The sequence below is a fragment of the Emys orbicularis genome, chromosome 8, assembly GCF_028017835.1.
Source record: "Emys orbicularis isolate rEmyOrb1 chromosome 8, rEmyOrb1.hap1, whole genome shotgun sequence".
Lineage (NCBI taxonomy): Eukaryota > Metazoa > Chordata > Testudines > Emydidae > Emys > Emys orbicularis.
In genome coordinates, this window is record NC_088690.1 from 3,860,768 (window position 1) to 4,002,516 (window position 141,749).

The 141,749-nt window shown below is 44.8% G+C and overlaps 5 protein-coding genes across 9 annotated transcripts; 3 read left to right on the top strand and 2 right to left on the bottom strand.

Annotated features, from left to right (window-relative positions):
• Positions 1 to 4,564: 4,564 nt before the first annotated feature.
• Positions 4,565 to 22,515, bottom strand: LOC135882302 (uncharacterized). Of its 2 annotated transcripts, none has more exons than XM_065409171.1 (12): positions 22,430 to 22,515; positions 20,790 to 20,880; positions 19,072 to 19,105; positions 18,443 to 18,603; positions 16,924 to 17,005; positions 16,186 to 16,366; positions 16,023 to 16,090; positions 14,415 to 14,491; positions 12,217 to 12,317; positions 9,035 to 9,129; positions 8,318 to 8,452; positions 4,565 to 5,342 (listed from the first exon to the last, which is right to left on the bottom strand). In XM_065409171.1, exons 2-12 carry the CDS (start codon positions 20,853 to 20,855, stop codon positions 5,206 to 5,208), a joined length of 1,137 nt encoding a protein of 378 aa, XP_065265243.1. In that variant the 5' UTR covers positions 20,856 to 20,880; positions 22,430 to 22,515; the 3' UTR covers positions 4,565 to 5,205. The 2 variants fall into 2 exon arrangements, with proteins under 2 accessions (XP_065265243.1, XP_065265242.1); XM_065409170.1 differs by having other exon boundaries at positions 20,790 to 20,975.
• Positions 22,516 to 22,869: 354 nt separating this feature from the next.
• On the top strand, positions 22,870 to 36,007 carry MMACHC (metabolism of cobalamin associated C). The gene is made up of 4 exons (XM_065410063.1): positions 22,870 to 22,965; positions 30,884 to 31,078; positions 34,786 to 34,938; positions 35,696 to 36,007. Exons 1-4 carry the CDS (start codon positions 22,876 to 22,878, stop codon positions 36,005 to 36,007), a joined length of 750 nt encoding a protein of 249 aa, XP_065266135.1. The 5' UTR covers positions 22,870 to 22,875.
• A 34,569-nt stretch (positions 36,008 to 70,576) lies between these two features.
• PRDX1 (peroxiredoxin 1) lies at positions 70,577 to 78,950 on the bottom strand. Its single transcript, XM_065408937.1, has 6 exons — positions 78,830 to 78,950; positions 75,396 to 75,512; positions 74,404 to 74,557; positions 73,926 to 74,048; positions 72,628 to 72,758; positions 70,577 to 70,754 (listed from the first exon to the last, which is right to left on the bottom strand). The coding sequence occupies exons 1-6, from the start codon at positions 78,843 to 78,845 to the stop codon at positions 70,669 to 70,671; spliced, it is 627 nt and encodes a 208-aa protein (XP_065265009.1). The 5' UTR covers positions 78,846 to 78,950; the 3' UTR covers positions 70,577 to 70,668.
• Positions 78,951 to 88,949: 9,999 nt separating this feature from the next.
• On the top strand, positions 88,950 to 119,991 carry AKR1A1 (aldo-keto reductase family 1 member A1). Of its 2 annotated transcripts, none has more exons than XM_065409042.1 (9): positions 88,950 to 88,999; positions 94,959 to 95,054; positions 105,551 to 105,670; positions 108,755 to 108,906; positions 112,151 to 112,346; positions 114,104 to 114,303; positions 115,153 to 115,225; positions 116,811 to 116,897; positions 119,888 to 119,991. In XM_065409042.1, the coding sequence occupies exons 2-9, from the start codon at positions 94,965 to 94,967 to the stop codon at positions 119,951 to 119,953; spliced, it is 984 nt and encodes a 327-aa protein (XP_065265114.1). In that variant the 5' UTR covers positions 88,950 to 88,999; positions 94,959 to 94,964; the 3' UTR covers positions 119,954 to 119,991. The 2 variants fall into 2 exon arrangements, with proteins under 2 accessions (XP_065265114.1, XP_065265115.1); XM_065409043.1 differs by lacking the exon at positions 88,950 to 88,999 and adding an exon at positions 94,429 to 94,469.
• Positions 119,992 to 124,276: 4,285 nt separating this feature from the next.
• Positions 124,277 to 141,123, top strand: NASP (nuclear autoantigenic sperm protein). Of its 3 annotated transcripts, XM_065409098.1 has the most exons (14): positions 124,277 to 124,428; positions 127,166 to 127,222; positions 128,088 to 128,198; positions 128,861 to 128,941; positions 129,597 to 129,703; positions 133,865 to 133,947; positions 135,845 to 135,930; positions 136,099 to 136,172; positions 137,566 to 137,754; positions 137,961 to 138,127; positions 139,075 to 139,131; positions 139,235 to 139,306; positions 140,332 to 140,460; positions 140,996 to 141,123. In XM_065409098.1, exons 1-14 carry the CDS (start codon positions 124,379 to 124,381, stop codon positions 141,047 to 141,049), a joined length of 1,317 nt encoding a protein of 438 aa, XP_065265170.1. In that variant the 5' UTR covers positions 124,277 to 124,378; the 3' UTR covers positions 141,050 to 141,123. The 3 variants fall into 3 exon arrangements, with proteins under 3 accessions (XP_065265170.1, XP_065265172.1, XP_065265171.1); XM_065409100.1 differs by lacking the exon at positions 140,332 to 140,460; XM_065409099.1 differs by lacking the exon at positions 127,166 to 127,222.
• The last annotated feature ends 626 nt before the right edge of the window (positions 141,124 to 141,749 follow it).

The window sequence follows — 141,749 nt, forward strand, 5'->3', positions numbered from 1 at the left end:
GGTGTGGTATTGCTACCCTTACTTTTGTGCTGCTGCCTTCAGAGCTGGGCACCTGGCCAGCAGCTGCCACTTTCTGGCCATCCTGCTCTGAAGGCAGGGCAGAAATAAGGGTGGCAACACCAGGACCCCCCTACAATAACCTTGCGACCTCCCGTGACCCTTTTTGGGGTCAGAACCCCAGTTTGAGTAATGCTGGTCTCCCCTGTGAAATCTGTATAGTATAAGGTAAAAGTATACAAGAGACCAGATTTCACGGTCCGTGATGCTTTTTTTCACGGCCATGAATTTGGTAGGGCCCTACTTATCTATGAAGATAGCGTTTCTACTAGCCATCATGTCAACTTACAGGGATGGGGACCTTGATGGCAGAACCCCCTTTTATGGTATTTTTCCAAGGACAAGTATCAGAGGGGTAGCCGTGTTAGTCTGAATCTGTAAAAAGCAACAGAGGGTCCTGTGGCACCTTTAAGACTAACAGAAGTATTGGAAGCATAAGCTTTCGTGGGTAAGAACCTCACTTCTTCAGTGCCACAGGACCCTCTGTTGCTTTTTCCAAGGACAAGTCTCTTTATGGCCAGACCCTAAATTCTTACCTAAAGTGCTGTCAGATTTCCATCTTAACCAGGCCATCCATCTACCAGTATTTTTCCCTAAACCACATAAATTTCAGCGTGAAACCTCCTGTCATACTTTAGATGGTAGATGGGCATCAGCCTTTTATCTCCGGGTGTATCATCGCTTGCTGCAACACGGACGGTGCTCTGCCCGACCCCAGAGGATAACAACAAGCTCTTCCAGATCGCACGCGGTTGCCAGAGCTTCAAGAGCATTCCAGTCTTGGAGATCTGCAGACTGCCTACATGGGCCACCGTGCATACTGTTTCTAAACACTATGCCTCGGTCCATGCCGTCAGCTCTGATGCGGCGCTTGGGACTGCTGTACGGTCTTCAGTCTTGGACTCAGTTCCAAAGCTCTCTCCTCCCTGTAGGGGACGCTGCCCAGGAGTCACCTGAAAGTGGAGCACCCACAAGGACACTACTCAAAGAAGAGGTTACTGCACAAGGTGAGTAACTGCGGTTCTTCAAGATGTGTCCCCTATGGGTGCTCCACTACCTGCCCTCTGTCCCCTCTGCTTTGGACTGCCCTTTGTTGGACGTTTGGATAGAGAAGGAACTGAGGGCAGTTTGCCTGCACAGCTCTATGTACCCTTGGGTGAGGTTATATAGAGTGTGTGTGTGTGGGGCGCAAATGGACACTGCTAACGAAAAATCTCCGATCGAGGGCTTGAGAGGCGCATTCACACCTTAAGTGGCGCTCCCATAGGGGGAAACATCTCAAAGAACTGCAGTTACTGCACAAAGTGAGTAACCTCTTCCTTTTATTGTCCTGGGAGCAAGTGTCACAAATACATAGTCTTCCTCCTGTGAGCAGCAGCCACAGATCAATGCTGAAGGCCGAAACTTTAAAAGGGTTTCTGCCCTATTTAACATGCACTGCTCTTTCGGGGAACAGGAGCTCAAACCAGATCAAGAGGCAAAGTAGGAAACTTTTGTTTTGTTGTTAGGGCCTATGAATTTATGTGAAATGCAGGACTTTTAAATCATGCCACTAGCAAAGTAGTGCTCTGGCCTCTTACTCCAGAGTTTTTCCCTTGGGCATGGAAAATTCCCAGCATTATTTCATATAACTCCACAAGGGAAATCTGGGGCCAGCAGCACTATACTGTTCCCTTTTCCTGAACCCTCTACAAATGTGGGTTCAGGAAAAAAAGATTGCCCAACCTGTGTCAGTATTTCCCCATGTAATTGACATAACTCTGATCAGTTGCAGCAGGGAATAAGAGGGTGATCTTCCCCACACCCCCTGCCAAACAGAGAAGGAATCATTTGTTTATAATCTGTAAAAGAACTAAACCAGTGACCATGCTGACGTTCCAGCGAGTGACCAGGTGCCAAAGCTTAAAACAAAGAGGAGAAATGCAATTGCCTAACAATGGGCCTGATCAGCACCAGGCCCCAACTCTCATGTGCTACATTCAGGGCTAGACTGTTAATGCTCACAGATCCTGATCTATGGGAATGGATTTTTTTTTTTTTTTTTTTGCACTGAGACGCCTGTGAGCCATTTATGCTAGAGCTGCCCTCATGTCTCCGGCATTTAAGTGAAGAGTCCTGCCGCCCTGCCACTTTGCTGAGGAGGGCACGCTAGCTCCCACCTCAGCTCCAAGAATCAGCCATGTCTGGCAGCTAACTTTAGAATGCTCTGAAAAGATGGTTCAAGCACTTAGTCCTGTTCATTGTACAATAGGAATACTGTTTAATGTTGGTTGTGACACTTAGATTGTGATCACGTCTCCTGCCATGGTTGATTTTGCAACATCAATAGGCCCTTACTAGAAATAACCACAAATCCAGCATGGTGTTGATCACAGATGCAATGGCAGTAGGGTGACCAGACAGCAAGTGTAAAAAATCAGGACATGGATAGGGGGTAAAAGGCACATATATATGACAAAGTTCCAAATATCGGGACTGTCCCTATAAAATCAGGACATCTGGTCACCCTAAATGGCAGTCACAGCCATGAGGGATTAAAGCCACTTTCTGCAGAGCCCCCAGTTCCTGAATTTGCAGTTAGATCCAGCCCAGCTCAGATAAAGGAAGAGGTAACGAAGTTACCCTGTACTTCCCCCAGCTGTAAACCAGCTCTCCCTGTTAGAAACTGCCCAGCATTAATATGCTCTTGCAGCACTGGCTATGTGCCAACACTATTTCAACTGTAATGCAACATCTGTTGACTTAATCTCCCACAGGCTAATTTCCCCCTTCCCCCACCTTTTAATCCTCTCCTTCTGAAGCACTTTTACCCTGAAATTGGACATGCTTTCCCGTTCACATAGGCTTTCCCAGCAGCTGAAGGAAGGGAGATGAGTGCCATCAGCCCTATTTGATGTGTTCTTAACAACCTGTTGTGTCAGTGCCACAAAGACTCCGGATGCTAAATGACAGGCTGTGCGTGGAACAAGATGAGGCTTGCGCACTCTGGAATGCATCCCTCAGTCGGTTTTAAGCCGTTAGTGTGACTCAGCGACTCATTAAGAAGTGTTTTATTGGGCGCAGCTATAGACAATTGAAATTAGTGTGGGACTCCTAGGTTCTAATCATAGCGCTGCCCCAACTCACTAGTAAATTGCTCCGTGCCTCGGTTTCCCCACCTGTAAAACTTCTTGCCTGCCTTTGTCAAGCATCGTGAGCGCCACGGGCGTAAATACTAGAGCCACGTACAGCACTGTCTGCACCTGCTTCGGTGGAAGGGAAGGGGAATCGGGCATCTTCCAAAAGGGACTGTGCGGAGCTTTCAGGGAAAATCACCTCATTCGTTTTTCAGGCAGCCTAGCTGTAGGCCAGCTCGGAGACCATCCAGCCCAGGCGCTGGGCAACGCACCATCATTCCGTTGGGTCTTGTCCAGTTTTAGTTTCTGGAATCCAGGGCCATGAGACAGCACCAAGTCCCAACTTGGCTCCAGCAGAGTCTCACCTCCATCCAGGCAGGCTCTGGTATCCCAGCTCCTCCTCCCCAAGGAAGCGGAGCTGGGTGCTGGGCAGCTGGGAAGCAGCTGCTCCCCGTTTAGAAGGTGACTGCTCTCAGCCTAATCTCTAAAGTGGCTGTAGCTACCACCGAGAGGGGCACGTTGTATTAGCGCCTGAAATAATTCCTGCCTTTCCACCTCCCACCCGTCGTCACTCGGCCAAGCCCTGCCTCATTAGCAGAGCTAACCTCTGCTCCTCCGTCAGTCCCCGCAGCCCCTTTTCGTTTCCCTTGCTCCTCTCTGGCCTCCGACCAGGGTGGGAATAAAGTTCTGGCAAGGAGATGCCTGGCACTGACTCCAGTATGGCGGCAGGGGTCATACCACAGTCATTGAGAGAGGGAGCACTCTCACCCTGCACCAGCCTTTCTGGCAGCCATCCCCAGTTGCGAGATCATGCTAAACATGGCCTCCACTCTCACCACAGCAGGTCTCTAGCAGGGTCACCGCTGCCCAGCTTTCCTGTCCCTTCCAGGGTGGGAATTGTCATTATGCTTCCCCAAGTATACAAACTAAATGGCACTGGAGCACTTTCTGCCTGTGTCTCTGCTCTGTTTGTCCTCCATGACTCACCTGGCTGCTGCTACTCCCAGTTTAGCACCAACAATGAATTTCATTAACAGGCTATTTATTCCCTCGGCTGGCTGTTCAAACACTGAGCTCTGCCACACTGCACTAAACAGTGTAACCCCCCAAATCAGCGTCCCCTCCCTTTGCTACCCACTTTTCAGGATGAGCAACACTGGTATCTCGGGGAAGGGTAGGAGGCAGGGAAAGGTTAGTGGCATCTCTGCGTCCCTCCTGTTTCACAGCCCCTTAGACTTCTCCTCTCACTCACTAACGCTGGACCTGGAATGTCAAGCACACCCACTCTCTGCTCCTCGCCCTCCGACTCTCACCTAACACACCCCCTTCCTTCCCCTTGTCCCCCCCCACCCCCGGCTATAAAGTAACTCCTGTAAAATCAGAGTAGTTACTTAGGAAAACTTTATTTAAAACACCCCAGACCGTGCAAGGCCTGAAGAATGGGAACGGCAGGATTTTAGGCCACAGCCTCTCTCCATTTCAACTGTCTTCTCCTGTATTAAAGCAATTTTCCCTTTATGATTGACATGAAAACACTGTTCCAAGAATGGAGCTTTTTAAACCACTTCAATTACCTGCATGGGAAGGGATTTACCAGCACCTGGCAAACTCAGCTGCCACTTAGAGGCTTCTTGGCCCTTATCTGAGTAAATTTATGGATCACCTACTAGGGCTCTGTTCCCCACCCAGGCAGAGAGGGCAGAACAGGTCTCCATATACGTGCCCAGCACTTTAGCTAACAGAGTTAGAACAAATCTTACAACCTGAAGCTCAGGAATACACAGCCCAATCGGTTTCTTCTGGAGAGTACTTGAAAGTCAAAGTCAGTGGAGGTGCGGACTGCCTGATACCAGGCTGTGCAGAGCTCGTCTCCCCGCAAAGGGATCTCTTTGGGCCACTGCAACACCCCTCCACCCCAGCCGCCCAAGTGGCTGACAGTTCAGAGGAGGAGTCTGTCCATTTTGAGACGCCAATTCCCTTTCCATCTTTAATTTTTCTTATTTGACAGAAGGGGGCTTTCTTTGGCTAAGCATTAAAGATCACTCAGATTAAGTTCAGGCAGACTGTCAAACAGGTCACTGCTGAGGTCCTCATCTGACATGCTTCCAGCCTCCTCCTTGGGGGTGCTGTCCTCCTGCTCCAGGCTTGGGGTGGAGAGGTCTTTGGATCCTACAGACACATTGCAGAGGAGTTAGCCACACTCTGGACTCTGAGGCTCAAGTCCTCATCATCAACCGAGAAAAATGGCCCACAACCTCCCTGTAACTGCAGAGTGATGGCAAAGCTGATCTGCTGCTGGTTTGGAGTCACCAATGAACTCGAAGCAATGCCAATTCATCATCTACTCAGGCACATACAAGAAAACACATTGACAATGTGGGTTTGACTAATTTGTATTGGCAAATATTTTTTAATCATGGCCCCCTGCCTCCTAGCAGCCTTTGGGCACTCCTACTATAATCCCGACCATGGCCTCTGGGTATCAATATTTACTACCAATAATATAGGATAACTAGCTTCCTCTTATGAAATTATGCATGTTATCTGACACAGGGCTTTGCTGATCAAATGTTAAACTCAGTCCCTGACATGTGCCTGCAAGTAATATTGGAGAAGGGAATTTAATCCCTTGATATGTCCTGGGGAGATTGCTTAGGGAACATCCCAACAGCAACTGGACATGTTACAACTGCATCTGCAAAGCTGTTAACTGTAGCAGCTTTACTAGTAAAGACTGACTCAGCGGGATTTGTACTTAGCAAAAACAGAACTCAAGGCAATTTCATGTGCCTTAAAGGCCCCATTCACGAGAATCTTAAGCATTTTACTGAAGTAGGGCATGAATTTCCTTTAAAAGAACATTAACCCCTTTGTTCCTGGAGCTGGGAATTCCCCCAAGGCTACGTGTTAATGCAAACACAAGGGTCTTTAACATCCTGAAGCAATGCTGAAATCCAAAGGGCTATATAGTGTAGAAGATGAGCCTTTCGAAAATCGGTGATTTTCACCTTCCTAACCTCATTGGCTGAGGGTACGTCCAGACTACCCGCCGTATCGGTGGGTAGCGATCGATTTATCGGGGATCGATATATCGCGTCTCGTTAAGACGCGATATATCGATCCCCGAACGCGCTCCCCGTCGACTCTGGAACTCCACCGGAGCGAGCGGCGGTAGCGGAGTCGTCGGGGGAGCCGCGGCCGTCGATCCCGCGCCGTGAGGACGGGAGGTAAATCAGAATAAGATATGTCGACTTCAGCTACGGTATTCCCGTAGCTGAAGTTGCGTATCTTACATCGACACCCCACCCCCCAGTGTAGACCAGGCCTTAGTGTCAGCACCAAACCAAACATGGAGTGACATTAAAAACTGACCTCCTGGCACCCCTGGGGAATGCTAAGTATTATTATTATTATTGGTAGTATTATAATTGGCCCTCATATTGCAGCTTAACGTTACCCTGAAACAAGACTGGAAGGGAGGCTCAAACAACGGACACCACAGGGCACCACAGTTTTAACCGTGATCCAAGTGCTTTGGATGCCAGTGTCACAGGTCCAGTCAAGCGCCCCTCTTGGCCACTCACCAGACTGTTTTGAGCCTCCAACGTCTGAAGAGAAGCCATGTACTGTCTCTATCTTGGGGCCTCTAGGCTCACCCTAAGGGTGCAGATCCACTATCTAGCACACCCTCCTGAGAGCTGAGACTATGCAGCCCACAGCCCAGCCCCTGGGAAACAGTGGTGGCCACTCAGGTTTTTCTTCCTCTTCATCCTCCTCCAACCCCCCTCAGCTGAAACATTTCCTCTCCCAGAACACCAGCCATGGGGTGTTCTGGGTCTGTCGTTTACTTCAAGGGGCGTGTGTTAGGAGCAACATGCAGCGCACAGACACTTTGCAAAGGACTCTAATACCACAGCTTGTTACTTAACTGCACAAGAAATACACAGATCGATACAAACAATAAACTCAATTTGCATTTCCCTGCCTCAGTTTCCTCACTACTACTCAGCTTTCTTTGGGCTAGGATCAGAGTCCTCTGGGGCCATCCAGGATCCTTCTGCTGCTGTGCCTAGCTTGCGTTCTGAAACATGGAACTTTCTCTCCCCACCTCATCTCTCTGACCCTGGCTGTTCTATGCCCTTACCCTCTCCTGCCCAAAACTCCCCGTGTGGCTCTCAGGGGCTGTTTAAACTCCCCCATTCTCACATCTGTCTTTGTCCTTTCCACTCTCCCCACTCCCTGCAGACAAGTTGGGGAAAGTATCCTCAGCCTCAACTAAACCATTTTCATTCAGGTGTTTCCACCTGGATAGGCAGCCATTAAATTCTAGCCACCCACCTCTGTCCCTAGTTTGGAGAGACCTGACAGAAGCATGGTGGACACCATATATACATAAAGGCATTCCGTGATACAAACATTTCTTAACAACTTCACAATACTAATCAGTTCACAAGCTGTGTAGATGGAGTTCCCAAATCATCACAGCCAGCATTCTAGATTACCCTTGTCAGATTAGAGAACAAGCAGCATAAAATGCTTTGGTACAGGGGAAAAGTGAAGTTCTACAATGCAGACCACAAACAGTCTTGATCTTTAGTACACAACTTGGACAGACTAGGCACCAGCACGCAAAGGAAAGCCTCTGGGTCACTGCATGCTAGAAGATACTGTCCCTCCCTCCTCAGGGCTGCCACTCAAGAGTAAAGATGTGAGAGGCTGCAGTATGCTCTATTTTATGCAAAATAATACTTCTGTTTACACAGCACCTTCCACCTGATTAGGCCTGACAACAGATAGACAAGGAGCCCTGGAAAGTAAATCTGTTAACAAGTGGAGAGCTGGGATTAGAACCAAGAAGTCTGACTCCTAGTCCAATGCTCTGACCATTAGACCATGCTGCCTCCCATATTTAGATGCCAAATACATACACCTAAATTGAGCACGGCCTTAGGGCTCTTGTCAAGTTACGAGTTTGGGCATTACAAATACTGAAACACTTTTAGGGACACAAAATAGGGACTGGATGTACAAAGAGATTCCCCTCTCCCCACAAGGCAGTCACACATCTAACATCCACATTCCCACTGAAAACAACTATATTCTTAGGATATCAAGGGCTCCTAAACCAGTCATACTTCTCTTACCTTCAGGCTCCTTAATCTCTGTGGCACTAGAGAGCTCATCCGAGCTGACATCTGTGAGACTGAGCTCAGAGGCAGAATCATCACTCAGGGAGGAAAAAAATATCTCCTCTTCTCTCAACAAATCATTGCTTTCCACTAAGAGAAACACACCAACAAGCAGGATAAGTTAAGAGCTGAGCTCATGGTTAAAGACCATAGGCCCGATTCCTCACTGTCTTCATAGGCAATACAACCATTCTGGTTTCACAGCATCATACTCCTCTTCTGCACTGGTGTAAATAACTGAACAAAGGGATGGAGAGCCAGGCCCTGAATCATGTAAATCGAGACTGGACGTGCACTGGACACGCACTAGAGGCAATGCCCCTGCACTCCCATCTCTGACTCCATGCCAGGACTTGAGGCTTTCAGGCAGGGAGCCTGGAATCCCGGACATGGTAGGGCTGCCCAGAGTCACAGACCCAGGAAGCCCCCTGCTCCCTGGCCCCCAGGCAGTCCGCATGGTGGGGCTACCCCAGAGCCATGGACCCTAGGAGCCCACCACCAAACCAGGCAGGTTTCCATTGGAACCCTGTCTGTGATTTGATGAAAGTTTGTCAAACCCAAGGATGTTTCCACAAAACATTTCAGGTTCAACAAACCAGCATTTGCCAACAAAACTCTATTTTGTCAGAAAATTCCCAACCAGCTCTACCCGAGAGGACTAGCATCACTTACTCCCATGAGCACTTTCCTTTCCTACGGGCTTAGTGTATGACTTCTCTTCGAAGGGCAGATTTTTCATTTGGTCTTTCAGGTCAGTGACGGTGGATCTGATTGAAACAAAACCAACAACACTGATTAGCTCCAGGGACAGAAACAGCTGCCAGGAGAGAGACAAAAGTCATTCTTGGGATTTTCTGCAATGAGGGATTTTGGTAAACTCATGGTTCAAGGTGGATTCAGCTCTGCTGAGCAACTCATTGTATGTGGGGTGTAGGGCATGGGGGGTGGGGAGATCTGAGGCTTTTACAGAAAGGGAAAAAGAATCAATACTTAATTACAGGAGAACTGCAATTAGATCTCATTATTGGAGATGACTCACTGAGTTAACGTAACATCCTCCACAGTGGGTTATTATAGTACAGGAGGCAAGTTTGGTTTCTGATGTCAGAGCAAATTCATCAAGAAGATTCTAATAACAGAGCCATGCCGGACCATGGATGTTTTCACAGATATTTTCCACTAAGAACACTAATGGTTATTTATGGATTTTGGGGAGTAGGGGTGAATATAAGCGACTAACGGGGGTTCAGAAGAGAGAACAAGAAGTCAGGACACCTGGGTTCCAATCCCAGCTCTGGTACTGTTCCTTTCCCCATCTACCTCACTGGGGTGATGGAGAGGAAGATTGTGAGAATGAACTGTGTCTGAAAAGGGCTTTGAGATCCTTGGCTGGAAAGCACTAGGGAATGCCTAATGTTTTTAGTATCATTCCTCATCAGTCTCCCTCAAGGAGAGACCTGGACACAGCTCCTTGCAGAGCCAGCCAGTGCTACATGTGCCCATCAGATGGGGCACTGCCGAGTGATGTGAAGGGCTCATCCCTGCAGGGGCCAGGCATGCATCTCTAGTGTCCCAGCTCAATTCTATTTGCAATACAGCAGAACCTCAGAGTTGGGAGCATCAGAGTTACAAACTGACCAGTCAACCACACACCGCATTTAAGTACGCAGTCAGGCAGCAGCAGAGACCCCAAAAAAAGCAAATACAGTACAGTGCTGCCTTAAACGTAAACTACTAAAAAAATAAAGGGACAGTTTAAAAAAAAAAAGATTTGACAAGCTAAGGAAACTGTTTCTGCGCTTGTTTCATTTAAATTAAGATGTTTAAAAGCAGCATTTTTCTTCTGCACAGTGAAGTTTCAAAGCTGTATTAAGTCAATGTCCAGTTGTAAACTTTTGAAAGAACCAGAACGTTTCGTTCAGTTACGAACAACTTCCATTCCCGAGGTGTCCATAACTCGGAGGTTCTACTGTAGTTATACTCTGCCTTCTTAGGCTCCTCCCACCCCATGCATTTTCAGGTGGATAATATATGCTTCACATCCTGCCCCAAAGTCTTGTAAAGTGTTGCTGTTGGGTGTTAAAGAGCCTACCAGGTACAACCCCAGTAGTGACGGCATTGTAGTGGTGGGTGTCACCACGCTGCACATTGTTTGAGATCCTTCAGGATGAACGGCTCTATGCGATATTGCTTGGCATTGACTTACCTGCTACATCTCTAGAGAACACAGGGATTCCAAATAAAGACCTTTCAGGAACAAATATTTAATAAATAGTCCCAGCCCTGCTGTATTGCAAAGGTCTTCAGTATCAGCCTGATGTTAATGAATGGAGAGAGTGCTCCCCTAGGAAGGGAGGTCTGGGGCACACCATCTGGGGAACACTGCCTGCAACTGAAGGGGTGGTTGGCATTCCTGTGACACATTATCCCATTGTGGCACCTGGGTGTGTGGGAAAGAGGGTTAGAGACAGTGGCATACACAGAATCCCCAGATACCCCTGGGCCAGCTGGATTGGAAAGACAAGGGCACAATTAAAGGAACAGTAGCACAGAGCTATGAATCATTGAAGGGGAAGCTCTAATGTCACCGTCCTCTCCAGGGAAGAGGCCAGAGCATGCAAGGCCCAGCTGTGTGGAGATCACAGCCAAAAGGTAGAGTCAGTTTCCTTTCTCGGAATGGTCCATCATAGGAACGTGACAGCACAGGAAAGCAAGAGGAGAGCAGGGGGACGCAGGGAAGGCAGGGGTTTAAGGGACACAAGTGGGCGTCTCTTCAAGAGAAGAGGCCCCAGGCCGAAGGGAATTCCTACTGAGGTAATAGAAAGGGAAAGAACTAAACAGGGGAATCACCACTTTCTGAACAGCATCAAGTGGGTTCACTCAGCGAGTGACAGAGAAGGAGCGTCAGAAGTCAGCCAGTGCCCATGGTAGAGGGCTTGTGGAGGGGGAACATGAGCATGCTTGTTTACACAGTGTATACCCACATGGACTAGAGGGCACAGGAGAGCCGTGATTAGATATGGAGCCTTTCATCTCCAGGTCAACAGTCTAGGGTTAGCCCAGAATAGAACAGCAAGAAGTCAGTCACACTGGATGGCTGCTCTGTGCCTGTGTGAAGTGAAGTGGGGTACTCAGTCTAGTTCCCAAGGTATAGGTGTCTCCATCACAAACAGATACCATCACAACTGGTCCCCTTGTTAGCTGCCTCAGCAGAGAGACCAAAGACTGAATGGATCACGGAGCCTGAACTCTCCACCTGCCCCTAGTTGGGACTCCTCGCCCAGGCAGTGGGCAAGCTTGAACTGAGCTGCCCACGTACTGGAACCTCCAGGGCTCGCGGTTCGGCACTTTATGCATTTAGAAACCGAAATGCCTCATTGGCCAAGGTGCTGGATTGCCAACCCTGGAGATGGATGTTCTCTATCAACCAAGCAGATACAGTGACGGCTTCCCCACACTGCCTCGATAACAGGTCTCAATCGTGACCTGCAGAGACCCCCCTCTAGAAGCAAGAGAGGAGTTCAGCTCTGCCTTCTCTGAGGGTGCAAGCAAAGGGTCTATTAGTGCTAGTTGCGATGTGGACACCTGCCTACTAGCAACTAAGCTGATATTACCCACAACTCCTTTCACACAGGGGCACTGAACAGTGGTCACACAGCAGCACATACACTTGTGCCATTCCCATGTGGTTTGTGGTGAAATATCTCTTGGATATACAAAGAGCTACACTTGCAGCTGATGTGCCGAGCTCAGTTGGGTGAGGAATGCACCCCATATTGCCAGCAATGCATGGTGTGTGCACACATGTGGTACCACATGTCCCACAAGACCCGTGGAAGGTGCATTTCCCCTACTTGATGTGGCCGAGCTCCTGCTGGGTGCTCCGTGTCTCCAACCTGGCTTTGTCCAAGTCATCAGATTGAGTTTTGTGACTGTTCATCAAATCTTCCAGCATCTGTGGATGAGGGGGGACAGTCAGTCACTGCCAAAAGGGCTCCCCACAGAGAGCCTCTGATTCTACACAGCAGTGCTGAGCCCAGCAGAACATGCATGTGTGACTTGCTCAATGTACAGACCTGGAACAGCTTGGGGAAAGCACAGCTGACACAAAACATGCTATCCGTGGCAACAAGCACTTCACTTCTCCAACACAGAAGGCGGTGGGCTTATGTTCCTTTACAGTTTGGTGTGCTCAGATCAAGATGGAGTACAGCATACTGGAACCTGTACCCCTTGACCCAGCCTCCTTAATGGAAATTAGGGCCACACTGTACATCTCTGCTGTCCATGCTTGGCCCACAGACTGCATTTTGACCAGCCGTAATGTATAAAAACACCAATCAGTTTGAGAATGCGCCGCCAGAGTCTCTTGGGCAGCAGGTTACGGGGGCTACTTGTCCAGAGGCACCAGACAGCAGGTGGTTTCTAAAAGGGTTAGAGGGGCTGCAGCTGGCTGAGAAATATAGCCAGGTCTGATCGTTAGCTTCGATGTATTTTAGGCCCTTCACAACTCTGCCCCTTCCTACTTGTCCATGTGTTTCCCACCGCATTATCCCTTCTCTCCCTCTGCTCTGCCAGCCTCCATCACAAATGTCTTCACACCTTATGCATGGAATGCTCTCCCTGAAGTGACCCATAAGGGCACCACCTTTTGTTCCAAATCCCTCCAACTTCTGCAGTGACGTCTACAAGAAATCAACCAAGTCCTGGTGGCTATGATGGGGACAGTCAGAAACTTTTAGATATATATGCTGGCTTTTTTCTACGAACATGAACACTTGTATATATTTTGAATATACTCTTCTCCCCAACCCTTCATATATCACTTGTCTTCTTACATTGTTAGCTCTTTGGATCAAGGACTGTGTTTGTCAATGGCACTACTGCAATACCAATATCAAATAAAAATAAGTCACCCTCTGCAGACTGTAACCATACTGAGCTTAGTTTTCTACATGGCACCTAGCTACGCATATGACAGGTGTCTTAGAAATACTGTGAGCAGGGCCGGCTCCAGCATTTCTGCCGCCCCAAGCAAAAAAAAAAAAAAAAAAAAGCCGCGATCGGCGGCGGCAGGTCCTTCGCTCCTAGAGGGAGTGAGGGACCTGCCGTCCCCGAATTGCCGCAGGTGCCGCCCCTCTCCCTTGGCTGCCCCAAGCACCTGCTTGTTAAGCTGATGCCTGGAGCCGGCCCTGACTGTGAGCATGCCAGTATTGTTTGATAAACACTTAAATTACATAGGAAAGAGAATTGCTACAGTTGGACCTCACTATTGGGTCTCAGTGCTTAATTTCATTAATGTGGCCCCTTATAAACAGGGATTACAGTGGCCCCTCCCATAATTCCAGGTACACACAGGAGTTGGATCTACCCTAAGGAATAAATACTGAAATCTGAAGCACACTGGAAAACGTAGTAATGTCCCGGTGTTGATTAATGTAGCACCAATAAACCTTTTAGATTATGTAAACGCAGGAAGCCTGAGAAATAACGGCTCCACCATATGGGAACAGATCATCAAATCCATGAGCTTTTCTCCAGTCTTCAGAGGAAGATATAAAACTCCCATAAATTTCCTGGATAGTTTTACAATACTATCCAAAGAGAAGATATACTTCCTGCCCCCAGCTGGTGATCAGTATACGCCAGAAGCATAAGGATCGACAGCCAATGTCATTTACTCTAGCTGCTTGCACTGCAGATGCTATTCATATGTGTGCCTAACCCCTCTTTTAAGAATTTTACTTACAATTTTCCTATCATCTGGAATCAGTGAGTTCCACAGGTTATCAAACTATCACATGCTTTAAAAATGCATGTAATCATAGAATCATAGACTATCAGGGTTGGAAGGGACCTCAGGAGGTCATCTAGTCCAACCCCCTGCTCAAAGCAGGACCAATCCCCAGACAGATTTTTGCCCCAGATCCCTAAATGGCCCCCTCATGGATTGAATTCACAACCCTGGGTTTAGCAGGCCAATCCTCAAACCACTGAGCTATCCCTCCCCCCCGATTTTGCCTGGGGAAGGTGAACCTGTAAAGCTATGTACCTTGCAGTATCGACTTTGAGTTCTCTTCATTTCATCAGTTTCAGACATCTGATTGACTAGATCCTCCTCCTGTCGGTCTAAGAAGGAAAGCAATGTAACTACATAGTGAACTGGATTGGTTTTGGCCACAGAGCTGAGTCATAGCAGAATCTAATTCTATTCTGTGCCTGATTTTTAATGGTCACCTCAGCACTCACTTTTCTCTGTGCATATTCAGACAAAAGCTCAGTGGGCACCTCTCATGCCAGGACTACATTCTACTGAGGAACTCATGTGAACAGCAGGAGCAGCTACCAGACCTCCATGGGACTCATATACAATACCCAGATCTATTCCTTTCACAGCTATACAATAGGCACAAATGGGAACGCTGTTATTGACACGAAGCCCTTTACATACAGTTCTACTCTGACACATGACTGTGAAAATGACATTGGTGGTTCCCCATTTATTGCCGTTCAATGACTATATTTGACATGCTCAGTTTATAAGAAGTAAAAAAGATGGTTATATTCCTTTCCCCTACTCTGTGTTTTGTCTATTCAGATGGTAAGCTCTTTGGGACAGGGACTGACTCTCACCATGTATTTATACCGCACCTAGCACAATGGGGACCTGATCCTGGCTGGGAACTTTCGGCCTTACTGGAATGCAAAAGAGCTGCTGCAGTAAATTCAGCTTGGCATCTGAGAGTCAAGCGAGGTTCCTTCTGTTTCATGTAATTACCAAAGATTCTGCACCTCAAATTCTGCTCTTGGTTACACTTAACTGCCTCCACAGAAGCTGCTGCAATATAGGGAGAGCAGAATTTAGCCCATAATTGGAGATTCTGTTTATGATTCAAGTGCCAGAATAGAACCCAGCTCCCCCTCCCATGGTTATGTCAGCTCTGCACCCCTAATAGGAGTGAAGTAGTTACTACAAACAGACAATCTGACTGAGTGGTGGCTTATGAGTATGAAGGGGTCATTTTTACACAGTCGCTTTGAAGAGTAGAGAGACAGTGTGATAATCTAGGACCAAGGTATTTTCAGGGCTGTCTCTGGTCTATGCCCAGCCAAGGTACCTGACATCCCATAGCATCCTTGAGAAAGGCCCAGTACTAATAATGCCAGCCAGCTCTCACATAGCACTTTTCAGCAGTAGATCTCAAAGCACTTTACAAAGGAAGTCAGTATCATTATGAATTCCCTCCCCCTCTTGCCTCTCTAAGGACAGGGCGGGGGTGAAGTATGAAAAACAGCTACAGAAGTGTATTGCAATGCACCAACCATTCACTGAATGGACCCCTTCTCTCAGAGCACCACAGTGCACCACACAGAGTCAGACAGAGTGGGGAGACCCAGTGCATGTTCCCCTCCCACCACTCTGCCCATGCCCTGGTGGGAGTCTGACTGAGCTAGCAAGCCCAGTGCATGCTCCCACACTTCCCCTCCAACTCTGCCAATTCACCACAGCATCCCCTACTCTTCCATTCCTGAGGGAACTGTCCACTACAACAAATAACATGATGCTCCCAACTGCAGGCTGCTTCCCACCCGGTTCCAGGCATCTGTCAGGCCCACAGGGCAGGGACCTGCTCTGGGAGCAGTCCAGAGCAACACTCACTGAGCTTGTGCTTCAGTTGCTCCACCTCTCTCCTCACACACTCGTATTCTCGCCACAGGAGCTTTTTGCTAAAATAAAGGAGAGAGAGGGTTACCCCCTGGGGAAAGGAAGCAACAGCCTTAATTTCCCATGACCCACACGGCTGTAAAGGCCCAGAGCTAACCTCTCATGCACCTCCTGCATGACGCTGGAGCTGGGATACACATCCGGGGTGCAATCTCCATCCGGCTGGTGAAACACTTGCTGTCGCAAGTTACGAAGCTCGCTCTTCAGCCCTTCCATTCTCCGCCCCAGCAGGGACTCCAAGCCACTCTGAGGGCTGTTATGCAATCGACCAACCTCCTCTGCAACAACAAACAAAAGGACGGAAAACGATCAGGCTTTAGCCTGCAAAGGGAAAGGGTGGGGTTGGATAATACACAGTACAATGGTCTCAAAAGTCAGTTCACTGCTGATGTAAGGCGCTGGACTGACCACACAGGGCACTGGGGGCCTCTGCTGATCCCCTGAAACGGTACAGCATAATCAGTGCCAGTTCAAGAGCTCCCTTCACCACTCTGCCAGCACACTCCAGAGGCATAAGGGGAGTCCGGTCTTCATGGCATATTCTGAACAAGTGATACTCTTGGGTAGAACACGTGAGAGATGCAAACCAAGTGTTCCATTGTCTGAGCCAACAACCTACAAGCATCTGTACCAACAGATGTAAAGGTTGTATTTCGTAAGGGTTAGAGCAAAGGACTATGAGTTGGAACACCAGGTTTCTACTCTAGGTTTGAGCTCTATATATTCAGCAGAGTAGAGAACTGGACTGTGCCCCATTGGGGAGCTGCACTCACAGCCTGTTGTCATCCCAAACAGTCAGATGGGGAGCAATCTCTGAACATCCCAGAATCAGTACCTTCCAGATTATGGATCTGCTGCTGCTGGAGCTCCTTCTCCTGCTTCAGTCGATTTACTGACTGGGTGAGGGACTCAATGACCTGGGGGGAAGAGCAGGACGAGAACAAGTCTCACATGGAAATAATTTAGTGCAGGGAAGAACTCAGTTGCTTTGTGCAGTTTCAGAAGCTGGGAATGTTGCGGGGCATCTCGAGACTGACTCTAAAGCAGGCCTGCACAACTCGTAAAGTGGCAAGGGCCATATTACTCCAAAGAAAACAGCTGAGGGCCGAACCCCCGCCCCCGCCGAACCCCCGCCCCGCCCAGCCCCGCCGAAACAACCCCCCCCCCCCCCCCGCGCCACCCTCCCCATGGAAACACACCCCCCCCAGCGCCGCCCAGCCCCCCGAAACACCCCCCCCCCACGGAAACAAACCCTCCTTCCCCAGCGCCGCCCCACCAAAACAGCGGTATTAAACCTTTGTAATATGTTATAGCGGGCTCCTAAGGTAGTATAATTAAGGTAAAAGAAAAATGTCTTTTTGCTAGAAGTAGAATAAGATCTTCCCCCCACTTTGTAATCAATTGCCCTGTTGAATGAATGAGGTGTGAATGAGGAAGGCATGGAAGGCAGGCACCTCCAGACATCTGCAACCCTTGGAGAGGGGATGGGAGCCAGACCAGATCAGTAGACCAGGTCAGCCACCAACTCACCGCTCGCCTCCTCAGCCCCCCTCCCCTGCCGCCGGCTCACCTGCACCCCCGCCACTGCCTGCCCGCTCGCCTCCTCAGCCGCCGGCTCACCTGCACCCCCGCCACTGCCTGCCCGCTCGCCTCCTCAGCCGCCGGCTCACCTGCACCCCCGCCACTGCCGCCCGCTCGCCTCCTCAGCCCCCCCCCCGGCTCGCTTACTTACCCCCCACCACTGCCCGCCCGCTCGCCTCCTCAGCCCCCCTCCCTCACCCGCTGCTTGCCTACTCACCCCTCGCAGGCCGCACACTGCGCCCACGCAGGCCGCATGTTGTGCAGGCCTGCTCTAAAGCAACCACATTCGGCTGAGCAGGATAGAGGGGCTTCCAAGGAATCTCCTATGACCCTCCTTGTTGGAAGGATGAAGGCTGTGATGAGGGGCAGGGAGAAGATTCAGCGCTCAGAGGGATAGAGGGGATCTCACAGAGAGGAAAGGAAAGTGAGTGCTCCTGGGAAGTTACTTTGCTTTAAAGGACATGTGAAGTGTCCCTGCAGCTTCAGCCATGTGCTGGCAGGAACTGGGAGTGCTGCAGAGGCAACACACTCTCAAGCAGGGTGATGGGGAGAGAAAGGAACACCTCAAATCTTCATGTGGAGACCTTTCCAGCTGTCTCAAAGAGCAACATTCACTGGCTCAACAGGGAGAGGCTTTTCCCATCATGTGACAAAGAGAGGATCTCCACAGTCCAGGGCATCCAGTGTAAGGAGTGTGTATTTTAAGCTCGCTAGTTAAACCTGTCTCTTTCCCCTTAGTAGAGAGGCTAATGTCATCAGCACTCTGGAGTTACCTTAGCTTGCGAACGCAGCTGACTGCTGATTGCTGCAAGCTCCTCTGTTGCCATCCTGCAGTGTGGAAGACTTAGGCAGGTAGGACCCGGTTGCCAAAATCCAGCCAGAGACTCATCAAATGCAACCTTCTCAGTGTTTATTCTGTCAAGCAGCAAATCCACTAAGAGATCAAAAGTAACAGGAGTTACTAGGGCTGCAGGGAAGGGAACCCACTTGTTTACCACACTGTTAGACTTGCCTCAGCTAGTGCCCAAGTCAGGGAACTTGGAAAAGGCCAAACTGAAGTTTTAAAAAGCAGAAGCTAGATTCTTTCCTCTCGCTGCTTGAATTATACAATCACATGTAGAGTCATTAGAACAGGCAGGTCTGCGCACCATGGAACCACTGTATGGATAACCAATAAGAGGGGCTTGAAATGGCCATTGCTTTGCTACATGGGTACAGAAGTTGCCTGGATTTTAAACCAAAGGCATCAACAGCTCTTACAAAATAAAAATAAAGAAGGTATAATCATCCATTTGAGACACAGCAACAACATATGATTGCACAACGCAATGGATATTCCTACAGAACCTCAATGCTAGGGTAGCAAGTGCTTTTCAAATGCTTGAGACAAACAGATTGTTACCTTTGGAAGAGATGCTGGTTGTGTTCAGACGCTGCTGTAATAGAGAAAGAGAAACCAGATTAAGTGGTAAAGACACTAAAGGACAGGGGAAAGTTACACACCCTACCACTCCTTCCTGTGTATCTCACACTGGTTTCCACATTGGATCGGTCTTTAAATCGAAGCAGGATGGGGTGTTAACACCAAAGGACAGATTAGGAAGTGCCCTCGTGTTCTCAATGGTGACTCCTCAAATCAACTAAATTGCAACAACGGTGATTGAGGAGTGGACAGAGGAACAGAAGGGTGAAGTATGTGGGGAAATCCAGGAGGGAAACTAGTTGAAACAGAAATGAATTCAGGGAGGTCCTATGGTCTGTGTTATACAGGAAGTTGGACTAGATTTCACAGTGGTCCCTTCTGACTTTTTAATCTATGAAAAATGTTCACAAAAGACATGGTTTTAATTATGTGAAACAATTACCATATTAGGTACATCAGGATAGTCATAGAACTTGAAAAAATCTAACAGCATTCCTAGTGCTTTCTCTAGCCAGACTGAAACTGCAATGTAAGTGGGTCCCTTCCCCCATGGCTGATTACTTAGGAGTAGCACCAGTAGCTTTAAAACAATAGTGTACCTCTAGCACCCTTTTGCCCATAATCTCTGAGGCAGAGAATAGTTCAGGGCTTGTCCAAACAGTAAATTGGGGCAGAGGTGGGAACAGAACTCAGCAATCCCAAAGCACAGTTCCCCACTCTAAGCACTAGACCACTCTCCCCCTAATGTTATTGCTGCCTTCTCTATAACACAGCCATCTGTCCTGGCTCTAACGATAAAATAATACATCTCAGAGCTGCACGTCATACTACCCACAAATTGGCTCCCTTTCACGTTAATCCATGCTTTTATGGGGTAGATATCGCAGCAAGGCCTGACGAAACCCGAGGTGCTCATCCACTGGTCTTTAAAGAAAACCACTTGCATCTATCCAAAAGAGCACACCCCTTCCTCTGAACTGTTGTATAATAAAGGTTCTGCAGGGCTGACAGAATAATCCTGCTCAATAAAAGATCCAACTTTCTTGGGAAAGTCAAGAGAATCTCTCTTCACTGAAGGGACAAAAATGAGCTACACAGAGGACCTTGAGGACATAGTTTCCATAAGTATCTGCAGTAAACATGGAGGTGGATTTTATTTGGGCAAAGAGGCCTGGATTGTGATGTTTGCAAACAGTGGACAGCCATCCAGTTCTAGAAGTTGCTTATTACACAGGAATTAGGTGCTTCCTCTCAGTCCAGTGCCCTATCCATGCTGCATTCCCATTTCATCCCTTTTCTCTTCTAGGGCCTTGGATCACCCTGAGGAATCGCTCCCTCTTCCTGGGCATTTTTGTCCTTGAAATATTTGCAGAAGCATTTCAATTTTCATCCCTTCTAAGGACACTGGAAGCCTTGATCGCTCCAGTCTAGCACTGAAAAAGACCTGTGTGAAAGTCATTTTTCCTGAATCCAACTATCAACGTGAAACATTCAGTCAGTCTCTAGAGGGCAGGGAACTCTACAACCATTACAATACTAGCCAAAGCAGCTACAAAAACCAGTCCTGGTGACTTCACCTACAGCGATGTTACCAACATAGTTCAAGGAACCAAGGGATCCAGCACTTGTTTAAATAGGACTTTCCTGGAGTGAGAGTCTAAGCCACAAGAAAGAGATGACAATGCAGCTGAACTTGCCTTTATTTTAGCCACGTTGCTGTCTGTTGCAGTCAGTATGGAGTTGAGCTGTGTGTCCCAGTTCATGTGGCTGGTAGGCAGGTGCTTTTAACTGTTTACCAATGACAAAGTAATCTAGGATCAGCCCTTGGTGTATAAAGCTGAGGGATGGAACAGAGCCCAACGTGGTGAAGATATTGGATTGACCTGTAAAACCATCAGCAAAGAGATTTTTCTCTCTATACAGTCTATGCTCCTATTACAGTTCAAATAAATATACATGTATATTAAGAGAAATAAATGGGAGGATATAGGACTGAGGGCAAAGTGCAGGGTCTAAAAATCCTGAGACTCCTACATAATTCACACCCAGAACGGATTTCATAAGCTAGGCCTGATAGAGGCTCACTGGTACTGGGCCAGGGCAGTGCAGAGCCCAGAGGAGAAGCAGACTTCCATACGGACCATCTCCTAGGGCCAAGCACAGCACCCTGCCATAGCGCTGGCGATGCCGTAAAATACACACCATCCGCTTTGTGTGAGCCTTAAACCGACGCTGGGGCAGGGCCATGCCCTGTCCTCAGAGAGGGGTGAAGGAGGCAGGGAAAGCCCAGGGCTCCCACCACAGAAATCTGTGTCTGTAGTGGTGCAGGGTGTTTTTTTTTTTTTTTTGGGGGGGGGGGGGGGGGGGAGTCAGGTCTCAGAAGGGTCTGGGGAGGTGCCAGTGGGGGGGAGCTCTGGAGAGGCATGGGGAGGGGCTAGCAGAGGGGCCTGGTGGAGGGGTGGGGTGAGAAGAGGGGAGGTATCAAGGGGGTGGGGTGGGGAGAATGGCAGAGGGTCAGAGCAGGGTTCTCTGGGGAGGTGTTGGGGAGCCTGACAGAGCGGTGGGGAGGGGGGGCTGACAGAGGGCCTTAGCAGAAGGGTGGAGTGAGGGGGCTCTGGAGAGGTGTTGAGGGGCCTGGCAGATGGGCAGGGTGAGGGGGCTCTGGGGATGCGTTGGAGGGGCTGGCAGATGGGCAGAGAGAGGGAGCTCTGGGGAGGTGTGGGAGGGGCTGGCAAATGGGCGGAGAGAGGGGGCTCTGTGGAGGTGTGGGGGGGCTGGCAGATGGGTGGGGTGAGGGGGTCTGGAGAGGTGTTGGGGGGCTGGCAGATGGGCGGGGTGAGGGGGCTTTGGGGAGGTGGGGGGCAGGCAGATGGGCGGGGTGAGGGGGCTTTGGGGAGGTGGGGGGCAGGCAGAGGGGCGGGGCGAGGGGCTCTGGGAAGGTGTGGGGGGGCTGGTAGATGGGCGGGGCGAGGGGTCTGGGGAGGTGGGGGGGCAGGCAGATGGGGCTTTGGGGAGGGGGGCGGGGCGAGGGGTCTGGGGAGGTGGGGGGCAGGCAGAGGGGCGGGGCGAGGGGCTCTGGGGAGGTGTGGGGGGGCAGGCAGAGGGGCGGGGCGAGGGGTCTGGGGAGGTGGGGGGCAGGCAGATGGGGCTTTGGGGAGGGGGCGGGGCGAGGGGATCTGCGGCGGCCCCGGTGTCTCTGTGGGACGAGGCCTAGGGCGGAAGCGGGGGGGGGGGGGGCGGAGGGTTCGGCTCCCAGCGGCGACACCGGGCTCGCGCCGAGCTGGGAGCCCCAGGGCGGGGAGAGGGTCCCTACTACCGGTGCCACAGGCTCCCGGACCTGGTGCGCGGCTCCGACGCCCCAGCGCCCTTTGGGCCCCGCTTCTCGCCCTCCGAGGGTTTCAAAACGCGCACCGCCGCCGTCACCGCGCCACCCTGCCCGGGGGCTGCTGGGGGATGGAGTCCACCCTGCGCTGCCCGGCCCAGGGAGGAACGGCCTCAGGACTACACTTCCCAGCAGCCACGGCGTCTTGGGCGCTGCCCGCCGCCCTGATGCCGCGACGGCGCGCGGTGTATCATGGGAGACGTAGCCCTCTGCAGACGCCGCTGCCCTTCGGCGCAGGGCACGATGGGATATGAGGCCTGTCTGCACGCACCGCGCGCAGCCATAGCGTGGGAGCAGGAGGAGGCGAGCCGCGGCGTGGGGGAAGGACTCTCTTTCCCATGATACTCCGCGCGCGCAGCCATGGCGGACGGGAGACTACATCTCCCGAGATCCCCCGCGCGATGGGCAGCATGGAGACAAGCGTCGCTGCGCTGGAGAGGCGGGTCCGCGGTTGCCTGTGCGACTTCGGCTTCGAGGTTTCTCCCCTCAAGGTATAAGCCGCGTGGCTGGGGCGGGGGGCTGCTATGGCCGCCAGGCTCCCGGGGTGGTGCCCACGTGGCCTGTGACATCATGCAGCTGTCACTGTGACATCACATGGGCACTGTGACATCATGCAGCTGCACTGTGACATTCCATCCCCACGCCAGCCAGTACGAGATGGGCGGCATCACGGCTCTGTTCGTGGGGCGGCGGGTGAACATGTTGTGTGATGATGGGGTGCTGCAGGCGCTTTGGGGTGAAGGGTCGCGGATGTATTCCAGACGTGGTGGTGTCATTGGCAGTTGCCAATGGGGAAAATAGTGTCTGTCCAGTGGATTTTGGGACAAGTGGATCACAGGGGTCCCGCACATGCTCTCTCCCCCCTCAGGCTGTATCCTGAAGTATAGTACAGACGCTCCCTGAGTTGTATGTTGGTGGCCTTGTATGGAAAGTATATGGTCTAATTACTTCTTCACTAGGGCCAGGTGCTGGAAAAGCTGGCATTGAAGTGATGAGCAAGATCTGGTAGGTTCTCACCCAGACATCTTCGTGTACTCCTGAGTCTGTAACTCTTCCTGAATTACATTCTGTTGGCCAGGACATCCAGACATCAACTGAGCTTGCCCCATATCTTGCTGCCTTTTATCCCTTCACTTATTCCCATTGATTATTTTCATCTCATTTCTGCTGTCACGCTGTTTAGACCACCTGGGAAGGTGAAGTGCCCAGTCACCTTCAAAACTGGCATGAGTGCCTTTCTATAAAGGGCCTGATCCTGCGAGAAGCTGGGTGTCTCTTGAAAGCTGTGTAGGTCCTTTGACTCCCAATGATATTAGTCCTACCATAGTGTAGTAGCAACCTGTCCCCTGGTGAGAGCTCCAAAGTGTATTGCATCTCCATCCTTTCAGATTATTTCCAAAACTGCCATGTTGTTCTTCAGAGTGCATCATGGGACAGCATTTTATTTGTAGCAGTTGATACTGGTGGGCTTCTGAGAAAGTATAATTTTTAAAATGTGTGGGAGGAAAAAATTCTCCATGTATGTTGTGAAAGGCGTAATCTTGTTGAAAGTACAAGGAAAGAAATAGGGAAACTAGCAGCTGAAAATTTCAGAGAAGTTGGCTGGAGAACCGCAAGAGCAGGAGATAAAAGTGGAGGAAAGTGTGAGAAGGGATTACATGACTTCACAGATAAGCTGCACAAAATGATACTAAACAGATAATTGACTTCTGCTGAGATTAACATCAAACTGTATTGTCTTGAAAGTTAAATATTGACAATAGTCAGGAAACTGACTACTGAAGAAGTAAAGTTTTTATTGACCTGAGAATTAAATATTAGCCCAGGCAAAGGTAAAACTAAGATTTGCCACCAAGGTCAGTGAATGTTGATCTTCACAGAGAGACAAAGTCATTATGTGCCAAGGTATGTACATTCTGAAAGCCTTCATCAGGAATCTCCCCATTGAAACTGTGAATTTCTTAAATGAAGCTTTTTTGTAAACTAACATTTTAGGAGAGATGAAGTTAGGTGACTGACAAATAAGACTATTGTTGACTGCTGACAAACCAATCTGTTAGGAAAAAGAACAAGGAGTACTTGTGGCACCTTGGAGACTAACAAATTTATTTGGGCCCAAACCCACTTCATCAGATGCATAGAGTGGAAAATACAGTAGAAAGATAGATATATATACAGAGAACATGAAAAGATGGGGGTTTCCTTAACAACTCTAACAAGACAAATCAATTAAAGTGTGTTATTATCAGCAGGAGGGAAAATCACTTTTGTAGTGGTAATCAGGATGGCCCATTTCAAACAGTTGACAAGAAGGTGTGAGTAACAGTAGGGGGGAAAATTAGCATGGGGAAATAGTTTTTAGTTTGTGTAATAACCCATCCACTCCCAGTCTTTATTCAGGCCTAATTTGATGGTGTCCAGTTTGCAAATTAATTCCAGTTCTGCAGTTTCTCATTGGAGTCTGGTTTTGAAGTTTTTTGTTAAAGAATTGCCACTTTTAGGTCTGTAATTGAGTGTCCGGGGTGGTTGAAGTGTTCTCTGACTGTTTTTTTTTTAATGTTATATTTCTTGACGTCTGATTTGTGTCCATTTGCATAGAGACTGTCCAGTTTGGCCAATGTACATGGCAGAGGGGCATTGCTGGCACATGATGGCATATATCACATTGGTAGATGTGCAGGTGAACGAGCCCCTGATGGCGTGGCTGATGTGATTAGGTTCTATGATGATGTCCCTTGAATAGATATGTGGACAGAATTGGCAACGGGCTTTGTTGCAAGGATAGGTTCCTGGGTTAGTGTTTTTGTTGTGTGGTGTGTGGTTGCTGGTGAGTACTTGCTTCAGGTTGGGGGGTTGTCTGTAAGCGAGGACTGATCTGTCTCCCAAGGTCTCTGAGAGTGAGGGATCGTCCTTCAGGATAGGTTGTAGATCCTTGATGATGCGCTGGAGAGGTTTTAGTTGGGGGCTGAAGGTGACAGCTAGTGACTCCTGGAAGCAGTGGCATGCCCCCCCTCTGGCTCCTACGGTAGGGGCAGCTAAGGGGCTCCGCACGCTGCTCCTGCCCCAAGCGCAGCCCCCGCAGCTCCCATTGGCCGGGAACCGCAACCAATGGGAGCTGCAGGGGCAGCGCCTGCAGACAGGGCAGCGCACAGAGCCGTCTGGCTGTGCCTCCGTGTAGGAGCCAGAGGGGGAACATGCCGCTGCTTCTGGGAGCTGCTTGAGGTAAGTGCTGCCCGGAGACTGCACCCCTGACCCCCTCCTGCATCCCAACCCCCTGCTCCAACCCTGATCCCCCTCCAACCCTCTAAACCCAGCCCGGAGCACCCTCCTGAACCCCCAGCCCCAACCCCGCCCCAGAGCCATCACCTCCAGCTAGAGGCCCCCTCCGCCCCTGCCCCAGCCCAGAGCCTACTCCTGCACCCCGAACTCCTCATTTCTGGCCCCACCCCAGATCCCGCACCCCCAGCTGGAGCCCTCACTCCCTCCCGTTCTTCAACCCCCAATTTCATGAGCATTCATGGCCCGCCATACAATTCCCATACCCAAATGTGGTCCTTGGGCCAAAAAGTTTGCCCACCCCTGATTTAAGGGCACCTCCTGAAATGTGCTGAGTGCCTCTTGAGAGGGTCCTTCACGTCCTTAGCTTGCACTGGCTTCAGTAGGATGACTAAACATGGACCCAGTCCCGCTTTCAGTAAAGCCAATGGAAGGAATCCTGCTGACTTCAGTGGGCATTGGAGCCTGTCTGTGGGAGTACTGATGCGGGCCCATAGCTATGAAGAGACAGTAGATGGCGCCGCCTCACCAGGGTTTTAGCACTGAACAGAAGAAATAGCTCTTTCTATCCCTATCACTAGGGTCAGAGGGACTGCTCCTGTAGCATCATAAGTTTGCAGGTCCTGGGCCTGACAGAATGCAGGAAATTGCACCTGGTATATCACAATATTTCTAGGGAACTTGGAGACGTTCCTTTGACAGAAAATAAATCCATACCCGTCCCTATCCCCACAGCCTTTTGCTTGGCACCTGCCCAGAAGTAATGATCCGCACATTGGAACCTACAGATACCTACAGAGAAGCATACTGCAGGGCTAATAATGCAGTTTTAATTTATTATTAATTATTATTATTGTTTTATTATTTATTTTATTATTGTAAAACCCCAAACATACAAGATGTCTGTGTGTGGGATGGTCCCCATTGCTCTTCCCTGGTGAAAAACCCCACATAGTATTTTAAAAAGATAGTCCTTCAAAAAGGATTTTAAGGGACAGTAAGAATACATTCCTCCAGGGCTTTGGAGCAGAGCCCGGAGCTGGAGCGCGGAGCAGCTCGGAGCAGTGGAGCTGCAGGTTTTTGCCTGGTGCTGGAGTGGAGCCGGGTCACAGCTCCAAAGCCCTGCATTCATCATACCATGTTATTTCTATACTAGTAGTTAAACTGGATCATGACTAATAACATGTGCAACCTCTTTTCAACACTGTGTAATAACGTGCAGACCAACTAATTATTTAAACCAGTGGTTCTCAACTGGGGTTACACATACCCCTGGGGGTACACAGAGGTCTTCCAGGGGTACATCAACTCATCTAGATACTCGCCTAGTTTTACAATAGGCAACATAAAAAACACTAGCAAAGTCGGTACAAACTAAAATTTCATACAGACAATGACTTGTTTATACTGGTCTATATACTATACGCTGAAATGTAAGTACAATATTTATATTCCAATTGATTTTATAATTATATGGTAAAAATCAGAAAGTAAGCAATTTTTCAGTAATAGTGGTTGTGACACTTTTGTATGTTTGTCTGATTTTGTAAGCAAGTAGTTTTTAAGTGAGGTGAAACTTGGGGGTATGCAAGACAAAGCAGACTCCTGAAAGGGGTACAGTCGTCTGGAAGGGTTGAGAGCCACTGATTTAAACAAAGGCCAAAACAAAACTGATCTCCGTTTTACTGGTGTCAGTCCGAGTCCATTGAAATCAATAGTTACTCCAGATCAGTGGTTCTCAACTTATTACACATTGTGGGCCAATGTGTTACCTGGGCTGTAGGGGCCTGGTGGCGTGGACCCCTGCTGTGCGGGGCCAGCCAGCTGCCTGCCCTAACCACCCCTCCATGTTTGTAATTGGTTTCTAAAATATAAAACCTAAATGTGGAACCATCTAGATCTTTAAGAGCAATCTCCATTACCCATTACAAAATTAAATGCTCAGTAACACTGCTGAAGCCGGCTGCCCTCACTCTGCCTCTCCCCCCCACACGCACACACAGGCAAGGATCAAGAGGTTATTGATTGTCTTGTTTCACCCACATAGTAGTTGTTGGGGGCATTTGATGCACTGATGAGGTACACCACATGTTGTAAGAGAGGCATATGTAGGACGCATAGACCTTGAAAGGTGTGTCATGGGGGGTATTTCTGAGCAGTAGAGATATGTCTGCAGGTTTTGCATCTGTCTCAGGTGCCGATGCTGCTTTGAGTTGGTGTGTCCTGGTCTCACACAGACTCTGGTTTCATGACTCATTACAACAATCTGTAACCTACCAGCCCTCCTTTGTCCTATAACTTCAGGCTGTTAATTGCCCACGTCATTTTAAGGCAACTCCCATCTTTTCATGGGCTGTATATTTATACATGCTTGCTGTATTTTTCACTCCATGCATCTGATGAAGTGTGTTATATCCCACAAAAGCTTATGCCCAAATAAATTTGTTAGTCTCTAAGGTGCCACAAGGATGACTCGTTTTTTACTTCATTTTAAGTAGTTTCTTGCATTATGTGTTAACCCCTTATGCTTAACAGCCGGTCCCACCTTATATTTAGTTGTGATACCCTGGCTTCCCTTTCCAGACCTGAAAAAAGGTCTGTGAAGCTTTCCACTAACAGAAACTGGTTCAGTAAAAGATACTACCTCACCTACCTTGTCTTGCTCATATCCTGGGACCAGCATGGCTACAACAACATTGCAAACATACATCAAATATTGATTATTTCAACCAGCCCAGATAGATGTTGGATCAATAGAAAAAGAACTACTGGGATGTTAATCGCCCTTATTCTGTTTGTTTTTAATTGTTAATTATCAGGATAAAAAATTAAAGCATAATTTCTCTTTTGGATCTGATATTATCCTGAGAGCACCATACAGGATTATAACCTCAACTATGACCTGATATACTAGAGGAAGCAAGAACTTTTTTTTGACCGTTTGTAGTAGGCTACGTTAATTCTGGAACAACCAAGAGCTTTATATGTAGAAAATGAAATATTAAGGCCTTTCCTAGCTAATCTCAGGATACAATCCTGGTCTGATGGCCCAAAGGAAACAAGGTCTTGTTAGAAGTGATTCTTCTAGCATTTGGAGCAGGATCTGATACCTTCCCACTTCCACAGAAAGACGAAGCAAAGTGAATGGAAGAAACAGGGAACAAAAAAGGCTCTAGCTACCGATTGAAAGAATGGTAGCATTGTGGCTCCTTTAAGATACAGTTCTTATATTTCTAGTGGCATCTTATTTCTTGATCTCAGCTGCAAAATCAACAACTTTTAGCTTCAACTATTTCAGCTGATTTTTCTGAAGTCTCAGTTCAGCATCTTAAACTGACTCAATTTCTGATTAAACAGTGGGACTGACTTTGTAAGGCAGCTAATTTACTGTACATTTCATTTTCTTTCTGGATCCTGATCCTGTGTGGTGCTGGGTACTTTCTACTCTCATTAGAGTCACTTTCACTCTTATTCAAAACTGCTCAGCACCTTACAGTTTCTAAAACCACTACACTTCCTTTTTAAATATTAGCCATGGCCTTTATGACCTCCTAAGGGCCAAACTGCAAGAAGAGAATAGAGTCACAGGGTCCTATACGAAAGAATAAACTTGCTATGTGTAATCAGGTTGTGTAATATGTTGTTTGTGTATTATGCTAGCATTTTTAGAGTTATTACCTGGCTGTGCTTAGCACTCTTGAGGCTGAGTCTCTGTTCTCCTGCTCATGTCTCCCTGCCTTCTTGGCTTGATCTGCCCCCTAATTTCTAATACTGTCAGCTGGGCTGCATTATGACCCATCCAGCCATGAAGGCAACTCTTGAAATCTGGGAGCATCATAATGTGTGTGATGCACCTAATGTTCCGCTGAGGGATTATTGTACTCTTGGGAGCATCATGTCATTTACCTTCACAAATAACTGTTTATGCCTGGAGAAGTAAAGCATGTGGCCTGTCATGTGATTGAACAGAAGTATCGATTTATTTCCAGCAGCCTGTCATGGCCCTTATGACATCACAAGGGGCAGGGCAGCTGTGTGTGAGCATGCTTATTTGATCCTTGTTTTAAAAAAAAAAAAAAAAAAAAAGGCCACCACCTCAACAAAAGGGATGGGCCACAGAAAACAAGGATCAACCAAACAATGGGGGACAAATAACAAAACACAAAACAAAAACAACCCCCCCACCACCACCACCACCCAACCAGGAACAGGAGTGAGATCACTGGGTCAAAATAAAGGATCCAGCGGGGACACCAGTCAGAGAATCCCAGATAGTGTCGACCACTACGGCTCCAAGAGAGAATCGAGAGGGGCCTTGGATTCCACTCAGAACGAACTCTGTCCCAGTGTGTGAATGGCAAAGTGCCGAGAAATATGCTCCACAGTCACTGACAACACCCCCATCCAGCCTCCCCCTGTGTTAGCGAGAATGATGTCAGAGAAGCATTTCTCATTATTTCTAGTAAACTGGCTTGGGGCAGAAATGGGTTGTGAACTCTTCAGCTCAGTGCTGTAATTTGTAATTTATCTCTGCCTCAGTTTCCCTATCTATAAAATAGTGATACTGATGCTCACCAGCCTCAGTGGGGGCCTTGTGAGGCTGAATTAATTGAAGCTTATAAAGCGCTTTGAGATCTTTAGAAGGAAAGTGCTACTGAAAGGCCAAGCATTATTATCATTTTATTATTCAGATGTAGTAAGCTGCTGGACCCTTGTCTTGAGTGATGAATAATTGTGGGGAGGAGGGGAGCAGAGAAGACATCATTGCCAGGCATTTATATCAAGGATCTGATTTGCATTGGCAGGTCTGGCTGGTGAGATTTTTCATGTACCTGTTTCTATGGCAGGGCTAGCCAAAGTGCAGTATAGGGCTCAGTGCCACATAAGGCCATCCTTTTTTTTGTTTTATATGTGGAGGTGACCATAGACAGTAAACCCCGACATGCAATGCTCCCTCTTGATTTGAATGGAAGGCAGTGCATTCTGGGAGCTGTAGCCTGGACAGGCTGCACAGTCTGTATTACATATGAAGATAGCCGCAGCCTCCTTCATGTTATGAAATTCTGCGCAGCCACGGTAGGACAAAATCTAGGGGTCTTTGTTCTAATGGATGTTTGTCTTTATTTGCTGAAGGTTGGGTGGTACAATGCTGTTCTTCAGCCGTCCTTTCACCTCCGATACTCCGAGGACACCCTGGCATTCATTGTCCTCAGCACCCCCTCAATGTTTGACAGAGCCTTTAAACCCTTTGTGGACAAACAGCTGCTGAAAAAAATCAATGACCCAGTGGATCAATGCGTTTCTTATCATCTGTCACTCGTGAAGGAGGTAAGAACCTTTGAAAACAGTGTCCTCTTGCTAATGAGTGTGCGACCTAGTGGCTAGAGTGGGAGACTGGGAGTCAGAACCCTTGGGTTTATTTCTGTTTCCTGGCTGTGTCCGTGAATGTGGGAAGTCACTTATCCTCTCCGTGCCTCAGTTTCTCAATCTGTAAAATGGCAGTAATGCTATTGGCCTATTTTATGGGCAGAGAGTTTGTGACTGAGGTTTTTTTAAGTGCTTTGGGATCATCGGATGAAAGATGCCGTGTAAGTGCACAGTATTATTCATGCTGCCAGGCTCACGGTTAGAGTACCCAACAGGGTGTCGATTTCCTTTTCTCTCACACACAGCCTCTTTTATCATTATACCCTTGGTATGTACATGGTGCTCTATGGGCATGGATTAAAAACACAGAGCTGTTGTTGGATGGGTTCCGGGGTTGGGGTGATGTGTTCGCCAGGTCATACAGAAGGTCAACGTGGGTCTGCCCCACCATAAGGGGAATGGACCTGAAGGAGTGATGAGTGAAAGCCTCAAAAAGCTCAAGGCAGTAGTCAGACATCAGAGAGAGGAGGATATGGCTGACAACTGACGCAAGCCTCGATCTGTGCTTTGGTGGAGGCTGCACCTCAGTGCTGGAGCTGAGTCATGGGGCTGGATGCCCTTGTCCTTGTGGTACCAGAATCCAGCAGGGCATTTGGGGCCTGATCCAAAGCCCATTGGAAGTCTTTCCACTGACCAGAGGCGGATTAAGGTTTCCTGGGGCCCTGGGCCAGAGCAAGTGGGGTCCTCTCCCGACCCCTTCCTCCTGCAGCCCCACCCACAGCCCCACCCTTTTCTGCTCCTTCCCCGGGGCCTGCCCCTGTTCCACCCAGGGTCCCCCCATTCCACCCTCCCCCCTGCAGCCTGCAACCCCTTTTGCTCCTTTCTGCCCCAAGACCAGAGAAGCTCTGTCCCCGCGCCACGGCCCCGGGGTCACTGTGGCTCCAGTCCTAGGGCCGTGGTGGGGATCCGGGTCCTGGAGCTTCCCCTACCGCCCCCCGTGCTTGTGTGGGGGACTAGGGTTGGGGTGCTGGGGCTTCTCCTGTCCCACCCACCTGGTGCTTCTGCCTGAGAGCAGGGTCGGTTGTGGGGGCCTGCTCTGCTGCCCCGCGGCTTCTGCCAGGGACGGGTGGAGTGGGGGCTGCTGTGCGGGGGCTCCCTCTACCCTACAGTTTCTGCTGGGGACAGGTGGGGGCCACTGGGGGAGCTTCCCCCATCCTGTAGTTTGGGACGGGGTCCGGGCATGGGGTCTTCCCCCGCCGGCCCAGCCCTGCTGCTGGGGAGTGGGGTCGGGGCGCGGGGACTTCCCCCACCCGGCCCTGCTGCTCAGTGGGGTTGAGGCAAGGGGGCAGTCACCTGCCTGGTAGCCAGGGCTCTGGGCTTCCGCCACCCTGGGCACGGGCCCTTTCTTCTCAGTGGCTAATCCACCACTGCCACCAACTGCACTGAACTTTGGAACAGATTGTCCTGCTGAACAGATCATAGATTCATATTCATGCAAGTATGTATATAAATAAATATCTCACTAAATACAGAAGGGAGCTTGCTGACAGAGAGGTCATCAGAGCCTTTATTTCTACTTCTATGACCACTGCAAACCTGAATCGAGACACTGTAAATCAGGGGTGGGCAAACTATGGCCCGCGGGCCAGATCCAGCCCACCAGCCATTTTAATTCGGCCCTTGAGCTCCCGCTGGGGAGCGGAGTCTGGGGCTTCTCCCACTCCGGTGCTCAGGCCGAGGAGCAGGGTTGGGGGCTGCTCCACGCGGATCCCGGAAGCAGCGGCATGTCTCCCCTCCGGCTCCTACGTGTAGGGGCAGCCAGGGGGCTCCACACACTGCCCCGTCCCAAGTGGGGCCAGAAACTGTGGCCAATGGGAGCTGCAGAGGCGGCACCTGCGGACGGGGCAGCGCGCAGCAGAGCCACCATGGGGGAGACATGCCGCTGCTTCCAGGAGCCGCTTGAGGTAAGCACCGCCCAGAACTTGCATCCCTGAGCCACCCCTTTGCGCCCCTGCCCCAGCCCTGATCCCCCTCTGAAACCCTCAGTCCCAGCCCAGAGCACCCTCCTGCACCCCAATCCCCTCAACCCCAGCCTCACTCCAGAGCCCGCACCCCAACCCCAATTTCATGAGCATTCATGGCCCACCGTACAATTTCTATACCCAGATGTGGCCCTCGGGCCAAAAAGTTTGCCCACTCATGCTGTAAATCCTCAAAACTGCATAGGAGTTTTTGGTAGTGGTGATACCCCACGTGACGACTTTAGAGATCATGGTGTGACAGAAGATTTCAGGATGGAGACTTACCAAAAAAAATTAAAACTTCCTCGCTGAATATCTCCATTAATCAGACTGCATTGGCTATTCACTGGTATCTTTAAATGTAATTCAGTGATACAGTGCTGGAACACTGTGTAATCCTTAAAAAGCAACAGAGGGTCCTGTGGCACCTTTAAGACTAACAGAAGTATTGGGAGCATAAGCTTTCGTGGGTAAGAACCTCACTTCTTCAGATGCAAGTCTGAAGTCTGTGTAATCCTTGTGTCTCCGAAATCCTCCATTTCTGGGTGGCTAGCGTCTCCCCTGCGGGAGCTGACTTCCTTTCAGGTGAGCTCAGGGATTTAGGTTGTAGTTCTGCCTGCAATTCCCTGTGATCACCTTAGCAAGTCTGACTTGAGTCCAGCACCTGCAGACCTGATCTCTGAGGGCAATGACTGTGTTAATCAGTGACCGGCCAGCCTCAATAAAGCACAGAAGTTGATCAGAACAAAAGCATTACAGAGAAAATAGATGATAGAACAAATGGCTTACACACATGCTTACCAGGTATTTACCACATAAGACCTTGGTAGGTTTCAAAGTACTAAGTTCAAACCTTTCTGCAGGATCTGTCCTTTGTCACATGTCAGTTCTTGGATATAGTCAGAGTGACCCCTCAGGTTGGTCACATTATACAATTCTCATGTCTTTGTTTGCTAGCCGCCCTTAATCAGTTAAACCAGGATATGCCATTCCCCGGTGGGTGGGGTCTCTCTCGATTTGTTTCCCTGTCCAAGGATTTGCATTAATTACCCTCCAGTGATTTTAGTTCCTGTAGGAAAAACCAGCCCGTACAGGTACGTATTTATAAAGCTAATACAGTCTTTGAGTATTCTGATTCTACAGCTCAGTTCACAGGTTGATAGTTCACTCGTGCTTATGTGATGTCCCCCCACCCATTACTGCGTTGCTTGTCCTGTTTTAAAGAAGACATTAATCCCATCGTGCCGGCTGGTTACAATTCAAGGTCAGAGGGGAAACTGAGACATAAATATCTTTTCATTACAATAAATCAGAAGTTTCCCAGTTCTCCAGTGTCCACTAGATGTACTGAGTTCTATCTTGGGAAAGGAAGAGAGGAGGGACATGCCAAAAAACTCCCTTATAAGGGAATGAAACTCATTCATAATGCACCTTTCACTGCAGGGTCAAGGCGCTTAGTATCTGGAAACTAAGGATCACTCAGAAGTCATGTTCGGAACAGGGCCTGATCCTGCAAGCCCATTGATTAGAAAGAGGGAGTTCAGTAGCCAGCTGAGGGAGGGAGCTTCAAACCCATTCCCCGTATCTCCAATGTGTCTGTAGCCAACACTTTTCAGTACTTCTGAGCTGATGCTTTTCTTCCTCCAGAGTCTCCCTGACCAGAGGGTGGACATCATCTATGATTATGAGATCCTGCCAAACCGGAAGCCCAAGTTTCTGGCCCAGACAGCTGCCCATGTGGCTGGAGCAGCATATTACTACCAGAGGAAGGATGTGAGGTGTGATCCCTGGGGAGAAAAGGTGAGCTACAAACCATAGCCCAAGAGTCCCTCGGGAGCAACTGAATGTAAAACTTTTGTTGGTTCACTGATTCCTTCTTCAGGGAACTCGTGAGGTGTAAATGTGGCAGTTATTTGAAGTGTGTCTGCCAAGGAGTCGGGAATTCTTTGGAGTGGTACAATGGGCATAACTAGGTGAGGAGAGATGAAATTGAGCAGAGGAAAATGTAGGCTAAATAGGAGGGGAAATGTCCTGATCAATGAGATTTATTAACTTCTAAGGGAAGAGGTGGAAGACCAATTGCCTGGGACATCTAAATCTAGCCTAGACAAAAGCACAGGCAAATGTAGCATAGGGAAAAATCCTGGCTGAGGACAGGCAAAATGGGCTAGAGAACCAAACAGGCCTTTTCCATTTCTCTGGGCCAAATCCTGCAATCCTTACTCAGGCAAAACTTGCACTGCGTTCAGTTTTTATTTTGGAAGTTTAACAAGAGGCTCCCGAGATCCCCCTTCCAGCACATCATATTTGGGGGTGTGAGGGAGAGGGGTGCATGTGCATGCAGGTGTGTGAACCAGATAAGGGGAATCTAATATAATAATGTTTCAGAGTCTAAGGTCAGGAGGGAATTCCTCTTTCTTCTCAGACAGCACCGCATCACTTGGCCATGTGCATTAGAGGTTCTCTCAAAGTTCCAGAGACTAGGCACTGCTAGAGACAGGCCAACCCTTAGATATAGAACAGCACGCCTCATACCAGTTCTCTTTCTTCTTTTCAGAAGATCTATGGTGTTTGTATCCATCCCCGGTACGGAGGCTGGTTTGCTATCCGAGGTCTCCTCATATTCCCAGATGTTCAGGTGCCATTCCTGGAGCAGGTTGCCCCTGTTGATTGTGTGGCCTCGGAGGAGAAGCGAATAGAGCTGCTGGAGAAATTCAATTTCCACTGGCGGGACTGGAGCTATAGGGACATCATTGAAGTGAAGGAACGGTACTCGGAGGAGCAGAAAGCCTACTTTGGAGCTCCTCCAGCAGAGAGATTCAAACTGCTAGAGCTGCAGGGAGTTGTCCAGAGAAGTGTGTACTGCTGAGTAACACGGTTCCGAGTGCGGGGCAGGGAATGAACAGAGTGCCCTCATCCTCCATAGCAGTTATGAAGGGGTGGCAGATCCCACATGAATCAGTACTGGGTTTACAATGGCACCATGGTGCTGTGCCCCAGCCTGGCACAGCCCGCTCCACTTTTGCTGCGCCTGGAGCAGCTGGCTTCTCTCTCCTCCCCCCCCAGCTCCTCCCTCCACCGCTCGCTCCTCTCGGCCCACTGAGGGGTCCTTTCTGCCCCCGTCACCAGCAGGCTGCTGCCGGCAGAGCCAGGGGCAGAGAGGAGCCCTCAGCTGCTGCCGCTCCAGCTGGGCCAGTGACCATCCACTTCGGGCTCCCCAGGAGCGGGGCCTGCCTCTCCCTGCCACTCTGCAGAAGCGACCGTCTTGGGAAGTTGGAGGCTGCCTCTCCCCCCCACTCATGCAAGGAAATGCCTCCTCAACCACAAGCACCATCAGTGCCAGGTGGGTAGGGCTGGGTGGGGCCCCGGGGGACAGGGGACGCTCTGTGCTCCTGAGCTTCAGTGGTCCTGCCCCCTTGCACTGTGCTGGGAGGGGAGGGTCCCTGCTCTGCACTGGCTCAGCAGGGTCTTGGGGGCAGGGTGTGGGGGAGTGGGTCTGCGGGGGGGATACTGGGATGTGAGGGGGTGGGAGGTGCTGGGCAGTGGGGGAGATTTGTGTATTTTGGGGTGCTTGGCAGTGGGGGTCTGTTGAGGGCGTGTTGTGGTGGTAGGGCTGTGGGGAAGGGTACTGAGCAGTGGGAGTGATGTGTGTGTTGGGGTGCTGGGCAGTGAGCGGTCTGTGTGGGGTACTGGGCAGTTGTGGTGGGGCTGAGGGCAGGGGGTGCTGGGCAGAGGTGGTGTTCGGGATACTGTGCATTTGTGGGGGGCGGGTGCTGGCCATAGTGGGTCCAAGCAGTGCTGGGGGGGGGGGGGGCTGCGTGGCACTGCATGGACCCACCCCCATGGGGAACGGGCACGCTGGCAGCACAGGGCTGGGTGGGCCTGTGTGCATCTGGCAACTGCCAGTTTGTAAACAGTGCCCTTGCACTGTGCGAAGCAGGGCTGCCCCTGCTGTGCCATGCCCCATTGCCCCTGGCCAGCCCCTTGCTCCGAGGACTGACCTCCCTGTGCCATGTTCCATTGCCCACATAGGGGCCCACAAATGTTTGGAACCAGGCCCGCAAAAAGTTAATCCGGCCCAAATGCTCCATCTCAATTTAGAAGCCTGCCCCATCTTGTAGAGGAAGGTGGCTGCAGTCTGCTCCATGTTATAGCTAATTAGGAATGGATTCCTCTGGCTCCTGGTAAGTTACCATTTGCCCTTCAGTTGGGCAAAGTTCGGTGCCCATGAGGCTGGGAAATCCAGGCTGCTCTTTAGAAACACTGATTATTTGTGTTCTAATAGGACTTATTTTTTAAAAAAGCTTAGTTGTTATTTTTATTCTATTTAATAATAAGGATTTACTGAATTGTCTGCAACTGAATTGTGAAATCACTTGCCTCTTTGTATGACCTCAGAGGGGAGATTTTTCAAACATATCTAGCACCTTTTATTCTGTGATACAATCTCTCAGGGGAGTGAATGTTTTAAAGGACACTGTCACTTTCAAATCTAGTCTTTTTCATTCAGACTAGGAAAAGGAGCTGGTTTAACTTGATTGAAAACCCCTCTTACTACCACCACCGCCACCCCAAAATCACAAACAGACAAAACACTTAACACCGATGTGGACGCAGTTCAGCACATTTAGTTCAATTTTAGGATCCTGCTTCAGCTGTAACTTCACATGTTTAAATGATGCAAAAGCAGTTGCACTGTGTCTGTGCAGGTGCAGAGTGGGCTTTTCAATCAAGATCAAGTTAAGCTAGCTCGGTTAGCGGAAAAAAAAATTTTTTTTTTCTTCTGGTCTTAGACAAGACCTGAGTTGAAGCTTTTCAAGTACTTCGCTTGCCACAGCCACATTGTGTGTGTGTGTGTGTGTGCGTGCGGGGGGGAACTCAATACAAAAATGGAAAAGCTTCCTAATTGAATGAGTAGGGCAGTGTTTCTCAAACTGGGACCGCCGCTTGTGTAGGGTAAGCCCCTGGCGGGCCGGTTTGTTTACCTGTCCCGTCCGCAGGTCCGGCTGATCGCGGCTCCCACTGGCCGCAGTTCGCTGCTCCAGGCCAATGGGAGCTGCTGGAAGCGGCGTGGCGCGGGCCAAGGGACGTACTGGCCGCCGCTTCCAGCAGCTCCCATTGGCCTGCAGCGGCGAACCGCGGCCAGTGGGAGTCGCGATCGGCCGGACCTGCGGACGGGGCAGATAAACAAACCGGCCCGGCCCGCCAGGGGCTTACCCTACACAAGCGGCGGCCCCAGTTTGAGAAACACTGGAGCAGAGGTATCCGCAAAGCTGACCATATGTGAAATGCTGCCAAATGTAGAGTAAATAGGCTGAAAAAAGAGAGAGACTTTGATTTGTCTCTGATCTGTCTGTTACAGTGATCAGAGGTGTTACTTACATCACTGGGTAAGATATCTTCAGATGGACTGTGTCTTTTTACATTCACTGAGCTCAAAGGAGCACTGGAAGTCAGGAATTAATTTATTTAGAAGCCGTTTGTGAGGCCAGAACCTTGTATGTTGAGCTGACAATTAATGGTGCCATTTGAAAGGCTGCTTACTTCTTGGGCTCAATCCTGCAAGGTGCTGAGCTCCTTCTCTTTTTCTTGACATCAGCAGGAATGTGGAGGGTGCCCTGCACCTTGTTGGTAATTTGTGCTACGGTTCTGCATTGTCTGGTACCCAGACCCTAAGCTGTCCTTCAGTAGAAGACTTTGCCATAAGTCAAAATGAGTTTTGCTCTAAATAGAGCAGTCAGTTTGCTCACCAGCTGGGTTGTTTGGTTCAAAAAGTCCTCTTTCTTTGCAGCTCATCCTGCTTCTGTGTTCCTCTTCTTCCTGAGACCCTCCCCCCCAGGTCATGCACAGCTGATATTATTTAATGTATTCTGTCAGGGTCTGTGCTCAGCCTAGGTCCTTTCACAACAGGGCTACAAGCTTCAGTGGCTTTCTGCCCTTCTTCACACAGCCTAGGAGAGTTGGAGCGTTCCAGTTCCCAATAGCGTCCGCTTTATAAATCACTTTCATTCAGTCACTCTGAGCTCTGCCTACACCAGTGCACCTAATGTCACCCTATAGCAAACCAAACCCTTGCTCACATTGGAGGTGAAGGTGTGTCCATGGCATAGACATCATGAGGAGCCCTACCAATTTCAGGGCTCAGATTGAACAGCCCAAGTGGGCAAAGTATGGGGCTGGGAGACAGGGACTCCCAAGTTCTAATCATAGCTCTGCCATCAGCTCTCTTGAACACCTTCAGACAGGTCACTTTACCTGCCTGTACCTGACTTCCCCAGCTGTAAATTTGGGAAATATCCCAGGCTCTTCCAAAGGGGAGCGATAATCTTTGCCACTAGTTTTTGAAATGGTACTAACCTTATTACAAGGTAACATTTGACACAGTAACATACTGAGGCACATAGCTTAGCAGTGACCTTACGTGGATACTGTTATGATAATTTGCTTTATGGGCTTTTATTACAACACTAATTTCTATGAAGTTTATAGGCAAGATTGGAATTGCAGATAACAAGTTCTTAGTCAGTTTTTTGCATACGCGATTTAGGCCGAGATTGCGTAAACTGTCGTTTGCCTTGGACCCTTCGGTACTTTAGCTTTCTACAAGAAAAACAAGGACAAGTCCGGTGGCTGTAGTTGATTGTTACAAAGTAATTGTGAATATACTTTCTGGTGAGCTTCAAGAGACACTAGAAGCAGCTTGGAATCATTCCGCATATTTGGGGTTATTGTTACATTCATATATTTGCATATGTCAGAGCAATTTGGCTATGACTACTCGTTGTGTGGTTGTGGGATTATGAGTATTTAAATTCTAAATTTCTGACTTCAGAATTACTTCTGGTTGAACTGTTACAAATGGTCCTTCTATTTGTTGATTGGAATACAACTGCCTTGGAATATAATAATGGCTCATATTAAAGGAACCACATTAGTATGTAGACACCCTCCCAGAATAATATGGAATGGAATTAGATACATTTACCACTTGTGATCAAACTTTGGTTTATTGTTTGAGTTGTTATCCGTTTGCCCATGTTGAACTCTTTGTATTGAAATTAATTCAATAAATAGTAATGCTGTCATATTCATCAGTATTTTACTTTTCTAACTTATTTACCTCTATTTTATTTTGGTTAATGAAACTTAGAAATATCTAAATAGTCCTGAGTACTGAGTGTACTTTTGCATAAGCAACATGATACTCAGTGAATTTGTTGGGGAGCTTGAGATGCTTAACCAAGAACTGACCATTGTGTTTTTAACACACTGAAAATATTTACACCCTGAGACATAGAAGCAAACAGTTTCTGAATGTGAGAGAAAGTAGGAGTTGGGATGCAGGCAAGGTATGACAACAGGCTCAGTCAGAGTTAAAAAAAAACAAAGTTTGTTCAGGAGTATATTGAGGCAGAGTGGCCTCCCTCTGAACCCAAGGGAGCACTACACTCCCCTGGTGGGCGGAGCCAGCCCAGCCCCACCTCCCATCAGAAGCAAAGGGGTGTGACAGGAAGTATAAAAGACAGGTTCTGCAGCTCAGTTGGGCTGGAGCCGCGGGAGGAGACAAACACCTCCTGCCCACTGCTGGGGTTGGAGCCTCAGGAGGACCCCTGCTGTGTTGAGGACCTACCTGAGCTGCCAGAGCCACCAGGTGACCAGGGCACCGAAGAGCTCCCAGGACTGCCAATAGCAGAGTACCCCATGGAGATGGAAGATGACCCCAAGCCACAGGTACACCACAAGGGATGAGTAGGAAGGTGCCTTGGGACACTAGACTGTAATTTTGTTGTGTTGTTGCCTGAACCCCGATCAGTGTGTTTTGGGCGGATCCCCGCTGATCCAGTGGGGCGGAACACACCATCACTGTTAGGGTCCTGGGCTGGGACCTGGTGGAGTAGGGTGTGTTCCCTACTACGCTACTGGTGTGGTGCTCTGCTCTGTTCAATGTTGATATCAATCGGCTGCGTGCGTGTGTTCCCTGTGTGCTATCCCAGCTCTGCACAGATAGCTGACACAGCAGACCCCGAGAGAACCCCCAATAACCACAGACTCTAGTAAGGTACGAAGGCACGTCGGCCAGGTTTATTGTCGAAGAGAAATACAGTCTCCAGCTCCCCGGCATAGAAGTCCAAGGTGCTGCTGAGGTGCGGCTAGCTAGTACTTATGTGCTCCCTGACAATGGACTCAGCTCAGTCAGTGGCGGGACTTTCCACTGCCCCCAAGGCCGGACCAAGACACCGCTCCAGGGATGCATTCTTATACACAGGTACAAACAAGTTACACATCACTCCTGACGTACTGAGGTGCAACCCCTTTACGTAGCAAGGTACAACCCCACTAGGTAGCAAGGTGCCGCCTCTCACCTTGTACATGTTGGTTCGAACAAAACAACTCTATCCATCATATTACCTTTTGGCCCTGTCACTGGGATGGGTCAGCTTGTTCCTTGTTATCTGTGTGGAGTGTACAAGTATGCAAATGTTCTGATATCTGGTGTTCAGTACCTTTTAGGTATGTCTCTTTTTGCAGCATCAGCCCTTTCCTTGCCAGCTTCTGTGAGCAGGGCCTGCCTCTGGCTCACAGCTTAACTTTGCTTTATATTAGCAAAGTCTTAACCATTACTTTAGTTCAGGCCTCAGGCCTCATACTGGGCCTTTGATAAGGGTTTATGTTTCAGGGCCTCCTCTTACCACAGGGTGGACCCAGGTCCCCCTGCCCCTGTGGCCGCTCCACCCCTGGGGTGGCTACCTCCCCCCACCTTAGGCCAAGAGGCCTGCGTTTGTCTGCCATCTGCCTGATTTAAGACGACAGGCAAGAGACTGTTTGGTGCTCCACCCTGTCTGAGGGCCTGAGCCCTGTGGACTGTTTGTTTGCTGGCTGCCTTAGCCGGGAGGCCTAGGCAAAAGCCTGTTCCGCGCTCTGCCTGCCAGAGGGCCAGAGCTGTACACTGTTTGTTTGCCAGATGCAGCGACACAGAGTGGCCTCCCTCTGAACTTGAGCCTGAGGGACCACTACAAGGGGTAAATCTACTTTATTTGTGAGTATCTTACCAGATCACTTGTATAACAAGAAACTAAAATGTCAGTGTGTACCACAGGAGGATTTAATTTTTTTTAGATATTGTAATAATGTAGAGTTGTTAATAATCCATGAAAGCCTCTAGAACCCAGCAAGATATCATTGATAGTTGGTAACTTTTCTTCAGTAGCTCAGCTGTAATGCTGGAGTCCTGCAAATCTGATCAATAATTATTGGAATTCTAATTTGCTAAAACTATTCCTGTTCATCTTTGTTATATCTGTCCTGATCCTTTGATTACTGCATAGGAATAAATCCTTAGAAGTGCTGAGCACCTAGAACTCCCTTTGATTTAAGTAGGATTGGTAAATCCTCTCCATCTTTCAGGAATTGTCCCTTCAATGTTCTAGCATATCAAAAACCTGACTAGGAGAGCTGCATCAGAGTGCATGCTCCTTGTGCTTGTGGCACTCATCCAATTCCATGGAGCTCTAGAGGAGACTGACACAGCTCTCTAATCATGAATTACTCAGTCCAACTCTGGTTGACTTCAAAGGGAATTGGATTGTATCTTTTATGCCGTTTAATAACCAACTTATGCAGCATCACTGTTGCAGGTGGTCACTTTCCCTTCCTGCTAGATGGAGGTACAACACCAAGACAGTCTTACAGAAGTAAATAAAAGTTCAATATATCTAGGGGATTAAAGGGAACCCCACTGTGAAACTTTTAAGATCTGTAGGGCGGAGTCTGACCTGTTGGGGCAATGTGAGGAATGAATCATTCTTGGATTCTGGGACACCACCATGAAAATGTATTTAGCTGATTTCAAATGTCAAATTAATGGAAGCACTTAAAATTCAGTATTGAAAAACACCAAGCCTAGCTGTTCAGTCATTGTATTTTGTAGACAAATTTATTTTTTCATAACATCTTTTATTTATAAAATGTTCAATAAAATAAGTTACTTTTCCCCTTTAAAAACAGTCTGAGTATATTAGAATTGGAGACTTAAAAGATTTAAAAACAGCTGCTTGAACTAAATTCCTTCTTCAGTTTGAAAATAAAAATCTCTTCAGTATATTTCAAGCAACCAAAATACTTCTTGTGGGCTTAACTGAATTCAAAGTACTTGCACATGCATAAATTCCTTATTTATTCTTCTTTTTCTTCTTTGATATCTTCCTCTTTTTTGTAGCTTCATCATTGACCTTAAAGGAAAAAATGCAGGTTTTTATATAAGGATTGAATAAATGGTGGCAACTATTGATTAGACAGGTGCCTGTTATAAGATGAACACCAAGAAATATGGAAGAAGATAACTGAGGGCCTAATCTTTCGCCCACTGAAGTCAACCAGAGTTTTGCCACTGACTTCAGTTGTGGAAGAGTAGGCACTTATTTTATGGATATAGACCAGGGGGCTGGAGATTTCCAGGAGGACTCCCTATTCTCCACTTCCTTACTCCTCCTTGTTGCAGCAACCCTCCCTCTGAGTGAAAATGGCTGTATACCATCAGTGCCACTGTGTGTGTCAGCCAAAAGTGTTCACTTGAGGCAATCGCTGCCTGTAGGGGCTGAGCACTCTTTCTACAGTGCTGGACCAAGGGATTGTGGGACCAGAGTTTGGATCCATATGGTAGTTTGACTGGCTTGTCGCCCTTTGTCAGAAGCATAATTTTTATTGTTTACAATATTGTATAAGTGGACTCCTTATTATGGTGGCCAGAAACTTTGGTGGCGATTAAACATGGGCTAAATCCTGGAAAACATTCACTGACTTCAAAGGGAGTTTGAGCAAACACTGAGTGAGGACTTCTGTGTTTGGTTGTTAACAGATTTCATGGCACTTATGAGTAATTTATTTGTCCAGCCCCATGTAAAGAGTAGCATTAAGAATAATGAGACTGACAGCTGACTTTACAGACTATGGTTCCAAGTCTGCTTCCTTTTATATCAAAGGGAGTTCTGCCATTAACTCCAGTGAAAGCAGCCTTAATCCTGCAACCTTTACTCTCTCTCAAATACTCCTGCTGAAGTCATAGTGAGTTCTTACATGATTGAGTTTTGTAGGAGCCAGTCCTGAAATTTTACAGCATGAAGAAATTTTCTATATATATTTAAAATAACAACCCAAGAGAATAGATATGCTTTTAGCACAACATGGCAGGAGTGAGTGTTTTTTCCATGTGGGAGACCCAAATACAGGAGGGGCAGCAGGAATCCAGCTTTGCCCAGCAGCGAAGCTTGCATACATCACAGAGAGAGAGAGGTTCCAGAAGGGGATGGAGTTTACTGCTACATGGGAACAGCAGAAAACACTCTTTAGGGGATTTGGTAAGTACATTGATTTCAATTGTCTTCAATTTTACCACCTTATCCTAACTTGCTTAAATTCAAAAAGCATGTATTCACTTGAAAGATTTATGATTTATAGAAGTAAATTTTCAAAGGCACAGAAGTTACATGCACAAATCATGTAATTTCTTAATGGTAATTTTGTGTACAACTTCCGTGCTCAGTTGTTAAAGTGGTTACTTCATGAAATCTTTAAGAAACATCTGTGGAGACCAGCATAATCTATTTCCATTCACAGCGTTGTGATTTTTGACTGGGGATGGAGCCATGCCTGGAAAAGCTTGGGAATTTCAATCCAGTCTGAGGGAAAATCCCCTCTGATTGGCTGCCTTGTCCACTTTTCAGCCTCTGGGGAAGAGCCTCCAATCAGAACAATTACAAGAAGCAACCAAGAACTTTTTGAGGAGTGGAGAGGGAGCTGACAACACCACTCTTATAGGAGGGAGTGCGGAGCAGACAGACCCCAGCAACTCAGGGAGGCCTGGCTCTCTGGGCCTCCTTCCATGCTGTGAACAATAGATTAGTCTGTTCTCTGCTCCACCCCCTCCTCTCTTCATCCCTGCCACACCAAGCTTGAGAAGGGGATGAAGAGCCTCTGGAGCCCCTTGTGGGTGGACAGGCTGTGTTCAAAAATCAAAAGGCAGTCAAAAACCACAGCATAACCTTTTTCTAAATGTCCTTATTTTGGGGATGATCTCATGATTTTTTGGTGTCTGACCCATGATTTTTGAATTTGTGGGAGAGGCAGTACTGCATACAGGACATTTGGAACTGAAAGTGACAACACAAACTTTACTACAAAAGCGAATATAGTCTTAGGGTTAGATCCTTGCTCTCACTCCAGCCACTTTACACTGAGAAAAAGGGCCAGGGTGGCATAAAGGGCTCTAAAAGCCTTGGATCCAGCGGAGGGAAGATTGCCCAAGTACTGGAACTGTGGAAGGCAGCTAAAAGGCTGACTTCTGACAACTCAGCAGCTGGGCTAGGGACAGGGCTGGAGCAGGAGGGAGCACTAAGGAGATTCTAGGAAGGACTTCTACCCATGTGTCATGGAGTCATGGGGTATGGTTGATGCCCCAGCCTGTAACCAGTCTCCTGGGAGTGACCCCTTTAGTGGGCCAGGTGTGGACCCAAGGACCCACACAGTTCCAGAAGGGCAGGCCCGTGGCCTCCATGACTCCTGAGACTGGTCCTTTAGCACCAGTGATCCCTGTGTCTTTCTGTGGCTCCCTGCAGCAAATCCAGCCAAGCCAGAGTCCTGCAGAAGCTTACACTGTGTCCCTTCAGGGCGCAATGCTCTCAGTTAGAAGCCTTGATGATATAACATCAGTGATAGAAATGAAGTTACAAAAGAATAGAAACATCAGACAAATAGGATTATTCTGCTCAGTTTTTACTATACAACTGATTTCACAATGACTAGAAAACAGTAAAGGCTAAATTCTATGCTGGTGCGCAAGGGAAGAGAGGGATCAGGCAGTCAAACTATATGACAGCTCAAGTCTCACAAATCCTCCCAGTGGCCTCTGATATACATGGCCATGGGAAATCTTGCCAGGAAAATTGTAGGCTTATATACACAACCCCCCATGACTGCATGCCCATAACGAGTGACGTTTCAATGACAAGAGTCAGGTTTGGCCTAAAGTCCAGTCCAGTGAGACAGTACCCTATCAGGTATAAGCCAGCACTGCTTACTATGCATACACTGGGCCTTTAGGAAGAAGCAGCAAACCACACCTTACAGCCTAAGGAGCAAGCCCCATGTTGACAACCCATTCTCTTGCAGCAGGATGACTGCTATTATGACTGTGTACTTTACAGCATGTTTGATTACACAGAGTGTTTGTGCTTTGGCTTGTATGGGGCCAGGATTTGGCTCTAAATAGACTATGAACATACCTTGTGGTATTTATCAACAAATTCCTCTTCAGATCCTGGTGGTTCATATTCTAAAAAAGACATTTATAAAAATACATTTATCTTTTACCCCAGTGAGATTTTATTCTACTTTGTACACTAAGTTCTGCTATTTAGAAGTGTTGTTTTTTTTAATTATTTGTATGTGTTTATATTCATGGACATTATGCTCATCACTAGTACTTCAGCACTTTTAAACTATTTTTGTATTGGTACCCTTAGTCCTGTGAGGTAGGTAGGTATATTATCCCCATTTTACATGTGGATAAACTCAGACAGAGAGAGGTAAAATGATTAAGCTCACATATGAAATTTGTCACAGAGCAAGAAACAGAAATCAGGTCTCCTGACTCCCAACCCTATGCCCTACACACAAGACCTTTTTTTAATATGTGAAATGCTCTGATATTAAAAATAAATACTGAATTTAGCAAGTCCTTTCAATCAAGAAGACTTCACCAGGAATTTTCTAAACAGGCAAATGGAATGATATATGATGGTGATCTAGTGGTTGAAAGGTCTTTATTTTTGATTCTGCATCAGTTTTAAGATAATCCTTTTTTGTTCTATATTTAAAAATGACATCTTCATTATCAACAAGACAGCAGTTCTTTATTACACCATAATTATGATTTCCTGGTTTAATATTCAGATTGTGCTTCCCTTTGGACTACATATATTAAAGTATTCAGAATACAGGTGCCATGAATTTTTGAGTGGGGAAAGATAGGAAAAAGTGGTCTTAATGCAACTTCTCCACTGGTGCTGAAGCATCTCATGGCGTTCTCTAACAACGCACTCTGTGCAACTGTGTATGAGTTTGACCTGTTGCTTCACACCACTACCACTACTGTTTCTCCTTCATATGGGTGCTCCATCCACTGGTGAAAGGGGCAGTATTTGGTATATAATATATTTTTTTCTAATGGCATCATTACACATTTATTCAAATTGTATCATTTGATGTGAAAACATAAGAATCAATGAAAAATTAAAGTAAGACACAAGCTTATATTTCAAACTGTAAATATGGTAAAACTGTGTCCAGCAAGGACTCAGTTGTAATGATGGATTTACATTTTCAGTAGCTTCTGTGTATGATGTTTACATGATGATCTGTCACAGCCATAAAGGTAAAATAAATGGTGCCAAAAATTACATATGGTTCTATTCTGCTCCCATTGAAATAAACAGCAAAACTCTCATTGACTTCAAAGGGAGCAAGAGCAGGCTTTAAATCTATAGATCAGCTAAAAACTAGTGTAATCTTAAAACAGGAGAGAAAGAAGAAATGCTTTTTTTAAATGTAAAATAAACACCATTACAAATCTCGACCTGTACATTCAAATGTAGCACAGAGATTAAAAACACAATTAATAAATACTAAAATGCATTGTGCAAATTGTAAATACATGTATTTAGATCTAAACAAAGAACATGGAGCCTACCTGTATTAATGTATTCTACTAAAGTGTCCTGCCTCTTTAAAGGAAACAAGTACAAATAGACTTTTATTAAAATGCAATATTTGACATGAACCAGGATTAAAACAGATATCACCATACTTTGTAATTTGAAACATATTATACATGGTATAATCCTAAGAAGTTCAACAGGAGCTGACATCACTACATTGAGAGTATGAAACCCATTTAGCTGAAGGGGGAGGGGAAGCAATTTAAAACTGTTTTTTTATTTATATTTGCTAATACCTATTTAACTCAAATATCCTATAAATGTTTGAGGAAAAAAATCTGTGTATTTAAATTAAGCATCCCCTGCCCCTTCAGTTAAGAGCTGAGAAAGCTCACAATAGATGGTTGAGACCTCTGAGTAGTCCTCCAACAAAAACAAAACAGATAAGGCTTGAAATCTCTGAGGTTAGAAACACAACAAACCTTTTTTAAATGTGTAACAAAAATTCTGGTTTTCTTTATACATCATAAAGAAAAAAAGGCACAAATGGTATAATCAAAGTTTTTTATGCAGATTTAGTAATTGGATTGAAATGTATTTGTAACAAGTAATGAGCCAGAAATGTTGTATTAAAAGTACAGGTGAAAATGGCATTAAAGGTAAAACAATGAAGTAGTTTAAACTTTTAAGGTAAATAATTCTATATACAGTATCTAATTATTTATCTTACCCTCATCATTGTGCTTATATCAGGCTAGTCTACTTATATAATGGACACAAAATCCTCTAGGAGACTCAAGGCCATATTCTCTTTTACATCAAGGCCTCTTCATGCTACTCTGGCAGTGTGAACAGGCCTCAAAGTAGGGGTAAACCTTTCCACTGCCAGAGTACTGTAAAGGCACCTTAATGTAAATAGGAATCTGGCCTATAGTTGTGATGTGCAGTACTGGCTGTTGTGTACTGTATATTTACCTAGGATTGCCAACTTTCTAATTGCACAAAACAGAACACCCTTGCCTGGCCCCACAGCCCCGCCCCTTCTCTGAGGCCCTGCCTCCACCCACTCCAGCCCCCCTCCCTCTGTTGTTCACTCTCCCCCATCCCCATTCACTTTCACTGGGCTGGGGCAGGGGATTGGGTTGCGGGAGGGGATGAGGGCTCCAGCTGGCGGTGTGGGGTGGGGCTGGGGATGAGGGGTTTGGGGTGCAGGAGGGGGCTCAGGGCTGGGGCAGGGGGTTGGGGTGTGGGGAGGGGATGTGGGGTGTGTGCTCTGGGAGGGGGCTCGGGTTTGGTATGCGGGAGGGGGTTCAGGCACTGCGAGGGAGTTTGTTGGGTGCAGGAGGGGATTCCTACCTGAGGCATGGGGTTGGGGTATGGATGGGGGTGTGCAGTCTGGGAGGGAGCTAGAGTGAGGGAGGGGGTTTTGACCTGGGGCAGGGGGTTCGGGGTGCAGGGTCCAGTTGTGTGGCGCTTACCTCAGGCAGCTCCCGGTCAGTGGCACAGCGGGGCTAAGGCAGGCTCCCTGCCTGCCTGCCCTGTCTCCGCGCTGCTCCTGGAAGCAGCCGGCAAATCCAGCTCCTAGGCACAGGGGCCAGGCGAGACTGCGCGGTGCGCACTACCCGCACCCACAGGCGCTGCCCCCGCAGCTCCCATTGGCCACGGCACCCAGCCAGTGGGAGCTGCAGAGCCAGTTCAGAGGGCGGGGTCAGCACACGGAGCTTCCCTGATCATCCCTGCACCTAGGGACCAGACATGCCGGTCGCTTCCGGGAGCTGCGCGGAGCCAGGGCAGGAAGGGAGCCTGCCTTAGCCCCGCTGCGCCACCAACTGGACTTTCAACAGCCCAGTCAGCGGTGCGGACTGGAGCTGTGGCACAAGGTTCCCTTTTTGACCGCCGTTCCGGCCAAAAACCAGATGCCTGGCAACCCTATATCTACCACAGCATCCAGTGAAGAAAATCAAACTGTTTCTATTGATGATCATGCCTTCTGTTAGCTGCTTTCCAGAATATACACATTAAAACACTATGCTACATTGGAAAGCATAATCTTTTTTTATTAACAATAATACACCTCTACCTCGATAGAACGCTGTCCTCGGGAGCCAAAAAATCTTACCGCGTTATAGGTGAAACCGTGTTATATCAAACTTGCTTTGATCCGCCGGAGTGCGCAGCCCTGCCCTCCCGGAGCACTGCTTTACCGTGTTATATCAGAATTCGTGTTATATCGGGTCGCGTTATATTGGGGTAGAGGTGTACATAGAAAAACAGTAGTAATATTTTCTGTGGTTATTATCCCATGACAGATCAATTGATAATTAAGTTTATAAATGTATTGCTAGTGGGCTAGAGGAAACAGCTTTTCATTAGCAATTCTATTTATTTCAGAAAAATTTAAAGAAAACAGGATCTCGGAAAAAATTGTACTCAGCCACACCTTGAAAAAGGTTCTTTGCCTAATAATTTTTGTGTATGCATATATGAAATATAGTGATGATAAAAAGGAACATTAATTTTTGCTAGGTATTTATACCTGTTCCTTTTCTCTCTCTGCATCTTCTCTACATTCTTTCAGGATACCATGTATATCCATTGAATCTATCCTCTCCTCCGTTTTAATAATCTTCAGCTTTAACATATGGAAAGATGTTTCTATTTCTCCCACCTTCACGTGCACAGGAATGCCTTCGAATAAGATAAACTCTGACTCTCCCTCTTTAAAGCCAGGAGGCTGGTATTCTGGAGGGGTCACTATTAAAAACAAACACACACCTGAGAGATTCCTCTTGCTCATAAATGCACTACACTAATAATCCTTCATCATTATTATTAATTAATAGTAGTAATAGTGGCTCATTTCTAAACATGTGGGCAATTGTATTTGTATGAACATGAGTGCTTCATTCCTTCAAACACCAATAGGAAACAGGTACGTATTTAAAAAACACCTATGGTTTTCAAATATTTACAATTTAGTTGTCATTTTATTGTGGCATTATGGAGACTGATCAGATGTTTACTTTAAGTACACGTTAAGTGACTAAGGACAAAATGTGGAGTATGAAGATCTATGATGATAAAAATTGAAGGTCATTCCCATGCCTGAAGACTCACTCTCTGATACCTCAAGGAAAATTTAAAACTAATTTTATTAGAGAGAGTTCTGCTTTTCATATCATACTTATTATTTATTTGTAATACAGTAGTGCCAAGAGGCCACAGCTGGAATTGGCGTATCCTTCTGCTGGCACTGTGCAAACACAGATAGAGCTGGTCCCTGCATGGAAGTACTGTATTTACAATATAAATACACAAGAGACAAAAGGTGGGAGAAAGCAATGTAAGATATAGGCAAAGTGATAACTAGTACATGTCATGTTAATTTTACTTTATTTTTTATTTTTTCCTCTTTTTGTGTAAAATGTATGTGTTCCATTCTATTCAGATTTTTTGTTTGTTTAAATAAAGTTTTACAAATAAATCCCAATACTTGCCATCTGCATAATAAAATAGCTTCATAGTGAGAGAGACATCATTAGGAAGAGAAATGATATTTTCCATCAGAAAATAGAGGTTATGAATTAGAAGAAGACAGGTCCTCTTTATGTCTTCTGTTGCATCATTTGTTAAATTAGTTTTCTTATTGCTAGGGGAAAAATAAGTAAGGAGTTGTAAGGATTTATCTGAAATTTAAAATTCTTTATATACAGGTTAAAGTAAAATATTTTAGAATTTATATACATATTTTATCATACAGAAGATCACTATTTGCAAGAAGTAAGTCAGGTGTTTCAGTCTTCCTTGAACTGGTGAAATCAAAACATTTGTCACTTGCGATAACTTTAGAAAGAAGAACTAAATAAGTTTACAGTGTATGCTGTAGACAAACAGTATGGAATATTGGTATCATTCTAACATTTGTGCTCAAATCTTTCTTACTAATCACTTTAAAAAATACATTCAATTTGTGTGCACAAATGCTGCTGAATAAAACACAGATTAATTATTCAGTGAATCACATCTTAAGATATTATTTTCCTTTTTTAATGTTTTGTTTTTCATAGAATTAATTCTATAGCTATTCACCTGAATACATCCATCTGTGGTCCCTTCGATGTATATCTGAACTTAAATTGATAAGATTCTATCATGTTCTAAATATGAACAAAAATACAAAATATACTAATTACAAAAGGGAGACATGATTCCTTTATAGTAGTGTCAGTTATGATCAAGAAGCATTTGCTAACCCTTATAAGGTACCTTTAGTGTAATGTAAAACTTGAGCAGCAGTCAACAGGTTTATTTTTCTAATTTAAAACATTAAAAATTTTAAATTGGTTGAACATAACTTTTTACAGTCTAGACTTTTTAAAAATCAATGTTAAAATATTACTTTATTTCATAGCAAATTCTTGATTCATAAAACTAGCTGCATAATCAAATTGATGAGGATCACTGAATATTTCAAAGTAAATGGTTGAAGCTATGTTACTTGAGACATTTAAAAATTTACTGGCCAAAGATCTAAAAAATATACCGCAGGGCACAATCCTGCATTGGCAGGTGGATGGACTAGATGACGCTGTATTTTTCCCCCACCACTACAATCTTAACTACACTAGTAAGCACTAATATAATCTGTTTGTTTTGTATTCTTAGTGTAAGTAACACGTCCCTATCGTTTTACTGTTATTTGACTAGATTCATATATTCATAGAGCCTTACATTTGGGTTAGCTGCGTCCTTCTGTACCTGCAGGACATTAAGAAGATACAGCATTTTAAGGAGCGGGGGAGGACAAAAACACATTTTTGTTCTTCATTTTTATTTAATTTTAATATGTAATCATAATTTTGTTGATACTGCTATAAAAAAATCAATAAAATATATACATATACTTTTGTGAGTCTCCAGCAGCTCTACTGGGTTGATAAGTTAATTAATCTAAGTGCTTTGTACATGTGGCTCTAATCTTTCAAGCATAGAAATTCTGATCTGGCAGCACAGCACGCCTTTAAATTCGCATCTATTCTTTGATCCAACCTCCACTTTGTAGAAAAACCTCTAACCTGAGGTCAGGAAAACTTAATAGGTTGCTCCCACAAAGACAATGGCACAAAGCTCTACAGAGACTGTTTTAATTGGCACATCTTAGAGGAAATAAAAGCATGCCAATAACGTGATTATCATTGGCTCGAATACATTGTGCTAGCAGGTTCTCACTTTTATTTCATACATTGCATAAATAACTATATTAAGCTGAAAGCAATTTATTTTGCAGCCATAGTCGAGCGGGGGGAAAATCTGTCAAGAAAGAGCCACATAATGGAAAATTTGTTAAAGCACAGTGGTTTTAACATTTTTTTCACATTGTGGACATTTCCCCTCCCAGCCTCCACATTCTAATTTCACGCCATTCCTGTTGTTACTGTAATGCCTAGTTACATTAAAAAACAGGATAATCAACTAAAAGTAGTAATTAAAATTATCTGCAATAGTATATATTATACAAATGTATGGATTTTAAACTTCCCTTTGACAAGTTCTTTAAGAGATTTTGCAGTAAAAAACAGTAATAGAGAAAGTGAAAACCATACTTTGAGTCCTTACATAACAATAACCAAACAGGGTCTCTCCTCACTATCTTTCTGATATGGTAGAAACCTGTTAAACAGATAGAACCTGATCCTCCGCTCATAAACAGGAGTGGGCTATGGCCCATAAACATATTGCCTCAAACTTCTATTATTTTAAGTGGATTCCTTTCACAGGTTTTCACCTAAGTGAACTGTTGTTTTATGAACTATATTTTTGTTTAATATGTTGAAACTGGATTTAGAGAAATTAGAAGAGTAAGAGAAACATCTAGCTGCAATATTTTTGACTGTTGTTTCCTGAGCCAAATTAAAAAGCAAAGTTAAACTTTTACAATAAAAGCACAAACTATAGAAAACAATAATTAGTAAGGAAGTTACAAATAAAATCATATAACATGCTGTAGACACATATATACATACTTACTCCAAGAATCATCATTTGCAGCTATTAAGAAAAGAAAATGCAACTTGAAGGTAACTACACAATTTTTAAATGTAAGTAGATATAAAGAACACTAATTTAAAAATAACCCTTACATGCCCATTATTATGATGTATGGTATTACTGTAAATGCAAGGAGGCAATGGGATTTTTATAAACAGATTATTTTCTAACTGAAGTACATAATTTCTCAATCTCTGATTTATTTACACTGTTTGCTTTGATAATTTTAATTTATTGATTTGTTGGGCATGGTGCATGTCTTGCAAAAGCTTAAAGGCATTCTGAATAGAGAGGAGTGGGGGATAGAGCAGTAGTTAGGGACGAAAGCAAATTTTTAATCTGGTGACCTATTTGGAGAATTTGTTAAAGTGGAAAAATCCTCTTATAATGAAGTGTTCATTATTATAAAAAAAAAAAAAATCACTACATCTCAAATCCAGGGCAGCAGCACACTGGCCAGCAGAAGAACCAGACAAATTGCTCTGTTCTGTGAGGGTGCGGTACACAGGAATTGTTCTGAAGCAAACCCAGCCCTGTCCAGAACCCTCCCATAATACCCCCTGGCCCTACCGCAACCTTGTGCTGGTGTGCAGATCCTCACAGAACTGAATTTAGCTCTCTGCCACACAATGGATGTGCACCTTCTGCTTTTCTCTCTGGAATCTTGCCCCATCCAAAGATTTTCCACCACTTCCACTACATGGGACTCTCCACTGATCTGAGGATATGATTTACCTACTTTACTGTAGCAAAAAAGGGCCTGTCTTCACCCAGGAATTGGTCACTATACCTCACTTCATGCCCTGCCATTGCCTGGTGCATTGGCAGTTATGGTTGAGACTTCAGAGTGTGTATACACTAAAAAATTTGTAATAGCTTTTCAGCACCAGCATGCCCCACACCACCACCAAAAAAACCCCACAGCTATAATTAAGACTGACTTACATATTTTTTTTCTAATGCCTCAAAGCATCCTTTCATCCTGGAGAAGGAAATAGTTTTAAATGTTTAGATGAAAAGGAGCACATTCCTAATAATAACAGTTAGCCTGATCTGAAGCCCTTGCTAAAGATTGTTTTCTCCCATAAACTTGTTTTATAAAAAATAAATTAAACTGTTTGGACAGCAAGTCATTTAGTTTAAAATAGTGTATATACTAAATTTAGAAGGGGGCAATACAAAATTGTGTAAAAGAAGTACAAAAACACTAGGAAAGGTGAGACTACAGGTGGAAAAATGTTGAAAATTTTATTTAATAAATATATGATAAACACAATATGTGTATAAAAAGGAAATATGATGTGCTGTTTAATTGTGTACATACCATTTAACAATTTTGGATACTCTTGGATAGATGCTGTCTTCTCGCAAAACTTTAACACAGAGATCTGTTGCAAAAATAGAAGAGAAATATTCTTCATTTATAATAAGAGAAATAGATGAAAAACATAATATGTGGAACAATTATTTCCCCCTACTTTTACATCCCCTCCAATCAAGTCATTATAAACTCACTTTAGTTAAATTGGTGTAACCCCCTAGTGTGGCGCTGTTAACGATATTATCAGAACAATCCATACATATAAAAATCCAATGATATTAATATAACTGAGTCCACTTTAGGAGGTTATGCCAATTTAATTAAATCAGTGCAAAACTATATGTAGAGGAGACCTTGGGAACAAGGACACAAATTAACCACTAAATAGCCAATTTCACTAAAATATTCATGATAGGTGAATACTAATAAATTTATTTCATTCCCAGTGGCATTCTGCCTTAGAGAGGGATGAAATATTATATTTTATCATTTGCAAAAGTTACGTGCTGATATTTAAACCATTCAAAATTTTATTTTTGCATGCCATATTTAGATAATATTTTTTAATACTGTGAAACACATGATTTAGTAAACTAGTAAGCCCCTAACATAGAAGCTCAGATACCATGGTAATGATAATAAGTAGATAAACATACATATATACTTATATTTCTTCTTCTGATTATACCATACAAGATATTTTGAAGAAATAAATATTAAAATAAGTACCACTGATTAAAATCAGTTTTACAACAGGCATGCAAATTTGAGAAACAGATATGCAAACACATAAAAAACAAGATTTAGAAATCATTATCTTTGTACCTTCTAAATAATGGGTGCTGTATGCATCTTCAGGGAAAATTCCACGTAAGTAAGTAATACCTGATACTGCAACAGCCATTATTCTCTTCACCATAACTAGAGATTGCTGATGTGTTTTTATCTCTCTTGGAAATAAGGTAGCCCACTGATTTTGAAAACAAAAACAGTCAGTAACATTAATTGCAATAGATATGTATCTTGGCACACGAAAAACTGTTATTTAATTAATATAAAGTTCAAATTAAGTTAAACCACAAAGATAGTGTATTACTAGCATGTCACAATGCTGAAATTAGAGATGGATCCGAACTAAACCTCGGTATGAACATCAAGGGAACTTTAGGGAAATTCAGAACCAGATCTGGATCCATACTGGGCTTAAATACAACCCCAGATCTGAATGCTTTTGAACTGTGGGAAAGATCAGGTCTGGGAGTAGACGACAGGGGATGGATCACTTGATAATTACCAGTTCTGTTCATTCCCTCTGAAGTACCTGGCATTGGCCACTGTCGGAAGACAGGATACTGGGTTAGATGGACCTTTGGTCTGACCCAGTATGGCTGTTCTTATGAATACCAATTGCCAAGTATTATGCTCTCATGTGGTTTTACCGCACTGTAAACAGCCACATTAGTCTCGCACACTGCCAAAGATGGGTGAATTAGGCACAATGTAGTTCAATTAATTCCCACAATAATTAATTTGATACAAACACATAAATTTAGTTCTTACCCCACAAGTGTCTTGTTTCCTGGCTGTTCTGAATTTCTGTATTGTAGCCATTCACAAATACGCTACTAGGGTGTCTAAACATATATAGTTATTGTAATTTGTTAATTTGTCAACTATAAAAAAATCACTCATCTCTTTTTTTAATCAATTCAAGATTTTGATATTGCTTCCAGTAAGTAACTAGGTACCAAGATTAACAATATACCAAAAACCAGTAATCAGCGGATAATTACATATTAAAGCCATTACTGTAGGATAATTTAAAAATATGGAACCTAATGTCAAATAGGGAAAATATTGTTTGCTCATAGACTTTAAGGTCAGAAGGGACCACCATGATCATATAGTCTGACCTCCTGCACATTGCAGGCCACAGAACCTCACCCATACACTTCTGTAATAGACCCCTAATCTCTGGCTGAGTTACTGAAGTCCTCAAATCATGATTTAAAGACTTCAAGTTACAGAGAATCCACCATTTACACTGGTTTAAACCTGCAAGTGACCCCATGCTGCAAAGGAAGGTGAAAACCCCCCAGGGTCTCTGCCAATCTGACCTGGGGGGAAATTCCTTCCCGACCCCAAATATGGTGATCAGTTAGACCCTGAGCATATGGGCAAGACCCAGCAGCCGGACACCTGGGAAAGAATTCTCTGTAGTAACACAGAGCCCTCCCCATCTAGTGTCCCATCACCAGCCATTGGAGATATTTGCTGCTAGCAGTCGCAGATCGGTGACATGCCATTGTAGGAAGTGTCATCATACCATCCCCTCCATAAACTTATCAAGCTCAGTCTTGAAGCCAGTTAGGTTTTTTCCCCCCACTGCTCCCCTTGAAAGGCTGTTCCAGAACTTCACTCCTTTGATGGTTAAAAAACCTTCGTCTAATTTCAAGCCTAAACTTGTTGATGGCCAGTACACATATTTTATGTATAAAAAGTTATAGATTACAAATAGAGTTATGTATAGGGGAGATTTTTGTCTGTTAATTGCTAATCAGACACTGGAGTAAATTTGACCAGTTAGTTAAGCCCCCCTATATCAAAAGCTAAATTTCCCTATGGCCAACATTAGGAGGAAAGGATTTACTTAATTTTAACTCATTTTTTGGGGGGGGGTGGAGGAAACGGGGGGACCACCATAAGAACAGCCATACTGGATCAGACCAAAGGTCCATCTAGCCCAGTATCCTGTCTTCAGACAGTGGCCAATGCCAGGTGCCCCAAAGGGAATGAACAGAACAGGTAATCATCAAGTGATCCATCCCCTGTTGCCCATTCCCAGCTTCTGGCAAACAGAGGCTAGGGACACCATCCCTGCCCATCCTGGCTAATAGCCATTAATGGACCTATCTTCCATAAACGTATCTAGTTATTTTTTGAGCCCTGTTATAGTCTTGGCCTTCACAACATCCTCTGACAAGGAGTTCCACATCATTTATTTTATGGAACATCCCTTATTTGATGCTTGAAATCCCACATTCTCTGAAAATCCAATTCAGGATGCACTTTGTTCCCTTTTTTAGCAACAGTGATGCAAAGGATCACGTGCAGTGACACAAATCGTTGTTTTTCTGGTTTTTTTTTTATTGTGTATTATTTTGTACTACCAATAAAACATGAGAGAAGTATGGAAGTCCTTTTTGTCTTGTATATTTCAAACTATTCACCTTGGCAAACTGAACACTTTATACAAGTCTTTAGAGAAACCTCAAATCTACACCAAATTTTCTGCTGCATTGGGATTTTTTTAAAACTTTTTAAGTAGTTAATACCTGCTCCACTAAGGTAGGTGGGGCACAGTATTAAAACAGCTGTTGACAAGAGAAAGGTTTTAAAGAACTATTTCAACAAAGTGATGCCTGGTCCACAGTGTGGGTAAAAAAGCAGTGTCTATGTGGCATTTGGGGTTTCTTTAAAGGCTTGTAGGGGGGTTATTTAGACTTTTAAACTGTCCTTCACTCTCTATAGTATAGAGTCTATACTATCTTACCATACATTATCAAGTCAAGTTCAAGTTTCAATCCTTATTTTAAAGGCACTCCGCTCAGTGGCCTCGGCCCAGCATAGCTAAAAGATCACCTAAAGCTTCGGGGGGAAATTGTGGAAGACAATGCTACTCCTCAGGTACAAAGGAACTTTTTACCATATGGGTAAAAGGCATGTCTGTTCTTTCTTAGGGGCCAGACCCCCCCACTGACCATGGAACAAACTTCCACAGGAACTAAGGACCAACATAAACTTCGCCACCATCCATTCCCAAGTGCCAGGCGCATTTCTTTAGCCTAACTTCTCTTCACACAAAGCAGCATGGACACTTAAAAAACCCCAACAACCCTACGAAAACAAATCACTGCACTGTGTGTGCAATTCTCCCCCTGGGGCGAGGATGAAAGAACCACACATAAGTACTGGAAGGTGCTCAGATATTACAGTGATAAGGGCAGTATGAGAACATATCACAAAGAAACAATAGCTTTCATGTGGGAATCAGTGCCATCTACATCTCTAAAACCAGAGTTAAATTGAATTAAATCCTGGCCCCCCCCCCCAAATATTGGGAAATTCACCTGATTTAATGGGGGGGAGATGTAAAGTTATAACTGAGGTTACCAATGTCTGATCATCTGAGTGAAATGTAACATAATGAAACCAGAGGCTAAATTAAACTACAATCCCACGTGACCTTTTCTAAATGCCTCATTAACAGACAGACACACCCTAGCTGTGAGGAGCGGTTTGGAAGGTGCCTTTAAACGGGGAGCCCAGGAGTTATACACGGTCTCCTGTTAAACCACGAGCTACAATTGTATACAACCCTGCAACGTGCCCCCAGGGCTGTGATCTGCAAACGTTTTGCACCCAGAGAGACTCTGGGAGGGGCCCTAAGGGTCAGCAGCACAGCAGAGGCGCTAGGAGGGGCGCGCGCGTGCGCGCGCCTCCCTTCCTTTCCCTAGGCGCTGCGAGGGGCGCGCCCACGAGCCGCTTCCAACGGCTCTTTAACTGCTGCCGGGGCTGAGAGCAGCTCGCGCCGCAGAGAAAGGGCGGGAAGAAGCGGAGGTTCTTGTCTCCCTCCCTCGCAACGTGAGGGGAGGGGTTCCCCTCAGCCTGGCTGCTGCTGGTCGAGCCCTTGAAGCTCCTGCAATTTCCCGTCAAGGAAGAAAAAACCAACCAACCCACCCAGAGACTTGCAACCAAAATAGATTAAAAATAAATCTTTTAATTAGCTGAGGCAGAGCTGCTTGGGGTCAGAGTGAGGTTCTTCCGCTCCAAGGGGGAAGGGGAGGAGCCGTAAAGGCCTCCCCCCGTGTGCAGTGCACCCCTAAAGCCCTTCTCCCACATCTGCCCTCTAGGATGGTGGTTCTCAACCTTTCCAGACGACTGTATCCCATTCAGGAATCTGATGTGTCTGGCGTACCCCCCAAAGTTTCACCTCACTTAAAAACGACTTGTTTACAAAATTCAGACATAACAATACAAACCTGTCACAGCCACACTGTTACTGAAAAACTGCCGACTTCCCCATTTTTACCATCTAATTATAAAATAAATTAATTGGAATAGAAAAAGTGTGCTTACATTTCCGTGTATCGTATATAGAGCAGTATAAACAAGTCACTGTCTGTATGAAATTTTAGTTTGTACTGACTTTGCTAGTGCTTTTTATGAGGCCTGTTGTAAAACTAGGCAAATATCTAGATGAATTGATGTACCCCCTGGAAGACCTCTGGGTACCTCCAGAGATAATTGGTTTAGACCCACTCCTCTAGGTCAGGAGAAGGGTGCGTGTGGGCCTGTGGGGTGATCCTTAGAGGGCTTGAAAGGGGGAGGAGAGATGATTCTTAAGGAATTCCTCTCATCTTCCCCCTACAGGGCAGACCCTAGGGTCAGATTGAGGAATGAAGCTCTTGAGCAGGCATGAGGTTGTCCTGTTACATATGTGGGAGAAAACTTTTATGACCTCTGTATCTCATCTGCCCACTTTAGGGAGAGATTCTCAAGGAGACTGATTGAGAGAGCTAGGTGAGAAACAAAGGCTCTTAAGGGGGAGGGATAGCTCAGTGGTTTGAGCATTGGCCTGCTAAACCCAGGGTTAAGAATTCAATCCTTGAGGGGGCCACTTTGGGATCTGGGGAAAAATCAGTACTTGGTCCTGCTAGTGAAGGCAGGGGGCTAGACTCGATGACCTTCCAGTTCTATGAGATAGATAAATCTCCATATATTATTAAGCAAAGTAAGCTCTCATGGAATAAGAGGGTGTATGAGCCTGAAGGATGTGCCTTCAGAGTTGGGTATTGTACATTACAATATTGGGATATGATCATCAAGGAAAATACACCAACTTTTACTCCACTAGGACTTCACCATGTAACAGTAAAGATTGGCACGTGCTGCTCTGTCTGCAAGATCAGGTCCTGATATACACATATGCTATTGAAAGTTGGCACAACTTCTCTAGTAGGCTGACCAGACAGCAAGTGTGAAAAATCAGGACGGGGGTCGGGGGTAATAGGAGCCTATATACAAAAAAGTCCAAATATCGGGACTGTCCCTATAAAATCAGGACATCTGGTCATCCTATTCTATAGTAACTAACAGAAGCAACAGGGCACATGGGACGGCTTGCAAGAGTGGGCCTTTATGAAGCGTGTACACACAAAACCATAAATTGGCACAAGTCTCATTGATTTCACTGAGACTCTGTGTAAATGTAAGGGTACATGTGTTCTGATTGTAGGATCAGGTCATTAAGTTACATACGAAGAAAAATCCAATATCTTTGGAAGAACTTCCTTTAGGTTTATACATTTATTTCTTTAACATTTTTGGGACAAATTCAGCCCTGATGTAAGTAGGCACAACTTATTTTAACTTCCATAGAAGTTGCACTAGTTGCATTTGGTACTATGTTTCTACAGAACAGATCAATATCTCATACGTGTGTATTTCATACATTCCTGATTTCAAGCAGATTAGCCCAATTTAAATTTCTTGCTAACCCAACTAAAGCTATGAGAGCCTCATTTACTGAATTCAAATAAATGTGAAGATGCATATGCCCCTAAACGCTGGAATGGATTAATGATTCATTTTCTTTATACCATTAAGGCATTAAAAAAAAAGTCATGAACACTGTCACAAGCATTCACATAAAACATACAAATATTTCCCCAAGTACCCTTCAGGACATTCCAGTCTCCACTCCAGTTATCTGATTCTAGAAAGTTATTTATTAAGCACCATTGTCTCTTTAAAATCAAGAATCATTGCTTTGGTTTTATAAGTGATAAGCAAAATTAGGTAACATCCATCTTCACATAATTGATGCTACTTCTACAGAGTTAAAAGAAATGAGAATCTGATTCTACAAAGTATTTTCCATAAAAATTTACCCTATTTTCTTGAAATAAGGAGCAAGTTTCTAAAGGAGCTTTTCTGAAAAATATATATAGGCTGTGATTTTTCAGATGTGTTGAGCACTTGCAGCTCCTATTTACTACAGTAGGATTTGTGTGTGCTTAGAACCTCTGATATTAATTCCTTTTAGGCAGTTCTAAGTCATAATTCCATCTGCTTCAGCAGTGATATAACTTGTTCTACTGCTTGAAGATCTAAAGAGTTACACAGTAAGCTCTTCAGATCAGGGACTGTCTCTTCATAAATGTTTGTACAGCAAGCACTAAGCATACCAGGGCCCTTAATCCCAAATGGCAGATCTGCATACTACTGTCAACACAAAACAAAACTTATTTTATTGACAAGTTGACTACCAACAGCTTTTATCCAAAAAAATGTGCACAGGTAGACTTGCTCTGGGCATCAGTCAGGACTGCATACTGAAGGAGGCTGTTGTCTACAGGACAGTCTGGGCTCCCCCGCCCAGGCTGAAAGTATGATATAGGGACATCCTGAAACACTGGAGAGATTAGCTCCTCCTTTAGAGGAAGTATATTCTTTTTTGTTTTCTCCATTAATCCATAGTAGGGAGTTGCTGCATCCCCCTGACCTCACCACCAATTCCTCACTCCGGATGTCTTACTGAGACTGACAGGGATTCCAAGGACTACCCTTACAGCTAACTGCACAGGGCACAGATTATATAGGGAGCATTCCTCTTCCAATGGCTCCTGGTTTCCTATCTTTATAATTTTCAGATTGGCCCTACTGTACCCCTTGGGGAGTGCAGCCTCACTCTTGTAAATCATTGTCCATAGTTCCACCTTCCAGGGCTGGATGCTCTCCCAACTCAGGGAGGGCAACTGGTACAATCTCACAATCAGGACCAGCATATGGGAGAAAGAGAGAGGAGAAACAGCAAGCTGATATAGAGGAACAATTGATTCCAACTGAAATATCTTTCTCCTTCCCTGATGAGGCTGTCAGTCCACCCACACCTTGCCTGTCAGACTATTTAAAAAAATCTCCAAGGCCTCAAGACATATGGCTGAGATATCCAACATCCCACTGGAGGTGGTCAATAAGTCTCAAATTGTTTGATATTTTACACCCCTCTGCACCCAGGAGACTCACTATGCTGATCAACAAGGCATATTGGAACTAGCTAAGTATTTGGGGCAGATCCCAAGCTACATCTAAAAGAGCTGATAAAGGATACTAAGGCCTGGTCTATAGTACAAAGCTATGTCAACATAAGATGCCTAGAGTTGACTGAGCTGTGCACATGTCTACACTTAATTTGTCTCCCACCAAAATAAGTGGGCCTGTTATGCCAATGTAATAAACATCATCTCCCCAAGTGGTGTTGAACCATGGTTGATGTATAGAGGTTGACACAGAGCATGGCTAGATACCATGTTATCTATGTTGACCCTAACGGTCCTGCAGCAGCTGTTTCACAATGCCCCACAGTGCCGCTCACCATCGTGAACTCCACTGCCCAGGGAGTCGCGGAGACTGGAACACGCATCCCCTCCCTCTTTAAAGCCCCATGAGTTTTTAAAATTCCTTTTCCTGATTGCCCAGCTTGGCAAGCATACCTAGCAGCTCTCCATTGTTGAGTGCAACTGCCCAGCTGACGATGCTGGCTACAAGCTCCAGCTGCACTCCAGCCTGGAGTAAACAAGAGAGATTGGACATCCTGGGCCTGTGGGGAGAAAAGGCTGTGCAGGAACAGCTCTGAACCAGCCATGGAAACATCAACATCTACATGTAGATTGCTCAGCAGATGTAGAAGAAGGGCTACAACAGCACTGCCATGTGAAAGCCAAGGAGCTGTGGCAGGTATACCAACCACTGATCCAGTGCCAAGCTGCAGGCCTGCCACTTTTACAATGAGCTGCATGCCATGGTCAACGGAGACACCACCACCCTCCTGCACACCACCATGGATATCTTCAAGGAACCCAAGTCACAGGCCCCTGGCCTGAAGAGCAACGAGGAGGAGGAGGTGATCAGGGAAGAGCAGGATAGGGGACAGCCAACTGGGGGAGCCAACTGTGAGTGAACCTAGACTTTTTTGACTCTGCTGTCCAGCCAGTTCCACCAGTCAATGCAGGCAAAGGAACCTCATGTAAGTGTACACAACTTTTCCATTACAGGATCCCCCTCCCCCCCCAAAAAAGCAGGACAGTTTTTGACTTTTCATTAATTGACTCATGCTAGAAGAGGCAGTGGTACAACCAAGAGAGGTAATGTTGGTATTGCTTTTCAGTCCCCTTGAGTTGGGTGTGTGTGTGTGTGTGTGTGTGTGTGTGTGTGTGTGTGTGTGTGTGTGTCATGCATAGCAGTTTATGTACAGTAGGATGTCTGTTGAATCCTCCTGAAATATCTTGACGAAATTTCCCTGGAAATCCTCTGCCAAAGGTTTCTAGGGATGGCTGCCTTATTTCTTCCTCCGTGGTAGGACAATTTCCTATGACAGTCAGAGATGACTTCAGCAGACACCATTGCAATACACAGGCTAGCAGCATATGGGGCCTGGGTGGCTTTAGGATGCTATCAGCAACTGTGCTCTTTGCCTTTGTTACCAGCAGGAACAAGATATCAGCTAAAATCACCCCCACCTGTGGAAAATGGTACTATTATTCAGTGTTAATGCCCCATGCTACTAGTTTCATGCAACTGAGCAATTCCCTCCTCGTTGTCCTAACCCCCAGCAGACCATATTCAATGTCTAGTGCTGTGACCGACACCATGCAAAAGCAATCCCCAGCAGAAGTGAGAATGAGCATGTAATGCTTAAAAATTTAGAGGAGCAAGGGAAATTAATTCTTCATCTTAAGTATTGCTTTACATAGTGAATATAGTGACAATGGTACCTGGATGTGTGTTTTAGCTGAAGCTGCTGCTATTGCAGCCTTGAGGGTTTCCCCCTCCACCAGTGGAACACCTGACCCTGATAAGGGGGAAAAAAGAAGAGGACTTGGGATGACATTTTCAATGAGATCCTGCAAGCCAGTGCTGTAGACCATAAGCACAGGGCCTAGAGGATGAACATTGGGGACAGCCTGGAGAAGGAAAGGGTAGAGAGGAGAGGGAGATGCACCAAGACATAATGGGACTTTTCAGGCAACAAACAGATGCTGCAGACTCTGGCACACCTGCAGGTTCAACAATCCTGGGCTCGTCTCCCTCTACAGCCCATTGAGAACGCAATCTCAGGACTTCCCTATATCCCTCCCCCACAACATTCCTTGTGGTATCGGGGCTGCTACACTACCCCTTTGTGGGAACACTACACTAGAAGGACAACATTTCAAGGGGTTCTAGAGATTATCAAAAAGGGGTATTGTCTTCAGTTCAAGGCCCTTCCTACTACCCATCCCTCCTCAAGGAGGAACCCCCTTCTGTGAGAAGCTGTTGAAACACAAGCTGGACTTTCCTACATCTCAGAATAGTGGATAAGTTTGTCAGAGTTCAGGGTTAGGGGGTTTGTTTCCATTATTTTCTCAGCCCATTCTGGACCTTTAGCATTTCAACAAGTTTATCCTTCATTTCAAGTTCAGGATGGTGACTTTAGCCTCCATAATTCCTTTGTTAGATCCTCAGGACTGGTTCATGGCTCTTGATCTTCAAGATGCCTATTTTAATATAGCCCAAAGGAAATCCATCAGATTCCTGTTAGGAAGATCTCACTACCACTACAAGGTGCTGCCATTTGGCCTTACCACAGCACGTAGGGTATTCACCAAGTGCTTAGCAGTCATGGCAACTCATTTAAGGAGACAAGGGAATGAGGTCTACTCATATTTCAGCAAGTGGCCTATGATCCCTTCAGGAGGTTTGTCTCCACATCAACATCCTACATCTCAGAGTCATCTGCCTAGCATGCAAAGCATTTCTACCTCCACTCCAGGCATCCACAGTCCAAGTGCTAAGAGACAATACCATAGCTATGCATTATGACTACTACAGCACCTTGGCAAACCCCTAGTTCCCACCCATCCCTGCTCACTGCCCAGAGGCCTCCCCACAACCGACCTGCAGACCAACTCTTGTGCTTCCTGTGGTACTCAACAGCCCCCTGCTGGTAGGAGCACTGGTGCAGGCGGCAAGACCCTTCAGCCAGCGCCAGCCCCAGCCCGACCAGAGCAGCAAATTTTGAATTTTTTTTAAGCACACAGCTGGGCTGCAGTTGTGTGCTAATTGGCCACCTGCCCAATAAAAAAGACTTAGTGTTGCAGAACATCAGATATCAGATTTGCCAAGCATTTTCTTCTAGAGAGGGTTTCAGTCTGGGCTCCCTTTCTCATCCCATGGAGCAGAATGAATGTATACCTTCCTGCCAAAACCCCACAATACTAAGGAAACAGACAAGATGCAGAATTTATTATCATGATGGCCCCAGCATGAGCCAGTCAGTTTGGTATTCTGATCTGGTGAGCCCCAAGTGCAGTCCCTACCCACATTACCTGCTCTGTCCAACAGACTTGCAGATAGGGTTGCCAGCCCTCTAGGATTGTCCTGGAGTCTCCAGGAATTAAAGATTAATCTTTAGTTAAAGGTTATATGATGTGATGAAACCTCCAGGAATACATCCAGCCAAAACTGGCAACCTTACTTGCAGAACAAGAGTCAGATCCTATACCTAGGCTCACCATCATTACATCTGGTAGCTGAATAGCTTCTTTGGTTAATGTCAGTCAGCATCCAGGCTGAAGTTCAGAAAATACTATTCCATAGCAGGAAAGCCTCAACTTGTTTGACTTTTGAAGCCGAGTGGAAGAAGTTTTCTATTTGGGCATCTCATCACCAGTTGCCCCACTTAACAGAGCCCATCTTATTTACCTTGGACTATTTACTAGCCCTGAAACAAACTGAGCTTTCTATTAGTTTGATAAGGGGCCATCTAGCTGCAATATCTGCATGACATCCTTCCCAAGGGGATATTGCATTTTCCCCATCCTCTAGTGGCAAGATTGCTCAAGGGTCTCTTATTCCCCCCTCCCCCAGTTGAGGAGTCCCTCCCTTTGAGCCATTAGGGATTTGTTCCCTATACAGTCACAGGGCTAGCTACACATCTGTCCTCTCTCTCTCTCATCAGAATACATCCTCTGCTTGGAGTCAGGCCCTAGAACTTTACCCCTCTGGGGTGGAATAATGCAGTTCTCCCACGCTTAGATTTGACCATGGGCTATAGTACCTACTCCTGGGGGGCACAGAACACATATGGCCAACAAAACAAAAACAAAAAACAAGACTTTGAGGGCAAATAAAACATTTACCAAGCAGTCAATAAAATGTCAGGATAATTAGAAGCAAGCACTTCCTAAAGTACCCAGCCAGGTCCAGGACAGTTAGCAAAATTGTCTGACTCATGTATGAAAGTGTGAGCAATTTAAAATGACATTCTACTTTTTTTTTGGCTGTTTGGTGTTCTGTACTGTAATTTAAATGAAAATCCAGGATTATAACTGGAATGCAGGGTATTAGTTACCAAGTGTTTGTAACTTAACTGTCATGTGTTTAGGAAATGCTGAATAGTTAGTGACTTTTCTGTCTTGTAGTTTAAATAAATTACCAAAACAACTGAAACTGGTGTGATTATATTGCATTATTTTGACACAAAGTATGCAGAATTTTTAATTTTTTGGCACAGATTTCCCCCCCAGGAGTAAGTACCCTGTTGATCAATTAGGCTTAGCCATCAGGTCTGACTAGGTTCTTCCCTTCAAGAGTTTGACCAGTGGTGACTAGACAGCTGCCTTAAACCAAAGAATCAGAAAAAAATTAAACAAACCGTATATACTCATGTCTATCTTACCTAGAGCCTTACTATCCTGTCATCATAGGGCAGGCAAGCCTGGTTTCTTCAAACAGAAGAGACTCTTCCCCCCCCCCAGCAGGTGCCTGTTCCCCCTCCCCTCCAACAACAGGAGTTAAATAGAGTTCTAACTCTTCCTAGTCCTTTTGACTCAGTATTTGTAAACCAAGTTTTGTAACTGACTGGAACCCACAGGTAGGCTCCTTACAGCTAAAATTTTGGGTATTACCATAACCTTTAAGTCAGAGGTAGGCAAACTACAGCCCATGGGACCCTCCTGCCTAGCCCCTGAGCTCCTGGCCTGGGAGGCTAGCCCCCGACCTTCTGTTCCCCCTCCCCTGCAGCCTCAGCTCGCTCTGCTGCCAGCGCAATGCTCTGGCTGGTGGGGCTGCAAGCTTCTGGGGCAGCACAGCTGCAGAGCCCAGCCTGACCCAGTGCTCTGTGCTGCATGGTGGTGATGGTGTGGCTGGCTCCAGCCGGGTGGCACAGCTACTGCTCTGCCAACCACTGGTGTGCCAGGCAGCACAGTAAGAGGGTGGGGGGGGTGGATAGAGGACAGGGGAGTTTGGGGTGATGGTCAGGGGTTGGGGTGGTCAGAGAGTGGGGAATGGGGGCAGGGGTCCTGGGGGGGCAATCAGGGGACAGGGAGTGGGGGTGTGTGTGGATGGGGCAGGAGTCCTGGGGCAGGGTGGGGGCCAGGCCACGACCCCCTCCCCTAACCGGCCCTCCATGCAATTTCCAAAACCCGATGCAGCCCTCAGGCCGCAAAGTTTGCCTGACCCTGCTTTAAGTAGTTACCAGATGTCATCTTATCTGGAGGTTTTTAAGGCCTGGCTTGACAAAGCCCTGGCTGGGATGATTTAGTTGGGAATTGGTCCTGCTCTGAGCAGGGGGTTGGACTAGATGACCTCCTGAGGTCCCTTCCAACCCTGATATTCTATGGAGCCATTATTTTGTTTTCCTAAAAGCCAGTTGATTGAACACAGTATCAATACTGTATACATCTAAATAACCAGATCATATATTTATAAATTACACATCAGCCCCACATCTGTCTCACCACCTAGCCACAAAAGTTGCCTTTTTGGTAGCCCTTATCTCAGTTCAAAGGTAGGGGAGATTCAGGCCTGTATGGCAGGTGCCCCTTATACAGGAGTTTCTTATGAACTCATCTCAAGTTCCTGCCCACAGGACTTTCAGAATTCCACATGAACCTCCTAGCTTTCTTCCAAGCCTAATTTCACACACTTCTCTTAAACAGAACAAAGCAATTTAGAAACACACCTGGATTGCAGCCTTGAGGTTAAAGGTCAGTGATATCTACACCTGTTAACATCCAACTGTATAAGAACATGTTAATTAGTCAGATCAGATACTAGTGGAATGAGCTCTAATGCTTAAGTGTATTCAGGGACATTTGTCAAACAGTAAGCTGAGCTGCCCTGTAAACTTTGGAAATATGCAGCATATGTGACGCTCAGTCCACTTTTACAAGACACTATTCTTTAATAGAGGCTTCCAGATCAGATGTCTATTTTAGAAAGAATCTTACTAACCACCTCCAAACTAACAAGGAGTGGTCTGTGAGAGAGGGATCCATGAGGACACATGTGGATTGTTACATGACCAACAGACACTAGTTCTTGGAGATTTCTGTCTATATGGATCCCACAACCTCCCCTGCCCAGAGTCCTAGAACACTGGGATACTGTACTGGCAAAGAAATAATTGGGATTGCTCCATTTTTTATACCATCAGGTGATGGGGAACAAGGACACCTAGGATGTAGGCCCCAACAGACACTGCTGTCCAAAAAGGATCTCTTCTCATGTGCACCAGATGTGGTATGTGTGGACAAGACATTTTGAAGAATCAGTTACTGTAAGGCAAGTTAACTGTTCTTTCCACTCCTGGCTCTGGAGGGGAGTGTGCTTACTGGACAGACTTGGCTGGGTAAGGGGACTGAAATGAAACCTAGAGAGGACTGGCTAGGTGCAGAGAATGGGATGAGGAGCCAGGAATGGGGAACAGATAGGATTGGGATGGAGACAGGGATGATGTCCCTAGCCTGTTTGCCAGAAGCTGGGAATGGGCAACAGGGGATGGATCACTTGATACTTACCTGTTCTGTTCATTCCCTCTGGGGCACCTGGCATTGGCCACTATTGGAAGACAGGATACTGGGCTAGATGGGCCTATGGTCTGACCCAGTATAGCCATTCTTATGAGACAATTTAAAGAACCTGAATGCTCATTTGCACAATGGACCAAAGGAAAGGTGTTATTTTCAGAGTTGCTTCACATCCCTAGGTCACTGCTGGAATTCTTAGAGAAACAATAACACTGTTCCAGTTTCTATGAGTTTAATAGTTATAAAATGTCAGATACAGCTGGTCTACATGCAACACTGACCCAACCACTTACACTGCATTGGTCATTGAAGTCAACAGGGCATGATACACAAGTATTGATCATTAGGATTCTATATCAAGGTATTGTCAGTAAGACTAGTAAAAAGGATGGTTGACTCCTACAGACAAGACTTCGACTCGCAGTATACAATCTTTAAATAGTCAGAAAATTCAAAAAATACTGGACGCTCTTGTTCTTTTCCAGAAGGCAGTCTGAGGATACTAGTCTAACGCAGTCGAGCACAGGCAGCAAGTTTACTTCTGCTTGGAGAAGAATTCTTTGCTTTTCTGAACATCAGGTTTGATTGTTTCACTCCCAGGTTTCCAACCAGCTGGGCAAACTGAAAGAGAAGTTTTATTAACTGCTTGTAGAAGTTCCTGTAAGACGCGTTTTTACAAGACAACAGAGCATGCCAGCAATTCAAAAGACAACTGCAAATACACAATACGATTGCAGCAATAAGTAATTGTTACTGCCATTCACCTTTAACACTTCATTCTGTTTTACTTTTATTTTGTACTTCAGTTATCAGTGCCCAAGGAAGAGAGAGACAACTAATTCTGGCATTTCCCAACTTTTAAATGCTTTTACAGCTATTTGCTGACTGATGAATCCTAGACAGGAAACATACTCTAGTGGTTTAAAGCCTTCTGCCCCAGTTTGTTCCTGTCCCCCCTTCAGTTCCTGTCCTCCCCCACCTCCAAAACTCCAGCCAGGCTGCTTCTTACTTCACTGCCTAGGCACCACCAGGTGAAAACTGAGTACACAGGACAGAGTCTCCCTGCTCAGTTCTGGTGCCTAGCACCAGTGGCTGACAGCAGCTAGGAGGAGCAAGTATAGGGAAAGTATTGCTCAGTCTCTGGAGATGGCATACATCCAGCCTGGTCAGCACATAAAAACCGTGCTGCAATGGCACATGTCCAGTACAGGCATAATCTTTGGAGACTTCAATAATAAGCTTGGAGCATGTGCCAACTGATTTTTTCAGAGGCTTCTAACTTGGACAGCAATCCACTCAAATTTGGCCTAGTGGGAAGACAGCACATCCCTTATTCCAGGGCAGAAAGACTGGCAAATTGAGTCTGCCCTAAAGCATGGAAGCACTAGCGCTCAACAAAATGGTTGGAAGAATTTATTATGGGCAACAGTATTTTGCCCTAGTTTTGTTCTCTGACCCATTTAGGAGAATCTTTCTAAGATACAAAGATTCAGCCTGAGGGAGACACCTGGAATGAAAATCGCTGAATGGGCAGTTGAAGTTCAGCAATTCTAAGCAACTTAAGATAGAGTCTTGTAATGGAAAGTGTTACTTAAACTATCAATTCTGTCCATAATTAAAAGCAGATTAAGCAGTGAGCAACTGTTTGGTTAGAAATAATTGCATTGATTCAAGACTAACAGTATTAGCTACTAGAATGGCAAGTTCTCATTAGAGGTTCTTTAATGGGTTTGTTTCAAATGTAACAGATTCCAACCTCCGGCACCACAGAACATACGGACAGAATGCAAGAGGGAGCCTTGAGCCACTAGCCAGTTGCTCTTCTGCCCATCCTCCCTGTAGTCATGGGGCAAATCAAATTAGGAGAGGGGAGAAGCAGAGACATGGAGAGCTGCCATGCCCATCTGCCCAAGCCTTCCCATAGGGTACTTTATCAAGCCTGGGGAGAGATGCAGCCTGCCCAGGAATTTACTAGGGTCATATTACAGTGGCTCCCAAGTCTTGCATAGTGCTTTTTATCCATAGATCTTTTCAGTTGCATCTAGTCCATCCATGGAGGGCACAAGTGAGTACAGCCACTGGTTAAGAGTACATTTGTTCTTCAAAATGCTGGCAGGTATAAGCCACTGAACTAGATCAAGCAACTGCTACCTGCTTACATTGCTTGATGTTACTCAGTAAGTGCCCAATACCAGAATCATATTTCTAAGTGATGTTTGTACATTAGATGAAGCAATGCTAATAGATGAACTAAAAGAGGGGTAAAACAGCATTGTGTTGCATTTTTACAGATGAGAAAAATCTATACAAGACAAGGTTGCTCTTTGTTTTGGGTGCATTTTGAAGTAAGTTTTTGCAAAAACATGCAAGTGCCTTGAGTTTACCAGGGCCCTGGCTATGTGGCATAATCTGATCAACTGGAAAAGCAATTTCCCTTTACAAGAGGAAAAGGGGTACTTTTAAATACTTCAAGCAAACTAATGCAAGAGCTTACCTTCTCCATGTTTATCTGTGAACTGGAAAGCCTGGACTAATCTGAGAGTTTCATCAACTGAGCGGCCAACAGGGAGATCATTGATGGTGATTTGACGCAAGATTCCCTTATCATCAATAATGAACAGGCCTCTGAAGAAAAGCATACAAGAAGTTTTGAACACAAGTCAAACAAAGAACAGACTGTGAAAGAAAAATTATGCCTGCAGTGCTGCAAGTATACTCTAATGTGGCAGTACAACAAGCTACATTATGGGGTTTTTTTTAAGCATGATACTAAGTTACTGAACTTTTCCAAAAAAAAAAAAAAAAAAAAAAAAAAAAAAGTCAGGCTGCACAACAATACTATCCCTTGTACGTAAAATATTGAATCAAGTGTTTATCCCACAATACTACATTGCATGCTTATCCTCAACACAAGCTAGAGGTGCCAGGAGAACAAATTTTCATCTGGAGACCATTTACAACTCCCATTGCAATAGGAAACATACCCCATGCATATGGATCAATGTGGAAGAACAGAACAGAGGAGGAAGGTAGCGGGGCAAGGACAAGGAAGCTCCTTTCACATGGATGAAAGGAACACTCATGTCAGAGACCAAATGAAGCCATAGCTGAACCTCCTTTCAAAGCAATATTGAAAATTAGCAGGTATTTGGTTGCAGTAGGTTACTTCAGTGGCCTCACCTCAAGATTAGAGTTTAAAGCTCTGAATGGCAGGCCACAAAAGATTTGGTCTTCTAGACCTACCATATAATCTGAACTCAATATTCAGAAAGGTTATGAGATGTTCAGTTCCTTAGACTAAAATAGCAGTCATTAGGCAGGAATATACAGGAAGCTCACACACCCAGCTTGATATTTCTTTAATTAGGCTAGCATTTACATTTCTATATTTCACTGCAAATCTTGTGTGCTTTGCAGACTACACAGAGTGCATCACTAGGGAAACAGTGATTTGAGTGAAGAGCAGCAACTAGCTAGTATGCTGTCCAATAGTGACATGGGTTAGGAAAAGGAAGGCAACTTTCAGCTAAAGAAACCAAGGTGTGAGCAAGTGCCTTTGGCATCCAAGCCTACCAGGCATACTTGAGAAAGCTTAGAGAATTTTAATTTGAGCAGGGAAGCAAGTAAGCTAAAATGAACAACTTTAACTTGCAAGATCTCCCAAGTACCTGCAAGTTTTAGGGTTTATTTTGGTAAAGACACTCCAGGAGGGTTGTTTTTTTTTTTTAAACTTCTATTTGAAGTGATCTGTGGATCACAACAGTCATGAGAATACCCTGCCAGCAGCCTTACCTGTACGCAATACCTTCATCGTCTTTTAATACTCCGTAATCTTTAGCAATGGTGCGTTTTGTATCTGAAACCAGTGGAATGTTCATGTTACCCAATCCACCCTGCTTCTTAGGAGTATTGACCCTGAAGAGGAAGAGGAGAATGTCAGGAAGGAGAGGACATAGCAGTTCAGGAAACTACAGGAGTACAGTGTACCTGTGCTGGAATACCTATACTTTTTGCAGAATATTGCAATTAACTGCATAGTTAATGTCTTGGGGAAAGGTGGTAACTGCAGTAGTTACGCAATATTCTTAGGTCAGAAGCCAATTCTATTAATTGGTATTTATCTCAACAGGACACTATTATACAATTGCTGCTTGCTAGCGTCGCTGTAGATTTGAGTACAGCAGAGAAGTTAAGATAGATCATTTCTTTTTTAGTATGCTCTCTAGAGGAAAACTAGTATAAGTCACAAGCATTAAAGATGGATGCTTACCAGGCAAGGTGACAGAAGTGAGAATCAACAGAAGCTCCAATTACTTGACAGTTCAGTTTCTTAAATTCATCAGCCCTGTCACTGAATGCAATAATCTCAGTTGGACAAACAAAAGTGAAGTCAAGGGGATAGAAGAAAAACACGATGTATTTTCCTAGGGAAAAAAAAAATAAAAATCACAAATTAGTCCTTTGGGTAAGTTAGACTTCCTTAGACAGTTACAGTAGTCTCAAAAGCACAAACATACAAAGACAAAGACTGTGTGTATTCCAATCATCAATTAGGTCAGAACGGTTTCTTCTTTAGACCAGGAGGTCATCTGCTTTAGGTATACTACTAGCTTCCATACAGAAACTGCATATTTGTTGGCTACAAAATGTTCAATTCCACTGTAGTACATACAACAACACACCAAGAATATTAATTAGAGACCAAGGACTAAAGTGTTTTATGATTTAAAAAAAGAGTCTGGTTCTATTCTCCCCCCCCCCCCCCCCCAAGGCAGCCAGTTTTCTAGTACTATAGAAGAATACTGCTTCCAGCTAGCTAATGAAGATGGGAAAGCACTACAATAGTTCCATTTAAAATAAAATAAAAAAAAAAAGCGATTTGACTGTTCCAAATATTTGAGTGATAAGCAAGCCAAACAGGTCTGATCCAATACATTTTAGAGTAAATTAAGGTCTCATTAAAGTTTAGGATTCACATTTGCTACCACCAAGCATAACATGGGCAAATACTGCCAGATTCCTCACACAGCTTTGCAAGTGAAGACTGATGTATACTTGTAATAACCCTATCATGCCAGCTCTGGACTTCTCAAATCAAATCACTGCACAAGTTACATTCTAAGTGGGTAATTTAAAGGATGACCACCAACCCTGACTTTTGAATCAATCCAAGTCACCAGAAATGAAATGCAGTACACATGTAGCCTTGTAGATTCCTTACTTCCCTCTTCCACATGTGCAACTGTATACTTTTAGACTTACCTTTATAGTCAGAGAGGGAGATGTCTTTGAACTGCCCATCTGGCATCACAGCTGTGGCTTTGAAGTCAGGGGCTGGTTTCCCAATAAATGCATTTCCTGCAGACATCTTGATATGGGCTAGAATATTAGAGACATGTTAGACAATGTAGCTTTCTAGGCATTGTCAACCCACGGGGCAACATGCAGTTCTTTCATGTTAGCTGCTTTCAACTACCTGAAAGGGGGTTCCAAAGAGGCTGGATCTAGACTGTTCTCAGTGGTACCTGATGACAGAACAAGGAGTAATGGTCTCAAGTTGCAGTGGGGGAGGTTTAGGTTGGATATTAGGAAAAAACTTTTTCACTAGGAGGATGGTGAAGCACTGGAATGGGTTACTTGGGGAGGTGGTGGAATCTCCTTCCTTAGAGCTTTTTAAGGTCAGGCTTGACAAAGCCCTGGCTGGGATGATTTAGTTGGGAATTGGTCCTGCTTTGAGCAGGGGGTTGGACCTCCTGAGGTCCCTTCCAACCCTGATATTCTAGGATTGATTCTGCCATAATAATCCAGTAGTTTTTTATTTATTTATTTATTAAAGATTGGAAACTTCGGTCATTTATATTGACCATGAGTTCAGTGAGTAAGTTTAGTTTGCCAAAGCCTCTGGTGCCTAGGTATCATGTAGCTATACTAAGGAGGATATTTATTTATTTTTAAAGAAACCTCAGTATTGACTACTGACATTACAGGTAGTGGCTATTGCCATCAATTTTATACACAGTGTCTGTTTAGGAAGAGGAAACAAATGCAATCCACATATCTAGACCAAACTACTTGAGACACTACCAAACTGAGTTCATACAACCTTAATAAGATTCCATGGACTAGAGTTGTTCCTCTTCTGCCCTCTGCCATATGTAATTTAAAATGTATCATGCACACAAAGTTAACATATGAACTTTGAGTTCACCCAGAGTTCCACTACAAAATTCAAGATCTGAAAAGAAAGAAGCTAGCCTTCTGCCATTATACTGTACTAGTATGCAGCATGACTCAGACAGAGTTAACAGATCCAACCCACACAAGGAAGCTTGTCTGTTCCATGTTCAGAATAGATACATGCTGTGTAAGACCTTGACCATTCCACCACACTATTGGTTTGATAACAGATAGTCTTCCTAGGCATACAGGCAATGCTTATGTCCTTCCTCCAGTTAGAGTATACCAAAGATTGTTATAGCGTAAGGTTAAAAGCTTCCTAGGCATACAGGCAATGCTTATGTCCTTCCTCCAGTTAGAGTATACCAAAGATTGTTATAGTGTAAGGTTAAAAGCTTCCATTTTATTTATTAGTGAAAAGGGAGCTGTGTGTAAGTAAAAAAAACAAACAAACAAAACAAAAACCCACCACCAAAACTACTGGGAAATTTAGGAATGCAAGCATTTTACAACACGATGGATCATGTGTTACTATGATTGTTTATTAATTCAGACTTAAGCTGTTTGTACCAGTTTTACCAAATCAATTATTTTATTGTACTGTTGAATTAGCAAGTTTGTGATTATGACTGCTTTCTCAACACTACAAAGCATTTACTTTAGAGGTTATTTAAGATTGTGTAAGGGCAACAACGTTTCTTTTGTTCAGTCTAAGGGAGGTGGCTGTGTTGCAGAATTGTCAGACTCCACTTCAGTTATTTCAGAAGTTAACAAAATGCATCTGGTGTCTTTGCTGCTTTTAAGAGCTTCATGCCTGTGTAAGGGTAAACATATTTAAAGCCCTATGCACAAAATCAAGCTGCTTTAGTTTCAGTAAAATTATGTTAGAATACATCTTTAAGAAAATCGCAAGTTTTGTATGAAATTTGTTAGGCAACATTGTTGTTAAGGATTAACACTCAAGTGAGAAGACTGCATTATGATTCCCCACAGCATAGTTTCTACTTTGTTTGGAGTCTCTGCCACAGTCTGGTATTATCACAGCACATAGCAACTAACCACAGAAAACTATCTGGCATCCTCTAGCTAAATTTTCACAGCAGCATTTCCTGAACATAGTGTAGTAAAGACACCCAATGCTCAATATTGTTATGTTATTTCCTTTCAATTTATACACCATTAAAAGCAGCTGAGCTTTGCTCCAAGCACTCCTTCAGTGATTTAAAATGGCATCAAATATAGTCTTTAATCAGCTCATCGTTAATCTTCAAGTTCCCCTACAACTTCAAAGGCCAGCTGAAACAACTGGGTCCTGCAGCATCCTCTAAAGACAAGTTCAGGTTATGGGAACCAGGGGCGGGAGGGGATTCCAGAAGACACCCTGCCAGCGGCTCCCCCCTCCCGAATGGAAGTAGAGGTGCTGATACTAATCCCTTTTTACAATTTACATAGATAAACTTCTGTTCTACCATGCCTAGTAGTAAGAGGACACAGTTGTGCAGTTCTGAGACCACTGAACTAGCTTCGCTAAACATGGCTGTCTGAACCTTGCTCCGGAGCCAGCTCACCCGCACTGAGGAACTCAGGCCACAGAAACCAACCCTGGCGTTAGTCCTAGCACTAAATAGGGCTGGTTCCCTCCACGCTCCCCAACTTCGAGAGAGCCTCCATCCAAACCAGATTTCCCAGAAGTTGGAACCCAAAGGGGCCAAACCAGATTTCTTTGTTAAACTTCTGCCATTAAAGGATTAATAGCCTGCTAGGATATTGGTGTATCCAGCCAAGAGAAGTCACTTTCATATCGGGATTATAACATGCCATTTCAGGGCTACTTTAAGAGCGTTTCCCCTACTCTCCCTGTAGGGGAGAAGCTACCCTAGAGCCAGTATCACAATCCTCGGATGGCGATTGTGAGAGAGCTCCCAAAGTTGGTTCCCCTAACACTCCTGCGCTTTGCTCCCGGAAAAAACAAAACAACAACAAAAAAAAACAAAAACAAAAAAAGCACCGTATTAGGAACAACATTTGTTTCAGGGAGCCAGATTCATTCAGAAGGCTATGGAGATTTATTCAGATTCATTCCCGGAGGCTACGCTAACAACAGATTTTCAGATTGTTCTAGCTAGAGTCTCTTCCCTCCTCCCCCTTAAAGAGGAAAGGGACCTGAAGCATCAAAGCATCTAGGCTTCAATAGATTTGGTGTTCCTGGCAGAAAAATTAGTTCACCGTGCTCTGCTCTTCAACTACCCCAGGTGCGGCACAGAACAGTTAAAACAGATAAAACATGTTATACCAGAATTTAAATTTTGCTACAGGCAGATAACTGAAGCTTGTACCGATGGACACTTACATAAAGGAAAGGCGGGTTCCTCAAACGCCACTTAACACACACAGAAACCGGATCCAGTGACTAACTAAACTGCCTACACTCAAGCTCTGTACCTGTGGCTTTATAGCCTCCCGGATCTCGCGAGGAAACAGGGCAGGGTAGCGAGGGGGAAAGGATAAAAGAAACTCACCCGGCCCCTCCTCCATCCTCTCCCGTTCTCTTTCCAAACGCTATGGCTGCAGCGCCAGCATGACTTTGCAGATTTACACAGCTTCCCTGAGTGTTTCGCTAAGGGAGGACGTGCATGAGGTTATGTAGAGACGGAAGCAGCCTTAGTATCCTGGGTGTTGCAAACTGAATGAGTGGAGATTTCAGTCTAGATACAGTGGTATGTGCTTTAGAAATATGCAGTATAACAGTAATAAATGTTTGATCAATTTATGGGAAGGTGGTTTCAAATGGCTCTTAGAAATCCGTTATGAGCTTCCATTGCAAGAGGAAGAGATCATTAAAAACTGTTTAAATTGAATTTATAGTCTAGTTAGCTAGCAGTACTTTACCACTTGTGACATGGGAGGTGAGGAGGAAACATTTTAGACTTTGGGGGAAAGTAAGGTCAGGGCCGGCACCAGCTTACCAAGCAAGTGCTTGGGGCGGCCACTCCGGAGAGGGGCGGCACGTCCGTCCAGCTGTTCGGCGGCAATTCGGCGGACGGTCCCTCACTCCTGCTCGGAGCAAAGGACCTTCCGCCGAATTGCCGCCGCAGATCGCGATTGCGATCGCAGCTTGTTTTGTTTTGTTTTGTTTTTTGGGGTTTTTTTTGTTTGGCTGCTTGGGGCGGCCAAAACCCTGGAGCCGGCCCTGAGTAAGGTTGATTGGGTTTAACCTGTACCAGTGAGGTCAGTGGAAGTTTTGCAATTGACTTATTTAAAAATAGAATTGGGCCTATATTGGCATTATAGTATATAAAATGTTATATATAAACATATATATGGAACTAAATAAATCATTCTCACTATATTATTGCAAGCAGTCCCACTAGCTGTATCTATGCTAGCCTTTTCCTTCCTAATATTTCTTGCCTCTGTTCTCACTGGTACAGTTCCAGCAGTGGAAGCATTTGGAGTAAAACTGAAAACAAAATTAAAGGTGATCTCAGAGCTCTGACGGGGACACAGAGCAGCCCTCTACTGGAAAAAGCTAAATCTTCCCTTGGATGGGATTTGATCCAAAGTTAATTGAAATCAGTTGAAAGAGTGTGACAGAGTTCAATGGACTTTGCATCAGGCCTGTGGAGCAGCGATTCTGAGGGACACGCAGAGGAATTTCCAGGACTAAATGGCCTGTGTGAATGTCTACAAGTGTTGTGAAACTTTGGATCCAAGAATATATCAAACAGACCTTCTGTTTGGTTTAGGCACACAACTGAGTTTAATGTTAAAATTAGGGCTGTCAAGCGATTAAAAAATTAATTGTGATTAATCGTGTGATTAAAAAAATTAATTGTGTGATTAATCGTGCTGTTAAACAACAATAGAATACCATTTATTTTAAATATATTTGGATGTTTACTACATTTTTAAATGTATTAATTTTAATTACAACACAATACAAGGTGTACAGTGCTCACTTCATATTTATTTTTATTACAAATATTTGCACTGTAAAAAACAAATTTTATTTTTCAATTCACCTCATACAAGTACTGTAGTGCAATCTCTATCATGAAAGTTGAACTTACAAATGTAGAATTATGTACAAAAAAACTGCATTCAAAAATAAAACAATGTAAAATTTTAGAGCCTACAAGTCCACTCAGTCCTACTTCTTGGTCAGCCAATCACTCAGACAAACAAGGTTGGTTACAATTTGCAAGACGTAATGCTGCCTGCTTCTTGTTTACAATGTCACCTGAAAGTGAGAACAGGCGTTTGCATGGCACTGTTGTAGCTGGCATTGCAAGATATTTACATGCCAGATGCGCTAAAGATTCATATGTCCCTTCATGCTTCAACCACCATTCCAGAAGACATGCTGATGATGGGTTCTGCTTAATAATGATCCAAAGCAGTGTGGACAGATGCATGTTCATTTTCATCATCTGAGTCAGATGCCACTAGCAGAAGGTTCATTTTCTTTTTTGGTGGTTTGGGTTCTGTAGTTTTCGCATCAGAGTGTTGCTCTTTTAAGAATTCTAAAAGCATGATCCACACCTTGTCCCTCTCAGATTTTGGATGGCACTTCAGATTCTTAAACCTTGGGTTGAGTGTTGTAGCTATTCTTAGAAATCTCACATCGGTACCTTCTTTGTGTTTTGTCAAATCTGCTGTGAAAGTGTTCTTAAAACAAACGTGCTGGGTTATCCTCCGAGACTGCTATAACATGAAATATATGCAGAATGCGGGTAAAACAGGGCAGGAGACATACAATTCTCCCTCCTAGGAGAACAGTCACAAAAGTGCCATGCCAATGCCTGTTTTCACTTTCAGGTGACATTGTAAATAAGAAGCAGGCAGCAGTATCTCCCATCAATGTAAACAAACTTGTTTGTCTTAGCGTTTGGCAGAATAAGATGTGGGACTGAGGGTACGTCTTCACTTACATCCGGGTCCGGATGTAAGCAATCGATTTTCTGAGTTCGATTTATCGCGTCTGGTTAAGACGCGATAAATCGATCCCGGATCGATCCCGGAAGTGCTCGCCTTCGACGCTGGTACTCCAGCTCGGCGAGCGGAGTACGCAGCATCGACGGGGGAGCCTTCCTGCCGCGTCTGGACCGCGGTAACTTCGGACTAAGGTACTTCGAATTCAGCTACGTTATTAACGTAGCTGAATTTGCGTACCTTAGTCCGAAGTGGGGGGGTTAGTGTAGACCAGCCCTGAGTGGACTTGTAGGCTCTAAAGTTTTACACTGTTTTGTTTTTGAGTGCAGTTATGTAACCAAAAAGAAATCTGCATTTGTAAGTTACACTTTCTCAATAAAGAGATTGCACTTCAGTACTTGTATGAGGTGAATTGAAAAATACTATTTCTTTTGTTTATAATTTTTACAGGGCATATATTTGTAATCAAAATTAATAATATAAAGTGAGCACTGTGCACTTCTTATTCTGTGTTGTAATTGAAATCAATATTGAAAATGTAGAAAAACATCCACAAATATTTAATAAATTTCAATTGGTATTCTATTGTTATAAGTACGATTAATCGTGATTAATTTTTTTAATGGCGATTAATTTTTTTAGTGAATCACGTGAGTTAATTGCGATTAATTGACATGTCACAGATAAAACCTCAGCAATTACAGTGCTTGCTTTAATTATAGTGCTAAATCCAGCTAGCAGAAACATTTGTTCCTTGTCTGCACTACAATTTACAATCACGTTAGCTAGCTCCTTAAAACACATTTACAAATTCCCACCTAGAGTAACCCAAAGAAGTTAACAGCAGGGCTGCCTGCCAGAGCAGTCTGGAGCATTGCTCCGGAGAAATCCAGGACCCAGTGAAGCTTTGGCACTGCAGATATAACATCACTGGGCCAGCCAGCCCTCCTCCCCCAAAAGAGAAGCAAGGAGAGACTGGTCCCTCCCTGGTGCCATCGCTGGAGCAGCCCAAACACTAGGGCTGTGTCTGCACTACATAGTTTTGGTGATGCAAGTTACATCAGCATACAGCCACTGCAGTTAGTATATTGCTTGTGCGCGTGCATACTTGGCTCTTTGCATCAGTGCTGTGTGCTCTCACCAGGAGTGCTTGGATTGATGCACAGTGGAGCCTACCATGGGCAGGTATCTCAGTGAGCAACTTGCCACTGTTCAGTACTACGCTTTTGGGTAGTTTTGGCAAAGCATGGTGGGGGATAAATGTTCAACTTCCCATAATTCAATGTTCTCCATCCCATAATATCATTTCTATCCCATAGTTTTCACAACTATCTTCAATTTCCCACATACCTGCACTGGACTTATTTCTGTCTGCCATCTCTCACAGAAACATAGAGCCTCCACAGCTTTGTACTATTGTCATGAGCATAGCAAGCACAGGATGTATTTGCAGAACTGCAGAGAACACGACAATTTCTTTGAGGACAGACTACTGTGGGACATAGTGCAAACCAATTCAGGGTTGTTGGCATTCACAGAGCAGCTACAGATGGTGGAACACCATTTCTGGGCCCGAGAAGCAAGCACTGACTGGTGGGATAGCATCGTAATGCAGGTTTGGGGTGATGCGCAGTTGCTCCAGAACTTTCAGATGCGCAAGCCCACATTCTTGGATCTCTGTGTGCTGAGCTCGCCTCAGCCATCCAATGCAAGGACAACAAACTGAGAGCTGCATTGACAGTGCAGAAGTGAGTGGCAACCATAGGCGCCGACTCTGTGGGTGCTCCGTGGCTGGAGCACCCATGGGGAAAAAATGGTATGTGCTGAGCACCCACCGGCAGCCCCCCTATCAGCAACCCCCCTATCTCTTAGTATTTGCTGCCTGCCGGCAGGCCCCACTAATCAGCACCTCCCCATTCTTCCCCGCACCTCTCCATTGCGATCAGCTGTTTCATGGCGTGCAGGAGGCTTTGGGAGTGAGGGGGGGGAGCGAGGGCGTGGCACACTGGGGGGAGGGGACAGAACAGGGCGGGGTGGGAAGGGGCGGGGCCTTGGAGGAAGGGGTGGAGTGGGGGCAGAGCTGAGGGTCGAGCCCCCCCGGCACATTAGAAAGTCGGACTGTGGAAACTTGCAATGCCATATTGCTACCAGTCAATAGGAAGTCATTTTGGAGTTGGAAAATTCACTGTTGGTGCTGTAGTCATGCAAGTGTGCTGGGACATTAGTCGTCTCTTGCCATGCAGGACTCTGACTCTTAGCAATGTGCAGGACTTAGTGGATGGCTTGACAGCTATGGGGTTCCCAAACTGCAGTGCAGCGGAGCAATAGATGGCACGCACAGCCCTATTGTGGCATCAGAGCACCTTGCCACAGAGTACATCAACAGAAAGGGCTACTTTTCCATGGTTATGCAAGCACTTGAGGATCACCAGCAGTGCTTCATTGACATCAGTATTGGCTGGTCAAGGAAGGTACATGATGCTCACATCTTTAAGAACACAAGACTGTTCAGAAAGCTAAAAGCAGGGACCTTCTTTCCTGACCAGCGGATTACCTTTGGCAATGTTGAAGTGCTTGGGGGATCCTGCCTGCCTCTTACTCCCCTGGTTCATGGAACCATACATTGGACACCTTGACAGAACCAAGGAGAGATTCAGTTACAGTTTCGGCAGGTGCAGAATGCCTGTTGAATTTGCTATTGGTAAATTGAAAGGGCGCCGGCATTGTTTACTCACCAGATTGGATCTCAGTACAAAAAATATTCCAATGGTTATAGCTACCTGTTATGTCCTGCATAATATTTGTGAAGCAAAGGCGGAGAACTTGCCTCAGGAGTAAAGGTAGAGCGGCTGTCTGCTGAATTTGAACAGCTGGACACAAGGACTATCGGACGAGCTCAATGCAGAGCTATATGGCTTAGGGAGGCTTTGAAAGAGCACATTAACAGTGAGCCACAGTAATGTGCTGTGGTGTACTGTGCTCATCCTGGCACTGCAGTTTGGGGGCCTGTTTGGTGCTTGCTGCACATCTGTGCGTATGTCACTGTAAGTGCAGCTAAGAAAATGTTGGGTTGCTTGGTATACATGTATGACTACACTGTTTGCCACTGATCCTCGGGGTAGTGAGCATACAAGCCCATTATTTTCACTGCCAGCAGGCATTATGCACCATGTGTTGTAAACTAATAAAGATGAATCACTTTCAAAATAAGAACTTTATTCAGTTATGAAAACAGCACCTAACAAACAATCTGAAGGACATAATAATAAATAGATTTTGAACTTCGAACATTTTCAGAACCTTAATAAATAAACAAGGGACAGGAACATTGATGTCCATTGTAGCTACACATACATCAGCTGTGGCTCTTGCAGGTCAGTGTATGTGAAGCTGTGGTTATCCATGCTTTCCCCCAGTGTGGAGTGGTAGGGGTAAGCGTGCTGGTTCTGAGGCCACGTTGAATGGCGAGGCGGGTGCAGGGAGGCACTATGCTGCAGCACTCCACCAACTGCAATGACAGTCAAGCCCGGGATTGTTGAACCTAAAGGTCCACAAGAGTCTGCAGATCTGTGTTTGCTAATGGAGAAGCTCCATTATGTCCTGGTGCATTTCCCTCTCCTGTTCCTGCTGGGATTCCTGGGCATTTCTCCTGTCCACTCTTTTCTTCTCCGTACAGTCTGCGAATTCACTCTCTAGTCCCTCTGTTCAAGGTCTGACGCAGCACCGTCTTGCAGGATCTCGCAGAACATGTGTTCCTGTGTCCTCTTTTTTTCTCCTCCTTATCTGGGTCAGTCGTTTCACTGGTGTGGAAGGAAAACACCTCAAGGCCTCAATGGAGGCAGCTACAGATAAGACACGCAAAGATACCATTGTCAGTATAGTATGTACAAAAAGCAAAACTTAAGATTCATAAATTCCCCCTTCCCTTGCTCACCTAATGTGTTAAACAAGACATGCTTATTGGCACTTCTGCTTCTGAGTGCTTGTTCACAGCACCACTAACAGTTCCAGCCATGGTGAGTATGACCTGCCCGGGGTGAGGGAAACAAGGAGGGAACTGCTTGGTAGCATGAAACTATGAGTATAGGACACTGGCACTGAATACTGGCAACATTTTACACAGGTGGTGGTTTTAGCTGATATCTCACTCCTGGGGGTAACAAAGACAGAGAAAGCACAGCTGAAGTTGCCTGTGCCTGTATGCTGCTAACCTGCCAAAATTATTGCCCAATAGTGTGGGAAAGTGTCCTACCAAGAAGGAAGAAATAAGGTTGACATCCCTAGAAACCTTTAGAAACGGATTGCGGTGTACTTCCATGAAAGTTTCATTGAGATCTGTGAGGAGGATTCAACGGACATCCCGGTGTACATAAACAAACTGCTCCCCACAGCTCCCCCTGCCTAACTGTACAGGGGAATGAAAAGCAGGTAACAACTCTGCCTCTCCTTGTTGTTCCTTTACCTCTTCTAGTACGAGTAAATTAATTAAAATCAACAGCTATGTCCTGATAAGATGGGGGAGTCATACTGTAATGGAAAATTTATTTACACACTTACCTGAGGTTCCTTCCCTGTTTCAGGCTTACCTGTGCTCAACTGTAGGGACTGGCTGGACTGTGATGGAGTCAAAAACAGGTCCAGGCTCACTGCATAGCTAGACCCCCCGGTCGCCTGCCCCGTCCTCCTCATCCACCTCCTTCTCCTCACAGCAAGGGCCTGTGACTCAGGCTCCTCAGAGGTATCCATAGTAGCATACCGGGTCATGGTAGGGTCTCTGCCAAGTATGACATGCAGCTCTTTGTAAGACCAACAGATCTGCAGCTCTGTACCCAATTGATTGTTGGCCTCCCTGGCATACCAGAATGCATACTGTTCCTTGGCTTTCACACTGCGCTGCTGCTGGCCACTGCCGTAGCCTTTCTCCTGTATCCCCCAGCCCGAGCAATCTGCTGGTAGATGTCAACATTTTTGTGGCTGGCTCAGAGCTGTGTCTGCACATCCTCTTCTCCCTACAGTCCCAGGAGGTCCAATATTTCCTGTCTACTCCAAGCAAGAGCATGTCTGGAACATGTAGCTGGTATGGTCAGCAGCACAGTTGCACACAATAATGTACCATTACTGGATTAATAAGAGAAAACTCCCAGCCTACCTGTAGAGATTTTAAGGTAACAAAGGTGAAAAAAAATTATCATATGTTGTCATCTTCTCAATCTAATAGGCATTTAGCTACCATTGATGGGCCTCAGAATCGGTTAGGTCTAGTAATATTACCTTTGCAAACTTTTTGAGAAATTGAGCTCTGAAATTCAGGCTGTGCAATCACGTAATATACGCTTATTTGTACTTTTTTCTGCTTTAGCTCAAAGTGATAGATATTTGATTTTTAAGTTAGATCAGAATGTCTAGTGCTCCTTTTCCTGTTCTGCAAGTATGCTTTTCAATTGGCAAATGTTATGTCTGTCTGAATGGATCATTACAGCTCTTTTTTTGACACAAATTTTAATATATTTTCTTCCATTCTCTTGTCTACTCCCTATTTAATTACTAGGCATTTAGTTCAGTGGACTAGGCCTCAGGAGACCTGGGTTCTAGTCCCAGCTTGGCCACTGGCTTGCTGGATAACCTTGGGCAAATCACTTCACCTCCCTGTGCCTGAGTCCCCTATCTTTAAAATGGAGATAATAATGCTCACCTCCTTTGTCAAGTGCTTTGAAATCTTCTGATGGAAAGTGCTATATAAGAGCTAGCTGGTATTATATATTTGTTGCAGTTTTCATACTTAAGGCCACATTATTTAAGCAGCCTCTGCAGCCTTAAATTTGTCATGTTCTTGGCAATGACTATTAATAGACAGTTTCCAGAAGGACAAGAACTTTCATTACCTTCTCTTCTTGCACTTTACTCTTTCCTTTTTTTCTCTCCCCCCCCCCCCCCCTTTGTTGTCTTTCCTTTTTTCTCTCTAGTCTCTGCTCCTTTACTCTGTTTGGTAGTGACAGGATGCACCATGGAGAAGTGTGATCGTGTGAGTGGCCAAAGGTGATTTTCCTATATCCCTCATCCTTCTGGGTTTGAACCAACTGAGTACAGCAAAGATGAAAGAGACTGCAGCCGAATGGCATTTTGGTAGACAATAACACCTACACCAAAGTCCTTGTTGTGGCTATCACTCTGTGTTTCCATTATAACTCTACCTTACTTCCCAGATCCTCAAGCTTTCCAAGTTGGTTGTAAAAATGGAAACCTGGAGTACAAAGTCACAGCTGAATGTGATTTTTCCTCAGTCATGGCCATTTTTAGTTATACAAGTACAACAAACATAGGAATATTCCACACTCACAGGGACAGATCCTGTTCCCTCTGCAATCAATTAAAGTTTTGCCCTTGACTGGAGTGGGAGCAGGATCATATCTATACAGTATTAATCTATATACTCGTACCCAGGTTAACCTTGATTTAAACCTACTTGCTTAAATAAGGAAACACATATTTGAGGATGAGTGTGTTTGAATAAAAGCTGTCTTTGTTGTCCCCATACACTTCCTCCTCTTGTTGCACCTTCTAATGCAAACATTAGAGCAGGAAAAGGGGTGAAAAAAACCTGACATTGGGTTTTCTGTGGAATGGTAATATTCAAAACTAAGGATTTAAATAGTGTAAGAGACTTTTGGTGGGGGGAAATATCTCCCAAAAGAGAAGGATAAGTTGTTGGGGGGGGGGGGGAAACAAAGACTTTTCTGGAAAATACATGCTCGAACAATGTTTTCCCTTAGGGAAGTCTATGGTTCATCTTCATTTTTTTTAAAAACCTCCTTTTAAATAGATTGGAGCAGTTTGTTATCCTGTTGAGATCATTTTAAACTTTTTCTATGAATTTGAAAATCCAAGCTGTTGAAATGTACCACTATGAAGTGTAAGGCAGAGACAAAGAAACAGCAAAAGACAAGAGGCTCTACATATAAATGATTAACAAACAACATAATTAAATTAACTAAAACTAAATGATCCAAAGTCCATCCAGCAGTCCAGTCCACTATACCATTTCTCCTGTGATGTGTGTATTCTCTTTTTAACCCTACTGCAATCAAATAGTGATTTCCCTGGTTGTTTGTCATAGGGGAGCAGATCCTACCAACCTTTACTCAGGTTTGTAAGTCCACTTACTCCAATGAACTGCTTAGCTGAGAAAGAGTTTGGAGGTTGGGACCAAGAGCTATGTCTCAAACTGTGACAGTTTGAGTGAGGGACATTTCAAACAGGGAGAAGGAGGAAACACTGACAATTTTTCCATCCGCAGAGGAAGACATTTAAAAAACCAAACTCCTCCTTTACAAGAGAGGATAGCTTTAAATGCAAACGCCTCCCTCACAAAATTCTACATGCAAAACCCGCGGTGGCAAGAGAAAACCTACTTTAATTTTAACTCCAGAATAATGGGAATCTTCCTTTCAAAAGAGAATGAATCCTGGCAGGATTTTGCCATTTAGAGGCTCCCCCTTTGTCAATTTCGGTGCCACCTTCTCCATACAACACTCCCAGCAAGCTTCCAAGGGGTGCTGTGGAAGTTGTGCTGTACTAAGGACTTTGCAAAGCAGTGGAAATACGGTAACACATGTGCATTCTTCAGCCCCACGTGGAAGGGTAAATCTGCTGGCTTTGACTGTGTGGTTAAAGATCAAACCCGGAAACGGAAATGTAGGGCGGAGAGTTGTATTTTGAACTCCCGTTGGGCATAGAGAAGGGAGAGTAACGGGTGTGCGGTGAGTTTCCCGATGTGATTTCCTAAAGCAGTTTTAATTCCCGTTTCTGTTTAACCCGATTTGCATGAGACTGGTCTGTGTATTCCCCCCCCCTCCGCGGGGCGGAAAGAGATTTGCAAAAGCTGTGGCTGTCTTGGACTAAATGTCCCATTTCCATTAGCTTTTGTCGCAGAAGTTGGTGGGATGATCGCTTCATTGAGTCTATAAAAGGAAGGGGAGAGGGATGCATTTTGCTGTCCGGTTTGTGCGTGTGGGTACCTGAGGTTAAACTTCGTTCAAAAAGATTATTGTAGAGTTTAAACTAGAGCAATGGAAAAACTGGAGAGCTAACCTCTGAGCTGTGGAGCAAGAGCGACCGAGTGCTACAAAACTATGGCACCTCTGATTAGAAAAACAAACCAAACTAGTGGACTTCCCACCGGCCCCCCAAAAAGTGAGATTTAAAGGGAGGCTGATACATTCGTGTAATTTACATCTCTCGCTATTAGTCATTTGTCATTATAGACACCCCCCCCCCCAAAGCTATTCATGTTACTTTCACATCGTCTTTGACTCTCACCCCATTGACTTCAGGTTTTCTTCCGCCGACCCCACACACATGCACAGAGAAATGAACCCTGCTTTTCATACCCAGGTTTAACCGTGATTGCTTAATTATATATTAACTTAATGACAGACTCTGTTTCCTTTCTGTCTTCATTGTTACAAAAACGGTCCTACATTTTTATTGCAAAAATAACTGCAGGCTGCTGGACCTCTTTATGCGTTTCTTTACAAATGATGCTGACTTCAAAGCAAATCAGGTGAAGGGAGACATCTGGACAGGAAAATATTAGACTTTAGCTTATGCCTTTCCCCTCCCCCCCTCCAGACTTTCTAGTTCTGCCACCTCTGCACCATGCAGTGTTAATATAAAACTGTATTTATGTGGAGTAGGATAATTTTGTACTTGTGTGCTATCAACAGTTACTGATTAGGTATGCATACCTTGGCCTCGGGGTTAAAGTTCTGAGTTCAGGGTGAATGTGAATTGTATTTATTAAAATACAGCTCAACTAGCATGTTACTTATGCTACCTGCCAACACAGTTACAATTACACACAACTGTAATTATACTTGGGTGTAAATAGACCTGTCTTTTTTATGTATTTAGGTGATTAAAAACAAGTTCTGCCATTCAATTCCCATTTACTCTGAGCTGTAGATGTATAAAGGCAGAGTCCAAGGAGCAGGACGTAGCAAAACATACCTTCTTTCGTCAGTGTCCCTGTCCCAACAGGAAGGGTTCTACATAGGGAAATTGACTGGAACAGCTATTGCAGAATAGCCACTGTAGAATAGGTTGTTCCAGAATAGCTATTCCAGTCAATTTCCCCATGTAGATGAGTCTTGAGCTGATACTACATACTGTTCATGGATCTTTACAAGTAGATTATCTAGTGTGGGTATAATGCAGTATTGTTGTAGCTGTGTCAGTCCCGGGATATTGGAGAGACAAGGCGGGTGAGGTAATATCTTTTATTGGACCAACCTCTGTTGGTGACAGAGTTTGTCTCTCTAGTGTGGGTAGAACTTAATTCAGGAAGCAGCACTGTGAAACCAAGCTAAATAGCTGATCCCAACAAAAGCTGAGGAAGTTAGCAGGCTTTGGAATGCATCCTGAAACATGATTTCCTTTAACAGTTCAACCGTAAGAACAACCATTAGGACATGTTGCAAGACCTTCCTCTTTGATAAAAATTTTCCACCATCAGCAACATGCTATTTACGTGCCTCCTTTCCCTACCCCAAAATCAAAGTTTCCTATAACCAGAAATTGTAGAAGAGCAGAAAGACTCCACTAGGAATTTTGCTATGCCAAACTTATACCCTCGGAAGTGCTTGGATACTATAGTGTAAAGGATAGATAATCCTAAAATCTCTGTCCCTCCTAAATCAAAAACACATCTTGCACAATTGTTCCTCTTTCTCCAGCAACAGAAGACTACTACTCCTATATGAAGCTGTGCTAAATCAGGCCTCTGGCCCTGTCTACTCTGACACTAATAGGTCCTGCATGTAAAGTACAGATGCAAGGTGTTGTATCTAATCACCAAACTTTTATTTCCAATAGAGCATGTTACAATTCAGCTTTTGGTGGGGTGGGCCACTCTCTCTTGAATTTTAAGGAACTGTGTCCTTTTCATTGGATCTCTGCCGGTCACTACAAAAACTGTATCGAAAGAACAGGTGAAAGAAAATGATATTTTTAATAATAAAATAACAGAAGTGTGGTAAGGAACTGCTGGGTTTTAGCTCCAGTTTGCGTATTGTTTACATTGTTCTATGTTGCATAGTTATTAAAAATTCATAGCTCTGCCTGCCTAGCTTGTAAAACTCCTCATTGTCTTGCTCTGTCCATTGAGATGAGTTTTTTCTAGATTCCATATTTCTGAAGAGTCTCCTCCCTGTCTCCCGTCTCCACCGCAAAGGAGGTGTAAAACACTACCAGTCTGATCTGGTAGAGTTTTATGCTTGCTCTGCATGGGTGCAAATAGCAACAGCTGGTACAAGTTGCAGGGCAATGGTAAATTGGAACCTAAAAGTTTCAGCACTGGGTCTGTGGGACACCTTACTGAATACATTTGGATAACAAGATATGGTTCTGCTATCATGTTGGTGAAAATCGGGAATATCTCCATTGAACTCAATTTGGTTATCAATACCACTGTGAAATCAAAATTGTACTCTCTGCTTTGGATAGAATGATGGGACTAATTATGCATCTAACTGGGTTTGCACAGCCTGCATCCTGCCCAGATTTCTTCATCTCTCTCTCTCTCTCCTGCAAACACTTACTCTTAACACCCTATGACCCCAAAGTTTTCCTCCCAAGGTGTACAAAGGGGAGAAGGGAAGGCATGATGTGGGTGGGCCTCCTTGTGTCTGTTCTGGTCCCCAAACCACAGCCTGGAGTAGGTAATTTGGACAAAATCAGTTACCTCTCCCCAAATGCAGCAGGTAAAGCAGTAGAACCACAAGCTCCTTGGATGCATAACTTCATCTTCTGAATAGGTGAAATGCCATATTTTTCGCTGCTGTAGGATTTGGCATAAACCCTGCAGAAGCACTCTGTATTTAAGCTTGAAAAATGGCTCACTAGTTTCCTTCTGTCCTTACTACTAATTTCTGGGATGTTATGGAATCTCTCGTCACCTGAGCTTGTACTCGGTATAAGTGGCTCCAGGTTGCTGCATTGTGTACTCCAACACCCTAGGAAATCTGAAACATGATGTGTTGGCGCTTAAAGATGTGCATTCAGTTTTTTCTTTTTAATGCATGAAAGTGGCAAATACAATATATCTTTCCATTTGAGGGCCTGTACTTAAAAAGACACCATGAGCAAATTTATGGCCAAAACTGTACACTGCTATAAACACTGATGTAATAAGAAAAGTCCTCCCGTGGGGAGAGGGGAATAAATCTTTTCCAGAAAAATCCTCCTTTATAGGACAGTAAATCCCTTCTTGCCTGTGTAGTGGTAGTGCATTTCCCTGTCTGTATCAACATACAGTGCAATACACATTGTTTCCTTGCTGTCCTTCACTTCCCTGACATGGGAGTTAAGTGCTTTTAGCAACTTGCAGGATTGGGCCTTTCATCATTTGGGAGGTCATAGAAAACATCCCCCAGTTAGTCTGCATGCAATGTTGTTAGGCCTCTGCTTGTCTGGGGTGTGAGAGACAGGAACCATATTTCTTGGACTGAATTCATGTTTTTTAAAACAGTATAATAGCGTTATAAATTATGGACCCAGTCCTGTAAGCCTTTACTCATGTGAGTAGTCCCACTGAGTTCATTGGGATTGATTGTGTGAGGAAGGATTTGCAGGATGAGACCTGTAATGTACATTTACATCCATATATATATAATAGCCAGGAGATTAATCTTATGTGCACTGAGATATTCACTGCCAAAGGTGATGGTCTCCCTGAAGAATATAGTGCAATAGAGAAAGAAATCTTTTGACTTATACCACTATAGTTCTTAAATTATATAATTTTTGCAGCTCCACAGCTGCCCAACAGATGTAAATCACATTGAGGAGAGAGGACAGCAACAGGGAAAGGATAATGTTTTATTTTCCCTAGCCCCCTTGTGAAAGATTTTTGATCTCCTTTATGCAAATATACCTACACTGGACTCAGTGGTGTTATTCATGATTTACACTGTCGTATGCATAGAGTTTAAGGTCAGAAGGGACCACTAGATCATCTAGTCTGACCTCCTGTAGATCGCAGACCACCACCACTACCAGCACCCATACACTAAATCCAGCAACCAAAAATAGAACTACAGTCCACAGGAGACTAAGCTATTATAAGAATGGCCATACTGGGTCAGACCAATGGTCCATCTAGCTCAGTATCCTGTCTTCTGACAGTGACCAATGCCCAGGTGCTTCAGAGGGTATGAACAGAACAGGGAATCATCCAGTGATCCATCCCCTATCATCCACTCCCAGCTTCTGGCAGTCAGAGATGAGGGACACCCAGAGTGTGGGGTTGCATCCCTGACCATCTTGGCTAATAGCCATTGATGGACAGTTTTGGCCTTCACAACATTCCGTGGCAACGAGTTCCATAGGTTGACTGTGCATTGTGTCAGGTTTCAGAGTAGCAGCCGTGTTAGTCTGTATCCGCAAAAATAACAGGAGTACTTGTGGCACCTTAGAGACTTATATAAATTTGTTAGTCTCTAAGGTGCCACAAGTACTCCTGTTATTTTTGTGCATTGTGTGAAGAAGTACTTCCTTTTCTTTGTTTTAAACCTGCCGCCTATTAATTTCATTGGGTGACCCCTGATTCTTGTGTTATGTGAAGGAGTAAATAACACTTCCCTATTCACTTTCTCCACACCAGTCATGATTTTATAGACCTCTATCATATCCCCCCTTAGTTGTCTCTTTTCCAAGCTGAAAAGCCCCAGTCTTTTAAATCTCTCCTCATATGGAAGCTGTTCCATATTCCTAATAATTTTTGTTGCCCTTCTCTGTACTTTTTTACAATGCTAATATATCCCTGAGAGATCCCTGTGTAACAATTTGTAGTCTGCTTTGGACTTAACTATCTTGAGTAATTTTGTATCATCTGTAAGTTTTGCCACCTCACTGTTTACCACTTTTTCCAGATCATTTATGAATACGTTGAACAACACTAGTCTTAGTACAGATCTTTGGGGGACACCACTATTTACCTCTCTCCATTCTGAAAACTGACTATTTATTCCTACCCTTTGTTTCCTGTCTTTTAACCAGTTACTGATCCATGAGAGGACCTTCCCTCTTATTCCATGACTGCTTACTTTGCTTAAGAGCCTTTGGTGAGAGAGCATGTCAAAGACTTTCTGAAAGTCCAAATACACTGTATCCAATGGATCACCTTTGTCCACAAGTTTGAGCCCCCTCAAAGAATTCTAATAGATTGAGGAGGTATGATTTTCCTTTACAAAAGCCATGTTGACTCTTCCCCCAACAAATCATGTTAATCTATGTGTCTGATAATTCTGTTCTTCACTATAGTTTCAGCCAATTTGGCTGGTGGTACTGATGTTAGGCTTACTGGCCTATAATTGCCAGGATCACCTTTGGAGCCTTTTTAAAATTGGTGTCACAATAGCTATCCTCCAGTCATCTGGTACAGACGCTGATTAAATGGTAGGTTACATACCATAGTCAGTAACGCTGCAATTTTACATTTGAGTTCTTTCGGAACTTTTGGGTAAACACCATCTGGTCCTGGCGACTTATTACTGTTAAATTAATCAATTTATACATGTGCCACATGTAGAGAATAGGTTGGATGGAGATGTACAATGGTGCAACATGAGAGCAGAATTGGGACTTTCGTGTTTTCTTTATTGCATAGAAAATGTAAGTTGTTGCAACTTTGTAGTTATAATGAAAAATTAACTTTTTTAGGTAAAAATGTCTTCTACGTGTGACTTTGTTGTGCTCCACACTGGGCAGAAGATGCCTCTTATAGGACTGGGCACCTGGAAAAGTGAACCTGGCCAGGTAAGGCTTGCACTTGCTATAAACTAGTGCTATGATTTCAATCTGTATTTGTGCCTTATGCGCACATGAAGCACTTTGATTTGATGGTCTTTCATGAGTACTTCAGTCACACAATGTATATGTAGATTTTTAGGCCCCAAGCTTTGACATATGCATGTGCTTAACTTGATGCAACTGGAACTACTTGCTTATGTGCGAAGCAGGTTTGAACATGGTTGCAGAATTGGGGCATGAGGTCATAATTTGGCACTCCCTCCCGCATTTGATTAATTCACATTGATGTCAATGTACAAAAGTTGTTGCTAATTTCAATGGAACTTCTGCATGTGCTTTAAGAGTCTGCTGAACTGGGGGTTAGAGAAGAAGGGTGGTTATTGGCTGAGGTACAATACTCAGGAGATCTGGCATCAATTCCATGTACTGCTACAGACTCCCTTTGTGAGTTTAGGCAAACCACTAACTTTCTGCCCTGAGTTCCACACCTGTGAAATGGCTAAAAAGTTTCCAGTGGTGAAAAATCCACAGCCTTTGGCAAGTTGTTCCAATAGTTTTACCCTCACTGTTCAAAATGTGCCTTATTTCTAGTCTGAATTTGTTTAGCTTCAACTTCCAGCCATTGGATTTTGTCAGACCTTTGTCTGCTGAATTGAAGAGCCCTCTGTCAGATTTCTGTCCCCCATGCATGTAAGCACTTGTAGACCGGGGTGGTCAAACTGTGGCTCATAACTCTTTTACAGTTAAAGTGCTGCTCGCGGACCCCCCAGACCCTCCACAGTCTCTGCCTACCAGACTGTCGGGGCGGGGAGCTCAGGGCCTCCGCCCTGCGGTGGGGTGGTGAGGCTAGGGGCTTCTGCCAGAGGCGACTGGTGCCTGCTGAGGGAGGGGGGCACAATTTAAAGGTTCACTCCCCCAACAGCTTGAGTCATGCCGTCCCCCCGGCACACACACACACCCTCTTGCCTAGGTGGCCCCTCCCTGCAGCTCCCAGGTGTTAGCTCCTGGTGGAGAGGCAGCAGCAAACAGCTGGGAGCTGCAGGGAGGGGCCACTGCTTTAGCTCCATGGGGAGAGGCAGTGGCTCTCCCAGCTGTTTGCCAGCGGAGATCCCAGCCTGCAGGCTCCAGCAGTGCAGGGAGAGGACCTGGTGGCACCATGTGACTGAGCAGGGCCAGTAAACCCTGGCAAAAGGACACATGCCGTCACATGCCCCCCCCCATGCATTGCCTCTAGTTTCTGCCCACCCGGGAGGGGGTCTTGGGGCTTCAGCCCCACAGGGCATGCCTGCTGCGGCTCAGAGCTTCAGCAGGAATGGGGCTGAAGCTCTGAGCCCAGGCAGGCACCTCCTATGGGGCTAAAGCCCTGAAACCACCCTCCCCACAGGAATCTTTATATCAATTTCTCCATTTTTTAAAACCTTTTTTGCTTCCTTATCTGCCATTTTATTGCCAGGTTTCCCACCATTTGTTGGAATCCATGCTAGGGCATGTCTAAGCATACTATTTCTGTTGCCAAAAACAATATTTCCTTTATTAGAATCTCTCCTGCTTTCTGAGGTGTCCCTTTAGTTACAACTATATCTGATAATGAAGATGAAAAGAATACAGCTGTGGTAGGCCGTACATCCCTTATCCATTTTAATGCTAACTTTTATTCCCATCGATTCAGCTGTCATAATAGATATCCCTTTAGATTTCTTAACTCCAATCTCAGGGATCCAAAAGGCTTCTCCCATGTCTCCCTGTTCTGATAGAAGAAACAGAATTAGGGTGAACAGACTGTTCTCCAATTTGCCCAGATCATTCAAAATGATCTGGACAAATTGGAGAAATGGTCTGAGTTAAACAGGATGAGGTTTAACAAAGACAAATGCAAAGTGCTCCACTTAGGAAGAAAAAATCAGTTTCACACATACAGAATGGGAAGAGACTGTCTAGGAAGGAGTACGGCAGAAAGGGATCTAGGGGTTATAGTGGACCACAAGCTAAATATGAGTCAACAGTGTGATGCTGTTGCAAAAAAAGCAAACATGATTCTGGGATGTATTAACAGGTGTGTTGTGAGCAAGACACGAGAAGTCATTCTTCCGCTCTACTCTGCTCTGGTTAGGCCTCAGCTGGAGTATTGTGTCCAGTTTTGGGCACCGCATTTCAAGAAAGATGTGGAGAAATTGGAAAGGGTCCAGAGAAGAGCAACAAGAATGATTAAAGGTCTTGAGAACATGACCTATGAAGGAAGACTGAAAGAATTGGGTTTGTTTAGTTTGGAAAAGAGAAGACTGAGAGGGGACATGATAGCAGTTTTCAGGTATCTAAAAGGGTGTCATAAGGAGGAGGGAGAAAACTTGTTCACCTTAGCCTCTAAGAATAGAACAAGAAGCAATGGGCTTAAACTGCAGCAAGGGAGGTCTAGGTTGGACATTAGGAAAAAGTTCCTAACTGTCAGGGTGGTTAAACACTGGAATAAATTGCCTAGGGAGGTTGTGGAATCTCCATCTCTGGAGATATTTAAGAGTAGGTTAGATAAATGTCTATCAGGGATGGTCTAGACAGTATTTGGTCCTGCCATGCGGGCAGGGGACTGGACTCGATGACCTCTCGAGGTCCCTTCCAGTCCTAGAATCTATGAATCTATGACTGCAAGTGTGAAAAATCGGGATGGGGGTGGGGGGTAATAGGAGCCTATATAAGAAAAAGCCCCAAATATCGGGACTGTCACTATAAAATCGGGACATCTGGTCACCCTAAGCAGAATATATACAGCCCTCTTTCCCAGAGCAGATCCTAGTTGGTTAGGAGAGAGGGGAGCCTTACCCTGCCCTCTCTGTAAGGCTTCTGGTCCCAGGCTCATAGGGGAATAGTAGAACAAGTTTTCCTCAGACAGAAACTATTCCCCCAGGACTGCTTCCTCTCTCCCCATATCTGCCTCTGCCATTTTCCTAGTACATCAAAACTCCAAAACCTTAAAAGAGCCATGCTACAGAACAGGGGTTGTCTCTCACCCCCCAAGCTCCACTACCCTTAAAGGGACAGTGCACCCCTGTTACACTTATACAATATCTCTTTGTCTGAAGAGCTCAAACTGCTTTACAGCAGTCTTGTCCGGTAGCATTTTAGTCATTTTACAGACTGATAAAGTGACAGCATAGAGACTTGCTCATGGCCACATAACATCTCCATTGCAAAGCTGTGAATCAAACTCTGTTTTCCTGACTTCCTATCTTATGATCTAACCACTAGGCTCTACTCATCCCAGGACAGATATAAGAAATTTATCAAAGTACTTTGAGTGAAAATTTGGGCATCCTGATCTTGGCTGTATCTCTCTAAAGAAACTAGGATTATTTTTGGATTGTAAACTTTATCTGGTGGTGCTTTACTCAAAGTAACGCCATCCTATTAAACCTTTCAGTACGTTTCAAGTACAGATTTCTTGTGATCCCAGCTCTGATAATCTTTCTAGTCCTTTCATTCCTATTCCTCGCACGCTGTCCCTGTACCAGCCTTCTGGTTTTTCATAGCCAAATCTTAGTTGTACAAATGAAAGTGCCGCAGCATCTCAGTAGTGAAGCTGTAATAGAAACTTCTTAGCTTTTCCTGAGCTTGTTTACTATTTTGCAGTCTGGTTTTTAAATTCCTTGTTTAAAAATGCAAAAACGTGTTGCTTCTCTTACCTACACAGCCAAACATTGGTGGAGAATTTGGTGTTTTGTGATGTTACCTTAGGAACGAGATGAAGAGATATTTGAGCGGAAGGGAGCACAACACAGTAGCATCTTATGAAATGACAGCAGGAATGAGATCAAAGATAAGTCTGTTCACCCAGTAGCATCTATCACTAAGAACATGAATAGCATGGATTTTAATATGAGCGCCTGGGTAGCATTAACCCTTTCCTACCTCACTCTAGTCTTTTCCTTTTGGCATACAGTTCTGAATGCTGCTGCAGGTGTCGATGAAGCCTGGATGTGTGCATATTTGATATATTTGTCCAGGATAGTATTAGAAGAGGTCTCTCTTTTCCATCACAGATGTCAGAAGGGCACACTGCACTGGCAGCCAACTGACAGTGGATGAGGCTTAGTAGGGAGACTGGATCCCAGAATGAAAGGGGTCAGCAAAATCTTGAGGCTCCTGGAGGAAAGACTTCTTTGCAAAAATGATAGCCACTTAAAATGGATTTTTTAAAATTGTTTTCAACCAGCAGCATTCTGTTCCAGCAAAAGAACAGACCAACCCGCATTGAGTGGGTTCTACAGGGAAGGCATGGCCTAAGTGGGACTGAGAAGCATTGTTTCAGATGGGAGATAAGACATTGCGGGAGCCAGAGAAGGAAATATGTGCCTTGGCCCCGCTGGCTTTCTGTGCAGTTTAAAACCTATCACCAGAAAGCCTGACTGGGTTTTGGAAATGGCTTCTCTAGACTATTTGATTGTCTGTCTGACTAGTTGCATTCATCGTAACATGGTGAAGTTTTCTATAAAGCTACTGTACAATAGTCAACTTTATCACTCTAAGCTCTTATAAGTGGTATCACTGTGGTATCTGAGCACCTCTTAGTTATTTCTTTGTGGTCTCACTCTGTCAGCAAACTGGAAATTCTAGTCACCCAAACAAGCAGTTCCTCCCAGTTAAAGTGTGTGTTAACTGTGGCAGAGGAGGGAAGGATTTGAATTAAATCCATTTATGGATAGGAGACAAATCTTTGTTTGTTGAGGTGTTCTATGTTGCCACCCCTAGTTGGAGCTCTTAGGGTACGTCTACACAGCAGTTAAACACCTGCAGCTGACTGCAGGGCTATAAAGCTGCTGTATAGATGTTCAGGCTTGGACTGGAGCCTGAGCTCTGGGACCCCATGAGGGAGAGGATCCCAGAGCCCAGGCTCCAGCCCTAACATGAATGTCTATGTGACGTTTTTGAAGCCTGAGCCCGAATCATCCACGGGTCTTGTATTCTGGTGAAGAGGTAACCTTAGTTTCCTCATCTGCAACAAATGAAGGAGCTCTGATGTAATAATGCAGTATGACCAGAAGCCTGCATCTGACAATCATGCGGTCTTCACAGTCAATTTCTCCTTCCATTTCCCATCTGTGAGTAAGCACGAACTCCTGGATTGCAGCAACCCTCCCTGGATACAGAGAGACTGCCATAGCTTCCTCTAGAATCTGTCATCTCCTTTCTGAGCATGGGTCCAATGGGGTGGCTGCATGGTGGTGTGATATTACAGGAAAGCATTGGACAGTCCCTTCATGATGGCTTGGAGCAGTGCAGATGCCTGGTTACCACTGTGATGGGGATCTATAAATACCTACATAGATTTCACCTTGCAGTGGGCTGAATGGAACTGGTGAATTGCAAATAAGACAATGGATCCTGTAACAAGTCTGGACTCCTGAGTTCTGTTCCCAGATCTTCCACTGACTTACTGTGCAACCTTGAGCAAATCACTTAACTGCTCTGTCTTAGCTTACCCATTGCAAAATGGATTTAATAATATTTGCTTATCTCCCTAGTGGTATGGATGGGTTTTTGAGATCCTTGAGAACGTAAGAACGGCCATACTGGGTCAGATCAATGGTCTATCTAGCCAGTATCCTGTCTTCTGACAGTGGCCAATGACAGATGTTTCAGAGGGAATGAACAGAACAGGTAATCATCAAGTGATCCATCTACTGTTGCCCATTACCAGCTTTTGACAAACAGAAGCTAGGGACATTTCAGAGCATGGTTTTGCGTCCCTGCCTATCCTGGCTAATAGCCATTGATAGACCTATCCTCCGTGAACTTGCTAGTTCTTTTTTCAACCCTGTTATAGTCTTGGCCTTCACAACATTCTCTGGCAAAGAGTTCCAAAGGTTGTGCGTTGAGTGAAGAAATACTTCCTTTTGTTTGTTTTAAACCTGCCACCTATTAATTTCATTTGGTGACCCCTAGTTCTTGTGTTATGAGGAGTAAATAACACTTCCTTGTTTACTTTCTCCACACCAGTCATGATTTTATAGACCTCTATCATATCCCCCCCCTTAGTTGTCTCTTTTCTCAAGCTGTTCCATACCCCTAATAATTTTGTTGCTTCCTGCAGCAAGGGGAGGTACCCAGAGGTGGATCTGATCTCCCCCTGAGAGTAGCTGTGTACAGGAAGAGTAAGTTCTGTCCCTCCCCAGCCTGGGGACTAGCAGCTGGAGCCCAGGGAACAGTAGGAGCCCCTGGCTGGGGGCCCCCCAGTCGTCTTCCCCCCCCCCCCCCCCCAATAGCTAGATTTCACAGGGGAGGGCTAATTTCACTATCCATGACACATTTTTCACAGTCATGAATTTGGTAGGGCCCTACTTATTATCTATCCGTTTCCTAATGATTCCCAACGTTCTGTTAGCTTTTTTGACTGCCGCTGCACATTGTGAATAGTTCTCTGAAAACATCCACTCAGTGACTCCAAGATCTCATTTTTGAGTGGTAACGGCTAATTTAGACCCCCATCATTTTATAGGTATAGTTGGGATTATGTTTTCCAATGTGCATTACTTCGCATTTATCAACAATGAATTTAATCTGCCATTTTGTTGTCCAGTTTTGTCCTTGGGCAAATAGCGACCTTTACTGCAACAGGCAGCCCATAGTTACAAGGTATTTGACCCTCTAAATACTCCTGTCAAACCTGTTTCTCTGGAATGCTTGTTACTCTGGCAAAATGAGAACTAATCCTGTTAACCAGTTTTTCAATCAGATTAATTTTTTAATATTTGTACAGGGCTTTGAAAATATAAAGCACTCTGTGGAGGCAGTGTGGCCTAATAGATAGACTGTTGGACTAGGACTTGTCAGAGCCAGGAATAGAGCCCAGGTCTCAGACTGGCCTACTGGATGACAGCAGGCAAGTCACTTCACCTTCCTGCACTGTACTTTCCCCACCTGCAAAATGGGGGTGCTGTTGCTTTCTTTGTTGGTAAAGCACTTTGAGATTTATAGTTGTAGAGCTGTATAACATCTAGGAATTATTAATGCTACTACTAAGTACTATTCTTATTCTCAAACCTTGTTTTCAGGTTAGAAGTATCTTCTCTCTCGGATTCTTTCAATAAAGCTCTTTAGCAGATCTGGAAACCTGGTTAGGATGTTTGCCTTTGTGTGGAACAGTGACTCACACAGTTCAAACTGTAAAACTTTAGTAGCTCTCAGGACAGGAAAGACACATGCAAATATCTTGACTAAATCTATAAGCCTTGTGAAATGACCAGTCCTGGTTTCCCAGTATTGGAAATTTAACTTGCACATGTAGGCGGGAGACGGCACCCCTGTGTTTAAGCTGTCTTGTAAAGACATGTCCAGAGCTTTTTGTCCTTAGGCACTGCCTAAGAAATCACTTTGTCTGTGGGGGTTCATGTGCTGGTTTGGATGTGACTGCCACAGTTTCAGGGTTAACTGCATCTTTGACAACCCCTTCCTCCTGGTTCTTCCTCGAGGGCATCCACTTTTAAGGTTTCAGGCTCCCAGGTGTCACCTCTCTTGGGCAGAGACCCACATCTCTTTCCCTCTAGACCAGGGATTTAGGCTTGTAGTCCTGCACCTCGCTGTGATTTCCCCAGCAGGTCTGATCATGGTCCAGTGCCTGTGGTTAACCTTTCTCCAGGGGCTACAACAATATATAGAGAGCCCTGCACAGATAAAATATTTGGATCCACATCCATTCGCAATCCACAAACATGGTCTGCAGATATCTGCAGATTTGCAGGTTCTAAACATATATCAGTTTCCAACCAGCCTTCACAGAGCAAAACACATTTATTCTTATGGTACAAGCATTACAGAGAAAACATATAAAAGCAATAAACGTTCCTATATGCAGGCTAAAAGCTTACCAGAGGTTACCCATCCATTTTATGGGATCCTTGTAGGCCAAAGTCTTTCCAACCCTTCAGCAAGATTGGGGCCCCGTGGACAAAAGTTTGCTTGTTTGCAGGATCAGAAAGTAGGCCCTGTGTCAGTTTAAACTCAGCCTCATTATATCAAAAGGGCTCTCTTTGTCTGATTCCTGAAAACCCAGTTTGAACCTGTATATGAAAGTCTCCCTAGGGGTGGTACCTCTCTGGGGTTGTTTAGACTTTCATTAACTTGCCTTAATCACCCCCTCCTTCCCCTGTTGTTTTTAGTTCCTGGAGGAGCTGTTGTAACCTCAGCAGATGGAGTAGGACACAATCAATGGCCCACGATTATACATAAACTTAATACAATATGGTCTCCAAAGATCCTGCATGCAGTTGCAATATCTGTCAGTGGCACTTTTGCAGAGAGCTTTCAAAATCAAGCCCTCTGTGTCCTCATTCTCCTGAACAATTACTGACACACATCTATCTTCCTGCTCTTTATCCTTCCATCTTAATAGACACCATTGCCCATGGGGACAGGGAACGGATTGGAGCTGTACTATGGAACATGTTTAAGTTCCTTCTCGGAGCAGATGCTTCTGCTCCATGGCTTTCTATAATCAATAAGTCATTATTGTTCTGTTCTCTTTGGGGGTGATTGGACTGCATAAAACATTAACATGTTGAGTGATTTCATAACCCAGGCACTGTTTGTAGTAACCATTTCAACAGAAAAGTATGTGTCATAGTGAAAGTAAAGCCTATAAATCTTGTCCGTGTTGAAGAAGGAAAAATTTTTTTTTTTGGTCATAGTGACTAAGGGAAATTTGCTCTTCAATGCAGATATTGTCTTAACACACCAAAAAAACCTCATCAAAATATCCTGCATGTAGCTTCCCCTTTCCTTTCAACAACTAAAAGAAATAAAACCTAGCAGGAGCCAATAGAGATCTACTCCATGCTTGATTTATCTTTTAAATCTATCTTGTAAACCAGAACGTTTTATTGTCTTTCCTCAATATTAATTATTCCACTGGCTTTGAAATGGAAAATGCAGGTGCTTTGATAAATTAGTTAAAAGATCATCTAGTTTCACTGTTTCTTCTTTAACTGTCTCTGTATCCTGTGGAAATTCTGTTTTTTCTCTTCGTACGAGAATACCACATGAGAATATTTTTGTTGTTTGTATGATGGTAGCACTGGGAGTATGTCTACACAGCAAGAGTGCTTCCCAGTGCGGGGAGCAACACACGGGCAAGTTCTGCTTCAACTAGGATGCTAAAAATAGCAGCGTGCCCTTGGCAGCACAGGTCAGTCACCCGAGTACTATCCTGCCCGACCCTCTGGGTATGTACTTGGGTGGCTAGTCCATTCCACCATGGCCACACTGCTCTTTTTAGCATGCCAGCTCAAGTGGCACTAGCCTGCGTCTGTTTACCTGCACTGGGAAGCACCCTCCCAGCTGCTGTGTAGACCTTTCAGGGAGCACTGAAAAGCTATCAGGACCCCATGTGCTAGACCCTATACAAATGCCTCGCAAGAGACCGTCCCTGCCATGAAAAGTTTACCATCTGCACAGACAAAGTAGCAAAATAACAATACAATGTGGGAAGAGATTAACTTCCTCTGTTTCCACGGGTGGAAGCATATCACAGCCACAAAAGCCTGTGCTAGCTCAGGATGCTAATTCTTTCCACACTGATAAAATAGACCCAGTGTTTAGGTCTGGATCATCCTAAAAGAGACTATATAACTACTGGCCAAATCGTCCCCCATGGGCAGCTAAGATAAAAGATGACTCTGTATAGGCCTTACCTTCTCTGCCCATGGACGGGCCATCATTATTTGTAGCAGTCTCTTGCTGCTTATAGAATAATGGGGTTTGCATTTTTATTTTTTCTTACCCAAAAGCAGCCTGAGAAGTCTGGAGAGTGCACTCTACTAGCTTGTCTCTAGGCTTACTACACTCCTAAGGCATGCCCTGCAGGGGTGTGAGTGCTTCAGTGCGGAGACTTGGTTAGTGGAGTGGCTTTCATTGCTGTGAAGTAGAGGAGAACGTAGGAAGTGAACAAAACCATAGGAGATCCTGGTACGTGCATTGGAGCAGATTACATCCCAATAAAGTAACCTTACATTTCAGAAATGCAGTGTGAGGAATTTAACAAAGCCCTGTACTCTAATAATCTTGGAAGCCCTGTAAGCTAATAATTTTGGAATTTAAAACCTAACTCGTTCTCCATGGATAGTGCTTACAGGCACTGGCTGTAAGGTGGCTGGGAATAAGCTCCTAGAGCTTCTTGGCACATAGGGAGAATATGGCAGCTGTGCCATTCCTTAAGAGTAACCTCCATCTTTGGCCAGCGAGCTCTACATGCCTGCATGGAGGATCAATGCTTTCCTAACAGTGCTTGCCTTGCATAGTCCTTGTACTCAGATGAACATAAGGGCTGCAGAAGGCTCCTTGAGTACTTCTCAACTTGTCCTGCTCTTGCCTCGAGGCACATCTAGTTCTTTAAAAAAAAAAAAAAAAAAAAAAAAAATGCTCATAATGGATCTACAATAGCTTTTTCTTCAAAATAAACCAGACCTTCCCTTCCCATTGGTTATGCTGATTTAATCTGTATTTGTTTGTGATTACAGGTGAAGGAGGCAGTGAAGTATGCTCTCGGTGCAGGTTATCGTCACGTTGACTGTGCTACAGTTTACAGCAATGAAGCAGAGATAGGTGAAGCCTTCCAGGAGAGCGTCGGGCCAGATAAGGTGAAAAAGGAACAGTGAATGTAAACTGGATTGTAAATTGCAGCTCTACCCTGAAAAGTGACTCTGTAAAAATGGCATTGCAAAGTTCTGCACATGAATGTATCCTAGTTATTTCTAGGTTAGATAGAATTTTCTCTCCCAGATCTATGCTGGTTTTTCAGGCCAGACTTTAGTAAAATCTTTTCTCACTACAACAGATGATTGCTCAGAATGCAAACCGGGAACCTGAAGAGTAAGAAGGAGCCTTTTTTGCTCTGCAGTTGCTTTTCAGGGACCCCCTTTAAGGTGTCCCAATTTGGGCACCCAAAAATAAACATGCCCAAAATCACTAGTTACTTTTGAAAATCTTGGTCATAGTTTTAAAAGTCACTTGAGCTCGTCAGCCTAGATGCAACACAACATGGGGGAATCTATGTGTGAGGCCTGGTCTACACTAAACAGATAGGTCAATCCAGCTACATCAGTCAGTCGTGTGAAAAATCCACACCACTGAGCAACATAGTGTAAGCTGACCCACCTAACCCCCTGCTGTAGACAGTGCTAGATCAAGTCGATCTAGCTACTGTCTCTCAGGGAGGTATATTACCTACGCCAATGGGAGAGCCCCTCCCATTTCAAGTGTAGACAAGCCCTGAGTCCAGGGGTGAAAGTAAGTTAAAGGACTTACTGGTATGCCGGAGTCCTGAGCAGGGGCGTGGCCTCAACCAGAAGAGATGGTCGGCTCCAGGCACCAACCGACCAAGCATGTGCTTGGGGCGGCACCTGGGGGCGGGGCGGCGCTCGGGTTTTTATTTATTTATTTATTTATTGGTTCGTCGGGGCAGCACTGGAAGCGGGGTTTTTTGTTTCCGCGGCGTGGCGCTCAGGGGGGCGGGGCTTTGGTCGGCGCAGCGATCGGGGGGGCAGGGCTTCGGGTGGCGCGGCGCTCGGAGGGGTGCAGGGGCTGGTGCGGCGTTCGGAGGGGGGGCGGGGGCTTGGCGCGGTGCGGCGCTCGGAGTGGGGGGCGGGGGGGGCGGCGCTGGGGGCGGGGGCTTGCGCGGCGTGGTGCTTGGGGGGGCGGGGATTTCGACGGCACGGCGCTGGGGGGGTTCGGCGGTGCAGCACTCGGGTGGGGGGGGTACGGTGGGGCGGCGCTCTTCTTTTTTGCCTGGGGCGGCAAAAAAGTTAGAGCCGGCCCTGCTTTTAAATCACCCCCGGAGCTACCAGCTGTAGAGGCGGCTGGAAGTCCCGGGGCCCAGGGGCGATTTAAAGGGCCCGGGGCTCTGGCTACCGCAGCGGAGCTCCGGGCCCTTTAAATCGCTGACGGAACCCTGTCGCCGCTACCCCGGGGCTCCGGCAGCCAGGCTCGGGCGGCGATTTAAAGGGCCTGGGGCTCCGGCGGTGGGGAGCCCCTGGCCCTTTAAATCGCCGTCCGAGCCCGGCTGCCGGAGTCCCGGGGTTGTGGTGGCAGGGCTCCCGTGGGGATTTAAAGGGCCAGGGGCTCCGGTCGCTGCGGGGAGCCCCGGGCCCTTTAAAGCGCCGCCTGAGCCCCTCTGCCGGAGCCCCGGGGCAGCGCGGCAAGGGCTGGGGCTCCCCGCAGCGTCAGGAGTCCCGGAACCTTTAAATCACTGCTGGAGCCCTGCCCCCGCTACCCAGGGCTCTGGCAGCAGGGCTCCCGAGGCGATTTAAAGGGCCCTGGGCTCCAGCTGCTGCGGGGAGCCCCGGGCCCTTTAAATCGCCAGCCTGGGGAAGACGGTCCGGTCCGGCACCATACCGGACTGGCTTACTTTCACCTCTGCCTGAGTCTTAAACTCAGCACCTCACTTCTGGAGCCAAAAGGAGCTGGGGAGGGCCTATAAAAAAAGTGTGCTCAGCCTGTATGGAGGAAGGAGCTCCTCCATGCTTTTTTGGGCAACCTCTCTGAAGCATTAATTTAAGTGTTTTCAGTCCACTTCAGCTGTCCTCTCCAACTTTTCTCCCCCAGCTTGCACCATCCCTCCTGGAGCAAGACAGGCAGGAATAACCAATACAGGGAAGGATAGGACCTTCTACAAGCCAGACTGCATCCAATACTTTTTAAAATGCCAGAGTGGTTTATAACGAGCACTTTAACAAAATATTTTTTTTTTTTTTAGATTTTTTCTCTGAACACCATAGGTCAAGCACAAAAATAACAGTGAAATTGATATGGAAAAAACAAACTAAGAAAATTATAGTTATTGCTCCTATGTATCCGTTTCCTATTCAGAGACTCTGCTGGAATCCTGGTTCCGTTGAAGTCAATGGCAAAACTTCCACTGACTTCAGTGAGGTCAGGATTTCACCCTTTGTATACAGTATGTAACATACACATTTTCTATTTATTTATAAACATCAAGCTGCTTAACCTTATAACTGTTTCATATGCTGGGCTTTAAGCAGCTGGGCAGAGTACTTGAAACACATTTCTTGCACTTGCCAAAAGTCCAAGTAGGAAGATTTATGGGGTTATTTTTATTTTTGTTGTTGTTTCCATGAGTAGCACTCTTGGTAAATAATATGTCATGAGCTCAGCAAGTTACAGAAGCTAGTTGGGTCTGTCTCATGGGCATGATTCATAAAACAGAAATATAAATAAATAACCATTTACATTTGCGTAAATGGAATAGTCTATCCGCTTTGGCCATGTGTAGTTCAGTAATGGCTAATCAGATCAATTTGCGTGTGGGAATAATTTTTGTTGAAATGAGTTTAGAGGACAGTGTTTAGATTAGTGATGGGAGAACTTAGAGAAATTTTTGTGGTTTTGCAAAACTTCCATTAAGTTTCAAAAAGTATCTGGAGATAGGAGGGGAGGCTGAGAGATATTTTAGAACTTTACTTTTCAATATAAAAACCCATTTCTCTTTCTATTCTGCATCCCATGCATTTCTAAAAAATCTCATTCATAGGTTCTAAATTACTCCCTTCTTTATTTTAATTACACTCTGGTGGTGGTTTGTCTTAGGAGTTGGCTTAGGAGTCACTGGCCATTCCTCTTCTGACTAGTGCCTTTGACTGTAGTCAGATACGCCTTTGATGTGAACCTGTGCCAATATGTTTTTTTCCCCCCTCTGTCTCTAAAAGCCTGTTAAGAGGGAGGAGCTATTTGTGACATCGAAACTATGGAATACCAAGCACCACCCAGAAGATGTGGAGCCAGCCTTAAAGAAATCTCTGAAAGATCTGAAACTGGATTACCTGGATCTGTATCTCATGCACTGGCCACATGCCTTCGAGTGAGTTCTGCATGGGAGGAGAGCAGGAAGTATAAAAGTAGTGCAGACCATCTGTTTATAAATGTTACTGTGCAGCTGTGAATTTCTTGCCACAGATATTGCCAGCAAGGTATTTCCTGACGGTGTTAGTACGGTGAGCTTGAAATGTCTAGTCTGGGCCCCCACTGCTGTCCCTCCAAACGTGTAGATGCATTTTGCCTAAGGACAGACAGACAAAGAATGTTTCTAGTTCATCCCAGTTCTTTGCATTTGAAATGAGTTTTAGCATTAGTAAAATCTGGAAACCGTCTACAAGGAAGATGGATATCTCCTCCTGATAATTGTTCTCATTAGTTTGCAATTATAAAGCTATAAATAATGGATTTAAACTTGAAATTAAGTCTTTTTTTGATTTTTAAACTGCACTAAATGTTTATTCATAGTGAGAGCAATTAGGGAGCAGAACCAGTTTTCAGAGAGACAGTGGAATCCTCATGATTACTAGATACGTACTCTCACAGTTCCCGAGATAACTGCACCTCTGATCCCTGCATTGCCTCTAGGAGGGCACTCCCACTTAGGTCTCCGGCCTCACCTTTTTCGGGATGACTTCTAGACAGGGGATTTGCAATTCCCTGTGATCACCTTAGCAGATCTGACTGCAGTTCAGCACCAGCAATCCTGTTCTTTCAGGGGCAGTGCCAGGGTTAACCAGTGATCAGCCAGCCTTCATAAAGCAAAGTATTATTTATTCAGAACAAAGCATTACAGAGAAAACATTTTAAAAACAGTAAATGCAGGTTTTGGTTTACCAGACAGATCTTCCACATGGAGATCATGATAGGAACAAAGTACTTCAAAGTCTTCCCACAGGGCCTGTCCCTTTTTGGTCACAGTGTCATGTCAGTTCTTGGATTGAGTGAGAGTGACACCCCCCCCCCCACCCCACCATTCCCCCCGCCCCCAATGTCAGGCTGGTAACTTTATACAGTCACAATTCTTTGTTAGCTGTCCTTAACCAGCTCAAACTAGTATATGAAATTTGCAGGGGGTGGTGAGGGCAGGCGACTTCTCCCCCGGGAGATAATTAATACAAATTCCTAGACTCTGTTCCTAGACAGAGTCTAGGAATTTGTATTAATTATCTCCCAGTGATTGTAGTTATTGCAGAAAGTAACAGAGGGTCCTGTGGCACCTTTAAGACTAACAGAAGTATTGGGAGCATAAGCTTTCGTGGGTAAGAACCTCACTTCTTCAGATGCAAGAAGTGAGGTTCTTACCCACGAAAGCTTATGCTCCCAATACTTCTGTTAGTCTTAAAGGTGCCACAGGACCCTCTGTTACTTTTTACAGATTCAGACTAACACGGCTACCCCTCTGATAGTTATTGCAGGAAATTCCTGTAACTCCCCTATGGAGCTAAACAAATTCTTGGCCCATACAGATTACATATAATATTTATAAAGTTGGTCTAGTAGCCTTTGAATATTCCATGTGTCCATAATATCTGTCACACCTCCCAAATCACAGCACTAGGTGGCCTTGGGATCTGAGTGAGTTACACCTAGTTAAGACACTTCTAGCTAACAGGATTAATGAAACACATCCCTGCTGGTGTAAACTGGTGTAGTTACATTGACTTAAATGGAGTTATGTCAGTTTACAGCAGCTGAGAATCTGACCTGTTATGAAGGTAAGATCTGTTAGTGTGGAATAGTCTCCCAGGGGAATGGTGAAGTCCCATCAGGCTTAAGCTTGGGCTTGAGTCATTTAATACTGGACTGGGTAAAACACTTAAGTATACACTGTAGGGGCCAATCCTATAGCTGTAGAAGGATGGACTAAATGTGACCTGCTATTACTTAAGTGTGAGCCTCTGTCAGATCAATTACACAGGAGATCCTCTCAACAGGCCAGCTCTCTATCAGATTCAGAGGAACTCAAATTCTTGGCTCCTGGGAGCTCTCAAAGAGGCATTTCCATTTTTTAGATGTGACCCGAACTGGACAACGAGTACCACATTGTGAGTGATACAAGAAAAGACTGTTCAGCACTAAGTATATCCCTTTAGGTAACTTAGTGAGGCAATGCATTAAAGGTTCTAGTCTCTGAATGATCAGATGTAAAACAAAACCTGCTGTATGGGGAAATTGAGCTGAAGGGTTGTACTTAAATGGGAACTGATACTTTCAGTTAGAACCACAGTGTCCATGGGTCTTGAGGACGAATCCTCTCACCCCAATACACAAAAAGCTAGAAGTGAAACCATGTTTCCGGAGCATTTCTGTTGACATGTGATGCTGTTTTTCCCCCTACAGCATCTCATAAGACTGTATTCTAAATTATATTTGGTGCTCAGTCTACCCACTAACTGAGCAAGAACCCTCCCACTCAGTCTGATGCCCCTGATCCCTCACTCCCAACCCCTGCCATTTTCGCAATCCCAACATTTTCCTTTCAACTGGGGGAGTATAGGAAATGTGTGTCTCCAAAGACTGAGGCAGCAGTGCAGCTGGTCAGAGATGCTCCTTAAATAGCTTGGTCAGGCCCCTTGCGTTCCGCAGAATCCAGTTGTATACCTCCCACAATGCACTGTTGTGCCACCAGGCCAGCCGGATTCGGTGTGTGTTATATGTGTTGCTATGGCTAATTGGAAACACTCCTAACCCAGGAGCAGGAAGGTGTGATTTATTTATTTTTAAGACATATTCCCACTGGGAGCTGAGCTCATATCCACTGCTGACATTTCAGTACAGTGCCAGGGAAAGGGAATATTGGACTATTCCAAGCACCCTCTTCTGGATGAATGTAAAACCAAAGTCCCTTCGGTAGCAGGTTGGCTCCAGATGGAAGTTTAAAATTCCTGTAGGAATCTTCAAAAACTATGAAGGGATTACCTTTGTCCTGGCAAACGTTCTCTTTTTCAATCCAATATTTTCTAAGGTCAGAGTCTGTGGATGAACTGTTGCTTGAGTGTATAATGACGGCCATGTTCTCATATAGTCACTGTATTATAGGTAGATAGCTTTGAGTACTCTACAGTAAGTTACCTTGACTAAGAAAGACACCGTATACCAACCAGTTTTCCATATGGTAAATAAGCATATTGGAATCTAAAGGAGATGTAGGCTTATCTCACACAGTGCCTTGTAAAGCATGTATTGGACTTTTACAAGTATTTTAAAGAATATTTCTTTTACTGGACATTTACTGTAATAAAAATCTCCGTGTACTGTGTTTATACTGTGTTTTTGCAATGTTGTAGACGAGGAGATACTCTTTTCCCAAAGAACCCTGATGGCATGATGCGTTTTGACTACACTGACTACAAGGAAACTTGGAAGGCTATGGAGAAGCTGGTGGAGAAAGATCTGGTGAAGGCCATTGGACTGTCCAACTTCAACAGCCATCAGATTGATGACATCCTCAGCATGGCTGCTATCAAACCAGCTGTACTACAGGTGAGACAAGTGCAGGCAAGTGGGAACGGACCTCTGTGTGAAAGGGCAAAGTCTGTGCAGGAAAGGTACATTAGTGTCTACTCTTCTTTATGCAGATCCTATCCATATGAGGAGTGAGCTCATATGACCACTATTTGTTGAGCACAAATAATGTGCATGGTGATGTATGACCATAGGAGCAGAGTTAGCCCTGCACTGGAGCAGGCACCAGCACAGGGACAGGCATGGGCTCCCACCCTATGTATGTGTTTGTGTGAATGGGTTTCACCCTGCGTGCAGACTAGTGCAGCTCTGAGGGCTGACCTCACTTGTGTAGTCCCTATGAAGCTTTGCAGGAGTGCGGAATACTTGGAGTGCAAGAATGCCGTGGCCATGCCCCGTCTGCCCCTTACCTTCCTCAGAACGACCCCTGTAACCAACACTCCTGTAGAGATGGCACAGATCAGTGCCAGACACAGGAATCCCTTGTGCTGGGTTTATGCCTGTCCTGCAACCCTTTATGCCAGCCTTGCCAAATAAAGTTAATAGAAGAAAAGTTTGCCTTCAAGGATTTCTTGGTCTAATTTGTACTGCTTCAGCTGAAGCGCTTCCATTAATCACAGCTGAAGTGGTAAGGACCATGGAGAAAGGCCCTTCCTCAGGTAGGAAAGTTCCGGAACATTTAGGTCTTTTTAGGCCAGAACGAACACCTTTAAACTCAGCCTGGAAGCCAATAAGCAGCCAGGGTAGAACATGAACACTGGTGTCAAGTATTCATGATGAGAAACTCCACTAAGCATGCAGGCTGTTGCATTCCGCACCAGCATTACTCTGAGTGGGGTTATGGTGAGAGCGCATTGCAGTAGCTTAATCTTGCAGTGACAAAGGCACGGATTGTAGCAGCAAGAGCCTCATCTGGGGAGAGGGGGGGAAAGTCACAGCGTCCTAGAGAGACCTAGATTTCAAACCAGCCATCATGGCCATTGCGGTTATGTTCATTTAACAGCAGCTGGGGAATCAGCAATTTTCTGATTGTGATCACTCTGTAACAAATAGCCATCACCTTCACAATTCAAGGGATAGATACAATCCTGCAGGTGCCATCTAAGAGATGGGAATGAAGCCATGGAATGGCAATCTTACCTACTCCTGGTAGGGGGTGTGGGCAAGTCAACATTGCCTCAGAATCAATGCTACTAAAGGCAGCTGATCTTAAAAAATGGGAAAATTATTCTAAAAATCTGTTTACAACACTGACCCAACATGGATTAAGCTGACCAGCTGCATTCCGTTATACTGAGTGCTGTGTAAACAGGCTTGCTCAATACATGCATTTTAGGGCATGATGGGAGTTCTTAGTGGATCGAGTAGTTTCTCAGGCTAAGGCAAGAAGTTTGCCATTCAGCTAAAAAAGTATTTCCAATTGGTCAAATCCTCTGTTACATGTTGTACCAGGATACAGGTTGTGGGGACGCTGAGTCTGTCTGAATTCAAGTTCACATCTTGCACAGAGAATTCTAGTATCTTCATACAAGGTAGGTGAGGGTAACTTGTAGAAATCCCCGCCCGCAGCTACCTCCCCTTAGTTAGCTATGCAGCCTAATTCCTTTGCCAAGGTGACTTCTCATTCCTGCTAGTAGTAAACTATTATATCATGGGAATCCCAACAACCGAAACAGACTTCAGTCCTCTTTTTGTTCTGTTGTTGTGCACGTAGACTCCTGTTTTGTTGTTGGCTCTTTTTATTGAGGTTTGCTCACTGTGTGTTGCTCTAACAGGTGGAGTGTCATCCCTACCTTGCTCAGAATGAGCTAATAGCTCATTGTAATAAGCGAGGGCTGGTAGTAACGGCATACAGTCCCCTTGGCTCTCCTGATCGAATGTGGAAGCACCCCGATGAACCAGTACTTCTAGAAGAATCTGGGATAAAAAAACTGGCAGAAAAATATGGCAAATCACCTGCTCAAATCCTCCTCAGGTACTGAACAGTCTGAGAAAGGGTGGTGTTCAGCACTGGCCCTATTGACGCAAGTGGCACACAGTTAAAGGGGTTCGGACTGAGACAGTATTTTTATTGTCAATAGAATATTATAGCCATGAAGAGCCCTAAAACATAATTTCCTACTAGTTCATCTCTCTTCCACTTGGAAAGCCATTATTTTCTCCTCTATTTCTGCTGCAGCACAAGCCAGCCTAGGGGTTTGATTCTATACAGTGCTGAGGACTTTGTAAGAGTCAATGGGAGGCAAGGGGCCTCAGCAACATCTAGGACAGAAGTGGGCAAACTATGGCCCGTGGAACGCTCCTGCCCGGCCCCTGAGCTCCTTTGTCATACCCATCTTCAGTCACAACAGCACAAATGTGGAGTTGGAGTTGGTTAGTCAGCTAGTAGAAGGTGGATGAGAGGAAGAATGATATTCTGCTCAAGGGACTAGAGAGAACAGGAGTCTCTTCCTGGTTTACCTTATGCAAGTTAGTGGGGCCAAAATTTTCTAAAGGGTTTTGCAGTCCAGCTTGAGACATCTTGAGCTTGTTTTTTCAAAACTGATCAGCTGCAGCCCTCAATGAAGTAGTCTGGTGACCATTCTGTCCTGCTCAAGATTGGTGTTGGCCGGTTCTAAGGTAAACCCATGTCCAGCTCACCTCACAGCCATCAAGTGCCCAGAAAGGGGTTCAAGGTGCAGGGAGTAAATATATGTAAAATGCATACACCACCAAGTGAAAGAGGGAACTGTTTGCTTGGAACAGATGTTTCTGTTCCCCCCCCCCCCCCCCCTTGGGTTGCATGTGTAGAAGTTGAGGTTTTTCTTCCTTCCCTGTGTAATAGGTGGCAAGTGCAGCGTAAAGTGGTTACCATTCCCAAGAGCGTCACTCCGGCCCGCATTCTGCAAAATCTCCAGGTAAGAGCTCTTCCCCCAAAAGGAGCACTTTTATTAGCAATGTAAATACTTAAGAAATGTCTTTCCTTAGGGGGGAAAAAATATGTTAGTAACTGCACAACACAAAAAACAAGGTGCTCATCCCAAGACTCATTACCAACTCTCCAGTGACATACAGGTGTGTTCACGCAGACGGGCGGAAAGAATTTTTGGAAAAGAAACTCATTTAAGTTTCGAGTGACAGAAGGGTTCGATCACCCACTCCTTGTCTTTAAATGAAAATCCCTTGTCTTTCTTAACTTAGCACTGGAGTTTGCCCTTATCTTAGATAAGTAAACAGTAATTTGTCTTAAAATGGTATTGGCAAAACAGTTTTTGGAAAGAACTGCCACTCTTTTTTATTATTCCCATTCAATGACTGGGGTGTCTGCAGTCAGCTGCTGTTCTAATTATACTCGTTAGCAGGAATAGGATTAGTGACAGTAGAATTTTAAAGAAACTCCTGCCTGAGCTACAGTTGAGCCAATTCACTTCACTTTAGAAGTCACTGGAAACCAGAGTTTTAAAGTTACTTTGAGGTAAGTCTGTCTGAGATCTTTACTCAGCCCTTACTCAGGCAAAATTTCTTGGGAGTTTGACTGGATAAGATTAAAAGCTTGGGCGTAATTCTGCAACTCTTAATACAAGTAAGCCAAATTCTGCCATCCGTTATAGTGGTATGAATCTTGAGTAATACCATTGAGTTTAACGTCATGACGCTGATGTAGACACAGAGTAACCGAGAACAGAATTTGGCCCATTGATTAGCGCTTATTCACAAGAACAGTCCCACTGATTTCTATGGGACTGTGCCTGTGACAGAGGGCTATTCAGTGTGAGCAAGAGCTGTAGTATCAGGCCCTGAGTAAAGACCTCCAGATTTAGCCAGCCCTGTATCTCATTTTTTGTCAAATTGCTTCAACCCCTGTTAATGAACAAATGTAAAAAAGACAGGACCAATCCTGACTCGGTTCTTAGTCTGAGTTTTGCTTGAGTACAAACTAAGTAGAAACTTCAGGATTTGGCCTGTTTAGAGAGATTTTCCCTTAATCTCTAATTTTCAGTGCTTCCCAGTGGAAAATGAAATCTGCATCAGGAGGCTGTCAAGACTACAGCTTCCAGTATGATAGTTAATTCTTTTGTAATACTGTTTCAAACACCGTGTTTAATCATTTACCCTTTTTTAATTTAAATACAGTTATTAGAATTTCTAATATTACACTGAGTTTTTCCTTTAAAGTCCAGACAAAAGCATTCTGTAGTTACATTTTAAATTATTCCGAGAGAGAGAGAGAGAGGGGGGGGGGGGTTCTGTTTCAGGGCCCCAGGTCGATGCTTCTAGATGTTACTATTTCATTCTGTGTGTTGGTATACTGAGGCATGCAGGTGCAAGCCTCCCTTATCTTCAAGCCACCCCCCTCGTTTGTCGGATCTCTGAAGGAGCTCAGGTCAGAGGGAGGTGGGCTGTAATTGCTACAAAGGGAACAAGACAGGGTGGCAAGGTTCGGGGGCTATGGAGACTGGCAACCACAGTCCAAGAATAAAGGTTTAATTTGTTTTGTTTTAGGTGTTTGACTTTAATCTCACAGGAGAAGAGATGGATCACATTGGAAGCCTGAATAAAAACTGGCGATACATTGTGCCAATGGTTACAGTAAGTTTCTCTGGCTGGGTCCGGGGGAGAAAGTGTGCGTGCGTGTGTGTGTGTGTGTGTGTGTTTTTTGTCTCTGTGCTCTTCCTTTCATCATCCCCTGCCAGAGCTATCAGTGGACAAAACATTGCATCTTATTAGGGTAATGAAGCTGGAGATAAACATTTCATAAAAGCTTGGTGAGGGAATTGTAGATGAGGCACGTGAGGGTACTGGACGGCTAGGTTAGTGGCTGTGTTGATATATTAAAGCACCTTTAGCTTGTCTCAGTGTGCTCGGAGCCCAGGCACAGCCAGCCGGCTTGAAAAGTGTGGAAGGGCCAAAAGGAAGAGGATGCTGCTCTCTACAACTAATGCCCAGAGAGGGATTATTGAAGAAATGCTCCCTGCTTCCCGGCCCTCCCTTCTTCTCACCGTTCCCTCCTTTTCCCCTGTTGCTGACACCAGGGATTCTCCTTTGCTCTCCATCTCTAACCCTTTTACTGCCCCTTCGACTGGATTGCCTCCTGTCTTCTGACCTTCTCTCATTCCTCTGAGCCTCTCTTCGCCTCTCAAAATACAAGGACTTACCTACCAGCTTGCCTGGACAGATTGCTGTTTGTAGGTGCAGATGCAGGGTTTGCAGGCACACCTGTTGCTGACCGAGGTCCTTTCTAGTTTTGATATTCATGCTGCTAACAGAACTGTTGACTAATCAATCACAAAATATGCTAAGAATATGTACCTGGTAGCTGGAATAATTCAGGTGCCTTTGTTGTATGGAAGACACTATCAGCATCATGGTGATTCACTCAGCAGATAATGAGACAAAAGAGGGTAGTTCAAAGTGCTAGCTCATCCAGCTAGGACGAGGCTAAATGCTGTGCAGCTGGGCTTCAAAGATGCAAAATGAAACAGGAAAAAATGAGATGGGAAGTATTTTAAATAGGAATCTATTGCCACGTCTGAGTGGGACCCTCTGTCCACCCTTTTTTATGGTTTTAAGAAGTGTTTCATGATCTCCAAATACCATTTATTTAAAAATAAACTACCTTTGAAAAGCTCATGTATCTAACCTATACTATCTAGGTGTTTTAGCATGGCATCTGAGTACTTAAAAGTCACACTCGATAGGACGTGCGTTTTTCTTGCTTCACCACATTAGCATGAAACCACAGCGACTAATAGGATATACGGAGTAAGGACAAGATTACAAAAAAAATCTAAAGTTCGACTCTTAAATCCATATGTAGGTGGCTAAATAAGTGGTCTGATTTCCCCCCCCCCAAAAAAAAGGTTGTATCAGCACCTGTTGCGGGGGGACGGAGGGTGTGTGTAGTCATAACTGGATACCAGTGTCAAGTCAATACTTCCCTAAAAAAATCAATGACAAAAGTACACATTTAGGCAGAGCTGTAGATGACCACAAAGCAGGAAGGCATGATTGACAGCTCTCTAGTGTGCATGGTGATCTATTTTATTGAATGAGTAGCTATTGTTGGTTTGGTGCATATTTGATTTTTATTTCAAGGTTTCTGTGGAAAGGGCATTTGGTAACTACCACTCTTTAACCCCCCTCTAAATACCAATACAAGGCAGATGCTCCCCTGCAAAAACCCCTTGAGAGCCAGAAACTGGGTAGCGAATATTTCCACCAGTTGTTTTTTGTTCAGCCAGATAGTTGTACAGTACAAAGAAATAGAATGGAACGGAACCCGGCTCATAAGGCGAGATGTGCAATGCTAACAAGCATACTTACCTGCAAGAAGTGCTGTCTTACACAGAGCAGCTTTGAGAAATGGGGGAGCACGGAGGAAAGGAAAGAGATGAGTGGAGAATGTGAATTTCTGGAAGGTGTGGAAGAGTTGTTGACTTTCATGTCTAAGGAGGATCACTTTTGAGATAGGAGGAAAAAAAAAAAAGAAAGCACAAAGATCCCAAGATTGCTTTGTCCATGGAGAGTTTGGAGGATCTGACTCAGCAGTTGGTCAAACTTTTATGTATTTATAATACACTTTTCTATCTGAAGATTAATCACGTGTAAAATTCTTAACGTGTTTCCATGCGCTGATTAGTCCTCTGCTTTTTAATCACTGTTTCCGGTGCCCCCTAGTGGCCTGGGTGAAGAACAAAATGTACCACACACTGTAAATAATTCATTGGGGATCCAAGCTGTTGGTTTCAAAAGAGTAGGTGGAAAATTGACTAGTAGATATGTTTAAAAATCCCGGAGATGTTTTTTTCATGCAGCAGTCCTAATCTGTCTCTCTCTAACATCAGCAGCGTATGGCTGGTAGTCAGCTTCACAGAAGGAAGCGTTAGCTGACTGGCAGGGGCTTGGCACCTTGAAAAGTGCATCTCCTCCATATGGAAGCTTTTTGGTGCCATGCTTAAATGCCACCCCCTCAAAAGTCTATATTCAATTAGAGGACATGGGTGAAATCCTGCTCCCAATGAAGCCAAATGGGAGTTTTGCCAAGACTTCAGTGGAACCAGGATTTCCAACTATATGTTTAGTGTCTAGGAGTCAGAACTACCATTATCATTAACCAACCCTGCCACTGCCTCATCGTGTGACTTTGAGCAAGTTACTTAACTTCTCTGCCTCAATATATTCATCTGTCAAACTGGCATAACCACACTTTTCTCTATGGTATCTCACAGGAGTGTTGAGAGTTAGACCAATGATTAATAATTTAAGTGCTTTGCAAAGTACACACATTATAGCAATTATTAGATAAATGTTGCAAATAAGGAGCCCTAATTGTTCTTAATCCAATTCCTCAAGCCCTAGCCACTGAAAGTTATATTTGTTGCAGGCTACAGAGAATTCTCTTGGAAAAAGATTTTCTAGTAATACTATGCCTTGGGGAGAAGGGGGATCAGTGATTGTAAAGATATCCTTGCTAAGGACTGGGATGTAAGGGAAACTAGATTCTGCATGGTTCCGTTTTTAATTTCAAGCAAGAACTGGATTTTCATCTTTCTGACTCAGATTGTCTTTTTATTTCACAGGTGAATGGAAAACTAGTAGCAAGAGATGCTGGACACCCCCTTTATCCTTTCAATGTCCCCTATTAACTACAGTAAATTGGGTGTTAGAATAGGACTCCGTGCACTCGTTCCCAAAGTAAAAAGAACAGGAGTACTTGTGGCACCTTAGAGACTCAAATAAATTTGTTAGTCTCTAAGGGGCCACAAGTTCTCCTGTTCTTTTTTGCGGATACAAACTAACACGGCTGCTACTCTGAAACCTGTTCCTAACGTAGTTGTTGCCATTGTTTATCAAAAATCTTTCCAAATAAAATCTGATCTAAATATTAGGTTTCTGTGGGTTTTCTTGTAGCATAGTATATTATGTATAATGCATCCTCTTCCTCCAGATGATGTAATACCTACATCAGCGCTCATGAGGATGCTTATAATACACCGCATGCTCGCTGCTATGAGGAAATGTATGATGTCCATGGGGGCAGGCGAGGGAATCTATATCATGAAAGATGTACGGACTCTGAAAATATAAAACTAGGATAATACACTAGTTTTGAATTGGGATATGTGCATAAAATAATTCTGAAGTCTTTCACAAGTGTGTGGATTAAAACTGAAATAACAGGGGGTTTAGTTCATATAATTCTCTTATTTCTTTGAAGCTATACAGGGGTCTGTAAGATTACTCTTCCTTCCCTAGCTTTATTTGCCTGTTATGGAAAAATAAATGCAGAGCATGGCTCTAGTTCATCCCCGTTCCTACTTGACGCTCAGTTTCAAATCTAACAAAAGTTCTGGTTGTCCTGTCCTGAAAGATTCCCACCTTGGCAGCGTATGAAGGAACTTTTCTGGAAGCTTTGCCTATCTTTTCACCTAATCCAGACACAGCAGCAGCTATCCAATTCAGATTTTGGGAGGATACTGGATTAGTTCCTAATGATACCACAGGGGCAGCTAGGGCCTGTTACAAGATCCCTTCCAACTTCTTTACTGAGTAGCCAGCATGGTCTAATCTAGAAGCTGCTGGACTGGGAGTTAGAAGAGTTAGGTTCTATTCCTGGCTCTGCTATTGTCCTCTAGCACGACCTTGGGTAAGTCGCTTCCTCTCTAGACCTTGTTTTTTGTTCCTCCTCCCCCCCTTTCCCACCCTTTGTCTGCCTTGCCTGTTAGCTCTTCAGGGTAGGAACTGTCTATCTTACATGCTTGTACAATGCTTAGCATGATGGGACCTGAAACAAATCCCCCCCCCCCCCCCCCAAGCACCCACTCCTGCCTAAACATAGTATGGTCACCACTCTATCTAGTTTGATTTCTTCCCCTCTGGTCCACCAGTGCTGATACTGAGCCTTAGGTCCTGTTTAATGCTTTTTCTTCAGGTCCCCTTATTATTCACAATAAACCAAGGAGGCTCTGCTGCCTCCTTTAGGCTTTACATGGTATATAGCACATAATTCCTCTTCAGGCCAGGGTTCACAATATCGATAGTTATTCAGTTCTGCTCCACTCCTGAGAGATGAGATACAGGCTTCACAGTGTCTCTAACAAATAATTCCCCTTCCCATCAGGGATCAGGTTTCTGTTATTCTCCCTTCTGTCATTCAGTCCAGGGACCCCTGCAAGAATTCACAGGCCTCCTTTAATCCCTGTGCTAGCACTACTGAATGCTTCTGCTCAAGCCTCCCTAGTCCCCGGAAGGGCCTGCAGAACTTTCCACCCTTGTAGCTTCGCCCTGAAACTGAACAGGGCTCTTCCTTTTTAAGACTGTCCCTGGAAGTCTACTTCCTTCTTCAGATGTTTCATTTTGGGCTGATTATCCTATTTCTCCCTTCCTAGCTCCCAAGCCTGATTTGTCTCCTCCCTCCAGCTGCTATCCTACTAACCAGGCCAAGCTATCCCTCATTCAGTCATAGAACTGAGAACTACTTCCTTAAAAGGGCTCAGTCGCTATAGACAGGACTAACAATACATTATTTAGTTTTTGTTCCTTATTATTTGTATGGAGCAGCATGGTCTTACGAAGTAAGCATGGGACTTGCATGCAGTAATCCTTTACTCTCTAATACCATCTGACACTGATTCATTCTATAGCCACGGTGCAGTCATTTAACTTCCCTATTTAGTTTCGCCACCTGCAAAATGGAGTTAATTTACAATGCTGGAGACAGGGCATTATAAAGGGACATGTTGGCCTGGATTGTCAAACTTAAAACAAAGGGCTGCCTTAAATTTTTGAGCTTGCCACTTGGACACTGTCATTAGCTGTAAGGAAAAAAATAATTTAACTGCTAGTAGGTAAAAAGTAATTAATTTCTTTTTCCATAGTACTAGACAAAGAAAATGAGAAGTGAAAGTGTGATTCTGTGTATAAAAATGGTAAAAAGATAACGCTGGGTTTAACAAATTTTGGCGTCACACAAATTCATAGATTTTTAGGCCAGAAGGGACCATTATGATCATGTAGTCTGACCTTCTGCATAAGAGAGGCCATTAAAGTTTCATCCAATGATTCCTGCATTGAGCCTAACAGTTTGTGGTTGAACTGGAACGTATCTCTTAGAAAGACATCCAATCTTCATTTGAACTGTAAAGGATGGAGAGTTTTCACTATTCCTTGGTAACATATTCCACAGTACATAAATTATAGTGCTTTCCTGCATTAATGTAATTGCTAAGAAACCAGACATTGTCTTTAGCAAACAATTGTACAAGTTGAAGATGAAGCCATACTATTCCTGTTCTGTGTCGTCTTGACTTCAAGAACCTCTGTTTTAATTACTGTTCTAGGTTAATCAAACATGGATAACTATTACAATGTGTTCTCATTGTTGATTGGTAAAGTACTAGTTTCTTTTATCGATTCTTCTCTTTGCAGATATTATAGTTGAAAGTACTATGTATACTATTCTTTAAACACTAACATCTTTCCAAGGAAAATTATTTAATCTACATGTATTCTTTCCCCTTTTTTGGTAATTGTATGCTCATAAAGAATTTGTTCAGTGTTTATGGCTTGACCTAGATGTAGAAAATTGCAAATACCAGAAACCTAATTAAAGCATTTTAAAAAAGCTATTATTACCCCAACCAGTACCAGGTACTTTAGTGGAAAATGCAAGGAACACCATATTAGATAACTAAGGAATAAGCAGCCTGTAGCCAAATTTCTTCCTAACCCACAGTTTATACCCCAAAGCAGGAAGGCTTGTATTGATTGGGGACACACCCTTCCTTCATAGATATTTATCAAACAGCCTATCTGCCCCCTCTCAGAACCCCACCCCATCAAACTCCCTGTCCCCTGACTGCCCCAACCCCTATCCACACCCCCACCCCGACAGGCCCCCTGGGACTCCCACGCTTATCCAACCCCTCCACTGCCACGGTGCCCGGCAGGAGCGGCAGGCCAGAGCGCTGACAGCATGGTGAGCTTAGGCTGCATGGGAGGGGCCGGGGTTAGCCTCCCTGGCCCGGAGCTCAAGGGCTGGGCGGGACGGTCCCGTGGGCCAGATGTGGCCTGCGGGCTGTAGTTTGCCCACCTCTGATTTATATGATGGGATTATTTTAATGTTCACCTCTATTCTTTATGCGTTTTAGAACATTGTTTACTTTTTATGACTGCTATTGCCTGTTGAGCAAAATATTAGTGGTCTGGGGTAGCAGGAGGGCTCCAGCTTGGGAAAGGTGGTGGCGAACACTTTGTCTAAAGGGCAGCCCCCACAGTCCTAGTGCTGTCCCTGGGTGGAGTTAACACCCCCTTAGGCTGGGTAGCACCCACTCATCTATTTTAGCATGTTTTAACTGCGCACACCTCACTTCCACGTTAAAGGAGCGTTGGAAGTGCCTTGGCTTTTGCTCCCTCAGCTGGTGGGGCCCATGAGAGGCAGACGTTCCCGGGAAGTGCCATGGGGCGCACACAGGGGCGGCAGCAGATCACCTTCCGGGGGGCCTGCAGCGGGGGGGCCTCGGCCAGTGCAAGGGGCTGGGCCGAGTGGGCGCGAGTCCCACCGCAGGGCTTGTGTTGAAGGAAAGTGCACTGTGCAGCCCCCAGGAGCGGGGCTGGGTGGGCTGCACCGGGGGCCTGGCTAGGGCAGGCAGAGGGACTGGGCCTGCACGGTGCACTGCAAGGAGTCCGAGGCTGGAGGCCGCAGGGAAGATGGCGGCGGCCGCAGTCCCTCTCTTTTCATCGTCCGTCCCCACAGCGGGCCAGCTCCTGCAGAGTACTCCCCCCTCCGACTACATTTCCCAGCAAGCTGCGCGGCCGGCTCTAGACTACCTTTCCCAGCTGGCCGTGCGCCGGTCACGCGGAGGCGCGCCTTGGGGACTACGTTTCCCAGCATTGCCGTGCAGCCCCGGGTTCGGAGGGGGCCGCGCTCGACGGCCGCGAAGGACGCTGGGAGCAGCAGTCCGCGGGGCTTGCGCGCGCCGCGAGGCGGGTCCGGGGCGTGTCCTCAGGGTATATAGGCAGCCGGAGGGGCCGGGGGCTGCACTCTGCCGTCGTCTCCCCTGTCAGACTCCATGAAATCTGCTGCCGCCCGTGCTGAGCCCGCGCCAGGCCCCCCGCCTAGGTACCGCGGCACGGGCTGGGCGGGCCGGCCGGCCCTGCTTCGCTGTGGGGGGGGGTCGGGCCGAGCGGGGGCGGCTGGATATGGGGGGGGGCGGTAGCGCGGGCCGACCAGCAGGGCCGTGGCTCCGCGCCGCCGGGGCGAGGAGGAACGGGGGGGGCCCTGGGAACGGCTGTGCTCGGAGACCCGAGCTCCGGCCCGCTCCCCTTCAGCGCGCCGCCCTCCCCGCTTGGCGGTACGTGCTGCCCTTTCCTCGGGGGCCCGTTCGGAACGCTGGGGGATCCCACGTGACTCGGTCCCGGCTCCGCCATGTTTGTTGGGGGCAGAGAAGCCCGACAAGGCAAACCTGCCGCGCAGAGGGGGGCGGAGCTATCTGCGTCACGTGTCCTCGGCTGCTGCCTGTGAGCGGCCACCGTTGGGACTTGGCGCCAAACGGGGGGCGGGGTCGGACAGGGGAAAGGCGGGAAAAGGGCCTATTGTCTCCGTGAGGGGGCGGTGCCTCCTGAGGGAGCGAGACCCCACCCCGAGCCCTAGAGTGTGTGGTGCGGGGGGCAGTCATCCCTCCAACCCCCCCAAGCGCTGGGGGGGGGGGTTACTCATTCATCCCCCACCCTGAGATCCAAGGTGGGGGTGGGGGGGAAGGTGCCTGCAGAGTGTGTGTGTCTCTCTCTCTCACACACACACACACACTCTCTTCCCCCCCCCAAGTGCTGGAGGGAGGGGGGCCGTGGCACTGATTTCCCCTTGATGGTGCTGTCTCCTCACACAGGTTGGGTAGGAGGCCCCACTAGACTTACATCGTGTAAACGTAGCCATTGGCCTTGGCTATGGGTTGCCTGGTCTGTGGCCCTATGGCTTCCACTCCTGCGCCAGGCCTGGCTTTGATAGGAGCCTGACTTTGTGACCTGCTCATTGTGAAGATGCCTCAGTGCTTGGCATAGCCAGGGGGAGGGGGGGGGCTGTATAAGTGATTAACACCAATGGGCTGAGTCTCAGATACCCCTTTATATGGGGTCCCTAGGATCCCTTTTCTAGAAGTCAGGAGTTCTGAAGGGCAGACTTTAAATGACTTACACAAGGCCGGGGCAGTGTAGGATTTGGAATTCAAGGGTGTAGGTACCATACCCACAGGCCACACATATATCTCTGTACTTGCAGCCCCAGGTACGGCTGTAGTTCTCTACAAAATAACTATCCTAACTTGTACAGCATGGGTTAGGAAGGGTGGTTTAGTGGGTGGGGCACTGGAGAGCTGAGTTAATTCTCATCTCCCCTACAAATTTCCTATCTGACCATGTATGAGTGAAAGTGCCCTGTGTTTTCATTCCCTACCTGGAATACTACTTCCTTATCTCTGTGTTGGGATGATAAAGTCCATTAATAACTGAGATACTGTGGCAGTGAGAGCTGTATAAGTACCTAGATAGCATCCTGTGTCACTGAAAGGGTTGTCTACTTACAAATTTTATGTAATCTGAATTGGCTTCCTAAAACCAGATTGGTTATTTTGGTGCAACACTGTTTAGATGCTCTTCCTTTGTTTGAAACCTGTGAGTGTCAAACCACAAAACTGCACTAATTGCTTTAACTAACCTGGGTTTTAAATTGTGCAGGTAGGTAAAAGTAAACAGATGCAATGTTGTGCAGCCAGGCCTAAAGAAAGGTGCTGAGCCTAACTGAATTGTGCATACAAAGCAGCATGCCTTGTTAGCAAATCCCCACTTAGCACCTGCTGTCCCCTCTCCTTAGGACATACTCTAATGTAGCTCCTCTGGCTATTAGGACTCGGCTCCATGTGGTCCTGCTGGGTGATGGCTCATAGTAAAGAGGGCACATTTTGTAATCCCATCTTCGAGACAGAGATAGGAAACAGGCTGCATTGGCTACCTCAACTACTGTGCTCTCTTTTAAGGGCTATTGTCCCATTAAGTTCTTCTGACAAAAACCTCAGATTATGTAAAGCGAAAAGTGCTTTTAAAAAAAATCTATTTGCAATCTATACTGCTACACTTGAAGTAGTTTGGGAGGGGAAGTGTACTTTCAAAGTGAGAATGGCACTTGAGTCCACCCTAAGAAGATGCATGGGAAAATTTAGTGCTTTTTTTTTTTTTTAAGCACTAGATGAGATGTTTGCTAAACTCCAGAATAGTGGTCCTGTGGGCTAGAGCTAGCTACATGCATGATGCTGGCTTCCTATTGCCAGCTACAAAGCTGCCTTAAAATAGGTAAAACGTATTCATTATTTCCCATGTAAGCAGTTGCTGTGGTGCAGTTGATTCTGAGTGGGATGGGAGGTGTTCATGAATGGGTGAGCTAGCCAGCAGTCCAAGACTACCTCGTCTTAAAATTAGGGCTGATCAAAATCTTTCAGTCAACTTCTTTTGACGGAAAACTGGGTTTTTAACTAAAGAAAAACTTAAGTGAAAAGGGTCTGGTTCTCCCTACTTACTTTCTTATTAGAAAATCAGCAATTTTTGTTTGGGAGGGGAAAACTGAAGTGTTGGTTATTGATGAAAAGTCAATTTTCTACATAAATTTCTGATCCGCTATAATTACAGTATGGTCCACAGTGTAAGCAAGCTTGCAGATACCTATTCTGGAAGGTCAGAAGTCTGAAATTGTGCACTAGATTTCTCATATTACTGATTCTGGAAATGTGAACTTCTAGTCACTTCGTCACCACTTGGTAACACCGTGTACAACACTGCAAATCCATTCTAATTGCTTGTTGAATCTTCAGTTGTAGAATGGAAGAGGAATTGGCTGCTCCCTCCACTTCTGCAGACAAAACTGATAGGTAAGGGATTTGTGAGTTAGCAGGCTAAGGTTGGCAAACAAAAAAAATAGGGTAATAGTGGATCTTATTTCAAATTAATATTTAAATCTGACATTGTGCTTAGCTCTAGATATTAAAGGCTATAGATGTCTCATGTTGCCTTACAAGAAACCACAGTTTAGGAATACTCTTCTGTTCCCCCTTTCTGGGCTAACACCGGTTAAGTCCTTATTCCAGAGAAACACTGTATTAACAGCCTTTGATTCCTTCTGCTGGTAGCTGTAGCACAAAAGTTTGCTCTAGGCATGGCTGCATGACAAATGTGTGGGGTTTTTTTAATGGGTGATTATAGGCCAACATTCCACTTTTATGCAGGTGAGCTTCGTGTCTTCATGAACTGTCCCCTTCTTTCTGCAGGACTTCATACAGTTTTCTGTCATATTTTCAATGTAAACAACTCTTCTCATATTGGAGTGTTGTATATAAGCCTCTGACTTAGCAGCAGACTGAAAGTTGGCTATTGCATTAAGCAGTCTTTCTTTGATCTGCTTCTGGGATCTGCTTCTTGCAGTTAACGGTTAAATATATTCTAATGTGAGAAATGGAAAAATCTTTGTCCCCTTAGTGCTGGTGCTCATGAAAGTTCTCCAACAGTAACTGAAGAATCATGTGTGGGGAGGCTCACTATTTAGCACTTCTGTACACATTGCTGGTTGATGTTTGACTCTTGGTGGGCAGAGTTGGATGGCTGGATTTAAAGATTCTGGGAAATGGAAGTGTGTGACTGAACAGAAGGGGGCTACAAACATTCCTCCAGTTTGTACACTTAGAGATGTTCTCGCAACTGTACAGTGACTAACCCAGCCTGTGTTCTATAACTTTACAGTATGGATGTGGATGGAGAAGCCAAGAAACTACTGGGCTTAGGACAGAAACACTTGGTATTGGGAAATATTCCAGCAGCTGTTAATGCATTCCAGGAAGCTGCTAGTATATTGTAAGTAACTGAACACATTATTTTTTTACTTGGATTCTCGTTTTGGGCACATCACTGAAGTGAATCAAGCTGAAATGTAGATACTTAACTCAGGCCTAGATAAGCTATGTTTAAAGGTAGTTTGCAAGTATCTGAATACAATTACCTGCAAAACTGAGGATTGTACCAGGTCTATGTAGATTTCTTTTGAAATAAGTGTCTAAGCAGCACAAATAATGTCTTAACTATTGGAGTAGTGACCTACAGTGCCTCAGAAATCAACATATCAAGAAACCAAACCAGCCCATACATTGCAAAATAAGGAATGTTCTGCAATGCAAATCTCCTTAGTCTAATCACTAGAGAAACATAATCTATAAATTGCAAGCAAAGCAGAGACAAATTGCTTAACCTCTAGAGGAAAAGAGCATTTAGAACAGAAGACAGTCTTGAAAACCCACTATCAGGTGCTGTAAGCAACCAGAACTTCCAGTAGAACCCATTACAGTTATCAGAAGGGAGAGAACTGCCATTTGCCTAAGGGTGGAGGTCACATGGGAGGTAACAGCTTGGAAATTGACCTGCCCACCCAGAAAAGATTTAAATGTTGCATATCTGGCAATGTAAAGGTAATTCAAAACATGGTGCAAATAAGTTGTATTAACTTCTATCTTACTTTGTAGGGGTAAAAAGTATGGCGAGACCGCAGATCAATGTGCAGAGGCTTTTTTTTACTATGGAAAATCTCTCCTGGAGTTAGCAAGGTATGCTAACAAAGACCCTCTAGTTGGCTTATCAGTCCTCTGAATACATAGTATACCTCTTCCTGGATTTTGACATCTTAAGATGGTATTTTAATTTCTTTATAAAGGGGATACAAGTGGGGGAGTACTTTGATAGTAGCAACTGAAAATTTTAGTTTGGAGCCTTTTGGATGAAACAACAGTTAAATGTAATTGCCTCTCTTAAAAATAAAAATGTTAAATGCGGTAGCTGTACCTTACAGGTGGGGAATGGGCATTAGAATAAGGGGGTAGGTTATTGATAGAACTCTTGAACTCAAGGAAAAATAGGAGAAATATAATCTGTAGGACGGGGCAGGCAAAAGGGAACTGTTCTTACCTAGATCACTAGCAAAAGTCTAACCGGAGTCACTGGGCACCAGTCCATCTATCCTAAATATTTTTAGAGCATCATCACCATGTCCTCTTGCCACACACGTATGGCACGATGCTCAGTATCTACTGAAATCAAGAGTCTGGCCTGGAATAGGAGGCTTTTGTAGGCTAGAACAGGGGTACAGTAGAATACCTGTAGGTGGGAGAGGTGCTAGGTAGAGCAGTCAAATGCTATGTTCCTTTGAGCACAAAATGTATTCCTTGGTGCTTGTGTGCAGTTGACTTGCTTCTGTTTTTCTAGAATGGAGAATGGTGTATTGGGAAATGCCTTGGAAGGAGTGCAAGTGGAAGAAGAAGGAGAAAAAGCAGAAGATGACTCAATGGTAGAAAATGCTGATAACATAGATGGTATGTAGAGCTGTCTAACATGCCATAGAGATGCCAAGCTGTATTGCCTTGTGTAAATATTGGACCTGGATTCTTTACTTTGCTGCCCTAGATGATCTGAAACTTTGTACCAAAACTTTTAGCAGATGGAAGAGTCTTGTTCTATAAGTTTTTCCCAAAACTAGCTAAAAGATTTTTTTTATTTTGCAAGAAACTCTTCTTTCACACTAGTTTTGAGTCAAGGGGTCACAAAATTTGTCAATTGTGAGGCATTACACTCAAACTTCCTTTCCTGTTCTAATCTTTCAGCCAGCTAGGACTGCTTTGTGCACTTGCAGCAGTACAGTGGCATGTGGTGTCATTCATTTAAGTTGGTCATAAGGGGAGAATTTATTTTGGGTCAGACTCACCAAACTGTCCTCTCTGTAAAAGTTCAAGGGCAGTTTTCATTCAATAGTACATTGCAGAGGATTACTGCACAAGGAGGTTTTTATCCATCTAGACAAATGGATTTAACTTGGCATCTCTTGCTCAGCTGTGACTAAAAATGCTAATGCATAAAACTGTATATTGCTTGAGTGGTCATTTACAAGACCGTAGTATCTCCCAGAGTTTGTTGCTTGGGACCCAGCTTCTTTAGATTTTAAAAAAGAATCGAGTTTAGGAACATGTGCTATACACACACATTGGAGGGTCTCTGAGGGTGGTATTTTCAATTTCCATTAATGCTTTTATCACTAAACTCGAAGAAATGTTTATGCTTCATCTTCCTTAACTATGTAGAAGAAGCAAGGGAGGAGTTGAGAGAGCAGGTATATAACGCCATGGGGGAAAAGGAAGAATCCAAAAAATCTGCAGAAGAGTCTCCAGTACTGAGTGCAGCTGGGAAGGAAACAGAAGGAGAGGATGTGGAGATGGGAGGAAAAACAAGAGAAGAAGAAGCAATTGCTGGCATAGAGACAAAGCTTAAAGAGAAGGCAGAAGAGCAGGTAGAGGCAGATATGCAGGAGAAGACAGTGGCAGAAGAGCAAGTGGCAGAAGCTATAGGAGAGCAGGCAGAGGTGGCTGTGGAAAAGGAGGCGTTGGCAGAAGAGCAGGTGACAGAAGCTGCAGAAAAGCAAGCTGAGGCAGCTGTGGAAGAGAAGGCAGTGGCAGAAGCAGCAGAAAAGCAAGTTGAGGCAGCTACGGAAGAGAAGGCAGAAGCCACGGAAGAGCGGGTAGAGGCAGCTGTGGAAGAGAAGGCCGTGGCAGAAGCCACAGTAGGGGCAGCTGTGGAAGAGAAGGCCGTGGCAGAAGCCACAGTAGAGGCAGCTGTGGAAGAGAAGGCTGTGGCAGAAACCACGGAAGAGCAGGTAGAGGCAGCTGTGGAAGAGAAGGCCATGGCAGAAGCCACAGTAGAGGCAGCTGTGGAAGAGAAGGCTGTGGCAGAAACCACGGAAGAGCAGGTAGAGGTAGCTGTGGAAGAGAAGGCCGTGGCAGAAGCCACAGAAGAGAAGCTAAACAAGTCAAAAGAGGCATTGGCCTCAAAAGAAACGCTGTTGGCAGCTGGAAATGCCACTACACCTGCAGAGGGCAAAGAGCCAGCTAATGAAATGCAAACGGAAGAAAAAGTTGAAGTAGCTGTTAAGGTAGAAAAAGAGAGAGATGACCTGATGGAAGAGGGAGATGGTGCTAAGGTAGAAAAAGAAGAGGAGAAAGATGACCTGATGGAAGAGGGTGAAGGTAACAGGGATAGGAGAAGTACTTGTGGGTGGATTACTTGATGGATTTGACTTGCTAACCAGGGGTAAAAGTTACTTTTCCATTCAGAATTTTCTGTTTGCCAAAGACTAATGGAAGGTCTCAAACAAGGGGCACTTGGGTATAAAATCCTCCAAGTAACTGGCTTCAGTTAAGTTTCAAGGAGCAATGAATAGTTTTAGTTTCCGTCTAATGCTTAACTAACTGCAAAGCAAAATCTTTATGTGGATATCATTTTGGGTGCTGTGGCTAGCTTCAGTGGTAATGTTTGGAAAGCAATAACTAGGCTGGTAGAGAATACTGAATGGATGTCCACTTGCATGTATCTGGGTTTATTGCACTAACCTTCAAATAATTTGAACCACAAATTGCCTCTGGTCCTAATCTCCAATTCTAGACCATGGGGCAGTAAAGTAGAATCCACTGAATTGATACATAAAATAGAAATCTCCTTGTTATGAGAATTGGAACTCTTCTGTGGAATCTCAGTGACTGAAGAATGAACTTCGTTGTGAAACTTAAATTTAATATCTGATAGGCTTTAAAATTCCATTGTAAATAGGTGCTAGCTAGTACAAGCTTCTTCCTATGTAGCTTTTCATGTCGTTCTGCTTCCCTGCTTCATTTAGCTGCTTAACTATTCTAACAAACCAGAAAACAAACTCCATATGCTTTCCAAAATAACATACACTTACACTTTAAGAGGCTATAAATCATCACATGGTATTTTGATATTCTGACAATCAGAATGACTGCATGCTTGTGCCAGTTGAGCTATTCGCAGCCTCATTTAATAGTGACCGAATATCCATGCAGTTTCTTAATTTCCTTAGCAATCTCTGGACAATATTAAAGGCATCTCCCATGTTGAACATCAGTGGAACTGTCTGTACCAATCACAAAGGATGTAATGTAGCTACACTGTAAAGCAGTGGCTCTCAACCCTTCCAGACTATTGTACGCCTTTCTGCAGTCTGATCTGAATATAAATATACTTACATTTCAATGTATAGTATATAGAGCAGTATAAACAAGTCATAGTCTGTATGCAATTTTAGTTTGTACTGACTTCGCTAATGCTTTTTATGTTGCCTGTCGTAAAACTAGGCAAATATCAAGATGAGTTGATGTACCCCTTGACCTCTAGATACCCCCAGGGGTATGCATACTCCTGGTCGAGAACCACTGCTGTAAAGTATCTTCCGTTACCATATATTGTGCAGATATAGACCCTTGTATTCTTTCTCTTGCCTCAAACTCAGTCTGTACCCACAAGAAAAATAGTTCTTAACTCTTATTTCCCAGATAAGAAAAAAAGCACACTGATGTCCATTTATTAACTTTGGGAGTGCTTATTTGACAACCTCATCCTGGTCTAATAGTCTTGTCCTCCAGCCTCAAGTTTTAGTCACGTTTGCAGAGGTACATTATCTAAAAGTGTCTTATTAGGAACCTAAACACCTAGCATCTTTATTCTCACTCTAATCAATTAAGTCTCATACATAGAAACTTGGTCTGCTTTTGTAGCAGGTATGCCATTGCCAATATGGCTGTTGAATCTGGCTCTAGTTATGGCAGTTACCACAGTTGACCTCCCACACCCATGTTCTTTTTGTCAAAAGTAACTGGCTTCCTCAAGAAAAGTAAAATTTGACCAGCTCACAAGCTGGTTTCAGCTTCCGAACACAACAGAGCCTGCTTTTTCCAGATATATATTAGATTGCCAAGCTTGTATAGGATACCAATTGTGGTGTATAGCAAGCTTTCCCATCCACTTTCCTTATGTATCAGATGGTTTGTGCCCAAAAGTAAATGCTGGCCGCCATCCACTCCACTTCCCCTCCCGCCCCCTTTCCCCTGGCTTCCCATTGCTAGGATTAATTATGTAACTCTACATTTAAAGCACTTTGCTGCCCCATAAATTCACAAGCTGAACTGGTACTTCAAAATAACAAGTTGCCTGATAAAATCTTCTAGTTGTCTGAAATCATAAGCAGTTTGCATTTGAGTTTTAGACACAGCTACCACACATGGGGTCAGAAATACTATCTTGCTGAAAACATTTGTGACTTGTAGGATGACATACCAGTCATTGGATGTCTGTTTACAACTCCATTGACTTCACTGGGAGCTCCCAGGTAATACATCCGAATTTAGCCCTAAATAAACTTCCATTCTAGGCAGTACTAAGTCAGAAAATTTTAATGTTAAACTGCTACTGTAGAGCTACAGTAACTAATGTTTTTAGCAAGGTGGGTAGTGCAAAGGCTGCAATGTCACTTTGACTGTCCTAAAGTTGCACATAATACTCATTGTGAGAAAGGGGAGATGCTTACCTTTAATTAAAAAAAAAAAAAAAAAAAAAAACGGAGCCAGGCAAAATAGAATGTCTAACTGTGTATAGCAAATATCATCATTCTCCTCCACAAACTTCCCTTGCAGAAACAGAAGGATCAGATGAGGAAGATAAAGAAAATGACAAAACTGAAGATGATAAAGAAAATGACTCAACCATTGAAAATAAGGTGAGCTCTTTTGACTTAGATTGATGTTGTGTTCTTCCACATTAACTGAGAACTAATGCTTATGGCTGAATGGCATTGGTTAGATCCAGGCACAGAAGTGTTCTATTCCTGACCTCGGGTCCTCGTCATTGTCTGGTAATCCTGACACCTTTGCAGACACTTCACAGTGAAAATATTACGATCGGCATATTTCTAGTAGTCTTGGGATCAAACTATTGTCACTTGTGAACTAATGCCCCCAAGGTGATGGTATTACACTTGTCCTACTTTGCCTTCTGGGTCCTTGCCTGACTAATACATTTGCGAAGTGGTGGTTGTGCAGTTACACATTTTCTCTGGACCAATAACTGCACTCTGGCAGGCAGTGCAGATCTAGATTGTACCAGACTGCAGTAGTCTCACAATGACCATACTTCAGCATCCCCACTTGTAACACCCATCTGATTCTCCACTAATCTGTTAAAAGCTTATATCCCCCTCTTTACTTCCACACCTCAGTAATTTGGGGTAAGGTGGATTTGACAGGGTTGGGAAGGAAGAAAGTAGTTCTGGCCACTCATGGATGAGCCTCTGTGGGGCAGTTGCAGCCAGTCAGCACAAGGATATGCATAATCACTAGCTCAGGGGGACTGTGTGGCTCTCCTGCGTATCAGTGCAGGAATTGCATCATTTGAATTTTAACTATGGTGCTGTAGCAATTCAGCACACCTAGTCCCTGACTTAAAGGGCTTGCTTAACATGGGGTTTCTCAACCCATGGGTTGAAACGCAAAAATTGGGTCACCAGAATGTGTCCGTGTCACAGAACTGGCTGGGCTCAGCTCTCCACATTAGGTGTTGTGGTCTGGTGCGCTGGGTTCCAGCATCACTCAAGTTTGGCCCCTCTGTCACAGTGACCAGGTTGGACCAAACGTGAGCAAAGTTGTGACTGCCTAGAGTGGGGAGCAGAGCCCAATCAGTCCCACAGGACACAAGTTGAGAGGGAATGGTTGGTGTCATGTTCACCAGTAATACCGTCTGCCCATGGGGGTGTGTATGTGCGCCCCTTTTTTTGGAGAGTTATTGACTCACCACACCTCTGCCCTCCAGTTCCTTCTCCAGACTTCCTAACTCCTTCACTGAACCCCTAGGCCCCCTGATCTCTGCCCCTCATGGGCCATGGGGGAGCATGTTTTGGCAGAGATGTCTTAGCTTGCTTTACCCGTTGGTGGGGGTTTTTGCCAGTTCGCATCTGACCAGAGCATCTGGGATTTTAGCACTGAGCCCCCCTGCCAGATGGACCCTTGTGGGGAGGTGGGCCCAGTGTGTAGAGTCTGGGGGCATCTTAGGGTGTGGTAGTGGTGTCTCTGGGTTGTGACAGGTCATCAGGGTTGACAAATGGGTCCTGACCCAAAAAGGTTGAGATCATCTGGTTAAACATACACCATATTTTAGCAGGCCACTACACAACTGCTTTAAATAGAATTTCTTTACCCGGTTGTGTTGGTATTGCCATTTGCGTCTAATGGATTACCTTGCTTTTACAACCTTATTGAGGTTTCGCTTTAGCTCCTTTATCTTCTAATTCCTGGTCCTCTTACTTAGTAGCATCTTAAAATTAAACAGAGTTCCAAGGTAATGTTTGCAGAGGTTTTCAGTAGTATTCAAATGACTGTAAATAAACTGGAGATGTAGTCTTAAACAGAAACTGAAATCAAGAACTCGTATCTTGAGTCTCAACTAACCTGAAAATAGACAGCTGCATCAGCTTGGGACAGTCTGTAGCTGCAGTGACAAACGAAACAACTTACTATGGCTTTAAACCTTAAATTCCTGATGAGCACCTTTGCTACATTGTTGCACATTGCTTCACTGAGACACCTCTTCGTTTTTAAAATAAAATTAGAATATAATTCTAGTCTTTTCAGGAAAGTGAAGAGGATGAAGTTGGAAATCTGGAGCTGGCCTGGGATATGCTGGAGTTGGCAAAAGTAATCTATAAAAGGTAAAACTTTACACCTCTTGATCTGAGTCTGTTTAAAAAAAATAAATAAATAAAGGAACTTACAGGAAACCACTGGGGAATTGGCATAATAGAGGTACATGAGATAAAGAGGTGGAAGCCTCTGATCAGGGTTTTTATAGCAAACTAACCAAAGTTTTCTTGATTTAGACAGGAAACAAAAGAAGCTCAGCTCCACGCTGCTCAGGCTCACCTGAAACTAGGAGAAGTTAGCGTTGAATCCGGTAAACTGTCTGTCTGAAATCTGATTGTACATAAAGTGCTGCAGTGTTAAACTGGCTTAACTTCTTGCTAACTTTCACCCCATCTCACCCACCACATACACCTCTGACCCGATATAACACGAATTCAGATATAACGCGGTAAAGCAGCGCTCTGGGGGGACGAGGCTGCGCACACCAGCAGATCAAAGTAAGTTCGATATAACACGGTTTCACCTATAATGCAGTAAGATTTTTTTTTTTTTTTGGCTCCCAAGGACAGCGTTATATCGGGGTAGAGGTGTACTTATTTAAAACGGTCAGAGGTGATTCAGATTGCTGGAGACATCAGATAAACTTCAGACCACATGGGGGAGGTGCCCACAAGTTTGAATAGTCTTGGGACAGATCAGGGAATAAGCCAATTACCTGCCAACTGAATTCTTGAGCAAAGTGGGGGAAGGCCATGTTGAGACTCAATTTGCTTTCATTTCTGGAATAGAAATAGCAGTGGCTTGGAAATAGGCTTGTACACAATAGCCACTCTTGAATGTGGCTCCAGCAACTCTAGGATATGGAGAACTTTTTCACCTTCAGTAGTAGGCCAGAAGCCAAACACACCAAACCGCTGTCCGAATGAGATGGAAAAATACAAATTGAGAACGTGTTGGGTTCTAAAAATGGGCAGACTCCCCAAAACACTCAAGTTGGCTTCTTGGTGGTGGTGAATGCAATTGCTTAATCCTGAGATTTTTGCCTCCGCTTGAAGTCTGCCTCTCCCCTTGAAACACTGTAGTTCTTTATCATCTTTGCCCCTGTTTTCTGTTTGGCTAGAAAGTGGTTTCAGACTGAATTCATCTGGGAAGGTTCTGTGGGTTAGGACTGCAAACTAGGGTTGTGTGTATGCCACCTCAGTAAAATCAATGGGGGAATTGCAGTTTGAGGGTGGAATTATCCTCGAGCAGCTTTATTTCTTAATGTTAAAAGGTGCACTCTTGGCCAATAGTCTTATCAATGGTAGGTAAAATAATCAGAGTGATATAATTTAGAGTAAGCAACTGAACACAAATACCTAGTCTGCTTTTGTCACACTTTCCCTGCTTCACCTGTATAGTCTTCTTCCCGTGCTTCTGTAGGAAAGAGGAAACACTTTTAAAGTAACTGTCTAAATCACTGCTGAAATGTGGGGGGAGAGTTGGGCAGGGAAGTGTAACACTATATGAAACTGACTAACTCAAGTTGAGTGTCTCTTTAATTGTTAGCATCCCTCAGTGAGGCAACGGCTTTCAGTTCATACAGAATCGAAGAGCAGTCTATGGAATAAATTAGATGGGGAGACAGTCTGGTAACTTTTTGTTTGTTTGGCTTGATACTTATTAGTTGCATTTGTAAATGGTTTATGGCTTTTCTGTTGTAGAAAACTATGCACAAGCTATAGAAGAGTTTCAGGCATGCCTTGCCTTACAGCAGAAGTACCTAGAGGTCCATGACCGCCTGCTAGCAGAGTCACACTACCAGCTGGCACTGGCATATCACTACAACAGCCAGTTTGATGAAGCAATTCTGCAGTTCAGTAAATCAGTAGAAGTCATTGACAAAAGAATGGGTGAGTAGACTTGCTAAAACTCTAGCTAGCAAACTGGTTAACTGTCATAGGAAAGCTGTATTGAGCTGAGATTAATAACATGGAAGCACACTACTCTCCACAGTTCTCTGAATGGTCTCTAATGAAGGCAGAGTAGCTCAAGTGCCCTTGCCTGTTACATTGTTGGTTTAATAAACTGCTGACAACTTAAACCTGTATTCCTCTAGTGATGCTGACTGAACGAATAAAGAAAGCAGAAGGAGGATCTACTGAAGATGAGAAGGAGATCGAAGAATTAAAGGGACTACTTCCTGAAATTAAGGAAAAGATAGAGGATTCAAAAGAGTCTCAAAAGAGTGCAAGAGTAGCTGAACTGGCTTTGAAAGCAACTCTGGTTAGCTTTTAGTTTAATTACTTTTCTAGTAAGTTGGCATTAACTAATGGTATAGCTGAAGGAGAGCAGAAGGGCCCACAACAGCAGGGTTGGCCGTACTGGTCTAGAATTAGTGATTGTCTGCAAATGACTTACCTTCCCATGACCAGAAGCTGTTAGATCACTCAGAATGAAATATGGCTCACTTCCCTTTGACTCTGAGGGGGGAAAAGCATTGGACTATCACATGTCATCACTTTGCTTTTCCCTCTTGATAAAGCTACCTCTTATTGGACAATCAGCTGGCTCTCAACAAAGGGGCTAGAGGAGACAGTGACATCACATGCCGGCTGTTTTGTTTAGCACTAAATAACTGTAAGGGCAATGTTCTTTGGCAAGGGTTTGGTTTTTTGGCCAGATGTCAGTAAACTAGAACTGCAGAGATTCCTGGGTACAAAGATACAGCCTAGTTTGAGAGTCCTAAATTTGGTTTAAATCCGGTTCAGCATCCAGTGGTGGCATATATCCTGAATAGTTGTATAGTGTAGCCAGCCTTTCAGAAGCGCTTCTACATTGAAGACCCTTTTAGGGTACCTCTTAGGCTGAACTTAATTGTTCCCTTGCTTATCTAACTGATAGGCAACCGGTTTGCTCACTCACTGTGACATATTAATTTGTTGGGTTGGTATAAACTTCTACAAATCGGGTACTTGGTAAAAGAAACGAAATAACCAAAACTGAAGATTAAGTACTTCATAATTTTACAGTCAGAATTGATTTGGTTAATGCAGATATAATAAAACCCCACATCATAGAGAGAAACTAAACAAACCTATTAAACCATAACTTACTTCGTGGTACAGCAGGAACCATGGATCTGTAGTGTAAAGTCCCAGCATGCTGTGGGAGCTCAGATATACAACTGGAAGCCAGTACTTGGTTAATCGCTACGGTTTCTTTCATTTTAGGTTGGAGGAGCTACCTCCAGTTTTACACAGAGTGAAGAAAGCTGTTCTGTTTCCACAGTAAGTGAAACACATCTGAGTTCAGACAGGCATTTAAATACTACTAAATTGGAAGGTTTTAATGTTTGATGTCACTTACATTACAACCTCTATCTTGTAATAGATTCCAGTAAGAAAACCAGCTGATGGAGCATCCCAGTGTGTTACAGACATCTCTCATCTTGTCAGGAAAAAGGTGTGTCCAGATGTATAACTATTTGGACAAACTACTACAAAACTACCACTGGCTTGCACTGTGTATTGTTTGATTTCTTGGCTAAACAAAGCCTTTAACTATCACTGTTACACACAGAACAAATTCTAAAAAAGTAGGAATACTGCATAAAACTCCTTTCCACTGGGAGCCAATCAGTCTGGGAGCCAATCAGTCTTCCTGGAGAGTAGCTTTTGATGGTTCCTTGTATGCTTTACAGCACTCTGCCTGATCCACACTAGTTTAACTTCAAAGCTGAATTGTGTGGGTCCTGAAGGCACTCTTTAAATAAGTGCTCTCCTGTGTTGAGGCCCTGCATGAAGGAGCAGGGCAGGCCATAGATATTATAAAGGCAAACCACCAGGCTGCGTTGGGTTCCCTTATTTCCAAGTGGAAATGGAGCATTGGAGTTTAATAATAAAGTAGCAAAGCCAGTCTAAATGTGTAGTATTCATACTACTAGTAAATCTGACTTCTTGGAGTAATGAAATATGGGTAACCTTAAGGGAAACTGGTTGTAGTGTGTGTTTTTGTTTTTTTTTAACACTGAAGTGTGTTCTCATTAGTATTTTTCCTAATCTAAATCAAATTTCACAGTACTTTTCATTTGCCTACTGTATGTATGGTTACAACACACCATGGCTGTCCGCATTTTGTCACACCAGCATCTTTCAGTCCATCTCTTGGAGCAAGTTTGAAACATCTGCCATCAGCTCTGAAGCTTAGATCAGATGTCATGGGTACTAAAAACAGAAATTTAATCTAGAGCTAGGATGCTTTCCTGCCAGATCATAATTAAGGGTGGCAAAAATGTAGTATCTAGGCAAGGTAGTATCAGAATTCTTACTGTAACTGAACTTACACCAAAAGCTTCAACTGAATCCTAACTCCTGACTATTTGGTGTGACCCCTTGTAACTAGGAGTTGAGTAGCCAATGCACAATGACATCTAGACACTAATTTTCTTAAGTTTGTACATAGTGAAGACTAAACAATTTTGTCTTCAGAGGAAACCAGAGGAGGAGACTCAACAGGGAGACAATGAAGCTAAGAAATCTAAACCAGAACCGGCTGTCAATGGCGGTGGTGATGCTGCCCCCAGTGGAAATGAGGTTGCAGAAAAAATGGAAGAGGAGGTGGGCTGTTGAGTCAGGAGTCTGTGCCGTGTCTATTTCCTTCTCTGTTCAGGCACACCTTTCATGACTGGTATCTAATGCTTTATTGCCTGCTGGTTGTCTTCCTAAGACTCCTATAGAAGGAGCTGGGGAATTTGCCCAGTTCAGCAAAGTGCATGTTACACACAAGATGTCTGGCCCTTAGTCATTTGGAAAGTAAACTGGCCCTGTGGCTTTGGCCACTTGGGAGACAGCAACTTGGAGTTCAGTGTATTAAATTACAGCTGAGCTAAAACATGATTCTTGTTTTTCCTAAAGCATTGGTGTGCAATGGAATAGAAGTCTGTTGTACTTAAAACTCAAAGGGCACTTAAGCTATGAAACTGTCTATATCTATATTTTAGAATAGTGCTTGGTTTCTGTAACTACCGGTGATGTGTAGGTAACCAATCAATGCAATTCTCCAAGCTACCAACACTTTCCCAGCTGGTGCATGAATTTACTGCTGTGGAACATGTAATACTGGCTCTTAACAAAATCCATTCCTCTCTTTCAGACAGAGAAGAGGCCACAAGTGGAAGCAGGGGCTGCAGTTCAAAGTACAGTATGATAAGTCTTCAATGTGGACCTCTCCTCTCAAGGAGAATGGTTTTGTATATAGTGTATTTTTTCACTTTGGCAACTTTTGTATGACTTCAATAAAGATTGTAAGCAAATGTTCAGATTTTTCCTCAATAGGGGTGAGTCATGGTCCTGCTACAAAACACAATTACACTGGTACAGCAGTACAGATGAACAAATTCTCATCTCTAGAGTGCTGTGAACAAAATGTCCCAAGGAGCTTGACCCTGCTACTTGGAACCTGCAATGAAGTAAATGGCATGTCATAGGTGTCTTGCTTGGTTGATCTAGAAAGTAAACTGTCTTCTTCCTGGACCACTAGATGTGATCTAGAATTAACAGCCGGGCCTGAAATGAGAAAACTGAGGCAATAATTCTGTTAACAAAGTGAGGCATTACAGACAAAACATAACTTTTTAAAAGGCACAGGATGTCTCTAGAGTTAGGTTCTTTGCTTTTCCTATCCCTTCTGGTAGTAAACATATTCCAATTCTTATGTTAGAAAATGGTGAGTGGAAATGCAAGTTAAAATGCACAGAAACCCCCTTCTAAAATGGTATTTTTATTATTTAAAGAAGCTTTAACTATGCATGATACTTAAGGTCTTTTCAATGTTTTTTATATTAAACCAATTTATTAAACTAAATAAAGGCAGCATTAGCTGTAATTAGTGAATTGAGCTGATTTTG

Excerpts from the sequence above, each read along its gene's own strand:
- LOC135882302 (XM_065409171.1), bottom strand. The coding sequence starts at position 20,855 with ATGAACTGGGACACACAGCTCAACTCCATACTGACTGCAACAGACAGC. Across the intron at positions 16,091-16,185 it reads ATGCAGGAGGTGCATGAGAG|CAAAAAGCTCCTGTGGCGAG; the intron begins GTTAGCTCTGGG and ends CCTTTATTTTAG. Across the intron at positions 12,318-14,414 it reads CTCAAAGTCGATACTGCAAG|ATGCTGGAAGATTTGATGAA; the intron begins GTACATAGCTTT and ends CCTCATCCACAG.
- NASP (XM_065409098.1), top strand. The coding sequence starts at position 124,379 with ATGAAATCTGCTGCCGCCCGTGCTGAGCCCGCGCCAGGCCCCCCGCCT. Across the intron at positions 128,199-128,860 it reads CAGGAAGCTGCTAGTATATT|GGGTAAAAAGTATGGCGAGA; the intron begins GTAAGTAACTGA and ends CTTACTTTGTAG. Across the intron at positions 138,128-139,074 it reads TGGCTTTGAAAGCAACTCTG|GTTGGAGGAGCTACCTCCAG; the intron begins GTTAGCTTTTAG and ends CTTTCATTTTAG.
- AKR1A1 (XM_065409042.1), top strand. The coding sequence starts at position 94,965 with ATGTCTTCTACGTGTGACTTTGTTGTGCTCCACACTGGGCAGAAGATG. Across the intron at positions 95,055-105,550 it reads GGAAAAGTGAACCTGGCCAG|GTGAAGGAGGCAGTGAAGTA; the intron begins GTAAGGCTTGCA and ends TTGTGATTACAG. Across the intron at positions 115,226-116,810 it reads GCATTCTGCAAAATCTCCAG|GTGTTTGACTTTAATCTCAC; the intron begins GTAAGAGCTCTT and ends GTTTTGTTTTAG.
- MMACHC (XM_065410063.1), top strand. The coding sequence starts at position 22,876 with ATGGGCAGCATGGAGACAAGCGTCGCTGCGCTGGAGAGGCGGGTCCGC. Across the intron at positions 22,966-30,883 it reads TCGAGGTTTCTCCCCTCAAG|GTTGGGTGGTACAATGCTGT; the intron begins GTATAAGCCGCG and ends TATTTGCTGAAG. Across the intron at positions 31,079-34,785 it reads ATCTGTCACTCGTGAAGGAG|AGTCTCCCTGACCAGAGGGT; the intron begins GTAAGAACCTTT and ends TTCTTCCTCCAG.
- PRDX1 (XM_065408937.1), bottom strand. Across the intron at positions 74,049-74,403 it reads CACTTCTGTCACCTTGCCTG|GGTCAATACTCCTAAGAAGC; the intron begins GTAAGCATCCAT and ends CTTCCTCTTCAG. Across the intron at positions 70,755-72,627 it reads CACAGATAAACATGGAGAAG|TTTGCCCAGCTGGTTGGAAA; the intron begins GTAAGCTCTTGC and ends CTTCTCTTTCAG.